General features: G+C 40.5%; 4 protein-coding genes across 6 annotated transcripts in view; 1 reads left to right on the forward strand and 3 right to left on the reverse strand.

Moving 5' to 3' along the window:
* Positions 1-22,739: 22,739 nt before the first annotated feature.
* sfrp5 (secreted frizzled-related protein 5) lies at positions 22,740-36,587 on the reverse strand. Its single transcript, XM_079362916.1, has 3 exons — positions 35,550-36,587; positions 27,582-27,659; positions 22,740-24,257 (listed from the first exon to the last, which is right to left on the reverse strand). Exons 1-3 carry the CDS (start codon positions 36,109-36,111, stop codon positions 23,929-23,931), a joined length of 969 nt encoding a protein of 322 aa, XP_079219042.1. The 5' UTR covers positions 36,112-36,587; the 3' UTR covers positions 22,740-23,928.
* Positions 36,588-40,264: 3,677 nt separating this feature from the next.
* crtac1b (cartilage acidic protein 1b) lies at positions 40,265-107,103 on the reverse strand. 2 transcript variants are annotated; one of them, XR_013780716.1, is made up of 16 exons: positions 106,707-107,103; positions 103,472-103,659; positions 101,411-101,607; positions 99,874-100,010; positions 97,174-97,330; positions 95,088-95,222; positions 94,855-94,997; positions 91,075-91,211; positions 89,719-89,801; positions 89,383-89,483; positions 89,131-89,299; positions 87,991-88,136; positions 87,494-87,536; positions 87,211-87,354; positions 84,680-86,634; positions 40,265-40,299 (listed from the first exon to the last, which is right to left on the reverse strand). XR_013780716.1 is itself a non-coding variant. In XM_079362753.1 (15 exons), the coding sequence occupies exons 2-15, from the start codon at positions 103,651-103,653 to the stop codon at positions 86,507-86,509; spliced, it is 1,902 nt and encodes a 633-aa protein (XP_079218879.1). In that variant the 5' UTR covers positions 103,654-103,659; positions 106,707-107,103; the 3' UTR covers positions 83,210-86,506. The 2 variants fall into 2 exon arrangements, 1 of the variants encoding a protein (XP_079218879.1); XM_079362753.1 differs by lacking the exon at positions 40,265-40,299 and having other exon boundaries at positions 83,210-86,634.
* LOC306835941 (golgin subfamily A member 7B-like) lies at positions 61,713-88,094 on the forward strand. 2 transcript variants are annotated; one of them, XM_079362755.1, is made up of 7 exons: positions 61,713-61,820; positions 67,202-67,327; positions 68,718-68,870; positions 73,460-73,561; positions 75,419-75,625; positions 84,295-84,357; positions 88,008-88,094. In XM_079362755.1, the coding sequence occupies exons 1-5, from the start codon at positions 61,809-61,811 to the stop codon at positions 75,500-75,502; spliced, it is 477 nt and encodes a 158-aa protein (XP_079218881.1). In that variant the 5' UTR covers positions 61,713-61,808; the 3' UTR covers positions 75,503-75,625; positions 84,295-84,357; positions 88,008-88,094. The 2 variants fall into 2 exon arrangements, with proteins under 2 accessions (XP_079218881.1, XP_079218880.1); XM_079362754.1 differs by lacking the exons at positions 84,295-84,357; positions 88,008-88,094 and adding an exon at positions 76,672-80,508 and having other exon boundaries at positions 75,419-76,571.
* A 13,836-nt stretch (positions 107,104-120,939) lies between the features above and the next one.
* Positions 120,940-144,179, reverse strand: part of loxl4 (lysyl oxidase-like 4) — a 24,748-nt gene continuing 1,508 nt past the window's right edge. Inside the window, exons 3-15 of the mRNA XM_079362931.1 lie at positions 143,239-143,537; positions 142,939-143,153; positions 135,656-135,694; positions 134,849-135,062; positions 134,584-134,761; positions 129,557-129,711; positions 129,308-129,475; positions 128,712-128,874; positions 128,386-128,629; positions 127,258-127,373; positions 126,818-126,954; positions 124,003-124,114; positions 120,940-123,752 (exon numbers count right to left, since the gene is read on the reverse strand). Of these exons, the coding sequence (XP_079219057.1) occupies positions 123,682-123,752; positions 124,003-124,114; positions 126,818-126,954; positions 127,258-127,373; positions 128,386-128,629; positions 128,712-128,874; positions 129,308-129,475; positions 129,557-129,711; positions 134,584-134,761; positions 134,849-135,062; positions 135,656-135,694; positions 142,939-143,153; positions 143,239-143,537 (2,111 nt within the window). The 3' untranslated portion in view covers positions 120,940-123,681. The remainder of the gene's footprint in view (positions 123,753-124,002; positions 124,115-126,817; positions 126,955-127,257; positions 127,374-128,385; positions 128,630-128,711; positions 128,875-129,307; positions 129,476-129,556; positions 129,712-134,583; positions 134,762-134,848; positions 135,063-135,655; positions 135,695-142,938; positions 143,154-143,238; positions 143,538-144,179) is intronic.

The following is a 144,179-nucleotide window of genomic DNA, read 5'->3' on the forward strand; positions in this document are numbered from 1 at the left end:
AGTCATGCACATTGTTTCATCAGAGGTTAACAGGCTATGAACCTCTTTGTCACAGACAAAAATAATAGTTGTTTTAGCATTGACTTTACTCTTAATGACACTTTCAAAATGAACATTAAACTGTATTGAGTAAGACTTGAATTTATGAGTCGGACCATAAAACTGTAAGGCAAATGCTGACTAAATCAATCAACAAAGAAGTAGGGTCATTTTCCCACCTGGTTTAATAGAATTAAATTTATTTTCAACCAGTGGAGACGGCCCCCTGCTGGCCATTAGAAGTCATGCAGGTTTCAGGTCCTTTGAATCGGCTTCTATTACGAAATCAGAGACTACTGTATGTGCACTCCTCATTCCATCCAACCATCCATTCATCCATTCTCTGTCTGTCTGCCGTCTGTCTGTCCGTCTGTTCGTCAGTCCATCTATCCATCACTCCTTCAGTCCATCCATCCATTCTCGGTCCATCAGTCTGTTTGTCTCCATCAGTCTGTCCGTCTCCATCTGTCCATTCATTTATTTTTCAAATTCAGTCTATAATGTATAATCAAACTGTTACTGTATGTGTGTTCAGGTCCTCTAATGAAAATGTGTCCCTTACTGATGTGTCATTTGGAAAAAAAAAGGTTTTGGCATGAGCTTAGGAGGACTGAGACATGTCATCAGCCAGGGACGGACTGGGTGGTTGGGAGAATAATTAGGTGCTGAGACAAACATTACTCATGTTTCTAATGCATCTAGGTCAGCGGATAAAAAATAATACTCAACACTTTAAAGACTCTTATAGAGAACCTGCCAGTAGATATGTATAACATCAAATCTACATCTGCTCAATGTGTGTTCATGCAACTTATACAAATGCAGCTTTCTCACACTCACATATGACCACACACACTGAAACTGATTGTCCCCAAATGCTTAAAGAAGACATTATAATGTGGATAATGGAAGACCAGGTTGATTTGGCTAGCGCCTGTTCAGGGGCCCCTGCAGAGACAAAAGTGAGGCCTGTGCAGGGTCATTTCGTTCAGATAGAGCCGGGTGTCATTGCTTTTTGATGATGCAATGGGTAGTTCTGCCATGCAAATGAATTGGTCCACTGGGTGTTCCGACTATGCTTTATGTGTCTGTAAAGCGCACTGAGCTGTGTTTTATGGTTTGTTTCTGAGCTACCAAGTGGTAACTAAGGTCCTGGTTAACTTAGTTTCTTATGTCATTTGTACGTCTTTCATGGAAATAAAAGCATCTTGTGCTGCCGAAGTCACACATCTCTCAACAACTTCTTTATCATCATTCTTTTCAACTAAATTATATGATAGTAGTATAAACTTAAAGATGGTTGGCATAAAACAGGGACTTTAGAGAATGAGGAGATTAATAGATGAGTAATGAAAAAAATGTAAAAGAGGGCCAAGAGTAATCAAAGACTATTTCAGCTGGAACTGTAGCACAGAGAAGAATGTTTTAATAATCGAAACATCGATCACAAATTAAATGAATATCTCTCTAAAAGCCAAAAGACCTTTTTATTTTCATCTTCAGGGCTGAATTGAATTCATCTCTGTCTTATTCATACACCTACATACTGTATATCACAAAAGCTTGATCACAGAAGCAGCACACTGTCATGATTTAAACAGAACATAACCACGGTGTACTGTACATACAGATACACATAAATATGGATACTATAAAAGTCCATGCATGCCCATACTGTATATGGACATAGAGCAGTGCCAACTATAACATCCATACATCAAGAAAACCTCCAGACTTTACTGCTAGACTGTGATATCCAATATGTAGGGCTGACGGATAGCAGGGAGGGTCCACAGGTTTCAATTAGTTCTCCATGATTGATAAATGGAACCCACATTGTACAAGGAAGCACTACACTTTCGCTTCGTCCTACATTCCTTCATTCATGTCTCTCATCACTGTCTAATTGACATTTAGCTGCTTCAGTGGTTTTGTGTGTGTAATAAAGTGTGTGTTTAATATTTCTTTTGTGGGTACTAGGGATGTAATAATACACTAAAGTCACAATACAATAAAGAAATCAAAAAATGAAAAGTCAAGTAAATAGTCATAAATATGATTCTTGTTTTTGAATGATCTTGCAATGACAGTACAAAATCTTATGTCTTTACAAATGCATTTTCATTTTGAGGTTATTGTGACTATTAAAACAATGCATATTTTACATTATAAAAAGTTACACTAATAATCTCTGAAGTAAAATCGCTTTTTGATGACCATGTCAGCATAGACAGTGTTGACTTTTGGGGCTTCTGCAACCAGCCTCAAGAACCTCAAAACCAGTGCCACAGATTGGAAATGTGTTTAAAGTTCATGAGTATGCGTGCCAGTGTGTATCTTTGTTTAGATGCTTTTAAATTAGTCAGTAGCTGATGATGACTCATAACCTGTGCAAGGCAACGCAAAGCTTCATGCTTCTCATTCATTTCAAGTGACGTAGTATTTAGAGGAAATTAAAAGGCAAATTAGAAACCAGACTAAACACATTGTTTTACCTGTGTGTGTCAGACTAAACAAGATGTGGAGATACTTTGGATCTACAGGTTGTCATTTGGTAAACAAATGTGTGGAAAAACCCAATCAGAACAATTACCACATTGTCTCAGCTGCAGTGGCCGGTAATAACAACTGACATCACATAGCTGAATACTTGTGGTTGGCCAACTGTGTATACGTATGCATGGGTAAATGTAAATCTGCATGTGTTTGCATGCACATGTTCATGTGTGGCAGGTCTGAGTGAAGCTGAGACGCCAGTATGTTTGCACAGACCGTAATCATATTTAATGATTCTGCCAGGCAAAGACACACATGTACTACTGCCACCCTCCAAATTTTCACCAACCCCTCCCTCTAAGGACATTATTCCCCTACTCTCTTATTTACTCAGGCCAGTAGCACTGCCATGGCAACCAGCAGTGTTTTGGAGAGTGCTTGTTTAGGGAATGTGTGTCAGGGGACAGATTAGCTAACACATGGGACCCTCTCTACTTTTGCAGGCACCTGAGAGTGGAGGAAGTGAAATTGGGGGGGGGGGTGTAAATCCACAAGCAGAATACCAGCACTTTTTTTTTTTAATTAAACCTTACTTTTATAAATACTGGGAATGTTGGCGATGTACAATATCCACATGTGACCATGCAGCTCTGCACCATTATGTCTGTATGCTATGGTTTGCAGCGGCTGAACTTGCGTTTACTATTTCAGTTTACAAAAGCACTGAAGCCTCTAAACTAAGTCAAGTTATTGTTATAAACATGGTATGGTCTGTGAATATTTGTCAAATATTCTCAGAAGAATACATTTCCTGCTCGAAGTTGAGTATCAGCATATATCTGCAGCGCACCAGTGTACTGTTGCAGGCATGCAGAGGCTCCTGGGACAAAATGGGATTTTTTTTTTTTTTTTTTGCATGATACCCATCTCCATACTAACTGGTATGCCAGACAGTAAAACCTAGCTGAAGCCATGACATCAGAGAAGCTGTTTTCCTGGTTACAGCTTAAAGAGCTGCAAGCCTTTTGGCACTGCTGGTCTGAAGTTTAATGCTGACCAAGATAAACTCAGCTCACATCCTCCCTCTCATAAACCAAAATCTCTTATGACACCTCCTCAAAACAAACCTTGAAAGGCCTCATCATCATGGGAAAACATCATTTGCATCTAACTTTCTCTGGCTTTCTCCTTACCTTCATGAAACTATGGGGGTTACGGAAAACACAGGATTATTCTCTTGCAAAATGTCGGAAGAACATACAAAAAAAGAGAAATCAATGTATGCAGTTTTTCTATTTGAGCTTAGAATAAATACACGCAAAACCATTCCTTTAAAATTATTATAAAAATAAGACCAGTAGAGGGCAGTCATGTGTAGTTTAAATGAATATACAGTAGATGGTTACCTTTCTTAAGATAAAGTTTTCAGATGTCCAGTCTTGTTCCTGGCCTCCATGTATTTCTGACTGTGTCAGGCAGTCATGGTGAGTTTTCCCCATCCAGTAAAGAACCTAAAGATGGATTGGCCTGATGAGGAATCTGGTCCTTTGCAGCGCTCTGTATGAGACAGATGTGTGGCTACTCAACACAGCAACAGATTTCTCATTAGATTAGCTGTAGTTAGACATCCTGCAGATAGAGCTGCAGTATGCATGAACACAGAGCTGATGCTGACTATAACTCAACTTCAAAGGGAGCGGCTCCTTGGTGTGGTCGGAGTGATAAAACTGCCCTTCAATGTAAGAATGTTAATGATCAGGGCTGCTTTTGATGGAAGAATATATATAGAGCTAAGTGAGAGCGTGTGAAAGAGCCTAAGTGGGTGTATGGGTGTCTATGGTATTTCACAATAAAGGCTGCAAAAAAAAGTACTTGACTATAATACTTGACATAGTAATACATGACAGAAATGCAGAGATAAATGGCCTGTTAGAGCTTAATGAAGTATCAGTGGAGACACTCCAGTGTTGCTGGACAAGCTCGGAGGTCGCCGCAGGTTTAGAGTGTGTGTGACCGCAGACGCAGATGAAAAGAGACCGTGCGAAAGTGAGGCCTGCTTAGCCATGTTAGAGGCTAATTCACAGAACCACTCAGGGGAAATTATGAATCAGAATGTTTTGGACACTACAACTAGAACTGGAACTCAGTGAGAGAGGGCGAGAGAGGGAGAGAGAGAGGCGCAGCAAGAGGGGCATGGAAAGAATCACAGAGGATTTATGATGTCTGAGCCCTCCTGTGAGAGGGCCTTTTCCTTTGACAGGCGAGGAAATACTTCAACAATCTGTCTCCCTTCTGACACCAGTGCGTAACAGACACAAACATGCCCCCCCTTAACCCACCAGTGCCCCCTCACTTTCCCTGTATTGCTCTTCATGTGCCCTGTCTTTAAATCTGCTTGTAATGATGCAGCTCATTGAAAGTGGTGAGAGCAGAGGAAAAGCGGGACTGGGAGGGAGAAAAAAATGAAGAGGAAAGAGAGGGACACATGCAGTCCCCTGAGCGCTCAGGGAGTCCCGAGCTGTGGAAAATGTGCACTCGTCGTGTCTTCATCCTCCTCTAGAGAGCACAGTTTCCAGGAAGTGTAGGGGTTAAGCACACACAGTTTGGCAATGACATTTCACCCCTGAGTAGCCTAGCGTATCTGCTAAGTGGTTCTCTTTGAGTCCTCCACTCAGCCTGGCAGCTTCTTGGTCCATTTTCACACAGTAGCAGAAGCTTGATGATGTAAATTATGTGTCACGTGGCTTTTGTAGTTCATGATTAACCAAGCTGACATGTCACTGTACAGTGTAGCTTGTTTTATTAGCTTGCAAAAATGCACGTCCACTTTACCATTGATGTACAACTAGCCCAGTGCAGCTGAGCCATGCTAGCCAACAACAGGCTTTGGTTTTGTTGCTATTCCCAAATGCCTGCAGGCATTAACAACGTGGCTTTGCATTGTGATTTTTAATGCTTTGCTCCTGTGAGCGTAACCACAGGCTTTTCTACTAGTTTTTTCCTCTTCTCCACAGCTGACCCATTTCTGACCCGTTTTTTCTTGTCATGCCTGATATTAGAAAAGTTTAATCATTGCTGGGAGACATACAAAGAGGATTAACATTCCTGGGTCTCCCACACTCAGACGTTGCCCCTCTCCCTCCCATTTCTCCTCAGTTTGGTCTCTCACCCCTCGCTTTTTCTTCTTACACTTGTTGACCACTTTCTTTTGTTACTCAGTTCTCCTTCTTTCTCTGAAGAGATAGTTCTACGTCTTGTCTCTTGTTTTTCTGTAAAAGTAGCAGAGAACTGGTGTAATACTGTACATTCCCAGAGCTGAATGACCGAACCAGATATTGAATGTAGCTCTTGTTTGTGTCTTCCTCTTTCTTTGTTTATTTGCATCCATGCAGGATATGACCAAATTGTTTGTATTTGTGCTGGACAGTTGGACTGCAATTACAGCATTTCACCGTCGAGTCTTCTTTAGTTCTCAGCCTGAGGGCTGACTGCGCTGTGTGTGGTGTGCGGGCTCCCTGGTGCCATGTCCTCTGTAATACATACAGGATGTGTCTGCTGTCTGTGTATACTATATCAACAGAGCATCTGTACTCTGTCACCTACTGTACACAGTGATCTCTGTCTGGACAGTTAAAGCAGGGCTGTATTTTAGTTAGTAATGAGTTTGAAGAGAGAATAGTATGGTTACAGCATGCAGCTCCACGTTTCTTCTATCTATAACTGATCATGTGTGCATGCTGACGCCCACTTCTACAGACACACACACACACACACACACACACACACACACACGCACTTACTCCCTTCTAACACACCTTCCAACTATTCAGCAAAGGAATGAATGGCTATATCTAGATAGGGGAGTATTCAATGTTATTCAGAGTGCATCAGCTCCAGGTGCACATTTGACCTTTGAATGTAAAGACAGATCAACAGTCAAATCTTGTTTTGCACTTTAGATTTGTAACATGAGTTAAAACCAATATGAAGGTCCAGAGTATGAAGGATTTTCAGGTGAGATTGTAACACAGATTTGATCCTGGAAGTCCGTAACCCATCAAATTGTTAGTGTACTTAAGCATTCCACATGTATGTTTTCTATGTGAGGCCATGTGTGGGCTCAAACCAGATATCTTTGTCTCGCAGCCAAAGAGCAGGCTAGTATTTCCAGAGTTTGTTTGATGTATGATGCTATCTACTGGATGTATAGCATCACCTCAGTGCTGTCTCCAGATTGATGAGTAGCCTGCCCGAGGCTATACAGTAGAGACTCAGCTGGCCTTTAAAGTTCTTTGTTGATGAAGTCCGCCATCATCAGTCTCAACCTTGTTTCAGCTGTCCTACATCATACATAGACGCTTTAAGTATTTTCTGACTTATAGTGCTTGTTATAACTAATTTGGGCCCTCACATAAACATTGTTATAAACTACACTATTAAAACAAAGAGAGATTCAGGTAGCCAAAATCAGAGTAGAACAAATATTAGGCTTCATCATGATGTGTTCGGCCTTTCTAAAACCATTTCAACTCTGGTGTTTTATTCAGTCAGTGTCTGCATCCCTTCTGGGAGAAAATTCCATTGCTCTTTAATGACATACTGTATTAAACCCCTGCTTTTTTTTTATTGCTGTTAGGAGTTAGTGAAGAGCAAAATGACACGCGCCAATCCAACATGTCAAATGTAATAAGTGTTAAAATGGGATTGACATGGACATCTTTACATATGGTTCCCATCATGTCTATGCTAAACCAAATATTTTAGCAACCTTCAGGTCCTAGCCGATACAGTACATCACACAAATATGATTCCAAAGGTTGGCTTTGGATTCATTGATAGATCTCATGACCTTGACTAGATTAATGTAAAACAAGTCACACTATAAGAGAGCTGTTGTGACTGCCATGTGGAGCCTCTATAGACAACAGTTTTAATGACTGTGGCGCTGTATTGCCTAGCAGTGATGTTGCCTTATGTACAGAGGGTATTGTCATAGCAGAGAGAAATGATTCCCTGCGAGTCTCAACGTCATCTTTTGGTATTGTATTGATTTAGAGCCCTGTGTTTACTGATTGTACATACTGTGCCTTGATATCTTTAAAGAGGATTTGTTGAAAGTTGATTAAGAAATGAGGTTTACCAATTCTTTTAGCATTTACCCTTGTTGTCAATGTTGGTCAAGTAAGTGTTAAATGGTAAAAAGATTTTTAATGACAATTGTCTTTGCTCTGCCACATTCTGACCCCTCTCTGCCTCAGCGTCTCAGAAGCTTTCATCAGCCACAGAGCTGTTCTCCTCAGCCTATCATCAGCTGTCATGACTGCTTTGAGAGGCCCCTGCTCTTACTCACACACATCCACACACACTAAGGTGACACAGCACAGGCTATACTTCAAGGTTAGGACTAAACGCTTCAGTCTTTGATGATATTTCAGCCACAAAAAGAATGAGAGCCGTTTCATCCTTGACTTGTTTGTTTTGTACAACGTTCACTGTAATCCCCGATATGTGACTTTTCTCTCGTGTTTGCTATGTTTTTAACTCTGTGTAGGAGAATCAACCTTTACCCGGAAACCTCAGCACACACCCTAATTGATTGCTATTTGTCATTGACCTGAACGGTTGCTACACACATACACATACATACATGCAAAACGCCCCTCTCTGATACGATATCTTCTCCAAAGGCATAGCTTGTTGACAGGTAGCCAATAAAGCCATCATCTTCCAGAGAAACGGGATGAATTATTGGTACCATTCTGTCTCTGTCTCACTGAATACACATATCCGTCTCCCCTGTAGTTACTTTGACAAAGACATGACCCAGTTTTTACCCTGAAGGCTTGCAACAGGCCTTTATCATTACAGGCTTTTTCATGGTACATGCGTATCCCTTCCACCCTGTCAGCGGACACCGCAAGCATACTTTTCCTTTTCAACTACTCTTATGTAAGTCGTCTTAATCCTTGGGAAAAAAATCCTTGGGAGCTCCCTTTAAACATTCAGTTTGGCTAATAAAACATGAGCGGTTACATGTGCTGCCTGCTGATTAAATACATCAGACATTTACATGCCACATTAGAGAGGGGTTGCTTTGTGGGAGTAGATTTCTGCTGATCCTTTAGCTTTAGGTTTCTTCATGCATAAATGTTGAGAAAGCGAAGCTAAAATGAGAGTGTTTTGTTTTTGATTAATCATGTCTTTACTTGCTGCTAGAAGCTGAAACTATAAGGCCTCTTCTAGGGCGCTGTCTCGAGTGTGACTAACTCTTAGAGTCCCTGATGTTGTTGGGAAAATCTGTGTGTTTGCTTTGGTGCTGGGAAAACCTGTAAAAGTCTATTCTTAGCCTTTGAAAAATTAAATCAGGCAGCCGCAAAGCTGCTGGCTGTGAACTGAGTGACTGTATCTTGTTAGCGTCTGGTAAACATAAACACCGACACACACATCAGCGGCAAACCTGTGTGTTTCAAGTGTAACCATGAGGTAAATTAAAGGTGTGTACATGTGCATGTATGTTGTTTGTGCTGCATGTATGGACATGTATGTTTGTAAACTCAGGTCTATATCTGTCTATGTGTGGATGAACCAGTGCAGCACAGTTTGACCGTTGTTTGATGAGTTTGGCACAGGAAGCCGTTGATTTGTTGACTTGTCCCTCTACATCAACAGAGCTGCCAGCAGTAGATCTGCACTCAGTGAAATTGCAGAGAGAGAGAGAGAAGGGGGGGGGGATTCAGTGCTGTGCTGGGCCAAAGAGTTGTCATTGCTCCAAACAGATTATTTTCTCATCTATACTTCTCGTAGCATATCGTCATGATATCAACACATACAGTTAAATGCGATTATGTATTTGTTTCAGGGGTCATGGAAATCAACTTCTAACTCTCTTGCACTCTCTTGGCATTAAGTACTCTTTTTTAATATCACCTTTAAAGGGACCCAGTGACAGTAAATGCTGATCTCGCTCCAACTTCACTATCAGTATTTGTAATAAAGTTAGCAACAATAGCTATATCATCCCCAGTGTGTTTTACAAATGAAAGCAGCCTGATTTGAATGAATAAATAAGCAATACCTGGATATATATTTACGTTTGGTTACTACATGGCACAGGCACATTCTATAGCTAGATAATTCATGTAATTAAAGTAATTCTGCTTAAGTCTAGTCTAATGATAACGTGTAGATTCTGCTGCCAGGGGGCTCTCAGTCAGTCCTACGATACGTCGAGGCTTGCAGGGTTTCTTTGCCACCCAATTCTGTAAGTTTAAAGAAGTCAACATTGACCACTTGTTTCACACAGAAATTGTAGCCAAGATTATTTAACTCTTTCATGGCCCCAAACTCCACCTCAAATCAATGTTGCTTTAATTTAATACCCCTCAATACAATTGGGTGTGCATCCATAAAAGGAGCTACAGGTCGCACGATAAATGGAGCCATGGACAGATCCTCTGTATTTGACGACTTGAAAGTGACAACAGGCCAAGGCAGCATAGAGAACAAAAGCACTGGGAAAAAAAGCTCTCATAGCATAAAAAAAAAACAGGTCACCACATTGAATTTTTGGGAATGAGGGGAAGTGTGGATCAGAACGTGACGCCATGCCTTCCAGGCAAAGGCCTTGTCCCCTGGGAAGCACCCATGACACATCTAGCAAGTCCAGCTCATCAAAGGCCTGGGGTGGTGAGTAAACAGAGACTTACTGGTCATTGCTCGGTGGTCAGAAGTGTGAATGAAAGGTTGAGAAATGAGACTAGCTGGGTGTCTGTTCGAAGGAGGGATTTCCGGGAAAAGATTATTATGGACAATACATGACAAGAGAATGAGGTGGCAGGGTGGTATTTTGTTTTCTACTGTAAGAATAGATCAGTATAGTCTTGTTCACTTGCAATGCATGTTCACAGCACAGGAATCTCCCTTTGGTAGCTGGCTGTCATTTTGTATCACCAAGGCGAGTGCGCTCCTTCCATCCAGCAGATTGTCTATTCTGCAACTGCTGAGCCAGCTGCTCGTGTCCCGCATTTTAAAATATTACTGTGTGTATGTGCAGAAGTGTGAACGTTTGTGTGTGCTGACTGGCAGTGATGGCTCTTTTCTTTATAAGCTGGTGTCGACAGGCAGAGACAGAGGTTGTGTAGAGTTAGACGAAGGGGCCAGAGGGGCACTTTCAGATAGCTGAAGGTCAAAACAACCAAGGGCTTCATCGTCACTCACTCACATTGACTGAACTGGCCACTGATCTTGTGTACATGTTTTTTCTCATGTCATTCCACACTCTCTCTTCATAGGTTCTGACAATTTCCCCTGTCCTGTATTTACTGTTGCACATTACGATGAACAGTATAAACTTATTTCATGTACAACTCATCTCTTTGGAGATTGGCCTTAACAAATACAACCTTCCTCCTTGCTGTTGCTTATTCAGACTCCTATTGGACGGAGAAGCCTTTACACTGAATCAACTACAAGCATTGAGGCAACACTTGAAAGCATATACAGTAAGCCCCTGTAGATTATAACGCTAATGTATTGCACTTATCTGGATTTGTACATTTTTGTGACTTTTTTGTTTAAGGATCAGCTTAAAAACATTGCACTTGACAGCTCTAACAAAGCATTGTAAAGGGGGAGCAGCTTCTCACTTTTACATAATGCAAGTAGAAGGATTGTGTAGTCTGTTGTGTGGCTTTAAAAATAGATAATGCTTATCCCATGATCCATTGGGCTCATAACACCCTTTAAGTCCTTGAGAAAACCACAAAGATTGCATGGTGGTCCATCTGACAGCAAGGGAAGTTTCTCTTACTTACAGAAAAATCCATCCCTGCAGACATACCTCATTTAATGCAGGTCATGTGTTACTGTATGTTGAAACAATCTGAATGTTCAGTGTGGTGCAGTGTAATTAAAAAAGCAGTGTATTGTCCCACCATGCGGTCTGGATGGCTGCACCCGCTCCCTCTTAGTGGCTGTGATCTCACTGAGTCTAACTAAACAAATACTTCATCCCTCTGAGGAGGAGGAGGGGCGGGGTGCAGACTCTGCGAGTGAAGGGGAGAGAAATCCGTACCATGCAGCATAATGAAATATGTATTAAAGGAAAGAGAAGGGAGACACGGACATTAAAAAAGACACATCCATATACAGTACTTGACCTTCAGGGCTTCAGATTTTCATTGTATGTAAGCTACAGAAACATGTCTGCTTATTTAACTTCATCCTAACCCACCTGAAGACCCAACGCCAAGAAACTATGAAACTAGAAAGTCAACAAACATGGTGGCATCCAAAGTGTTTTCTAAGTTATAACAGAAGAATGCTTTATGTAGTGCCTCTCTTCATCCTACACTCCAAACTAACTCTGTCACCATGTGCCAGCTTCACTGCTAGTGCGTATCATTTAGGCTATTTCAGCAATCTGTGGAGCAATGACTTCATCACTGTAAGATTGATTTAAGTGCTTTCAGATGCACGTGCCTCAACTGTATGTACTGAAGAAACATGCTGAGGGTCTGTTTCACCATATTACTTTCAGCTGGTGCATTTTTGCCACATGTGTATCGGGTTTACAGTTATTCACGTGAAAAAAAACTGGTTTAAAGTCAGACTTTGCAATTAATTGCAATTTAACGGTAATCACAATATGAGCTGCTGCAATTAACACATCACAAAAGTCTGAATAAATCCAATAAATAACCCCAAAGTAATGATTATATATAATTGATATATGGTCATGCTTTTGCATCTTTTTCATGCAGGCAACTATTAAATAGATTGGTGCCAATTTAGTGGGAAAAAAACCTTTTGGTTGTATTTTTGAGTTGCGGGAAGTCTTTGTCTGCTCTGAAGATGTAAACATGAGATTTGCACATACATCATAAAATCATGTTTACAGTGTTTACAGTTTATACAAAGGTTTGAAACATACATTCACAAATACATTCGATGTGAATCTTTGATAATGTGTAGCTTGGGAATCACAGTTTAAAGCATGTAGAACAGCAGATAGAAAAAACAAAACATCTTTTTAAGCTTAAATAAACTCTTTGATTTGTGTTCATTTCCTTCATCCTGCTTCCTATCGTCATTGAAAAAAGAAATAATTTTATGGCAACTTGACTTTTTTTTTCATTTATGTACGGTTCTTTAAAAACATCTCGTCAAACGTCTTTTGGTAATGAAGGTTACCTTCTGATGCCGTTTGTAGCCTTATAGTGTAAAAAGGATTGGACAGAATATAGTAAAAATCTGTATGGAAGGGTGTTTCTGCTGAGGAGTCTTCCTGTTTGTTCATCGTTTTTATCTATGTCTAGAAACAACCACATGAATGGTTTCTGTTTTAGAAAAAGCTCCAGCTCTTAAATGGTTCCAGTCTGGATTTGGAGGAGGCTGACTGATGTGTGGTGAAAACCTGCGTCCTCTCAGTCTCTCTAAAAGGTCTCCAGGAAGCTCTGCACTGTGTCTCTCATCCCTTAAACTCTGATGTCTCAAACAGAGACACACATGCAGACACAGTTATGTAGAGATAAACAGATAAAAGTGAAATGTGACATAGGAAGATCCATTTAGACAAATTTGAATAAACAGAGGCTGGGTCTGCTGGAATGCCTATAACGTGCCTGTCCTGGCTAGAGATCAGTGTTCACAGTATTTAAGATAATGAATAGGATTCATACACTTATATAAATATATGTTTAAAGAGTCCAAAACATTGAACACCCATGATAGCAGAGAGAGATTTTTTACATTTTAACATATTCTACATAAATATACAGAATCTGTGGGCACGGGACACAAATTTGGTACTGGGAGTACTCTTATTCTCATCTGTAGTATGCTCTTGTTGTTTTTTATGGATATTTTCTTCTACACAAAGAATTATAGGTTATAAACTTTAAAACCTGACAAATTTCAATAAAAAAAAACTGTATTTGTCCCCGGGGGACAATTTGAGAAAAAGTCACACAATAACCACAAACGGTCATGTCTCTAAAACTGTATGTCTCTACCCTGTCGCACATCCTCCATTCAACATCTTCTCCAATGCTTTGGTGTTGAATGACACTGAATTTGCCAAAACAAGTTGGTTGGGACCCACTGAGCTGCCTCCTCTGATAAAGTCAACTGGCCAAACCCTATCATAAATATTCAATTTCTTTAGGCAAAACATCTGCTGCTTTCAGCTTTTCAAACATCCGAATTGGCCTTTTTTTTCTGTTATATACCACTGTAAGTTTAATATCTTTTAGTTCTGCTCTGATAAACAAGTCATTAAAAGATGTCATTTAAGGTTTATGGAATTATCGTAATAAACATTTGCCTTCGTTTTGGCAACTAAAGAACTCTTTTGAAAGTCACATTAGAGACTGATCCATAATGTTTAGTCTGTATCTTTTACACTCTTTAATGTGTTTTACCAGAAGGAGCTGGCAAATATTTTGCAGGTCTGATTGGAGAATAATAATACACGGTACTTCTGACATCTGCATTCATGGGATGCTCTCACTTGTACATACACACCTGTTTTTGTTTCAAGTCTCGACGTCCCTGTGGTCAGACTTTTGATATTTTGGCTTCCGGCAGGCGCCCTCTCAACTTAGACCACACAACCCCCTTATCCCACAATACAGAACAACACAACTATTCTTTTGAAACATTTTCCATTGAAACATGCCTTCTCCTCCTGCCTGAGTGTTCTGCATTGCCAAACATGTGCTGCTCTTTTTGAAAAGCTGGATCATTAATGTCCATAAACACTTCAAATGCAGAGAAGCGATCGCTGTTGAGCTGGCTCTGTGGAGCTGCATTTGGTGTGGTTATTGTTTCAGGCAGTGGAGGAAAGTACAGAGAGTTTTTTGGACAAACAGTCTGCTAATGGAAAGGATTCAGATGATCAAGTCTGAGTAGTTTGTATTCACACCAAGACCAAATACCATGGTCCAGGGGGAAATATTTTAGAACTTAGCTTTTAGGAGATGTATGTGAATATTTGTTCTTTAAGTGGTATAACTTTCTGTTTAAGTTTTTAAATCAAGGTTTCATTTGCTCATTACAATTCTAAGCACATGTTGGAGACACCCTGCTGTAGAGATATGCATAAGTGCTTAACTCTAATCTTTAAGTAATCCCAACTTTTCAGCTTCAGTGCCAGATAAGTATTATGTTCTTTCAAGCAACATTACAAGGTTCCTAATTGAATGCTGTACATGTATCAAGCTGGGAGGAATATCTTCAGTCCTGTAGTTATAGGACAGATGCATGTTTCGTCATCACTAGGGCCTTTGTGATTATTTCCTGGGATTTATTATAAGCAACGCCTGGCAGAAAAGAGGTGTGAGATGCAGAATTGGGATCAATGATAATGACATAATAATAATAATAATAATAGAAGTTATTGTCTTTGTGTGAGAGTTAATAATAGTTTGAACTATAGATTTTCATCAAGGAACAGAGTCTCTTGGCCTTTGGCTAAAGTGGTGTAGACTGAAAGACTGGGCCAAAGGCTAAAAGGGCTTAAGTAGAGCTTTGAGACTCCCTAAACAAGGCCAATTAGAAGAAGAAAACACTTGTATAGTCGAGCTTTTCAGTAAGTGCAGTGACTAGGGCTAATAGAGAGGGCTAAACTAGAACTACAAGATATAGAAAATATAAATACAAATGTAGTAAAGTCAGTCTGTGAATTAGTCTTAATGAAGAATTCCAAATATGTTCTGGTTCCAACCTCTCTGATGTGAGGATTGGGAATATTCCCTTTTTTAGTCATTGAATTGTGAATTTGGATCAGTGAGGCAAAACAAACAATGTAAAGTAGTCATCATGGCTGGTCAGTTGATATTCAGGTAAATATATAAATCAAAGCAAAAATTAACATTTATTTTGATCATTAGAACACTCCATAGTCTCCCTTGAAGTATGGAATTAAAACAAATGTCAAACTCAGACATCAACGGGGTGTTGCTTGTGGGTTGTTTTTCTCTCTTAAACAAAGTAGCTGCATCTTTACACCAAGGTTGCTTGAAGGTAGTTTATAGTTTTCACTCACCAATTGTGGAAAATCAGAAATCGTTTTAAAACTATCTCTCAGTTAAAGAAGTAGTCACCTGAAATTGATCATGTCCCAAAAAATCAGCTCTACTGGAGTCAAAGTTGGAGAAGAAAATGTTGGTGAGAGTATATTACAGACATCTGTGTAATCTGGCTGTTTATCCACATTTGGAGATTTCAGTTTAAATAGGAATTCTCTCAATATGCAACTACCTCAGACAGAAAGAGTGAGACTTTCATCAAAAAATGACACACTTGAAGGAAGATTGAATACAGTTCCCAGTATATTGTGTAACTACAAATCAAATATTGAAAACAATCCTTATTTTTTTTATCCAATTCAAAGTGATCTCTCCTCCAATAAATTCATTGTACTTTCAATTTGAGCCACAAAGCTGTTACAATCTGACAGAATGCAATTCATTGTGTTAAGTCTTGGACCAAATCACACTACACAGCCTTTTCCACAGTTTCACAAACAAAATGCAACACAATGAAAAAATTACCATAGTTTTAAGGAGCACCATACTTTTTTTTAGCCTTTCTAGATACAGAATAATCTACTTGAACAACAGGTCCTGAATGCATCTTAAAGGCCCCGGATAGGGCTGCACAATTAATGGCCATTCATTATCATGACAATATGAGTTTTTGAAATAAACACATTAAGCAATGCTCTCAAAACTAATATGGGCTCTTACATATTTGCTTATTTATGACACTTTGCATTGATATGGAAGTGTTAGACAATGGTGTTGCATATTACATTTCTTTGTCATGTAATGCAGGTCTAACCTATACCTAAAACTTTCCTTGAATAAAAATCGTCAAAACCTGAAAATCAGTTTATCTTTGTGTCTTTCAAGGAGCCGTCAAGCTTTCTTGGAAAGAGGGAAGACACTTGATGCAGAGCTCACAATAGCACAGGGACTGTTTCCAGCTAACAATAGCAGAATGCCACACACCCTCACCGAGCTACACTGATTAGCGGGCTCTGTCTGAAAAGGGACAAGTGGGAGATGGGAGATTATGTCAATTAGTGGCCACTGTCCCTGCTGACAAGACTGCCTCATCTCTTCGGGTCTGATGGGGTCAGTGGTCACGACCTGACTGCCAAAACATGGAGGCTACTAAGCCTTCACCACCAAGGGGGGTTTTAACTCTGTTGGTGTGTGCATGCTGGCTGGTTAAACTGTGCGCACACATAAAGATACTCTCATCTCCTTGTGACCTTCTGCTCATCCCCGCCTGACCTTGACCCCCTGCTGACAAACGGAGAGTAAAAGAGGTCAACAGGTCTCTATTGAAAAAGATTTATTTCTTTGCTGATGCCTGACTTTCCAAATGGGTATAAATCTTTGTGCTTGTTGAGGGTTATTGCACTCGGGTTTGTATACTTTTGTTTCCACTTGTGTGTTGATGCCAATATTTGTTTTTTATATTTGCATTTGTGACTTGGCACTCTCCGGTATAAACGTGGATGCGTGTTGAGCTGCAACTGTTACTTTGCCCTCTTTCATGATTTCGCGAGTGTGTGTACGTGTACCACTATTTTCCACACGGCTGTAAATCTCGTCAGTGACATGTTGATTCAGTGGGGAAACAGCAGGTTTGGGACACACTGATAGCCTTCACATATGGCCTCAGGACCCAGCCCATGGGAGGCCTTCTACTCCACCTATTAATTTATTCATTTTCCACTGCAGAGGAGACACTGAGGTCAATGTGATTGTTTCCGAGAGCCAAAGTTCCCAGAGAGCAATTTGGGTGTTTTCTTATCCAGTCCCCTCCCCCCCAATTCTTTCGCTGAACCTTTTCTGTCCCTTTGCCCTCTTTTGCCCAGGTCAGTGTTGTGCGTGTGTGTGTGTGTGTGTGTGTGTGTGTGTGTGTGTGTGTGTGTGTGTGCGTGCATGGTGGCTCTAACCTTATCACCCGCAGTGCAACAGGTCAGCTGACAGGCCTTGAATGTCATTGTCATTGTGTCATTGTGCCACTAAGTCAAAGGGGAACACAGATTGAACAAGGAAACACTAATATGTGACAGTCACCCATTACTTCTCTCACTCAACCACATCACGTTTCTATCTTCATTGGATAGCTATGTGGACAAAAAGGCTTTGCAGCAGAGTATTAAAATAGATTGTTATTTAATTTCACTAACCATAAATGTAATGAGCTCAGAGGTTGGAGCGGCGAGATTGCAATCATTTATATATATATAGATATATAGCTCCGTGTAGCAGACTCTCTCTTCGTCCGCTACTTCTGTGTTGTTGTTTTTTTCCATCACGTCTTACCTCATGAGACCCCCGCCCCCCCTTCTGTCTGACAGGGATAGGCTCCATCTGTGAGGAGCATATGTGAACAGCCAGGTCGGGAGAATCTCCAGAGCAGACTTCCCGTAATTATCTAGATATTATCCAGAGTGCATAACGTCTATTGATCACATTAGTGATATGGAGTGATAGTTAAAGTCTTTTTTGTTGCTGAATGTACACCAAAATTAGTACACTTACACCAAGACGTAACATTGACACGAGACACGTGAAAGAAAAGTGAGTTTACACACAAACAGTTGTTTGATACTGTATGTGATGATTTATGTCAATCAAAGCTGAGGTGATCTGGGCCGTAAACATTCTAAAACATCCTCTTTAAGTTGTAGAGTTTTGCATTCCCTCAGCATGAATGTATGTGCCACTTCTCTGTTTTAAGCTGCCCACATAGACTGTCTTCTAAGAACCCTATACTTTAGTCATGCAGGGGTGAAGTAATATCTAGAGAGTACTTCATGCTGAATAAATCTGCATCTGGCTTCTCTCAGTATGTGATATATTACAATTTATTGAATAATAACCATTGTATTATGGCCATTGTCTTGCTAATATAGAGCCCCTTGAACACTTCTAACTAGCTGCATTGGTAGTGAAATACAAGGACTGTTTTTGTGAAAGTCTTCCACGTTATTTGCATAGTTCACATAATTCATTCATTGACTGAATGACTCACTGGGTGGAGGAACTGTGGAGGAATTTGCTCACTCCTGCATAAATTGAGGAGTTGAAAGCTGTCAGATGTGTTGAAGTCAACTGTCAGTTGATTATTAATAAGCAACAGAACAAGTTTTAATTAAAAGGATTCCTGATGACTGCTCAGTTACTGATTATTACCATATAGAGGCATCAGTTCATCACTCATTGTAACTAATATGAATGAAAAAATGATCACTTAGTCACTGAAAGTTGCTACACTGATGGAGGATTATCAAATCACTGCAGACAATCTGAAGGAAAACAATAACCTTGTATTGCTGTAGTATAAAGACAATATTTATGATGACCTTTCTAGGCTTAAATTATAGGACAAATAATAACACAATCAGCCTCATGTATACTTCTGATTAAAAATAAGAAATCCCGGGGTCGCCGGTGGCGCAGCGGCAGTGCGCGCGACCCCACGTATTGAGGCTCAGTCCTCACGCGCGGGCGGCCCGGGTTCGCGTCCGGCCTGTGGCCCATTTTCCCGCATGTCTCTCCCCACTCTCTCTCCCCCTTTCCGACTCTATCCACTGTCCTCCCTCTACAATAAAGGCAAAAGGCCAAAAAAAAACAAAATCTAAAAATAAGAAATCCCTACATAATTCAAAATCTACATGATACATATTTTAATTGTCAATCTTAATTTGAATAACTGTTCTGTTGGTGCTGTCATTCCTGTATTTATGTGTATGTATATTGGTTAATACACAGTGAAATATATCAAGTACAATAATTAAAAATACTATACAACTATTTCTGTAAAGTTCTTATAGCTCGATACACGCATGAAATAAGGTAATCAATCAATAAACAAAGTCTGATAGCAGGGTTGTTAGCTGCTGGGGGCAGAGGGCCAACAAGTGTATCAGAAACACTTTCACATCTCTGGAGAAAGGAGGACTAGAAGCAAATTAGCACAATGAACAGCAAGCACTCCCCTCCAGCAGTCTGATTTAACAAGATGCCAAATGAACTGAGTGTGTGACTAAGAGAACAAATGATCCCTGTAAGTCTGAAGAGCACTGATTTCATATTCCACATTATTGTTAAAGATATTCAGACTCCACATTGGAGTTTTTTTTACTTACATTTGGTTTGGAAGTAAAATTACTGTAGCAATCCCCTTTTATCATTTATATTCATCCTGACTGAGAAAATCAGTAAGCCAGCTGAAATCGGCTTATCAGCTGGAGCGAGTGTGCATGTAGATAGGAGCAGTGTTGTGGAGAGCAGCCTGCTCACTGTGTGCGTACCACATGGAGAAAGTTTCTCTGACTTTATTATAAGGAAAAACTTATTCCCTGGCTCGCCCCGAGGCCTTTTAAAAGAAGTCTTCATGGCATGCGTATACACATCAGCAAGCACACTCACCATAACACACAACAACAACAAAACATAACATCTTTAATGCATTTTACTGAGTGAGGCATTCCAAGGCTCGGAGCAACTGCAGTCCTCCATGGACTGCTGTTTCCATTTTCTTCCTTCTTTTACATGAATGTACAACTCTCTCCGTGCTGTCCTCCCTTCCTGCAGACAGGTGGTCTGTGGTTCAGACCAGAAGGATGTTGGCTTACTTGCTAATGCTGTTTTAATGGTGCCTTGTGTAGTGGGTAAAGAGAGAGGCATGCTGCAACTAATAGAAATTCTTCTGACCCTCCAGAATGTTATATAATGGCCTTTTTTTTTGTTGAGGTAGACCAGTCAAATCCGATTAACGTGCACATGAGGCTGTGTGTACATGTGCTTGGGTGTGTTTGTGTTCAAGAGCTGCTTTTAAAGTTTTAGTTCAAAGAAATTTGAAAAAAATCTAACTAAATGTTTAGATCATACAATTTTCCAGTCTTTCATAAAACAACTGGTAACAATTTCAGTTCTGAGTGCATTCGTACTTGTTTTAAGAAAAATTGTATCTGTTGCCAATGTTCATAACTTGTCCAAAGACACTACATTAAACAGCCTAAGCAAGTAATGTTGTGTTATGTCAACTGACTATTGAGTAAAACGATTATCTTCAGAACTTCTTTTTTTGGAAGTGGGAATTTTCTTACCGGATAAAAGATTACCTTAAGGATGTAAATAAAATACACCAGTAATGTATGACTTTAATGTCTTGTCTTGTTCTGTTTGATAACCTTCAATGTCCCAGAGCAAGTTAATAATCACGATTAGTCTAAAGTCTCATCATCTACTTGCTTGACATTAACTTTTTAAGACACCTAAACTCATGGGAGTCAATTGTCAAAACAGAACATATTATGATTATCTTAGGTGTTGAGTCCTGACCCAATCTCAGACATCCAGCCAGTCTAATTATGAAAAAATCCTTTCAGGTTGTGCTTCGCACCACATGTGTGGAAGCTGGACTCGCAGCAGCTTCCCAGTGTTTCCTGTCTCTCTTCAGCTTTCCTTTCTGGTAAAGGCAAAAAGGCCCAGAATAGTGTGCACAAATGCTATCTCAATTCATGGTTAAAGGAATCCTTCCTGCTGCACTCCTTCTCTAAAAATATAAATCTCTTCATCGGGAAAACATTTAGATTTCATCAGCTCATATCCTGAATAAACTTAATCACGCAATGAAAATATTATTGAAAGTTGTTATGGGTCGATCACACCAATCGCTCTGCTTTTAATCAAAAGACTTGGAACTTTACAAACAATCGATCTTCAAAAACTAGTCAGTATGTCAATACTAGTCAATATACAGTATGTTGTGTGCACGTGTGTGAAGTGTGAGGAAAAGGTGAACTTCTTATCAGCACAGTGCAATAAAAACAGACAATGTGGCCTTTCTCCAAAAGTGTTTGTGTGTGTGCTTGTGTGTGTGTGTGCTTGTGCGTGTGTGTGTGCAGGCACTTGAATAGCTATCTTACAGTGGCCTACAGCCTCGTAACATATTCAGTAAAATGTGACATCACTTGATTTTGTGTGTGTGTGTGCGTGTGCGTGTGCGTGTGCGTGTGCGTGTGCGTGCGCGTGTGCGTGTGCGTGTGTGTCGTAGTGGTGGTCATGCAACCAGTCAGTGTTACAATTCATCTATGTTGATTGAACTGGTAAAGGTTGAAAATGAGTAAGTAAGTGAGACAATGGAAGCTTGCATTGAAAACTTTACCAAAATGTCTTTTAAGTTGTGTGTGTGTGTGTGTGTGTCGGGGGGGAGTGTTTGTTGCTGGTCCCTCATCAGCCCCTTATTAACTACACTAAGTGACCTTTGAGAAGGTGCTGATCGACATCTTTGGGATCCAGCCAAGTTTCTCCCTTGTCTCATGTTTCACCTTTCCTCTTCATCGTCTCGCTCTGCATTAATTTCACTGATTTAAAAACATCTTGTTTCATGAAAGCCACTCATTGCATCCCTCTATGCAACATTGTGTATCCACCTGTATGACATTAACATTTCTGGCAAAGTTTTTATCTTGTTTGATCATGGAGAGGATTTAAAAGTTTTAAAGTCTATAAAAATGAGTTGTGTCCAACACATTTCTTCTTATTACCCCTGTCCTGTCCTGTTTCTGTCATTCCACACTTTTAAAACGGAGTATGCTATATCTCAAAAATCTGATGGAAAAAGGTCATCACTTTACTGGCTTTCACTATCCAAACAGTCTCCAAAAGTCTCCACATTTCGGGAAATATGGGCGGAAAACTATAAAAATTGTACAGTTTCACAATTGATCCATTTTGCAATTTTGGAGAATAAAGATGCCAAATTCTTTTCACTGCCATGAATTCGTTATGTATGCGTCTGGACAGATTAAGCTCTGGGTGGTTTTGATAAACTTGGTCGTTCACATTGCAGCCTGCTGTCTGTCTGTGTCACCCCTTAACTCCTAAGAATTAAATATGGTGGTTCTGCAGCCCAGGCTTTGTGTCAAGCCAAAGGCCCATAGTGACGTTTTTACAAGTATACAAGGTTATACATTTGTTTGACTCAATATATATTTAAATGCAGTGGAATTAAATAGAGCCGCATTTATTATGAATGTGTCTGCAAATAGTACACACTTCCACTCTGTATTTCTTTGCCCAGCTAACAAGTTGTCCAAAAGATAGTTGTCGTTCAGTCATAATGATAAATAAATGGCACATTTCAAAGTAAATTCATTATAAAAATTTCAAATATATTTTATTCATTCACTTTCTTGTAAAACAAAGATGTATTTCAGTAACAGGACTACTTACAGGTTAACTGATTAGAAAATATTGTAAAAGTAAAATTTTCATCTTTTATTGCTATGGAAACAATGAATTCAGCTGCTATGTCTGTATGTATGATTTCTGCTTTTATACAATATACGTTTAACTGAAGCAAAAAAATAAAAGAACAATTGAAAGTGATAGTGAAAAATAGCGAGTATACCAGAGACCTATTAACCCGACACTGTAGGTTCTGTCCAGAGTCTCTTTCTCTCTCCTTCTTTTATTCTCCACTCGTTTTGAGAAACATCTTTTCTCTACCTAAATCTCCCTCCCTCCATCCAATTTAAAAAGCAAAATATATTCAAGTTCCCCTCTTTCAGGCCGCAGAAACAGTGCTGTACAAAGTCAGTGGAAGCATCATCCAGTCTGTCAGTCTGTCTTGTCCCATCGGTCCTCTTTCCCAGCAGGGATAAAAGAAAAAAAGCCTTGTTTTCTAATCATCTAGTATTAATCTGAGTTACTTTTTACATTATCAAAAAATACAGTTAGGCGGATCGTCTACTTGTTGGGTATAATTTCTCTTCTTATACAGAAACAAAGGTCATTGTCCTGTTCTGTACATCTAATCAAGATATTATCAAATGTAATTTCCCTCCAATAATTGCCTCAAATATTAAGGTTTCTGTTTCTTAATGATACTGTCTCATTATTATAAGTTCTTTTAGATAACATACAAGTGATTGATTTGCACTATATTAGACAAGTAAGGTATAATTGCTAAGGAAGAGTATTCCCATCTAAATGGAATATTACGTAGTCTGTTTTTCATTGGGAAATAAAATAATCTCGTCCAACTTGTTTAAAATCTGGCGTATTCTTTTCAGGAAGTTTCAAATAGTGCAACCTGTTCAACTCTCTAACTTTAAAAATTGTGATCACTCTAAGCAGATCAGGTTAACCCCTTAGACTACCAGAATTGTGCTAAATCTTAGAAAAAAAGGTGAAGTTATTCCCATCCTCTTCTATGATGAAGTAGTTGACCAGTAATAGAATTTGACAGAATTTTGATTTTAAAGATACAACGTTGAATATGATATCAAGATCTGCTGTGAACAGGGTGGAATTCGGGGAATGATCGTAAACTCTATGAAGAGTAAAGTGAGTCACATCACTGAAAGACAGTGTGGTAGGTGGGACACTGGTGGGACTTCATGTACTTGATGGCAAACTTAAGCTCCTTGCTCTTCTTATCCCACTTATGAATAGACATGAGCAGCAGCTGCTGATCCACCTTGCGGCCCATGATGAGGAAGTTGGTGCCCAGGCTGTCCAGCTGAGCACATGGGCAGTTGGCTCCGTTCTTGATGTACAGGGTCAGCTTCTTGAGGTCCTTCTTCCTCAGGACCCCCTGCTTTAAAACTTTCTTCTTCTTTTGTGCTGCAATCAGCTTTCGATCACCCTTCTCCTTCTTCACCTCCTTGATTTTCATCTTGAGGGCTGAGGGAGAAAGAGATGTTCACTCTGTTACACTTTGAAGCTGTATACTGTATATGACAACATATATAGTATTATTGTATTGCACCTTTAGCCTCTACTTCAAGCAGCTGTGATGTTTCTGTAAGACCAGCACTAAGCTGTTTGCCGGGGAAGCAGCTATTTTACACCTCTCCTGAGTGTCATCATTTACTTTTTCCTGCAGCGTATAAAAACGGCATCCTGTGGGTGTGTTTGCATGTGTGACGTGGGGAAAAGACATTAAAAGCTAGTGACAGGAATTGTGAGTTAGAAACAAGATATTTGGAAGCTGATTCAAGTAAAGTCATGATCCTATATTGTTATCAAAACATAAAAACCACGTAGCATCTCCTCACGATTTTCAGTGTATATAGTGAGCGCAGTTCAAGTGAAATCCATTTTAATAACCCAAATAAAGGGCTGACTTGTATCTCATGTCGAGCCCAGGGTTTGAAGTTCATAGTTTAGCACATGAGAGATTAAAATTTTAAACTGCCAAACATTTGAGAAAGGAATTCTCTGGGTGAACATTTTGACAGGTGAAATTAATCATGGACCGGGCAAAGCATGGGGCCAGTATGAAATATTGCTATGTACCCAGGCCTGTTGGAAGATCGCCATTTCACTTCTCGCCTGCTTGTCTATGGTTGCATAAACATCTCTCGGTAAACTCTGAAACAAGTACGCAGTGCAGGACATATTAAGCGATAGCATGTACAAGAAGGAATGGTGGTTGGAGCTGCAGCTTCTCACCTGCAATCGGATTGATATCCAACTCCTTCTGATGTTTTATGTGCGTGCCTTCATACATTAGTGAGTGTGTGCTTTTGTGAATGAATGCATTCATATGTGTGTGTGCGCTCAAAGGTAAATTTGATTGAATAATTTCTCATCCGGAATCACTTTGAATGCACACCCATGTTCAGTCCAAAGTGATTCTGCGGGGCCCTAAGTGCAGCCTGGCTAATGTCATCTTGACAAGCTCTGCTTAAGTATTTACACAAACCCTTCTCTTTTTAAAGTGAGCTAAGGGGACGTAGAGGTGGAAAAATAGAAGAGAAATGTTGCTTGTTCACAAACGAAGAAATTAAATAAATGTTATGAATTTGTTTCATAACTTGACCTTGAGTGTCCACTTGAGGCTGACTCACAAAACCAAATGATCCCATTAAAATGCACATTTCAAAGCAGAAATGCACATTTTAATAAATATTTTAAAATGATACCAAATACATGTGATGAATACAATTCATGCCACTGCTCCATGGCTTTACAAACATAAAATTATGTCTCTAAAGTTGGCATACATATCCCCTCATTTGAGAATCTTTGACGGCAGATCAAAATATCAATAGGTGAAGGATTAGTGAGGAGACAGTCCTTTACAACTTAATTGAAGTGAAAACTGTGATAAGCTGAAGTAATAATGACGGTCTCGCCTGGTCAAAGGAGATTCAGCCTCTTAACAATGAAAACTCAGACTTTAGGCTCAGCATACTTTGTATATACCCAATAAACCTTTCTTTGCAGTTCACCCTTCAGGTGTAGGCTTGCTGTCTGCCCCCTTTTAGACTTACTCCCTCCCCCCCATTCTTTTACTGTACTTGTCATTTGCTGCTAGATGATACAACAAGGAATGTGAAGAGATCAGACATCAAACATAGGCTGTAATAAAACACTGAGTATATAAATGCTCTGAGGGCAAACACTGTCTGAAGATGAATAGGTAAAGCATTCAGGAGGCGTGAGATCAAGCTGGAATCAGCTATCACCTTATTCTAAAAGATGGTGGACTCATTCTTGCCTTGATCTTCAAATCCATACGTCATGTTTATCTTGACTTCTCTACTCATCCCAATGTCACATACATTAATAGCCAATAAAATATCTGTCTTTAGCTGGCTATCTGCTCAGACATGTGGTCATGTTTCATTGTAATGAACAGAAAGAATCTCTGTTTTTTTCTATTTCCCACATGTTATAAGATTGAGAAATGTTATTCCTGAATTAAGCGGACAAATTATATCTTGAGTTGTGATAAACTGTGGGGATGAGCCTATATTTTGGCCTAAACTCAGATGATGAGTACTGTGCATAAAGATGAATTTTGTTGTTGTAGTTGGACACAATGTGTGGGGTGAATCAAGTTGTGATTTATAAAGGGTCATGGTCTGTATATTCAGGACATTTTGTAGGTGACTAGGAGACGGATTACAAAACTGCAGATAATTCCTCCGTGGGATTTTACAGCATAGGAAAATGGTTTTCAGTTTTGGGCAAGCCCCATTTCATTTTCAATTACACTATTCCCACTAATCTGTGAGGAAACATGAGCCAAGTTCTTCATGAGACCCCAGGGTTAGAAGTTTTTTGTCGCCAATAGAAAAAGATCTAGTTCACTGCTCAGGATCATCTGAACAGTGAAAATACACAACACTGTGCCATTAACTCTCAGGACTGAGGCAATAGTCCATGTAGGCAGAAATTCTGCTGCTGTGAAGGGTGAGGGGCTAAAAGCCTGGATGAGCAGAAATAATGGAATAATTACATTTTGGCTATGACTGTCGATCATAACTGCGGTAAAGCTGGAATGTCGGAAAGTTTAAAAGACTGTGTTGAAAGAACCACTGGGACTGAAAAACTTTCAAAATAACTTATTAATTTATGTGAAGAAAAAGGTAATGGGAACATTGTGTCTTTAGCTTCTTACTGTCTGGCTAAAAAACTAAACAAAACAAAAACATCTGTTTTCACTGAAGACAAAAAATTGAAGCAATAAATAAGCAATTGAAAAGACAAAACTTTATTTTCCTACCTGCCAGCAAAGTAACTTTTAACTCAAAGTTAAGCAGAACTTAACGTTTCAGCTGATTTATTTAATTGGAAGATAAGCTATCATTTGTTTGAAACTAAAAGCTTTAGTTCACTCATATTTATACACAGAACTGCACATCCAATTTATAATGTACAAAAAAAACATTGTGTTGTGCAATAGCCAAGTGACTACCTTTGCTGTGTTAATGTCGTTATTAAAAGAACAGTTGAAGATTTATCATAAGCGACCAGAATCATTATTCTTCATTGTTACTGCTTATACAACACAAACCTTTTAACAATATTACTGGCATTGTGTCTATACAGTAAATGTGTTGTATTTGTTTTTGTTGTTGTTGTTCAGGCTGGTCAACGTCTGGTTCTGTTCAAGGTGTCTGCCTGTTAGAACCTTAAGATAGGCCTAAACCCTCCTTTATGCAGTCCATTTTCTGAACTCACTCTCCCCCCATACTCCTTAGTGCACCTACTTACCAAAGTCACTGGCACAGTAATGCTCCATGATGTTGTCTGCTTTCAACTCGTTGTCACAGGGAGGGCACACCTTCGACACTGAGGGGACAGAAAGACAATATGTCATTTGCATCTGCACTAGATCCCTTTTATTTATTTTTTTATAAATAACGGCTGAGGATCAGTTTAATGTTGGTGAGGTGCAAACAGAAGCCACTCAGTATGAAATCGTTAAGCCATGGACACTTTTGAACCACTTATTCTCGCCCCCCTCTTCGTGTCAGAGGCTATTTGCTGCGGAGCGAATATGCAGTCCAGCAGGCTGACTGATGTTTGCCCTGCAATTAACCGTACAAAATGTTTTTATTCTGGACCTTGTATATTTTGGTGGTGCAGGCGTGGTCATGGCTGTGCAGAAAGGTAAATGCTGCAGCAGAAACAGCTGAATGTGGTGAAAAGTGATTCTGTACACAGCCACAGCTAGCAGCACTTAGGCCACACAGCAACCACACATTGTGAAACAACCAGAGAAAACCAAAGAAACAAGTTCAGTTTATTTTTAAATCCTAATTTATGGTCATGTCTGCTTCATTCAAAAGCATGTTTAGCCTCACTTACTGTGATTTTGGTCTGCGTTTATATCGTGCACCAACACAGTAAAGACACAACATGTGACAGAGGATATTTTTTATTCCCCATTTAAAAAAATCTTGAAATGTGATATGAAATGATTGATCCATTGACCATCTTCCTTCTCCTTTTTTTGGTTATGACTATAAAGCACTTTGCTCCTTCTCAGACACACAAACACACACACAGTATTCATACTACGTTGCATTTTCTCCGAAGGCTCTTCAATATAAAACTTTATTATGAAAATTACAACATAAACTCCGTGTAATCCTAAAGGGGCCGGTTGTAGCCGCACACATCTCATATCAGTCCACTCATCTGCAAAACAGAGCCCTGGGCCAATCCAGACAACAAGGGATAATATTGGAAGGAGTTATAGAGGGGGAAAGTTGTGGTTTATAAATTGTCTCAACATACCATGTATACATGTAAAACTACAGGGTGGGGAAATATCCTGAGCAAAGACATGCCTGAGTGAGCAGCCTTTTTCAGGACCGTTTATCATGATGCTACATTTTCTGTCATTCAATTACTGCAAGACTCAACATACAGTATGTTCAGAAAACAAGAGCTCAGTGTCACACTTAACAAACTCACACTTGTACACTCACAACTTTGATACTTTTTAATAACCTGTTTTAAAAAGATAAATTAAATCTCTGTTTCTCTAATGTTCCACATATTGGAAAAGCACAAATGCTTTTTAAACCAAAGCTGCTACGAGCAAAATACGGAGTAAAGCAGTGGTCAATTCAACAGGTTGGTCCAACTGAATCATGAGTGATAACACTGCCTTTATTGTCAATGTATTTGTGCAATTTACACTCCTTTTCCTTGTAGTATCAAAACTGGCATCGATATCGTTTGATTTTGAGTACATGTGTTGTAAGTTTAAAATTCTGGTATTATGCCATACTTGGTACATACACACACACTGCACTGCACACACAGGATTATCCCAGCACGGTCCAGCCCAGGCCCCTGGGTTAAGAGTCAGAGCTCAAAGGTTATCACCCCTGCCCAAACCTCAGCGTCTGGGCAGATAATGACGAGGGTCAAAGTTTAGCATGCTTCGCTGCTTGGGTCGTGGGGAGGTGAACCCCCTAACCGCCACTGAGTGTATATCTGTGTGTGTGTGTCTGTGTGTGTGTGTGTCAGGGAGAGTTGAACCATGTTCTTGAAGAGTAGCTGCCAGGTTTTCTTCCTATGAGGGTTCCCATGCTTTCCATTGCTGGACCTGCAAGGCCTACAGGGTCAAGCCTCTAATTGTCTGGTGCTGACATGTAGACTGGCATGGAAACATACGAGCACACATCACACACACACACACACACACACACACACACACACACACACACACACACACACACACACACACACACACACACACACACACACACACACACACACACACACACACACACACACACACACACACACACACACACACACACACACACACACACACACACACACACACACACACACACACACACACACACACACACACACACACACACACACACACACACACACACACACACACACACACACACACACACACACACACACACACACACACACACACACACACACACACACACACACACACACACACACACACACACACACACACACACACACACACACACACACACACACACACACACACACACACACACACACACACACACACACACACACACACACACACACACACACACACACACACACACACACACACACACACACACACACACACACACACACACACACACACACACACACACACACACACACACACACACACACACACACACACACACACACACACACACACACACACACACACACACACACACACACACACACACACACACACACACACACACACACACACACACACACACACACACACACACACACACACACACACACACACACACACACACACACACACACACACACACACACACACACACACACACACACACACACACACACACACACACACACACACACACACACACACACACACACACACACACACACACACACACACACACACACACACACACACACACACACACACACACACACACACACACACACACACACACACACACACACACACACACACACACACACACACACACACACACACACACACACACAGATCCAGAGCAGCGCCAAAATCTGAATGAATGATATGAATGATTCCCTTGAAGCTGTTACATCTTATTCAGACTCCACCACAATTCATTCTGGTTTCACAGGGGCGGTTTGTTGGCAGGAGGCCCGGTTGTGTGGATGCAGGAGCATGTGTCAGGAAAAAGTGGGCACGAAAAACCAACATTTGGATGCTATTGAGAAATCAATTAAGCAACGACTGCCTGCTCCTATCAAGGTCTGGTCTCTGTTGGAGGTTTCACTGTCATATTTGATGGAAATCAGTCCTGCATGTCCAGTTTGTTTTTTTTCTTTTCCACATTTATCTCAGCAATATTTTTACATGAGCTCATTCGTGTATTTTGAGCTCAGTCATGTATATTGTCTTCCTATGAAAGCAGGTTCCACCATTCAGTCTGATAAAATTGTGAGCGAAACATTCTTGCTTTGGTTGACTTTGGACTTGGACCACTTCTCGTGTGCTGCTTTTCATCATTTGCATTCTGGGTTTTCATCATTTGCATTCTGGGTTACACTTAACTGTGGCTATATTACAGAAACGTTAATGTTCCAATCACAGTGATAAATGTTGAAATATTGTCTCCCATGGCTGTTGCTGGGGAGGAGGAGGAGGTCAAGAGTCTATGATTAAATATGAGGAAAGGAGGATGATGGGAGCAGGGTGAACATAGAGGTGGTCTGTTGTAAACCCCGTCTGTTAATCTTCAAATGGCGAGCCAGAGTGGAAACGACACGCGGCAGGAGTCCAGTAATTTAACCACACAACTTGACTCAGTCATAGCGCTGAAGTTAATACTTTCTCCTCCTGCAATGTCATGTTCTTCTGTCTTTCAAACAACCAGGATTTAAAAAGAAACAGAGAGATGATTAATCGATGTATTCATCCTAATTTGAACAAAGTCTCAAAAGACACTTTTAAAACTCTCTTGATTGACACTTTTCATGTTATTGGTTAAAGTTCTAAGTTTCAAATAACTATATTGTTTTGGTGAAGAAGAGCCGTCTTGGGGAGCAACATTGTGCACCAAAATAAGTTTTTCTTCTACAACATGTGTTTGCTCTGACATCTGAATACATGACAACAAAGTGAAAATGTTTTCGTTTTGTGGTGACTTGATGGTGCAATAGGAAATTGCTTTGTGCCGTTATAAAATAATTATATAGACGCCCTGATTATAATTGATTCCTTAAAGACTTCATTAGTCACTAGATGACACTCAAGAATTCTTTTCAGACACTTGTAAAATGGCATTTGAATATTGTCAATAGAGCTTATAGTTTGCAATGTTATGCACATTTTGCCAAAATGTACTTAACATTGAAATCTCACTTCCAGAAAGTGGCAAACATCTGCTCCTAACCTGTTTCTTTCACATGAGCACACAGAAGACAACTCAATTCAACCAATCCGTGACCTACTGAAGTGTCTTGTATCTTGTCCCTTGCAGCCAGACTATCACACTGACTTTATTTTATGTAAGGAACGTTCCATTTAAAGTATGCATGGGTCACTATATCCCAACTCATTTGGGCCCTGTAGGTTACGAGCAGCAACACTTATGACATAAATCGGTACTGTGCCAGAGATGAAATGCAGCGTGTGATTTATGTCCGAGGTCCTAACATCTGTTTTAATGCGGCATGCAGACGGACAGAGGAGGACTTAAATACAGCCCACAGGCAGCCCTCTGGGCCCCGAAAACACGACGCTGCTCACATCTGTAGGAATCCTATACAGCAGAGAAAATACATCTTCAAAAGGCAGAGGAAGTCTTCCGTGCACAAAGCGTTGGATCCCATTTTCCCTTTCATATAGCAGCCAGGGCCACATGAGTAGTACCCATTGTGCTGCTGGGGACCCGACAGCGCTGCCTGTCTCTTATAGCATGGTTGAAACTTACACTAGCACAGACAATATCTTTCACACTATGCAATTTTACCACTTTCACTAGACAACGTGCACATTGTGTTGAAGATTCAGTGAAACATGCAATTTGTGTATGAAGTGTATCCCATGCACCTTAAAAGAAAGGGCATCATCTTATCTATGCTTTCAAAAGTTAGCATTAACTCTGCTCTCACAGACAGACAGGGCTCAGGCTCCAAAGTTTGCCTCTGCCCTCTTTTGTCAGCACTCTGCTGTCACAATATCTAATAACCACAAACTGTACATACAGTCAAAAATGTCACCACAGTCCCACACTCAAAATACCAGCTGGTTGGGATGGATGAAGAAAGTTGGAAAAAGAACCTAAATTCTGTACTGTTAGTTTCCACAGGGACCCCTCCAACCGTGCTATATCATGTAATCACAGAGCATCTCAGATAGCATCGGGGCCTCCAAGACAGGGAGGTAGGATGGCACTTAATTCCTGCACTTGATCCAATTCGCAAAAATTCACCTGGATTACCACCAGAGTCCTCATTTGATCCTGGGTGACGAGAATAATCCATGTCTTTTGACAAAAAGGGTTCCCAGGAAACTTTCTCTAATAGGTTTAAGCTGAGATTTCTTTTTGTTATTGCTGGCTATGTTTTTGTATGTGTGCATGTGTTAGTGTGTGTTTGTGTGTGCGTTTGTTTTAGAGCCAAAAGCTTGTCCTCAGAATGGCCTTGTCGGCACATCTGAGAATCTCTGGTTCTTAACAAAATGTCAGCGACAAAGCCTCCGGGCTACAAGTGATACGGGTTCATTCTTGGTTTCAGGAACACACATTTACACCCTTTAACACAAGCACACACTCAAATGTAATCATTTAAGCTTAACCAATAACGATAACCAATAACCAATAATGTTTTATTCATTTCTTAAAAAATTTAATGCAGCATATTTGTTTTTTTGTTTTTTTCTCCCGTCATGAAATTCTTCAACAACAGATATCCCTCAACTTATTTTCCCTGATCCGCTATCTCAGCAATATCTGTAGTCTAACTGCCACTGATCATGATTTGATAAGATAGCATCAACAAACAGTCTCCTGTTTGGACGAGGTGACAGATTAAGTCTGAGCTGCCTCCCTCTCAAGGAGCCTGTACTAGAATGAGTTATGTTCCTGCAAAGCCAAAATGTCACATAGTTGACACCAGTCCTACAAAAACAGCAGCCATTTTTTCCCTAATGGAATAAGACAGTTCTGCATCCTTGAAATATTTGTCCTTACTTTTCTGGAGCGATAGTTCAGTAGACATCAGATTACTGTGAACATTATTGATAACAAGCTAAGCGGTGCCACACCACTGGTTTTGACTGACAGGAAAAGATGTTTGCAGCCATTTTAGTACAAAAATATAAACAACATTAACCATCAAGAATGAAACAAATTACTTTTTCACTTAAAAAATTTGAGGAACAGATACAATAATTTTTTTTAATGAGAAATGATACCAAGAAATAAAAAAATAAAAAAGTTCAGATAGAAAGACACTTAACAAAATCTGACTTTTATGGTCGACCAGATGTGCCACTGAAAAATGGGAGCTGACATTGTTTAGTCATAAATCAAATAAAAATATATTTCCATGCAAGAACTTTTAGATCTTTATGAGATAAGAAGAGGCTTTCAACGGTAAAAGGCAAGAAGTGGAGTAAAGTGAAGAATCAATCATTTTCTTGCAGTCCTTATTGAGAGCAGAGAGCCTGTAGGAAGCAGCTTTTTTCCCTTTTCTCTGCACTGTCTGCCTCTCTTCACTCCCCAGCCTTCCTCTTCTCTCCTCTCCTTTCCTCTCCTTTCACTCCTCTCCATTCGGGACAATCACACTTTAGCCATTCCCATTCTCCCTCTGCCTCTCTTGTCCTGTCATGTCCACTAATTAGTGGGAGCTCAGTAATTGGCCTTCTAGCTAATTGGCCGGCTGGCTGCCAGACCCAACAAAGGCTGAGTAGTCTGGGACACAGTGGGGACTGTCCCCCCTTCAGTGTCTAAAGACCCTTATCGACTCTCTCTTTCCTCCTCCCTGTGCTGACTGCTTTTGTGAAGAGGCTGCTTAAGTTCTCGCCAATGAATTCACACACATGCACACACCTATTTCTTTCTATTTAGTTCCCACTCTTCCTCTCAAACTCACTCCAACTGTCTGTCGTCTTACTCGCTGCCTGAGAGAAATTAAATCATATTTTCCATTTTTGTGAATTAAATCCTTTCTGAAAACACTTATGTCGTAATTTCCCTTCATAGTTCATCCTTCTTGGTTTTCGTTTGGCCCGTTTGAAGACACTCTGCAGGCAAGCTTACATGCGTGACAGCTCCAAATGGGACATTCTCCAGTCACTCACTTGTTGGATTGATTGATTAGCTGTTGATTGATGTCTGCTGATAAAGGTGTGTGTTTGTATGTGAGTTTGTTTCACCTTTCCACTTCTGATGTGTTTAACATAACAGTCCATTAATCTTAACTCAGGGAGCGATCTGACTGCCGGAGTCTCTCAGTCTCCTGTCTGTCTCTCTTGGCCTGTCTCTGTCCCACCCTGAGGCGGGTGGAGATGGCAGGGAGCCGTCCTGAACCGTCCGCTCACTTAGGAACTTTTCCCTGTAGTCTCTTCCTGCTCATGTCTCTCTGACTAAACTTCTCTGGATATTCTCTCAAACAAAGCTCTGTCTGTTATCATTTAAGTTTAGGGAAACCATAAGAGACTCAAAGCCATTTTCAAGTTCCCTATCTGACTTTACAGGCACTTCGGCAGCCAGCAGTCTTTAGTAATGTTTGAAGCAAGATGTTTTATACCATTAGATCTGAAATTTGACTTAAAGAATTTTAATTCTATGTCCTAATCTATTTTCATTGTGGACATCTTTATTCTTGTTTTCAATAGTAGAAACAAGTATTTAACATTAAATGTTTTTTCAATTACAAATATTACCATGTATCCTTTAAATTGCTTAAATGCAAATGAAACAAATCTGTGTATATCATGTTTTGGACAGAATATGAATAACTACTGTACTACAGCAGCATGCAGTACGATTAAGAGTTTACATTTTTCTCTTATTTTATTTATAAATGACACTTTGATTCGTTTTGAGAGGACACAGAAGTTATGGTTTTTGCAATCAGACTTTTGTCCAACTCGCACCACAATGGACGTTTTAGTAGAAAACGTGCACTGCAATCTTTACAGTGTTTATGCTTGCGTGTTAGAATGGTTTCATGTGCACACAGTTGACCTACCTGGTGGCGGGGTAGCTTGATTCCCGGTGAACTGCATGGGGATGCAGAGGTCGTTATCAATGGGAAACTTTTCGCAGGTCAGCATCTCCGGCCACGGGAAGCCGTAGGTCTCCATGACCGGAGCACAGCTGTCCCTCACAGCCTCACATAGCGAGCGGCAGGGGTAGATCGGCCTGTCCAGACACACAGGTGCAAACAGGGAGCACAGGAAAACCTGGGTGTCAGCATGGCAACGTTTGGCCAGGAGGGGCACCCAGCTGCCCGCCTGCTGCTTGACTTCTGGCATGGTCTCGTGGTCCAACAGGTTTGGAAGCCTCATCTTCTTGTAGCCCACGTTGTGGCACAGGCGCAGGTCAGCTGGTATGTCCACACACTGCGGCTGCTTGGTGTAGAAGCGGCCATTGTGGAAGTTGTCCGACTGCCAGCTGTAGTAGTCGTACTCATCTGCGGCCGAGACTGTGAGGGGGAGGAGGAGGAGGATGGAGAAGAGCGACAGGCCCAGTGCCAAGCTGAAGGAGCCCTGGGTTAATGCCCACCTGGGGCTCTTTTGTCCATGTGCCATGCCTCTCTGAGCTCCTACCAACAGTTCAAGAAGGTTGTATCCAAAGTCTCCAAAGTGACTCAGTGAGGACAATGTGCAGCGAGAAGAGTGGAACAAGTGGTGAAGGCAAACAAGCTGTAATCCTTTTTTTTGTCCCGAGCACAGATGCAGAGGATTGAAAACAAAAGTGTTTAATTCCCTTCTTCTCTGGAAAGTCGGCCCTCTTAACCTCCCTGAAACACCTCCCTGTGTGTGTGCGTGTGTGTGTCTGTGTGTGTGTGTGTTGTGCCTCAGGTAATGCAGAGGGAAGGAAGCATGGACACACAAGTAGGACTGATTATAGTCTAACTTTCCCTGTTCACAGTTTCTTACTGTCCTTCCCTCTCCCTCTCTCAGACCTGTCTCCAGCCCTCTGCTCTCTGTCTATCAGTCTGGAGCTGTAATGAGGACTACCTTAGGCTTTAAGAGGCAGTGGTTGCTGCTCTGTGCAGCTGCCTGCCCCCCTAACAGGCTCCCAGACCACTCACCTTCCTACTGGCCTCCCCTGTACTCACTCACAACAGCGTCAGCCTATCAAAGCCCCGGGGGAGGCTCCTAGTGGCCTCCAGGACACTCCTCCTAGCCCTTATCCTCCAACAAACCCCTCCTATAAAACAAGTTACACAGAGAGAGAGAGAGAGAGGGGGGGGGGGGGCAAACTCTGGCAAGTTTCTCCAGCTACATATTTATGTTCGTCTCTCAAATATGCACTAAATTATTTTGTATGAAACACACCCACAAACACATTTGTCTTAGTCATGCTGTTTTTGTAATTCATGTATAAACTTTCTACCCTTCTAACATGTCCTCATCAGGGGCTCAACAAGCTCCCTGTACGTCTCTGCGCAGATAATAAATTATGTTTGCTTCTTATTTTGGCCTGCTCACTTCTGCAAATCAAAACATTTCTGGCATAACAATTCTTCAGATATAAAACAGACTCAAACTGTCTTCTGAATGACAAAATAAATCTTGGCAGGCTACTTGTAAATGTAGATAAAGCAAAGCCAGTATTTCTGAGTTTTGGAGGATATAAAGGTCTGGAGAGAAATCAGACGATCTGCGACATTCGTAATGACAGTCTTTAAGATTTGGTCATCTTATTGTTTTCCATTATTGCACAAATCCTGTTTCAAGTTAATATATTTGAATTAATCATATTTTCACTCACTTACCATGCTTTTGAACATTACCCAACATTGTCAGGGCGGGTTGCATTTGTGAATCTAAACAGTTAAATCCATAGATCCAGAGTTTATGCCGAGCTTTCCCCATAGTAGTCCACTAGTCAAAAGTCCATTTAAGACCAGGAGGATTTCTAAACATAGCAGATAATAATCTGGAACAGTTATAAACTTATTTTGGGGGTTGGGCTTTTTATGCCTTTATTTGAGAGATAGGGGAGTGGACAGAGTAAGAAAGCAGAGGGAAAGACGGTGGCGAATGACATGCAGGAAAGGAGCCACAGGTCAGATTCGAACCCCAGCTGTCTGCTTGGAGGACCACAGCCTTTGTACGTTGGACATGAACACTAACCAGTAGGCTACCAGCACTCCTACTATTTTTTTCTCTTTACTGCTTGCATGGGTGGCCAGGATTTTGTTATCCACTCTCATGGCTTGTATTTCAGAACACCAGCACTCCTACTATTTTTTTCTCTTTACTGCTTGCATGGGTGGCCAGGATTTTGTTATCCACTCTCATGGCTTGTATTTCAGAACCATTTTAACACACATTGTGCTTATATTAACAAGAAATGATCACCTTAAGAAGACTCCTCCTCCTCCGCTTGAACACTGTGCTCAGTCCCTGTTTCCCAAACCAAACAGAGAACTTTGAATTGTGAGATGGTGCCTGACTGTAAGAGACTAAGGAAAGGCAATTTGGTAAAATATCCGAAGCAGAATGTCTCTCTTGTTTGAAAGGGACTTCAGAGAGGCCAGTTGTTTATAGTTAACTTCATGTCTTTCCAGAAAATATCCTTTGTAGTTACGCTTCTTTTAGCCATGTGGTTTGCCATGGTTTGTAATTCTGTGTATGTTCTGTTTTCACTCTGGAGAACATCGTATTAATCTGAAGTCAGATATATGAAACACTTTTCCAAGTGCAGAACTTAGCAGGTAAAGTAGGAAGAGAAGAGACTGTGCAAGAGGTTTCCGAGTGTTTCTTGTGCAGCTACAGGTGGCTAGGTGGTTTACTCACACCATGGGAGTTATGCTAATGTGTGTGTTGGTTGTGAATAGAAGCCCACTGCGTCTCTGTCTCTTTCTATCAGTGCCACTGACACACTGAGGGCCTTCGCCTTGGCTGCTAATTCACAATGTATTGCATTTCAAACAGGATGTGGGACTGGTGGCACACGTGAAGGGTTTTCTTTAATCTTACGTTTGATCTACTCCTTGCAGTGATGCTTCTCTGCATGTCAATGGCCTGAAAATGCAGATTCATACAAGGGGGATTGTTAACTAGTGTGAGAGTGGGTTTTTATTATAGTGTGGCTATAATGAAAGGAAAAGCTGGATGCAATGCGCATGTGGTTTTTGGATCATTGTCATTATCTGTATGTGGCAGTTCAAACAATGAGTCTCGGAAAAAAAATAATGTGTGTGTGTGTTTTCTGAACAGTTGGTGGTGTACTTGGATGGGAATCTTGAACACTGTTGTTCTTTGCCTGTAGCGTAGAAGATAAAATTCCAGAAACAGCGGTCAGTCCATAAAGTTTAATTCAATAAGATGAAATCACACAGATAAAAATGTGCTTCAATATCAGACAACCAGGCACATCCGTTAAACCTTTCAGTCAACTTTATCCAAGCAGCAGTATAGTTTTAAGATACATTGGCCATACTTTCCCTTCCAAAGCCAAAGGATTACGAATACGATTACTGCACTATCTAATCATTTTTTAACTTCAGAATGAAGCTGACTATGATTGAACCTCATCTTCCTGTGCGACAGTTTAAATCCCTGTTGACTTATTGGTGTGTGTAGACAATGCAATGTGATTTTTCTGGCTGCCAGCAAAGAAAAAGCCCAATCTCCTCTTGGAGCAGTTTTCATTCCCTGCAATGTGCGAAGAAAGGACGGCTTGAGCTGTAATTGACCCTAAATTGTCATCAGTATAACTTAGTCAGTAATTTTAGTTGCTATAAAGTGATGATTTGATTAAAATCCATTTGGCCAAAGCTTTGGATCATATTTCCTTTCTTCTTCTCTTCCATCACTCTGCTCCTGATCTTTTCAGCAAAGAGTTGTGTTATTCACAACTCTGCTAACCTTTGCACCAAAGCTAATCAATACAACTCACAGCTAATAATCTGTGAACCTTACTCCGTCTTGAAGGGATGGTGGGATAGTCTCGTGCACACCTTACTATCTCGTATCTTGTACACACATTGGAGCAATGACCTATTTTAAGACTGCTAGCGTTTCCTCTCACTACACGCACAGTGCACTGCCTTCAAGTCGCTAACAAAAGTGTCTTTCATGGTAATCAATCAACAATGGTTGTCTCCTCTTGTTCTCTTTCCCCTAACTGGCCCCTGTGGCCACAGGCCAATCAATTCCACTCTCTAGTTTCCAGCTCTCTCATTGGCTAAGAGATACAAGATTAGGCCCAGCCTGTATTGTTGGGCCTAAAGGTTTAGCATGGTCTGAAAAGAGTGTCTCAGCAATTGTATGTGTGTGTGTGTGTGTGTGTGTGTGTGTGTGTGTGTGCGCGCGTGTGCGCGCGCGTGTGTGTGTGTGTGTGTGTGTGTGTGTGTGTGTGTGTGTGTGTGTGTGTGTGTGTGTGCGTGCGTGCGTGCGTGCGTGCGTGCGTGCGTGCGCGCGCGCGTGCGTGTGTGTGCGCGTGTGCGCGTGCGTGTCAGGGAGATTCTTAAACGGAAAGGCTTGTGTGTAAGGTGGCCAGCAGCCCAGATATGCAGCCCAAGCGGAGTTTGAAATCCAAACCACACAAGAAGATGGAGTGTGAAAGACAACAGACACAGAAGTATGTTGTATGTCTTTTCTTTGACTGAACACAAGAAACAGAAAGCGTGGAAAAATATCTTCTCTATATAACTTACTTTGTATGGGGAAGAGTAAGGAGGTCTAACAGCATAATGAAGTTAGCCCCCCCCCAACAACACACACACACACACACACACACACACACACACACACACACACCTCCCAGCTTGCAATGCAGCAACAATAGGGATTAGCTTGCAAAACTGTCAAAATGTGCGAAACACAAACCAGTGTCTCCTCTCACTGATTTCACTCTGTTTCATTTTCTGTCTGTCCCACTTTCTAAAACACACACACACGCACACACACACACACACACACACACACACGTACACACTGACAATGACTGTAACTGCAAGCTGTGACCGGGACATAGCTGCTGAAGAAACCAATTAAATTATCATAAGAAGATTTGTCAGAGCATACTGTATTTAAGAGCAACTGTTTTTATAAGTAAAGTGCGTTTAGTAATTAATTGTCATGTTTTTCTCTCTTCTTAGGTATGTTTGACATGAACTTCAGCTTCAGCTAAACACATAACAGTTGAACAAATAGAGTTGACTTGACATCATGTCCAAGTTCTCCATCAGAGGATCGTCAACACAGACTTAAAACAGGGTAAGGGGTAACTTCCACAACTGGTACACTTTCTTTTTAAATAATAATATTTTTATGAAAAATTATTTGGACCCCTCAAATATAACATTCCAAAGATGCAAAAGCAAAAACCACTCCCCGCCAAAGCAGTTCTACTTCATAAATTCTTCTAGTTTTCCAAATGAGCCATATAATCTGAAAGTCTGCCTCCTTATCCTGCTGGTTTGCAAACAATGTTTGCAGGGTCAGCCAGTCCACACACCACAATGGATAAAGATCCATAATCCTGTTCATGCAGACACACAAACAAACAAAATAAACCTGTAGCAGAGAGCTTTAGTTCTCAGAGAATGTCGCAGACCTGCACAAAACCTGGCAGATCTGACACCAGGAAATATCCGGCTTATACAGTGTGACTGCTTTCTGCCCGAGTCCAGCAGGTTCACTCAGCCACAGGTCAGGAATGACTCCGTCAAGGGCGACTATTGCACATAGTTGCTGAAATGTGATGAAATTATGTTAGAAGACTTTAGCACCACACAGTTACATAGTGCTTGACTCGTACATGCCCATCACTCTGGACAGCTGTGAAGAGATACTGACAGGGTTTTGCTCGTTCCCGTCTTTGCCATTCATGAGCACAATTTTTGTCACCGCAAGTAGTTCTGCCTTTTATGTCTATATTTTTTGTCTGTCTGCCCGTTTTACATCCAATCTTGCTTCTCCTTCTGTTGTTCTTGTTCTAGTATCGAATGCACCTCCTTGAGATGTGTGGGCTTACACATGGGGTCAGAATCAAACAATGTGATAACTTCTCCTCCCTCTGCCACACACGCTTACACACACATACACCTCTCCCCTCACTGTCAGCCCTTACAAGCAGCTTCAGCTCCCCCGAATCAGAGTCTTTGTAACAGCTCTTTGACCAGATCACCGTCATGGAGCCGAATGTAACGAGACAGAAAGGATAAAGGGATACTCAAATTGGGGCAGAGGGCCTTTTTTAAAGTATGTGTGTGTGGTCAGTTTCCAGTTAAAACCTTTGACTAACAGGATCCCTCTTCTGAATCTTGTGACACTCATATACACCGCATACAAACACAAGTAGCCGCATACCTCGTGTTATTGTACCGAGGCCATAGATGACGGCTCTCGTCAGCGTTTTTGGGTTAAACTTCCTACCACAGTGTTAGAATTCACACAATTGGTACATGTGTGTAAGCGTGCATATCCAGCTCAATATCTCTGCGTGGAAAAAATGTTTCCTCTGACTCGGGTATGTAAGCTCGAGTCTTGTCTGTCAGCACATTTTAAGAAGCACAGGGGGAATGTTTGATTTTCAAATTGCACATGGATGCACGTACCTGGGACTTTACAGTCCAGTCAGCTAAAATGAGAAGAAGTGAGACGGGAGTGGAGGGAAAAGAAGTAAAAAGAACAATTGTGAGAGTACACACCCGCTGGAGGAAATGATTTTTCACAGATCTCTTAACTAAACTCACACGTGGCACATTTAGTCATTTTCAGAAAAACAGAAACCCTTTTTGAGTGACTTCATCAATTTCATTACAAGCTGGACAAAGTTAAGAGTAACCTTTACCCCATGACGTGTTTTCACCACTTGATCTGTGTAGTTTTAAGAAAATGGGTTAGGATCGTTTCAAAGTGGAAATATTATTAGATTCAGAAAAGGCTGCAGTTTGGAGCCAGACAGTGAAACTTAACTGTACTGTAATGGATTTGTTTTTACCCCAAGTTAAATTCTCAAAGCAACCCCAAGTCAGGCTGAGCCTGAGTAATTCCATCAGCATCTAAATGACTGGAAGTGTAGAAAAAATGATCGTCTGGCTTTCTGATGTTTTAATTTGCTGGAATGAACGACGTCAGCTCTTTTGATCTCACAGTTTTTTTGACCCATGACATGAAATCTGAAGGATGTTTATCCCCTTGTTGTATTTTTTGTTTTGTCTACGATCACAATATTGAGGGGCACAGTATCAATGTCAATGCCACAGTATGGACATTGCAAACAAATGCTTGGTTGTACAAAGAACAGATGAGTGAGCAAAGCCGCATCACTTTAGATCACATGCACACCTGCTCGCTCTCTTTCTCTCCCCAGCATCATGCATTTAGGCGTTCCATGAGGGAAGCGACTGACGAGGGAAACTGTATCACACAACCTGTTACGTTCCCCAAATTTCTAAGGGATGCGGGAAGGAACAACTATTAATGAATCAGGATCATTTAAAGAATGGAGACTAGAGATTTGTAACAAAAATAAAGCAAGGTTGTATTTACATTGTAAATTACTAAAAAAAACAACTAGAATATGAACTAAGAAAAAAAACATTCTCCTAAAACAAAGAAAACACAACTAAACTTGTCAATAAATCACTGTTGATCCTTTCCACAGTGAGCAGCTTTCCCTCTTGTAGCCTCCGGCTCCAGCACACGAAATGAATTTTTTGCCTCCTCAAGCAGCAGCCATACTGCCCTTATAGTCCTGCAGCCTGATTAACGCAGGCGAGACCAATTATCCAATCGCTGCACCAACCTGCAACAGAGAGGGACAGAAGAGGCAGCAGACCATACGTTACTTAGTTACTTGTTATCTTTTGGTTGAGTGTCCCACTTTACGTCTAAAACATTCCTGTCTCAGCTGTTGAGTGTTTAATACGAGCACAGGCTACTGTATGAGTCGTGGTCCAACTAGCACTAGCATACTTACACTGACATACTTGCAGTAGCATACACATACCTCTTTAACCGAGAAGTAATATTAGCGCAAGTTAGCTTGTGCTAACATTAGCCAGACTCAATTATGACAGTAGCCAGGCAGTTGTTTCTTGACATATGTTCAGTTTAATTCTAACAACACGCAGGGAACTAAACAAGAGTTGTGACTTTGTTTGTTTGATTTATCATCCTTGATTCATAGGGTGGTCCCAATAAATCTGCAGGCAGCTAAAGGGGTTTAAGACAGGATCTGTAAACCTCTTACATAACCAGATAGTCTGGTTTGAATCTGCACTGATCAGATGCCTAAACCAGATTTGTTTCTTGATTGTTGGGACTCAGAATCAGGAATAAATTGGCCTAAAACTTAAGTAGTCTGAGCCTGGCTTTAGAGAGTGTTTTTTGGTGTCATTCTGCTGTGATTTATGAGCTGTATTGTTAAACACTTTTCTGTCACTTTATCTGTTAGAACCCGCGTATATGTGCGCTTGTTTATCCATCGATCTGCTCGTCCTTCAACATAAAATCCTAAATATGTCAATGAGGACAGTGAGGACCCGTTTTTCCCCTCTCTCGCTATCTCCTCATCCTTTTGTTTATGTGTGTGTCTGTGCGTCTCTATAACAGCCGGGGTCATCAGATAAGGATCAGACTTCACCTCTGTTGAGAAACAGTCAGATAGGAGTTTCAACAAACAGGGAAGGATTTTTCCCATATCTCACTAAAAGATCGTATGATAACATTTTTTGGCTGATGGGAGAAAAGGTCTTGGCATTTATGTCAGCTTTCAACAGCTACTTTTTGAAGCTTTCAAAAAAGTCTCCTTTTCTCTGATATACTGAAACCCCCACACTCGTTCACAGTTTAGTCAAATAGCTGACTATTCTGAGATTTGTAGTCTCATCTGAGCACTTAGAGCTGCCGAATTACAGCAAGAAATTACCAAGGGGTCTTTTGCTAAATTAAGTATGTGAAACAAAGCTGATGGTTGAAATGAGTTTCATGTGGTTTAAAGAAGCTGGCTTCGATACAACCCCAGCCTCACTTAAATCAGCATTTATTATATTGGATTTCTGTGACATTATATTCCAGTCCTGCGATATCCTGCAGCTGAATATTTTCACTTTTTCCCTCTGTAGTTTCAAGAGCAATTATGTAGAGATTAAGTCCTTTGCAGAGCAGCTCACGCACGCTTATTATCACAACCTTCCCCATTTATCAACATGAACAACTCTGACACAAAGTTAAAAACAAGAGAGTAAGGGCTCTTTTTATGATGCAATTGCAATAAAATTTCTGGATTTTCTCCGGTAATCAATTTTATGAACAGAGTGACTGCACTCCGAGTTATTTCGGTTCAAGATGAGGAGGGAGAAGAGAAGTCTTGAACTTATTTCAGCTGTACTGTTTTATCTCAATGCGAGAAATGGGAAAGTTCTGAAATCTTTGGCAACAACTTTTTTTTCCATCTTCCTCTTTGAAAGCATTTATTAGAGATATGTTAAGCATTAATAAAAATCATTAGAATGGGTTCATTTCGCAGAGGCTTTTATCCATAGCAGAGTTATATAGCAATGAAAGCATGGTGATTGGAAAAGTCACAAAATGAATAATGTGAAGAAAAAAACAGTTTGTGCTCAGCAATACTTTTTATGATTGATATAGGATCTTGTTTGTGTTTGTTGTGTTGATTCAAAAAATGTATTTAAAAAAAAAAGGAAGCGGAGGAACATGTTGCAAACACAATCATTTTGTCAAGATGAAGAACAGCAGAATGATACACAAACTAAGTTATAGATGATGTGCACTATTTAATATTTGTATAGTAACCGCACTTCATTTCTTATTGAAATGCTACACTTATAATTTATAACTCAACTTCCCTTAAAATGTATACATTGGAATACAGAGCAGCAAACTACCTAAATCTCTACATTATCATCACTTCAAAAGTTTTTGAAAAGGTCACTGACTTAACAAAGGCATGCAATGGTACATGCTTCTTGGATCTTACTGGGATTTATTTGTTTGTAAGCATGCGTCTCTATGTCATTGTTCTTATCACCTTTATCGCTAGGTTTCTTCTTCAGCCATTTGTGTTGCTTCTAATCTCCACTGCATAATCATTCTTCTTTTTTTATAATAATGTGCAAATAACTTAAACTAAATTAAAGTAAGACATCTCAGTGGGTAACTTAGATTGCAATTATCTATCTTATTCTAATGATTTTCTATAGTAACTACTGTGTCTGTTTGTCGTCCTTGAGAGAATCACTTCATGGGTTTTGTTTGTGGCCAGCAGGAGCGGGCGTCTGGGAGGTAAAAGTGAAAAGTGCATAAGTGAAAGAATGTGACATGTTGCATAAGAACGTGAGTCTAGAACAAACCCTGCCCAGATGAATGAAGGTAAGAACAAACTGCTTAATTGTTAAGTACAAAGGTGCTTTTCAGTAGTCCAGTGGGCAGACGGAGTTACTCTACTGTGTTAGTGGAAGAACAGCATTCTCACATTGGCAGCAGGTCTGTTCCAAAACCACTTCATCTGTCCTCTTCCAGTCTGGCTAACATACACCTCTGCTGGTTTTGGACAACATAAACTTTGGAAAAGAAAAAGCATAATTCCCTCCTCTCTTTCTCTCTCTTACTGACTGTTTCTCTCTCTTTAATGCGAGATACCCCACACACACCAAATTTGCACGGATGAAAAATGTCAAGGGCAGACCACCTGGCTATTCCATGCCTGGTCAGAGGAAAGTCTTCCCGTCTTCATCAATGAGGCGCAGTGTGCGGAGCGTGCTCTGTCCCACTCACATATCACTGCCATTAGACAGGCATGTGCTGGGCCGTCTCCAGGGCAGCGCCTGCTGCTCCTCTCACTGAAGTCCCATTCAAGGTAATCTACACCAGCCGAACCAATTTCACAGGTGCAAAAATGTGTAACGAGGAGAACTTAAAACATTATTGCACTGTTCAGACAATCCCTGGATGAATTCAGCAGCATGGAAAACTCTATTTTACAAGCACAAGAGCTGTTGTGTTGAGTATGAAAGCAATAAAGGACAACAGTTGTTCTTCAACCAGACAAATACAATTATAGTTATACTTCAATTAAAGAAGGGGAAAAACACATTATTTGTGATTAAGAATCACAGTTCCTACTGCCGACATTTGTTTTTGCAGGTTTTAACCTTTTTCTTTAGGTTTGTCAAAGTCAAGATTAAACCAAAGAGAAAAAGTTCAAAAAATAAGGATTTTGGAATCTTTGTGAATTTGTGCTGTTGTTGCAAAAATCCAAATTTGTTGGACAAGTTATCTGTAAAATATTTAGTAGTCTGTTCCTACTCAGTTTTCTATTTTGGGGTTATGATTAAATGTTAGGGTTAGTTGACTCAGTTCAGAACACTTTTTTTGTATTTACAGTATATATTTATCTATGTATCAATGAAACTAACAGTGTTTTTTCGTGTTTTAGAAACTATTGTGTCCTATGACTCACATTTTATCCTCTTGTTCAGGTTTTGTCTTATGGACACCAGACACAGACATACATACCAACATTTTCCTTCCACTCATTTGGAAGGAAAACATGAAAACAAACATCAAACACTTAGCTTTTGTGTTTGTGTGAATAAATAAAAGTCTTTATGTATGTGCGCTGATTTAAAATGACCATTACAGTACAATGTTCTTTCCCTCGGCCGACAGTCATACAGCGTGCTCAGATAGAAAAGAGCTGCAGGCTGTTATGTGAGGGAACTAGATGTCCCAAGCTTAAGCCAAAATGTCTCTGCGAGATGAGGAAAAACCCTAAGCGGCTCTTCTTCGCTCTTTAATAGAAAAATGAAAAAAGAAAAAAACTACCCAAAGTAAAAAGACTGTCCAAAAATTGCTTTATTTGGATGGTTGAAAGTTTAAGAATCCCTCTCTTTTTGTGTGTGTGTCTCTCTGTCTCTGTGTGCCGTGTCATTTTAGATTATCCGGCTAAACTCAGTACTTACTGTAATTAATCTAAATCTATCCAGATGAGGGATGGTTTCAGTTTCATCCACTACAAGGAACAGCTATTAGACACTGTATCCTTTGGGCCTTTTGTCTCATTATTTCTTTTTCTTCTTCTGACATTACAAGTGTCCTTCTCGTGACAACAGATTTGAGGACAGGCTCTGAGTCACAAGACGTCTTTTCTCCTCCCTTCAGTTATTCAGGTCCGATAGTGCTGGCAGACACTCTCTGTGTCCCTCTCTGTATGACGGGCACTGAAGACTTCCATTGGTCGTCCTCTTAGTTTTGATCTCTGAGCTCATCCGTCGGTGATTGTTTCCTGTGCATGTTCATTTCCTGGGTGACAGTATTCATTACTGTAGCAGTCTGTTTAGACTTTGATCCATTTGTTATAATTTCCAGAAAACAGTCTCCTCCCTTCCTGAGCCTGACTGCTGTTGTCCTGTATGTATGGCCTATGCTGGTGATAATTGTTTCCATTGGATACGGTATATAAGGCATTAGCCATGGTGTCGTGGAGCTATGAACAAACAGTACCACTTTGCCCTGCTTCAAGATAAGTTCAGAATAAAACCATTAATGAATAAAATCTTAAATTTCAATGCCTGGAAAATGACCAGCAATAAATTCTAATGTTGCTTCGACTCGTTTTACTCTCTCGTTTTGCACTTGGACAAGCGCAAAAGGCGATTTAATTCTGACAAGTGTTTGGAAACCATCATCGTTAAGATCGATCTTCACTGCTGGAAACAGTATTCCCCCTCTGTAAAACTCAGTCTTTTACTTCAGACTATTTGGCAGAATTTGAACCCGTGCTCAGCTACAGAACCACAATCAATATACTCTGTAAGATCTCAGACAAATGTATCATGGTCTCCAGATGAAATGGTCTCAGTTTTGGCTCCTTCAGTCAGACCAGTTTCTTTGCATTATCCTGTTCTCATATGTACAGTATAAAATGCAAGCCATGTTTTTCTACCACATGGACATAGGGCTCAAAACCTTATTAAACAAATCTGTCACCTTCATTCTGTTTTGCTCACCTACTCTCTCCTGTTGCCATCTCACCTTTCTTTTTCATCCTTTTACTTCTTGAAAATGTCAAAGTGATTGCTGCTCATGCTTTGAGGAGTTTGCTCATTTCTCTGTCGCTGTTAGGAGGTGATGGGATGTTTGGAGGACAGTTCAAGCTCATGTTCTTGTGAGTCAGAGAACAGGAGAAGGTGTAATTTCCTGAGTCTAAGACCCCAGTGGGCTCTAAAAATAATCTGGGCTCGCTGTTGCAGTTTGGAAAATGTCTGGTTGATTAAAGGTACCTAAGCCAAGACATTGTGTGATCTGGTCTGAGGCCACCCTGAGCAGCTTGCTAGGTATACCAAGGTACTGCTTATAAGTCCAGGGCTGTGGATCATCTCAGTTAGAGCTGCTTGAAGAAAAGGAGAAAAACATGCATAAAGCTAAGGACTTTAAAAGGATTTAATGGATGATCCAGCGATCAGATAGAATAGGGAGGGCCACAGACTTTATGAATAGACAAGGCCAATTTGGCAATTCATTGGTGTGTAGATTGCTTCCATAAAGGCAAGAGTTTGACTTTTTGGCTGCTGCTTCTTTGGTTTGTTTGAGCCATGAGTGACCTGATTTGGACTAAAGGGTGGCTGTGGAGATGAGCAAGGGCTTGACAAGCAGAAAATTGTCAAAGTCAGTTGGCCTACTCCAGTGGCTGATTAATAATCTGATGGATTTTATCTTTAAAGCAGCTGGCTGGAGTTTATTATTCATTCATCCAAATAAGTTAAGAATGCAGTGAACTCGCATCTAGCATGCTCATGTTAGGCAGAGTGAGTGGCAGGTGGACAAATTGTCAAGGTTTGAGCAGTACACCATCTGAGTACTGTGATAACATGCACGTTATTGGGGGTGGGGGGGTGGGGGGATCCAACAATTTCCAGACTTGGTACGTATGGAGACTTGACTCAAAAAAGAGCACTTGAGTAAACTTAGGGTCTAATGGGGGTTGACTCACCTTTGAAATAAGCCTCAAGTGGCTTCTTATAAGGAACTGCAGCTTTTTTACCCTTTTTTCGGTTCCAGAGTTTGCTGCCTGGGAATGACAGGAGACGACATTGCATGTTTTAATTAGACATTGCAAGCCTGGGGAGATGATGATTGTGCACATGTACAGCTACACACACACACAGACACACACTCAGCTTTAATTACTTGCATTTCTGCATTAGCCTCTTCCCTGTCAGGTTCGTGCCAGAGCCCAGCACAGGGCAGTCGAGGCTGTCTGAGCGAGGAAAGCACAATACACTTCAAAGCAACAGAAAACTGGCAAAGACAGCAAGATGGCTGTGTAGATAGAGCGAGAGAGGCAGCACGCATAGAGAAACAATGGGAGCAGAATGTCTCTCCAAAACAAACTCCATGGAGAGAAGTGGAGACAAGAGAAGAGAGGAAAACTGAACACACTGCATGCTGAAGTTATTATCTTCTTTCTTTCTCTGCATCTCAACATACTTTTTTTCTACTTGGGTCCTCTGTGAGAATGGATGTTCATATAATTAAGGGAAGATTTCTGACAAATTGTTCAAGATTTATACTGATGAAAAATGACTGAAATTACTGTAACTGTTCCAGACATGGCTGTGCTTTGTCTTTCTCTTTCCTCTTCTAACACACACAGTCTTTAGTTCCTCTGATTAAGCTTAAATAAAGTAGCCAGCACTTCTGGGAAGAAGTGGGCAGAGTTCTGCATTGTGTGGCTGCAGACTGACACCTGGAATGATACAAACCCTGTGTGAATGCGTCTGTTATTCCTTGTGCATGTTAATGTAGGACTCATTGTGTGCAACTATTCTTTAAAATTGCACTAAAAAGCTTCTGTTCGTGTAATGAGGCCTGACATGTACTGTATACCTCTCAACAGAGATTGCGACAGTTATGCCTGAAAGCTGTCGGCGGTTTCATTTAGTGTGTGTGCATCCTTACATTGCATTTTGTTGAATGCCGGTGCTCTTAGATCTCCCGTTTCTCCCCTGTATGTGACTTGTTTGACAAGAGCTTTCTCAGGATTGGCTTTCAGTGCCGGTGTATCACAGAACAAAAGTCAAGATCTACTATCCCAGGTTTCTCTCAGTGTAAAAATGCATTCACATAAGAAATGTGCCTTGAACTTGTGTAGCACATAGATTTGTCACTTGCAGAGATCAAGGGCATGCAACATACCATTGCGGTTATGATCGTTGTCATAGAGTTCGCTGAATTTCAAAACATTGATTCATTATTTGACCTCGTCTGCTTGCATGTATTTCTTCAAGCTTAGCCACAAAGCACATGTTTTCTCATTTATATCAACCAAGATTAAAGCAAGGAAAAAATAATAAATGTAGTGCACAGTGGCAATGTTTGGGTGCTACATCAAGCAAAGGGTGGCACCGCTCTTCCCATAGAAACACAATGGCACTGCCAGTACAGAGCGGTTTTTACTGCTGATCGTGTGTAAGAAGCCTAAGTCTGATAACACAAATGTGCCGACTTGTTAGACGAAGTATTCAGTATTCTTGGCCCACATGCTGAGAACTGAAGCAGTTTCCCTTTAATCCTTCCAAATGTGTGTTGTGACTGAACCATTAAAACATTAATTGTGGCTCTAAAACAAAAGATGGAGGTTTATTAGAAACAGGCAAAAACAACCCAGTTGGATTTATTAAGTTCCTTCTGCATTTGTGCCCAGATGATAGAATAACATGAGCCCTTCTGTTCTTTCCGTTATGAGTCTCAAGCTTTGCTCCTTTTATGTTTCTCATTTCCCAGACACTGATGCATGGAAAACAACTGAACATTTTATGTGTAAGCTCATCAGTCAATTATTACGTTCCAGTTTATCAGAGCAATTATCTGAAGAAAAACCTAAACCCCAGCACTATATGTTATTGTAACTCCATGGAGATGGTGGGATAAACCTGCATATATGTTATCCACGTGCCTTTTTTTTTCTCTGACTTCAGTGTTTTACATTAACTTCTTTCATCATCCACTAGAGGGAGCAGTGGATGATGAATTTGGGTTGATCTTTGGCCTCTGGCTGACCTCTGACTTTGGCTCTAAGGGGAGGCATAATGTTTGATTATCTTGATCCCTTTGTGAAAATGCCAAGAATTTAGTCAAATCTGCCAGAATTAAATTGTTGGAACAGGTTTCCATGCACACTGACAGGCATCAAGCTCTTTCATAGTTGTTGTTTTGTACATGCGGTGTATGAAAAGAAGTTATCCCTGCTACCACTTAATAACAAGGAGGTGAATTCTGCTGATGGAGAGTTGGATGTCATGCTGAAACGTCGGCCCTCAGGACTGTGCCATCTGCTCCACCATCTGAAGACAGGAAACTGACTGACTTCATTTTACTGTCAACTACAGACTCCACCAAACTTTATTTAAGCCACAGCGAGAAATGAGCTTCCCAACAGTCCAAAATCCTGCTGTCACAACACGGCATTGTTGTTTGATAGCCTGAAGCCTCACGTTCATGTTTGATCACAGTTGTTTATGGTGAGAAAATTAGAGGACATTCATTCATTTTATTGTAACAGTAGTACAGACAAAGACATTTATTAACCTCGCTTAACGTGTTGTCTTTGTCATAGACTTCTCATATCTGATGTGTATACTTTGAAGTTGTCCAGCTCTCAGTCCTCACTCAGAAAGACAAGATCCTTCCAGGTTGCTCTGCTCGATGTTTGATAGAATAAATGCATTTTAATCTGAGAAGAGGTTTGGCTGTGAAAAACACATCTAAAGCCAAACGGCGCACCAAAACTTTGTGGGGGATTTCTCTCTCTCTCTCTCTCTCTCTCTCTCTCTCTTTCTCTTCTTCTGTCTTTTTCTTTTTTTCTCCCCCCTGACAGGCTCATTTTTCTTCTCTCAGTGGGATGGCTGCTGGTGCTGGTATCATTACACACCACTACATTACAGATCACTCTATCATGGGTCTCAGTCCGGCAGCTTTCACGCTCACTGCTGTCAGTATCACTGACAGGCCTTCACTGAGCAAAGTCCTGAGAGCTCATAAATTCTGTATGTTTAACAAGTCGCCCCTTTGTGTCTGCTCTCTCACTGTGTGCTGCCAATATTTTCAGAGCACCATACAGGGACAGGAGCTCAATGTACACCAAATGCCTAAAAGCTGTGGCTGTCATCAACTCAGTAAGGAACTTTCATTTGAGTTTTTCTTGTCCTCTGCTCACCCCAGTGTTCATTCAAGATGGAGTGCACAGTCTCAAAACTCTCAAAATCAATTATTATGTAAGAAGAACAGAGTCGTCTCTCTTTTTCTCCCTCCCCCTTTCTCCCACATCTTTCCTTTATGGCAATGAAGACTCATGCAGCGTCATCTTCCTCCTGGCAGGACCCTCACTCTTTATTAGAGGCTCTTTCTGATTATTGGAATGAAACCCTTTTTTTTCCCACCACATATTCCTCAGCTTGTGTGTGAGTGTGTATCTGCATAATTCACTCCCTTCCTCTCATTATTATCAATACTGCTGAGCATAATTAAAACCCTAAGGCGGCTCATGACTGTAGCCCACACTGAAACTATTAAATGACTGTTTATACTTTCATTTAAGTACAAAAAACTTTTCATATTGATACAGTTTTTTTTATACAGTCGGTTTCATTCTGTAGCTTTTAACCAACTGTTTTAGCCAACCAGCTGCACTGGTCTGTAAGTAAGATGATTTCATCCACGTCGTCTATGTAAAGCGAAAACGACAAATGAAGCAGAATATTCTCACCAAAGCATGAAATCACATCATAGTGTCACTTTTATAAATGTTTTTTTATTTTTCTAAGCCAATGGCCTTTATGATAATTGTGCACTGTGGCTTCAATGTTTGCAAAGACGGTTCAGACACAAAGCGTTTATTTTTAGTTCTTATGGCTAAAATCAAATGTGCTGAAAATAGTGTAACACAATGGATGAAAACACAGACACATTCTGGCAAAGTCGCAGTGCAACACTGGAGTAAAGTGTTTGTGAAAAGCTAACTCATTATTTATTTATTAGTATATTTTCAGTGTACTAAAAACTTTTTTTTTTTTTTTAAACAAGTACTTGTTATGCCTTGTTTTTTTTTTTTCTTTCCACAAAGACACAAAGACAGGGATTAAGGTGAGGGAAACAAACCAATTGTATACACTGGTAAGAATGCTGTAAGTTCCACCAGCTCAGTGGAAAGGCACATGTGACTCAGAACTCAACCAGTGCTCTAAAAGCTTTTCCACAGTGGACGATCTCAAGCCTGTAAGGGTAGAGAGACCTGATTTTACTCCATGGTTTTCTGAAGAAATAGAAATGAAGTCAAAAGAGAAAAAGTCCTTCTCATCCTGTAGCCACAGCGGGTTCATCATTTAATTGGAACGTAAAGTGAGAAAACAAGCCCTGAGGATTTCAGGCTTTCACTGCACTGCCTGCTTGTTTACAAATCTAGCTTCATTATTTTACAAAGCTCCAGATTAAAGCTGGATAAACATAGGCACTGAATGAAGATGAGCCAAGCCTTGCATGTTCACATTGTGACTGTGTTTCAGCGGGGAGAGATGGCTCTTCTCAGTGTGTGTCTTTAAACAAAGCTGAATGTGTCTTTATATGGCAGTGCAGCAGTACACATATCAGCAATCTAGACAGGAATCTGTTGGCTCCTCTCATTTCTCTTATCCCATTTTCCCTCTGGCAGTGGGTACACTGAAGGACCACAGTTGTCACCAAGGCAAACAGCGGAAATATTATTATTCAGTCAGACAGTGAAAGCCTGTGAAGCATCATTTTAATGGGACTGCAAGGATGTAATGGTTTGCATTTCAAATCTTTGCAACATGAAGTGTGTGTCCTTATGTATCAAAATATAGAGTCAAATGCATTGCTTGTCTTGTCACTTCTCATTATTGAAACAAGAACTCCAGGCTTGTAAATCATGCATCCACAGTGCAGCAACAGAAAGTACAGGAAAACATCTCCACATTAGCATTTAAATCAAATCCCTTCAATCATGTAACACACTTAGAAAGTGCTGATCCACAGTGCTTTACAGCTGTAATCGAAAAAGCATCAAAATATTATAAACAATGTATTATGATGAACTCTAACAACATTTTACTACACTAAAGTAAGACAGAGACAAAAATAGGTTGAAATTAGATTTTTTTTTTAAAAACAGGCACAACTGATAAAAACTGTTGTGAGTCATCAATATAGAAGTTGTACAAGAGGTTGTAGATTTAAATTGGAACAAGGTGAAGTATGTATATTGAAAATAATAGAAGCCCTAACATTGAGCCCTTGGGGATGCCACATTGAATGGAAGCAGAGAATGTTGATCCTAAGTGAAATCATAATCTGCACTCATATTCGTATAAAACCAGTGTAATATCATTCCCGCCTACAGATATGCTGCCGTAATCTGGCAGCAGGAGTTCATCTCATGCTACTCACTATCTCCCTCGCCGCTTAGTTGATATCATTGTAACGATCCAGAGTTTCTGCATGTACACCACACCTTGTCTCATCTCTATTTCTCAATGTGTTTCTTTTTTTTTGTCTCCTCATCTTTGTCCTTCCCTTGCAAACCCCCGTGATAGCTCAGAGGAGCTACGTCCTGCTGATGTGTGTCCCTTTTATCGGAAGTTTATAAGAGGAAAACCTGTTCATCCTCAGGGGTGACACATTCTCTTTTCCAGCTGTTTGATTTGGTTTTGTTGACCTATTTTTAGTCTTGCTTGGAGTAAACACTCATACAGCTTAATTAATATTCAGTGGAGCTGGTATTGTCCCTTTTGTCGTGTACTGTAGATGGCTTTTCTCTTCCCATGTCAGCTGTTGGACTACCGTCATGAAATTCCTGTTGGATTCATATAAAAGTGAGTTGGTCATCACTTCTGATTGTGTTTTGGCTCATTTTTTACTTTTTCACTCTTAGTCAAAGGCCTACCTAGGGACCTGCTGGTGTCCAAGGCATCCTATAAATAGTCTTTTTTTGCCATTTATTCATCCTCTTAAGTAACCCCCATCTTCAACTCTTTTTTTGCAGTTGTATATTTTGGTCCTTAGTCACTATAAGCCATTTTATCATCCTTAAAATATCCCCATCTAATATCTCCATTTTGCTTTTTGTTTGTTGGGACATGTGAAACAAGTTGATAAAGCTACGTTGACATTTTCTGGTGCAAACTAAACCACTATCTACATTAATATGTAACATGCTCGGCCATCACTGTTTTTCAAAGTGAGAACATGCGCTGGATCAGAAATGAAAAGTCTTCAACTTTGATCCAATTTCCAGCAAAAGGGACAGAACCACATCCCTGCTGAACCAAGCCAACTGTTGACAGGCCGCACAATCACATGCCAAATAATTCAGTCTTCACTTGTGAAATATAGAGAATGTGTTGTAAATTGTTCCAAATGCAGACCCACAGAAAAACTTGCAGAGTCTTATTTAGTTCGACTTCAAGATCCAAATTGTTGAAGGCATTTGAGGAGATGTTTATTTGCTTTGAAAGATTCCAAGTTAATATATGTTTTTGGTCTCAGCGTTCTCATTTCCTCTCATGTTGGAGGAGAACAAGATCTCTTTCAATGTGCTCCTCTGACAGTATCTGCGTATTTGTGTGTGAGAGATTCTCAACTTGTGGTAAAGTCAATAGAAGAAGGTTGTTTGCTGTGGCACAATGCCCGGACATCTTGGAGATAGAAACACAACGGTACGCCTGAGTACCAATCCCATGCATCAGTCTCTTGTACAGGTATCATGTGCTTGCAAACAGAGACACTTATGACCGTGTGAGATGCATACAAGCTGCACTCCATAAACAAATCGGCTCCAGCATAATTTAAACTGTCTATGTTAGGAATGCAAACCTCAGAGGAAATACAATCTTCTCTCTCTAGCTCTGATTTGATTGCCAGGAATGGGGGACAGGTCAGCATACCAGGCAGCAGAGTCGCACACAAATGAACGATAAATGAAAACAAGACAACAAACACATCAATAAACAGATTAACCTTGTAATATTTTCACAGGGCAATACATTTTTGAATATCTAGCATACAGTTACACCAAGCTACATTCTGTTTGAGCAACGTGATCCCTTTGGGGTGGAACAATGTCTCCACTCTGTTTTTTTGTACAAGGACACAAATATCTGGTGTGTGTTTTTCAGTTTAATGATCAAAACAAGAAGAACAAAGTTGATGCTGACCATAAACAGACAGTAATTGCCTCTTATGTTATTAGCTCATATGGATCTATTTAATAAAGTTTCCTGCCCACAACAAAAACAAACCAATTTTACTGTTGCAACAGTATTTTTTTCTGCGATTATCCATCTTTAATGAAACACTTCGAAGACTCTGGTAGATGTTAAAATAAGGCCTCTGTGCCTTGGATAGAAGCACTACGTTTTCATGTTAGCGATTTATACCCTTTCTTGTCCCTTAATTTCAAGAGAATGCCTATGGAGAATATCTTCATATTCAGCATATATCCAATTTAGTGATAAACTGGTGGTCAAAGATCAGATTAATTTTTATCTCTTATAAAATGTGTTTGTTCATACCTTGATGAGCGTGTAATTACACATTTCAGTGTCTAACATGAAAGATGATATTTCTAATCCCAAAAGTCAAATGTCAATGTCATGATGATGAAGTTCACATATTGTAAAGAATACACTTTCACATGTTTTTCAAACATCATGCATGTGTTCCTAGCCTGTCTACCAACCCAACAATTATGGAAAATGTCCACCCTCTCCGTTTTTTTCCTGCTCCACTTTTCAGAAAATGTGTGCAAATAACGGCTGTTCACAAAGGGTAGCAACCCCTCCCCCAGGTGGGTGACACTCCCACAGCTAGGAGTTTGTTCTGCTCTCTGAGTCTGCCTTTTACCGTATACAATCAGATGGTGAAAGAGAGCCTGAAGAACAGCCCCTTCCAGAGGGGCCTGGTTGAGCACTGCTCACTTATATTTAAAGCTACAAACACAGAAACAGCCTGCTATGAGCTGAAATAGGGGGGTTTAACGGGAATGATCAAATACAGGACTGAAGTGGATTTTTGGCAAGAAACTTGAGACATGTTTCGGGGGGTTCTGAGACTCATCGAAACTTCATGAGAAGGAGTTTAATCCACGCTGGATAAAATGCAGGATGAGCCAAAAGCCTTGAAGGGATGGGCATCAATAGATAACAGAATCTATGCATGAGTACATGACTGATTTGTTTTGTGTTCTTACAAGTGAACAGTGGACCATCTCGTCTCACTTGTCAGCACTGGGGTGGCTGTGGGTCAGTTAAAGTCGGTGTCTCTTAACCGGAAAGACAACGGTTCAATCCCCAGCTCCTGCAGCAACATGTCTGATGTGTCGTTGTGCAAGTCACCTCATCACTAGATAGTAACATCTGCCATCAGTGTGTGAATGAGTAGGTGTGACATGTGGTGTAACAAGACTATAAAAGTGATAAATAAGCTCAAGTCCCTTCATCATATACTCTGGTACTTGTTCTTGCTGTCAATGCCAAGAGAGTTTTGACAATCGCATGCTTTGATCTGAGAAAGGCCTTCTTATACTGTTTTGTTTTCATGTTTTCTGTCACATACTTTTTAATACGTCATTTTCAGACAGTCAGACAAAACATGTTTTAATGTGCAGTAGGAACTGGTCGGTGAACTCTCCTCCATTGCCCAGGTGATGGTTTGATTAATCCAACATGTCGAAGCCACATCAACCAAGAAACCTCCACAAAGTGCTTAATGCTACGTTAACACTGCAAGTCTATGGACACAGGAGCAGAGAAACCGCAGTAATAGTGAGTGTTTTCTTTACTCCTTTTTTATTTTCTGTGCAGGGTCAGTATCACCGTCTTCAACATCTCACAGTGCAGGCTTCAAATAGAAAATGACAGTTTTGGAGTAAAGCGGAAACCAAGAATGTTTTGCTGAAATAAATATTTCATGAAGTATGAAATTCAACAGAGGCGATTTTATGTGTGGTTGTTTTGTGTAATCCTCCGTGTGCACGTGTGTTAGTGTGTGTGTATGTACAGTGGTATGGGTCATTATGATAATTTAAGGCTGCGGTAGAGTTATTATTTTCTGCTGAAGTGCAGATTCAGACACAGTGGAAGACCAGAAAGAGCTGTAATATGAAGGCTTCTTCTTCCACTTCCTCAATATGAATAGGAATGCATATGTTCAGCTGATAGAAGATTAAACGTAATAACCCAGTCATTTTCTTTTTGTCCACTTACATCGACTGCTAACCTAAAATAAAGTCCACCCCAAGGACTAAATGTATTTTTTAACAGAAAATACACATTAGTGTGTCAATCTGAGTAAGTAGAAATATCTGTTAAAACACTTTAACTTACATCAACACACAGAGATAAAAGCACTAACAAGCTGAAAGAGAGCTTTATAAAATAACTGCTGGTTTATTTTTCTTTCCCAGAATATTCATCCCTCTTTGCCATAAGAGCAGCAAGGCTTCAGGGCTGGCAAAGGCAGTTCACTGTGGATGGAACAACTATCAGATGGAATGAATATGAAACATTAAGTTCTGGCATTAATAGTCCTTATGGTGAAACTCTGATAACTGTAGATGCCTCAGTGTATGACCTCTTAAATGGATAATGATGTGCTTGAGAGGTCGCGATGCCTTGAGATGACCTCAAAGAATGCTAATAGTCCCTATCATAGAATGATAACCTGTGAGCAAAAGGAAATTAAAGCACATGTTTAAGTAATTTAACAAAAATAGTACTGACCTGAAGCCCCTTCAAGTAAACACAGTAGGTTACCCTAAACCAACGACCAAAGGTGGGTTTCTTTTTCATGTCCACCTTATTTTATCATTCTACCTTAGCATCAATCTTCTTGTTTAAATGTAGAATATAAAACATTCTACATATTAGTATATCAAAAATCAATCATACCCCATTTTAAAGATTGTGGAGCCTTCACAATAAGAGTGTGAAGTAAAACACCCTCTGGATTTGATGTTTTCTGGTCTCTTTTCACATGGACGGGACAGCGCTTTCCTACAGCTTGTTTATGTTTCAGTGTTTCATGCATGTTTTAATGCATGAAACATTCTCTGTCTAACTGTTAACCCTGCCACCACACAGCTTACCCACTCAGGGATGCTATTTGTAGAGGCTTAAAAACGGAGAATCCATCAGAAAGACAACCAACAGGCTTTTTATGGCCTAAAAACACAAATCTATAACAGCCAAAATTAAAATTGATTGCAGAATATTTTTTTTCCAAGACGTTTATTAGCCCTGATCCGATCTGAAAATGTGCTCTGCACGAAGTTGCATTGTAAGCCTTTAAGAAAATGTCTCAAAGGCGCCTGTCTTTACAGTTTCTGTAACATGCCAGAACAGATGTTATTGGCCAGACAAGGGTCATGTCCACAGGGAAGCTCTGGGAGACAAAATATTCCAGAGAAGCTATATATCAATAAAAAAGATAGACATTACTTTTTTAGAGCCAGTTTTGCTCTAACAAGACTCCCAGTAAACACGTTTATCCAAATTTGTAATAAATCCAATGACTTAGCACTCCAGCCTCCCTTGGTTGAAAAGATTTATAGTTTGTTTTTCTTCCAACACATTGTGCACATGTGGTATAATAGGCATGTAAGATATTTCTGCTATATAGGGGAACGTCTTAGGCTTGTTTTTTTGTGTTTTTGTTTGTGTGTGTGTGTGTGTGTGTGTATATGCCTGAAAGCTTTAAGGAAAAAATGCACTGGAGAATGCCACAGAGGGAATACACACACACTCTAAGACGCACTAATTGACATGCATACCTAAATATGTACATCTATGCATACCCCCCCCCCCCCCCCCCCCCCCCCCCAGGAATGTAAGAAGTGTGTGATTAGATTTGCATCTTTTTAAGCTATCTAGAGCAAGCAGCAAGCCCCTGGCATATAAAATTACTTCTGCATAATACTCATTTTGTTTAAGCTCCGTCGTCTTATTTTTGGATTCTGCATCCATTCATTCAGTTGGAGGTTGTGTCTTTATGGATAGAGTGGAGTGTATATCTACCTCATGTATAAGTGACAGGCTAATGGACACATTTCTGTACATCATTAATCATGATTCCCAAAGCAAATTAGACTTTAGCCTCCTCAGCTCATCAGCTTTCTTCTTTATTTTTAATCTAACCCCAAACATTTTAACGTCCTTGAGAGAGTCAAGGGCAAAAAAAAACAAACAAGATTCTTTCCCCCCCACCCCCCCCAGCTGCCACGTTTTTTTCTATAGCCCTATTTGTGAAGTTAAAGCCGACCTTTTAAAAAATTCAAACCCAGTAAGACCTTGATCTTTTTGTGTAGTGGAAGAATTAGCTTTTCATAAAAGGAAAAAGGGGGAAAAGAACAGCCAAGTGGGATGTGATAAATGTTTAATATGAGCACTTTCTAATGGTGCATTAAACATATGGGCTCTGGTATGAGTCATCACTGCATGACCGCTTTGCAGCACAACCAGCCTGCATGCTTTTAAAGGATTGCCATGTTGGCCACAGAACACCTACAGGATGACTGTATACAGCGCTGACTGATTATAAACAGGTTTTTAAATGAAGCAGAGCCTGACTGTGCTGACTGTAACACGTGATTCACTGTGGTTTATCCCTTGGAACTTATGATCCAATCTTTAGCACTGATGATTAACACTTTGGTATTATAGCTATAGAGTGGCTTTGATGTTACATTTACTAAAACATGAATCAAGCTTTATTTTTGTATGAATGCTCATATTGTTGATGGAATATATTTGTAAAGTTTTTATAATCAGAAAGTTTCATGAAAACTGTGCCTGCTGATCTTTTTAAGCCTTTGAGAGGGAATTTCTTTGTCGTTGAGGACTTGATTGACCCCAAAGAAACCATTAACCGTGAAATGTTTTAGATTATTTATCTTCAATGAATTTATAAACAAGTCACAAAAAGAAAGAGGAATTTTAAAAACATCCTATTACTGATTTCAAAGCGTCCTTGAGGACCTTTACTGAGAACCAACCCCTCTCTGTTATGTATTAAAATCTAATTCTTAACAAATTGGCATATCCTATTATCAGTTCAGAGATAAAACTCGCATGCTCGCGCGCGGTTTCGCTCGCGCACAAGCACGTGCATGCTCGCTCGTGCCTCCAGTTTTCCTGCCAGGCTGTGAAGTCGCGTTGTCCCACACTGCACGAGCATACGGTTGTTGATTTCAGCACGGGACAGATCCTTCACCCTGTTACTGCAATATGGCGACAGAGGTAAGAAATGGGTCTATTTCGCTGCCTTCTCCGTATGTTCTGTCAACAGGAACAGAAACATGACTCTGCACCTGTTTTTGTAAAAGGACTGCAGCTTGAGAGGAGCAGCGTTGTAAACTCAGTGTCTTGCTTGTTGAATCTCTGGTGTCTGTATCTTCCTGTGGCTATGCTGAATATCACCTTAAATCAGACGTGTCAAGTAGACATTGCTTCGATTAGAAATGTAACAGGGGGATCACGTAACGTTTTCTAAGAGATGTTTTTTTCATTCAGGAGCTTCACTTACTTTCAGCACTGTTCATGAGCTCTGTCACTGCAGACTGATACCTCCAGACCATTTTTTCTCTTTTATTTTCATTTGAATGCTTTTGTTAGGAAATGTGAGGAAAACAGATGTGTATAATCTGGAAAGAGCACACAGCTCAGGAGACTAATACGAGTTATGATGGTGATGGAGAAGTCAGCACCATGGACAGGGACATCCCCTCTTTCCCTATGGTATACTTTTGAATAAGCTTGACAAGATGTAGTCATTGCGTTTTGAATAAGTTTGATACTCCATACTAATCTATCTGGGACTTGTCATGCCTGCACTAAATGCAGTTAACATGATTGTTGACAAAAAAAAAGTTCACCAAGCTCCTTGAGACAATAACAAAAAGTCCTGTTACTATTCTATGTCACAATTGCAGTTTTTTGTTCCCCCAGCATCAACAGTGTTGCTGATGTATTTTTAGCCTCAGTAATGCCTGATGGCTCTCAGGCCAGCAGTATGTCTTCCTCAATGCCACCTCTATGCGTCCTTGGTGATGTCTCCGTAATGAAGCCATGAATGCCTTAGTTACCATAATAATGACCTCATCAAAGAGGACAGCGTCCACCCTTGGTGGGACGCATACATTATTTGTTTATTCATGTATTTGGATGTAAGATACGCCTGAAAGAATCTCATTTATGATTGAGTGAAGTTATAATTACGACATAATGATGCAGCAGGTAAAGGTGCAGTGGACAGTGTGCCAGGCAAGATTTGTGAGTGTGTGTTTTTTTTCTTCCTGAGCCTGCAAGGCATTGGCAGAGCAGCCCTGATTTCCCTCTGTTGGGTTGCCAACGTCCCTGTCCAAGCCCCATCAATTACACACACACGCACACATGCATGCACACAAACACAACATGCACACGCACAGAAAAACGTAGAGTGTGTGGAAGCAAGACAGATTTTATGTCCAAGTCCATCAATTATCTATGGCATATTTAATGCTGACAGGCTGCTGCAGTTTGTTACCGTCAGTGATTGGACATTGAGATGAGCTGCACAGTTTGCTTCCTGTTCATAGTTTTATCCATCTGTCGCTCGCTCGCTCTCTCTCTCTCTCTCTCTCTCTCTCTCTCTCTCTCTCTCTCTCTCTCTCTCTCTCTCTCTTCTCTATGTCACCCTTTCCCCATCTACTTTAATATTAGAAGTCATTTTTATTTTATAAAGAGTCAGCACATACAAAGTGATCTGCTCATGCTGCAAACTGTTTGTGCTGCATGGTTGCTCTCTGGATCCATTACATCCACTCCTGCCAGATCCTCCTCTTGATCTTAAGGCTAGCCCTGGATGGAGTATGACACTGTTGACGATTAATGTGTGGAAGCTCAGGCACAGGATCAGCTCTCTTTTTAAACAACGCACCACTTTTATCCGAAAAAAATAAAATAAAATCCTGCATTGGTTCCACAGTCACTAATCTTCCATCTAAATGTCAGAAAATGTGACTGTTTATTCAACACCGTCTGATCTCAACGATTTATAGACCTCTGGGTCCCTCCGTTTGACAGTAAACATGACTAACTCTGCTACCAGTGTAAAAAAAAACAGTTTTATTACAAAGAGATGAAAAGAGAGAGCTGACAGAAAGGAAAAAGTACGAGATTGAAACATAATTCTGTGAGTATTTACTGTATGCCCTTTGCAGCATCTGCCCACTGGCAGCACTCACCCATGCTGTCGTTATGTATTCCTTAAGCTGGAGTGACTAAAGTAGGAAACATGTCAGGGCAATGAGAGTCACACAGACCTACAGATCTGAGCGGGAGAAAACAACCTTAGGGTATTGAGGAGGGTATGATAGAAAAATGTTCAAAGTTGTGATCTTTTTTCTTTTTTTTTAGCAACTGCAAAAAAATGTTGACGTCTTTGAGTGCTTTGCTGTGAACCTCAGCAGGCGCAACCAGTGCCCTCATTAATAATTATAAATACAATAGCGTGCGTCTTTACAGCTTTTCTTTGTTAATCAAACGTTAAAAAAACAGTTTTAACAAAGGTTGTTAATTAGAATGTTAACAAAGCCAGCTTATACAAGGCACTGTTTGTGTTTTGTTTCGTGCATTTGTTTTCAATCTTTTGCTCACTTGATCCATTATATTGGTCTCTGCCATCGATAAGCCCTTCATCTTTACTTATGTTCCCTCTTATCTATTCAATCTCTGTGTTTAAACCATGTGCAAAAACAATTTACCAAACTAAAAGCCCTAGATGTGTGGGAAGAAGAAAGTCAGACAGCTCGACAACAAGCAGGTCTTCTTAATAGATTCCTTTGTGCGCTCTATGACACTTTCACATCGCTGTCTGCTTGTGTGCTATATTTATACTCAGTAATAGATAGACTGGACCTGAACCCTGGTCTCCCACCCAGGAAAGTAAACATCAGCACTCTGCCAACAGAAAACATTTATCTAAGAAGCTCAAATGGACTCAGACAAGGACACTCTGCCAGTAACATCAACGACACGTAACAAAAGAAATACTTGATGATGTCCTCTGCTATCAAACTGAATAGCTGTGGGAGGACTGTAACAGTTGTAGGTGACTTTTAAAGGGGTACATTACAAGCTTCCTGGTTAATTAGGGAGAGATTTCAGAAAAAAAGTGTTTAGCTCTTAAAGAAGCGTTTTAAATCGAATTAAATGTTTAAATGTCGAAACACAAGTCTTTTTTTTTAAGTTTTTAAAGTTGAAACACAAGTTCACAAATCCAGTACAATCAGTATGCAGAGCCTGCATAGTATAAAATAAATAGTTCTTGTGTTTGATTCTCTGCCTCACAGACTCATGGCTTCTGCCTGCTTTGCTCAGCTGTGAGCTACATGATGAACGTAGCATCATGATGTAAGGCAGAGGTCACAACACACCATGAAGCTCCACTGACCTGCATAGCTCTGGAAAACAACGTTTCCTGTATCGAGTTTAACATCAGCTTTCCTCTTTCTTCCTCGTTTGTTTATCTGTGCCCCAGTCTTTAGTGGACTTCTTATATTTTCCTTCTTATTGATAATTTTTTCCTAATTCCACTCTTTCTTTCCCGTGTCTTTATCGAATTAGTTTCCTGGCTTGAATATGTTCATACTTGTTTTTTTATCTTCAGTGCTTACCATTCTACTTTCTTTCAAACTTACTCCCTTTTCTCTTCCTCCCCTTTTGAACAAACCTCAAAGCATGAAAACCCCCAAAAATCCAAAACCTGACCAAAGAGCTTTACATCTGGCACCAAACTGAATTCCTACTTTGAACAACTGACGACTTTTCTGCCTTTTAAAGTAAAGCAGAAGCGCAAGTGAAAGTTGAATGCAGGACGAGTATTTTCCCCTCGTGTATTTCTGCTTACAGGGCAGATAGATAGATGTGATTTATTGATCTTCAACAGATTGTGGAGCATACTGCTTTGATCTTGATGCATCCCTTACTTGCATGTGTATCCACACATTCTCATTGATATAATCTTAATGAACCTGACTCTCAGCCATCTGATTCTTACTTGGATTAGATGCTCGATCATGTGCTGATAATTGCTTCTATTTATAGTCTGACTTGTTGTTCATCATGATGGCCCGAAGATAGCGCAGAGAGAGGAGAGGGGGAGTGTTGGAGAGACTGAGAAGGCAAGAAGAAGGATATAAAAAGCTCTGTGTGACAGAAAGATCCAGTACCTGAGATGATTTTGGCTTCCAGCTGACAGAAATAGCAGCGTGAATGCTATTCCTGGTTGTGCGAGATATACCCTATATAGAGATGAAAGGTTGGCACTGTCCCATGTCTGCTCACATGAAAATGACTCACTTCTACATCCAGGTAACATCGTAACCACAACCTCTGCTTGATCTCACAATAAAGACACAGTAGTAGCAAGTCTTAAAGAGAAGAATATGTGATTCAATGACTCAATATTGTGATAAATGAAACAGAAGTAAAGAGTTTAGATTAGCTAACCCTCCACTTTCTTCTGTTCTTCCTGTTTTACACAATATGTGCATTCCATTGAAATCCAGTAAATTGGCAGCAATTAATACAAAGGTAGTTCAGCTTCATCTACTCAACCAAAACAGAGCACAGCATCATCAGTGTACTCAGACCTCCATCCAATGGTTTAAGTGCACTCATACTAAGAAAGAAAGCTTTTTTTTTTTGTTTTGATAAAATATTGTTTCTTATTTATTGGAATTTAGTTCAGACTTTTGCGATGTGTACTGTACATAGCAAATGCTTTTACTATATTGCAACAAAGTTGTGATTAATTGTGCAGCCCTCTGTAGCAAGCTAACCTTTACAGTTATGAGTATGTTTTTCTGTCCTAATGCTGAACACATCTTGTAAAAAAAAAATGTTTTTACATCGTGTGTGTGACAGCAAGCTTCATGCCTCTCTTGCTGTTTTTTCCTCCACCTTTTTGTTCACGTCTTAATCTCCCTCCACGCTCCCACTCCATCTCTAATTGCCGTACTCTTGAGAGGAGTAATTTAGAGCAGCAGGGGACAAGATGCACTGGCCCACTTGCTTGCTGCTGTGCGCTCCTCAGGGGAAGCCTGTTTGGGTGTAAAATACACCACTCAGCACCAAAGTGCTGTGAAGAGGATTCTTTTAAAGTGCTCGTTATTGCTGCTATTGGGCCTGTTGATGTAGGAGGAATGTAGTGAGAACTCTAACTAGGACTGTGCTCCTGTTGATGTAGTAATATAGTACAATTCCCTCACTGTGTAGCCCTTTTGTACCACTACTGTTCGGCAAATAAACAACCTAGGACTGGCAAGACTTAATACATCTGGAAAGAAATATATTTTTAAATATTATGTTTTAGTTATAAGATCAGCCAAAACCTCAGTTGGACTGTACGGTATATCAGCAGAATCTGAGTAAAAGAGAGTAAAGTTGTCAGAAACAATTAGTGTGATGGTTTTTGCTTAGGCAGCAATTTTGTTCAAAGAAATTAAATAATCTGCATCTTATGTAAAGCTACAACTTCGACCTGTTATAAAAAAAAACTGTGATTTTCAAGAACCGAATATGCTTGTTTTTTTTTTTTTTTATATAACTTGTGTGCTTTCCCTCTTTTCTGTGCTTAGTTCCATAATCTGCAGGAGCTGAGGCACAATGCATCGCTGGTGACGAAGGTGTTCATCCAGAGAGACTACAGCGAAGGCACCGTCTGCCGCTTCCAGAGCAAGTTCCCCTCAGAGCTGGACAACAGGGTGAGCACAAACACAGACATCCAAGTGCAATTTCACAGCAAAATGACACATCACCTGAAATCCACATTCCCACACTCCAACACAGTGAGAGTGACGGTAAAGTATGGCTTCAAACACTACGAGGGGAGAGCCTAGATAAAAGAATGCAGGTGAATGATTGAAGATTTACAGGGACGTTGCCATTCATGTGCTAACACATGCAGAGGTGTCACAAGCCTTCCTCACTCAAATGGAAGAAACAAATATTTAGTATTTGTCTTGTGTGATATGTACTGACGGCTCCACAGAGGAATTATCTTTTCTGTCTGTTGTTATTATTGATTGTATTTCATTTACATGAACTCACACAACAAACAAACTTCTTCCTGTGGAGTGGCCGTGAACCTGTCGCTCTCTAAAGCTAAAGCTAAAGCTAACGTTCCTGAACATAACCGTGCAGAGAGGGGTCTTTGTCATATTTATTAGGGTTCAAAGTTCACTTGATACTTTGATGGCTGAAACAATGATAACAAATGTGATAAAACAGTTTCCCCTTAAATGTGTTGAAGCTAAACTTGTGATTATTTTTAACTCATTTATTAAAGACAAAAATTCCTACTACTAAATAACAAGAAGTGTATGTACTGAGATACTGCCTATCGCCGAACACATGAAAAACTATCTGAAATGCAAACATTATGCAGATAGAGGCAAACTTCTGCAGTGTGACCTCTAAGTAACTCAGCAGACAAGCGCAGAATAACTCTACTAGTGTCACAGCTTTATTCATCATATGTTAAATGTGTTCTGTTTATTCTCTGCAGAAAGAAAAAAAAACACAAAAGAAACCCCAATGCTTTTATTTTCACACTTAATATGGGCACTGGGGGAATGTGCTTCTCATTTGAGGTGCAAATTTGCTCTTTTTACTTTGCTGTGCTGGCATCTGTGGAGGTGTTTTGTAGGGCTTTTTCTTTTCTTAAGATGTTCTAGTTTTTAAGGATCTGAAGCTGACAGACCACACACACACACACACACACACACACACACACACACAGAGGGAGTCAGACGAGAAGAAATAGAATCTGCATCTCATGATAAATGGTCTCGATCAGACCACTGCACATTTCTTTCACACCTTTGTCCAATGTTTCATCTTAGTTTCGAGTTTCCTCATATTCTGCAGGTGAGGTGTGTTTATGGATTGTTCGATAAAGTAGGAATATTTTGGGTTGAGCAGAATGCAGCTGGTATGTTTGGCAAGCCGTTTTTATAGCTGAACAGCTTGCTCCCACACTTATGCCAGAACACTTTTCGCTCCTGCAGTCCTCGTGTGTGTGTGTGTGTGTGTGTGTGTGTGTGTGTGTGCCTCCATATCTCTACCTGGATTTGTGTTTGTGTTTGCAAGTAGATTGAGCGAACATTGCTTGAGGAGACGGTGAAGACCCTGAACTCTTACTATGTGGAAGCTGAAAAAATCGGAGGTCAGTCGTACCTGGAGGGATGTTTAGCTTGTGCAACAGCGTATATCATCTTCCTCTGCATGGAGACCCGCTATGAGAAGGTAATCAATCAATCACCTCCCGTACATCCTTTCACATTTTAAGGCTGGAGATGAACTTTCTGTTTTTGTTTTGTTTATTGATTGTTGTTTGTTTTATTGTCAAAGTTTCTTTGGGTGTTTAGAAAAGCGCTACTGTATATAAAACCAATATATAATCATTATTATTAATAACAATGTGTGTTTGTGCAGCGACTGACTGCTTCATGAGCGTAATTGTAAATGTACTTGAGTATATGTGACGCATGCCTGCAGAGGGCACAACAGACCGTTTACACCATATACAACTACCTGATGTGTTAGGTGTAAACTACAAATGGAGGAGGTAGCTATAATGTTAATTCTGAGATCAGAACAAATCAAACATAAACATCAGTAATCAGGAGTAACATCAGATCAGCGGAGGTGATGACCAATGTGAGAACACACTGTTGAAACTGTTTCATCCTTAAAGGCAGAGTTGTAAGCCTGCAAAAACTTCAACCAATGTCTCCACTCACTTCCATTTTTATAAACCAACCATGCCTTCCTGTCTCTCTGCTTGCTCTCTACCGATCCATGCTCGAGCCCACATGCCTTATAACATGACCTGAGCAATGGCACTTGTGCATAGAGAGGGGAGGGGGTGGGTGCAGACAGAGGACTGAGAGAATGCTGCTCTCAAAATCATATTAGTTTTTGAAAACCGACCCTGCCTTTAGTGTAGCTTTAATAAACAAAAAGAGTCCTGAAGTCTCTTTGATTGACAGGCATGTTAGTCTCTGTGCAGTTTGTACAGATAAAGATCATTTTTTTGTTCATCTTTTAATATTTTTGTACATCTTTTTAGTGGTTTCAGTGGGTTTCTCCAAACTCTGGAGTTGATTCTTGCTCATATTAGGTTTGAGGATTTCACAAAATGAGTAACAGCTGTGAAACTGACACACAATTTGAGTTTACAGCTCAATTAGTATTTATTTACAGCTGCTTTTCCGAATCTCCAAAACCGCCAACGACTTTTTTTAGTAGCCTCTTTTTCAATGTTTAGTAAAGCAGGTTGGCTCATCCACAAATATATTCAGTTGTTTTTTGCAACATACTTTGGGTCTCTGAGGCCAAGCTGCCCTTTCACACAGGGGAACAAAATCAAAGATAAAATCCTGATCTGAAACACCTCAAAAGCCCACACCTGTGCAGCGTTGGTCGAAGCTTGGCACGCCAACTCTCACACCACATTTGCCTAAAGCGCAACAAAGATGTCCATGTTGAGAAAGAGCAGGTGGTTAAGCCTCTGTTAGCATTGTTGCAAGATTGAACAAGTAGGCAGGCATACATAACACAATCACATACACAGAAGCATACACAGTCATTTTGATTATTTCCCTTGTGACTACACAAGTACCTACCGGTGTTTTAGAATAAACTAGAGTGTAGCAAGAAGTCCCAGCATGCCTCAGTCTTCTGATCTCTGTCACCCACAACGTTCATCTCTTCCGTCTTGTTGCACTTTGCAAACATTTCTTAATCAAAGCGGCACAGAGGGACTGGAAGCTTGACCAAGAAGCACAAAAGGACTTATTGCAGTGTTGAAGTCGTGCAGAAATGTCCCAGTCTGAAGTTCCTTTCATCTCCCTGTCAGCTGGGTGCTGCTCTACTGAGACTTTCCGATGCTATCAGCCCCACAGGAGAGCTGTTTATTTACATGTTCAACTCACTCACATCTTGGCTGAATGACATTATGACCCACAATAATCAAATACACCCACCCAAGTCGATGCTGTTTCCACACATCAGTGAGCATGGACCTGTGTGCAGATTCAAACCCTTGATGCTTATATCTCACCCTATCAAAGGACACTGATTGCTCCCAGCATGTCAGAACAGATTCATGTGCACAAAGCATTCATAAAGCTTCCCTCACGCAATAGTATGTGCCCTACATCTATTTCCTTCTTCTGTTATTCTCAAGAATGTGGCTCCACGTATGGGACTCACTCCAACATACGAATACACACATTTAAATTTCACTTTCTGATGTGAAATCTTGTAATCTAACAGAGGAACACAAACCTGTGACATGCATGTGAAACAGATTGTGACACCTTTGCTTCTTAGGCGATACTCTAACACTCTCACAAAGGCTTTTTTTTTTGCCAACAGGGCCAACACACACACATACCAACACAAAAGGGGTACAGCTTGTGTACTTGACTGTCATATTGTTACGCTGAAGAGGATTGAGCTGCCCTGAGAGCTTGCTAGCAGCGAAACGGTTGGCCTTTTCCCTGCACAACAATAACCCCATTAGTCAGGGCTGGGCTCTGTGGGTCTCCGCTTCCTCTCTGTGATATTTGGTTGCCTTTGATGGAGTTTTGAACAAAAGACACAGTTTGTTTTGCGTATAGGAATTAGTGCATACACTGTCGTTATTCCAAGCCAAGCACTGATTGTATTCTGCTTACATGACATAGATCTGACTGATTAAAAGCAGCACGGTGACGCTAACCGCTGCCCAATGATGGCTTCTTACATTGTTTTACACAGAGGGACCTCATGTCTGATTGTAACATTATCCAGACAGTGTATTTCAAATGTTGTTTCTTCCTCTTACAATGGGAGAAAGAAAGAAGCATTCTTCTGTGGTTTAGTCTCCACTTGCAGGGGTCACTATATGAGCAGCTGTGCCTGCAGCTGTAACAGGCCTTTGACCTGCCGGAGGAGTGATTCTCTGTGTGTTGCTCACTCTCTATTGTTTTCTTTTTTCTGAAGGCAGAAAGTGCTGAACTGACCTTAAGTTAACTTCAAGAAAAGGATGTGAGCCATTTCATGTTGGATAGAAAAGTTTAGTAGTTCATGAAAACATTGTTTTACCCCTGATACAGCATACCACAAAGAATAAGTCTTTTTGTCATTGTGCAAAAAACCTCTGTTAACTGCTTTGAGTAATTAAATAATAAAATGCATAAATAAATAAAAACTATATCAGGGGGTTAATAAGACAAAAACAAAATTGCACTGAAGTAAAATAAAAATAAGAATACATGGATATTAAATAATCTGTAGGTATTAACATATAGTTTAGAGTGCTGTGGCTGTGATGTGTCCTAATGACCTTTATTTCTGGATCTTAACTGCAAATAGCAACAGCTTGTGTAGCTTACCCACTAAGACTGAATTTTAGTCATGTCACTGTGTTCCCTATCCTAAAATGCCAAACCCACAAAAATAAGAACAAAGCTGGAAAAAAAGAGACTTTTCTTTCCAGCAGCTTTCAGGAACTTTCATTCTGTGGTGAGTTAAGCAGTTATCTCTGACCTCTTTGCTCATCCTGTTTGGTCAAATGTAATGAAAGGTTCTTTTGATCTGCAGGCTATAAACGCTATAAACAGGCCTAAGGTAACTATATAGAAACTGACACATTTCTGATGGCCTATTTTATTTTCATGAATCAAATAAACTGAATTAAGCCATTCTCATAACCAGTTAAAAATCCTAATATTTTGGTTTCATGTAGATTGCTATGTAAAATGTTTATTATATTCCAGTCTGTTATTTTCAGTCTTAAGTGACAACAATGTGACATTCTAGCTCAGTCACGCAGATATGCAAAAGGGTTTCTCCTCCTTCCTGAGTGCTGACAGCTCCCTCAGTGTACATGAGTCCCAGTGGAGCGTGGTTTAGCTGATTGACACGGTAAGGCAGAGTTTAGGAGAGGCATGGCACAGCGGCTCTGTTACTGTCCACAGAGGCATAGCTGAGGCTAAATAAGCTGCTCTAATGATGCCACTCCGGCTAACATCTAACCATTTAGCATCACCATCCATCAGTCAGCAGTCATTTGGTTGCTATCAACTGCAACCTGGGAAAACATCACAGTGCTTGACTTTTAATAAACACTCTTCAAATCTCCAGGGTAAACTGTGTGTGTAGTTCAGTGCTTACTGAATTCATGTGCAAAAGTGGGGTCGAAACTTGGTGCTCAGCTTCACTTCACTGCAGCTCTGTGGTCTGTTTTTGCACAGTTGAAGCAATTCTCACTTGCTTGACTGAAAATAGATTCTTTACTAAAACAGTCTTAAGAAACTGTCCCCATCACATTTGAGAGAGTTTCTAAATGGCGCAGACAGTTAACCAAGGCATGACATTTAGCCTGAGACAGCCATGTTTGGAATTAGGAACCAAAGCCTTTAAATGGAAAAATTCAAAAAGAGAAAAGCTACGGCTCGTCAATTCGAGTAATTCAATTCATACAGCTTTGCTTGACATGAGTGGCTTGGAACTATGTATAAAAATAACTGCCATACTTACAGTATAATGGAATTACTTTGAGTTTAGACTGTAATGTTCAGGAAAAACAAAAATGGGCAATGACTAGAAAAGAATATGTATCACATGCCACATGCTTACTTTGCACAAAAGACCACAAATGATTTCTTCCATTTTTTAGTTTTTCCACCCAGAAGATGTTATGCCAATCTTTACCCTCTTGTATGTTTATGTTCAGTGTAACCTGCACTTTAGGAAGTAATTTACAAATAATGGATTACCATTTGGAATTGCATTGTACATTTGTCTTTTTTTAACCCTTCTTTATCTTCCCTGATTTCTTCCAGGTGTTGAAGAAGATATCAGGCTACATACAGGAGCAGAACGAGAAGATCTATGCTCCCAGAGGTCTGCTGCTTACGGACCCTGTAGAGCGAGGAATGAGGGTTGTATCCTTCATTCATCTGCTGTTCTTCCGATTGAAGTTTGAAATAAATTAATGGTCAAATGAGGCTCAGACGTGTACAATAAAGTAGACTTATAGGTGGTACCAGTAGATAAGAGTTTCTAAAATACAGACTTCATTAGTCACATCACCCAGGTTAGGGTTGTTTCAACTGCGAGAAACATCTGTGTTAAATTAATGAACAAGAAACACCTCCTGCTGCTCACACACTACCTTTAAGGTGTCCTTGAATGAATGAGGGAACCTGAACCCCAGCTGCTGCAGAGGAGCTGTTCATTTCCCAATCTCTGTGCCCTTGAGAAGACTTTAAGTGGAAGCAGGGCAGGGCTGAAAACAGCGTTCATGCTTTGTCAAATGTAATCTTAAAAGAGAGGAGTAGAAAGATGTGATGACTCATCAGCCCAAGGTGTTTGTGCACTTCAAATGTTTTTACATTGCGAAAACTATTTGTTCTGTTTAATCATTCCAAAACTAGGTGTTGTATCACAATCAATTTTGACATCTGTTACTCTTAAGATCACTAACCTACATTCAAAGTTGAGTTGCTGAAATGTCACGTTGCCAGCAAAGGATCCTCATGGGAGAGAGTGCGTGTCCAGTAGACCATCACACAGGCCTGGCCCAAGCTGACGTTAAGGATCGGCTCCAAGTCACAGGGCTAACAAATTTCCAACACGTATTAGTCAGCAGAATGCTCTACAATATGGTCTCTGTTTAGGTAGACGAGTAGAGGCGTGTTTCTTCTAAAGAACAGCAAAATCATGTGTCTTACTTCTATCAGTTTTCCTTTATTGGCAGGATCTTTCAGTCTTGTATTACAAGAACCGTTTTATTTTTTCGGAATCCAATAAACACATTCCTGTGCAAAGATTTGTCCTACGTGGAGACATAATTTTTTTTCTATGGTGGGACTGATACAAAACCTGCATATTGCTCGGTTCAGTTTACTAGCCTAGTACCTGTGCAGTTAAAAAGATTTCAACAAAAATAGTCATTCGCATGCTAGCAATCCTGTATTAATGTGAAGCGCTTTCTACCATTTTATTGCGTCTTGTCTTGTTTAAAGTCATTTTGTTTGGTTGTGAAGAATTTTCAAATTATTTACTTTTTGCTGCCTCTTACTAACATTAGACTCTCTGCTAATGCAGCAGTATAGTTACTTGCTTTTGTAAAATTGTAAACAGCTCTTGGTTAACACGTAGTTGCCAGTTGCAGCAATAATACAAGTTAACTTGCTGTGAAGGTTACTGTATTGAAGAGACTACATTTCCTGATCATTTCCTCGGGGCTGATTGGTGCATAGGCTGGCATACTCAACCATACTGGACAACACTTTGTGGCCGTTTCCATTACTTGAATAGATATTGAGTGCTTTGGCCATTGGGACCTCATGTTTGTAAACAAGTAAATGAAATGACTTTATTTGCCTGTCCCCCGTCAATGGCTCCATTTAAACATGTAGTTTGTGCACTAACATATTTATTTTGGTTCTTTTATGAGCTGTTCTAGATGCTACAACAATTTCTTTAATTAACATGTTTGACTTGATCACAGTCAAAACAAGATGTTATTGCAGTTGGAGCTCCATAGAGATGAATACATGTTGAGAAATAAGCAGTATAAACTGAGGGAGCAACTGGATATCCGGAGGAGAAGGAGAAAATATTCAAGCACTGATCTCTCCAAGTGCAGAAAAGCTCATGAGATGGAGGTTCAGCCAAACATTGAGAACACAAAACTGTGGGATGAAAAATGAGTTGTGAAAGTTGGAGCACTTTATGCATCCTGTGTTAGAAAACTGTCTCTTTCATTATGTTCCTTGACTCATTTTTGTCTGCAGCTAGAGATCAGTCTGTTTGAGGACCGGGGCTCGGGCAGCTCCAGTCCCAGCAGCACCATGTCGTCGGCAGGCAGCGCTCGGTGACTGGAGGGGCAGCACCAGGCTTACGGGTACCACCACAGGGGCAGCGGGACACTCACCAACATCCGCATGCTGAAACATGAGAGCACGAGGTTCTAAGAAGAATGGAGAGAACAAGGCGTGGAGGTGATCTACAGCATTCACACTCTCCCTGCCACCTGAGAACAGGAGCTGGCGTACACAAACACACTGGATTAAACACAAGTGCAACAAAAACCCTAAACTTAGACGCTAGACAAATGTACAAGCCAACATCCAGAGTTTCTATGAGGGAATATCCTTTACTTTACTTTATTCATCATAATTCCTGTTCCAATTGTTCCATTCACTTTTTTTCTCTCTCATCCATCAGCCTGTTTCCATGACTCACACCATCTCTGTCTTAAAGCTGATTCAGCTGGCTTCAGCTTAATTTAACTTGACATCAATGCTTGATTGTTTTCAGGGAGGTCACTGTCACTATGTGTATCTACTGAGGCAGCCTTAAGTCTGTGCAGCAGCTCTGAAATGTAGAAGGAGGAAAAGTACTAGCCTCCTGGGAGACTGAGTGTTCTCCAGTCTCGCTGAATGATTGCATTCATGTCAGGTGGTTGAGGTCAACCTGCTCTGAATGCTGGCAAATTGGGCCCGCAGTGGGACCATTGGGTTCTACGCTCTGTTCACATGCATTTGGCTTCAGTATCAAACGGTTAACAGAGAGCACCTTGAATTGTTTATTCTTCTCATTCACAGCAGTGGATGCTGGTGATCCACATCACAGCTGTAGGTCACTACGCTCCTACACGCTCTCTTTTCTCTCTCTCTCGATCTTTCCATTCAAGTCAATTCAATGTCTTTGTTGGTAAAGTTTCATGAACAACTTCGCCAGAGCATAAAAGCACAATTTGATCAGATATCCAAAACAAACAAAAAAAACAATTATGGTACGAGCAACAAAACATTTAGGTACAAATCTTTATATTGTGTACAATAGATGAAAACAGATAGATGCATACAACAATGCCAAAGTACATGCACAAACATGAATACAGTACATTAACTATTCACACCAATTGAATTTTCACATTTTACAGTGTTACAGTAGACATTGTTAAAACACCGTTCATTGGGTTTACAGTCAACGGAAACTTTCAGGGATGAAGATGAAGTACATGCAGAAGTTTAAAGTAGAGTCTTTTAAGTTTGTGTCCACTTGATGCTGGCTGCAGAATCACCTGAAATCACGTACACAACCATTCAAAAAAGCTTTTACAGCACAAATGAACATGTTTACACATTGTATGGGGGGGAATTGTTTTAAAACTTAAACGTTTTGATTCTAAGAAGGATACGCATTATTCACAATAAGGTGTGGAGCTGCCCTGACGACAGGCAGGTGTGGTGTAACTTGTCAGATTTGCCTCAGCTCCTGCTCTCAGCCTGTCGTTAGGTTGACTGAAAGTTGGGGTGGAACAACATTTCCAGCATAAGGACTGCCTTCGATACCTCTACAAAGCCCCCTGCAGTAACAGATGGTTGACCTCACTCAGGCGTCGTCCTTAATATTGGCAGTCTATGGTTTACAGCTGACTGACTGTATGATGCACAGGTTAACTTAAAAACCGTCGTTTACACTTAATATTTGATTTCATATCAGACCACTCAAACGCTACCTCTTTATTATGCTTGACTTTAAAATACAAGCAGACATTGTAAAAGACCCCTGAAAGAACATTTACAAACGTCTCATTTAAAGGCTGAAGACAATAAAAAACTGTTGGTTGCAAAACATAATGCATTTATATTAGAAGGACAAGCGAGGCTAGATCTCAAAAAGGCAAGTCTGTAAAACAAACTGAACCTGTCTTAAATGAAATGTACAAGCATAGACATGCAGTTGTAACAAGACATCAAATGGAAAAGTTCAACGGGGGTAATACTTATGCAAGGTTTTTGATACACACATGTATACACCCCAGTGACTGTTGGCCATGCTCACCTTCACAAACACAAACAAGCACACACACATTCTGGCAGACACAGAGATGGACTCGACCAAGCCCGACAGTACTTTCTGTGGTCTCAGCTCATTGGGAACACAAAATAAGCCAGGATATGTAAGATCAAGCCAGTTGGCCTGGTTGTATGTACATGTCTCGTGTGTCAGTGCCATCAGTCCTAGTCCTATCTGCTGAGAGATGAAAGCGTTTGGATCATTAGGGAGACGTCAAAGAGTGCAGATCAGTGTGCTTAAAAAGATCTGAACACTCTGAAACATTTCCTGAGAAACTGAAACAGTGTGGGTTGTTATCTCTGCAGCTGTTTGATGTATGTTATCCAGTACGGGTGTTAATGACAGGAATGTGCAGGAGAAGCTGCCCACATATAGTTTATTACCTGAACCTCAAATAGTCAGTCTGTCTTTGCTTTCTTGCAGATGCAGGTTATTTTTTCTCCATATTTTTAATCAGAAAATAAACAAGAAATAATGGAAATTAGATTTTTAGAAAAAAAATTATCTGACACAAACACAACAAGGTCAAGAATCGAAGATTATTTGAGTTAAATAGTGCCATCTTTTATACTGCATTATCAGAAATGTAGTTTGCACATTTTTTTCCATTTGTCAGTGGAGCAGTTATAGCTCCCTCTAGGGTCAGACTGGGGAAGCTCTGCACTTCTAAGAGACAATCTCAAAGGAATTAGTCTAAAGAAAACAATTGAAAACATGAAATAAAAATATTTATATGACATTAATTTTTCACACTACAGTACATCAATATTCAGCAGCCACCTTTTCCATACAAACACCTTCAATACACGAAAGACAGACTAGCCTGAGGAGCATTTCTGTCTTTGTGGGAAACACTGCTAACTTTGTGTGTGTGTGTGTGTGTGTGTGTGTGTGCGCGTGTGTGTGTGTGTGTGTGTGTGTGTTTGGAGGCTGACGAGACAAAAGATGATCATTATGTGACAAAAAATGTTGATGCCGGGAGACAGCACACCCACACATTGTCTTAGAAAAGACGAGACCTCCTGAAAACACTTGAGCCCTGCCTCATTGTCTGCATGTTCTATTTCTGTTGCCATATTTCCCTTCTTGTTATTCAGCCATTTTTAGTTTTATTTCCTGTGTACTCGCCCTCATACCATTAAATATATGTTCATTCTGAAAGTGTAGTGGTTTACCTCTTCAGCAGCCACCCAGCAAAACCTTCAGCAGAGACCCTGCCTCCAACCAGCCTTTTGTACTTTGACCAGAGCGTGTCATTTTGGACTTAAACTACTTACTGCGAAGTCATTGAAGAATCCCTTCCATCTAGTTGATAGTTTATTTTCATCATGACGATTTACTTCCTTGATGAACCAACCGAGACTTTTTCACCACAGCAGTTGAGTTCAGTTGTGCTTGTGTTCGGCCTCCTGTGCTTTTTGATGCCTTCATGTTTCATCCCAGTGGAATGGATACCCAACCTGGGGCTGATGGACTGAAAAAAAACTGACTCTAAATATGACTCTTGACACTGCCAATAAGCAAAGGAGCTCATTGGACCATGTATAAAGAAATAAACAATGAGTATGTTTTGTAAAGGAGAAGAGCAGTATTGTACATGCTTGTCAATGGTTATTAGTGTGTGGGGTGGAAAGAAGTTGTGGGGGGAAATGCCATTACGCTATTTTATTCCAAACATCACTGTTTCCCAGAAATAGTCCTTAAACAGATTTTTGATATTTTCATTACCTCTCTGATTTGGGCATCCAGTGATGGAGCAGCTTTTACAGTGTTAAACTGCTGAGTAGTGTTTTCTGTGAAATGAAGACATTGTTTGTCTTTGTCCAAAATAATTTGAAGTATTCGTGATCTAGCTTATGATATTGTTAGTAATAATAACAATATATAGGTATATTGTGGAGTTTGATAGATGATTGATGATAATGATGATGACACTCAGGGGAAAGCTCTAAAAGTGCCAAATGCAAAGTTGAAAGGTCTTAAAGGATAAGTTCACATATTCAGTGGTTCCAGCAGCTAAAGTGTTGCTAACATCGGTCGTTTGGTTGGTGCTCATTGCTTCCCAAACTCAAAACATTTACATTTATGGATGCACTGATGTGAACATTGGTGCAGATGTCCATGTTGGAAAGAGGTTTAAAGCACCTGACTCTGAATCCCCAAATTTTCCTTTTACGCGACCTCTCTTGGTCTCGCTCGTGCACTAACCACTAGGCTACCGGCGCCCCTCCTTCAATTCAACTTTCATTGGACATACTGCAATGCCATGCCATGACGTGAACTGATCCTTTAAGACTGAGAAGAAAAAGAAGCACTGTGTGGGAAATGTAAGGAGTTAATGTAGCTTGTTCTTTCAATAAGTAAAGACAAAGGAACAAAGTCTATGGCAAAGTAATAAATGTATTTTTATCAAAAGATTTGTATTGAGATATGACTACAGGTTTATGTCCTTGATGCTCCATCATGCTGACTGTAAAGATAACCTCTGTGCCAGCACATCTTTGGACGAGTGATAATATGTAGTCCATATCAGTGCGACAATGTCAAATATTTATCATGAACTGTATCTGAAAGTGCAGAAAGTCTTATCAGTCGAAAGTGTATCCCGGTTTGTATGTGAAACTGTTATGTGAAAGATTATTCATTGTGCGATATGATGTCTTCCTGAAGTGTGAAGAGGAAATGTAGAGTTCTGGCACCAGCCTTTTTGAGTTGCTTCGAGCTGGTCGGGCTTGAAGGAGACTAAGACTGCATTGATGTTTAATGCTGCATGATGTTTGTGTAAACAAAGCGAATTCCAGATGACAAGAAGGGAACTCCCTCATCAACGAAATCCCTCGGTTGTGCTGCTGAGAGAGAAGAGTTTATATCTTATCTTGATGTTATTTATGTGTTTGCATCCGATTATTTACTTATTAATTGATTCATGTATTGTTTCTCAAAGCTGATTACTATTCAAAGCCTGGGGAGTCGAGCTTCAACTGTCGTCAAGACATGAATAAAGTGTCTGATGAAGCTGGTTTAAAAGAGAATTATTTTAACTTTTTTTTTTTAACAATGTTCAATTTATAAGTTATATGCACTTTTTCTTAATGAAAATTCATAATAGGACAAAGTCCTATTATCATCCTTAAGTACAGTATGTTCTGTAGGTAAGATGGTAGGGCTCAAAAAGGCTCACAGAGAAACGTGTTTTAAATCAATGAATCTAGTTATTTAGTCCTAAATTCATTGACTTTACAGCAGGTGAAGAAAGTGCTAACTGGATTAAAAAAAAAGACCATTGGCTGATTGGTGGCAGTAGAATACGCTGTATAAAAAAGACTACTGCACTTTCTCATTATAGGTCTATTTATTGTATAACATAAACCCATAAATGTTATACTAGTACTAACACTAACACAAAACAGGTGGACGACAAAAGTATTAACATTAGTCACTCAGCAAACGTTTCTCTTACAAGTTGTGTGTAACCAAAATGTCAACTGTTTTTAACGTTCAGCGTTGTGTTAACAGCTTGTTGCAGAGCCCAAACTGACGACAAAAAACGTTCATAAAGGTTTAAAGGTAAAATATTTTTGGGAACTACTTGTTTTTGCAGAGCAGTCAGCTCCATGTGTGAGCATGAGTGTGTGCCTTTATAAAGTGTGCAGTGGATCAATCATGGCCTGCTCATAAGGCTGAAAATTAGTGATAAAGTTCTGGCTCATATCGAGGCTTAGTGAAGATCACAGACGTGGAGACTGTGAGAGTGAACTGATATTTTCTTAAAAACGGAGCAGAGGAGTGAAGAAACATCTCAACACCTGGCAGAAAAGGTCACTTTTGCACTAACAAGCTATTCTCTCCGTCTACACAGACCTCCTTTGTTCTCCTTTTTTAAAGCCTCCTGCCACAAGTTGTTGCTTCAATTGTTTTGAAATTCCAAGTTTTTAATTCCTCAATTTTGGCTGCACTACAATTTCTGTGTGTGTACTTCCTCAAAACTTTTCCTGCACTTTTATTTCTTGCTCTCTACACATAAAAAAACAGGCTTTCATTTCTCCAAAAAAGTAACTTCTTGTATTTAATGGTTAAAATGTTTATTCCTACAAATGACAGAAAATCAGAACCCCACCTCTGCCTCTGTTCCAAAAACATTTTGGCTCGTTGCAGTGTCTGGCACACACAGAGAGCAGTCATTATAGTGAACTTTATAATTCTGTGCATGTGCTTAATGCATCAAACATGGTCACAGGACCATGCTTCAGAGAAAAGTCAGGCCTGTAGTGACTTTAGAGGATGTTCATATCTATATTCTGTTCTAGCGACTCCTGTGTTACTAAATGATTTAAACACACTGATTTGCTCCCTAAACAACAGGAATTGAGTCATATAAAATTGCTAACCCTAGTGATGGTCTCATGAGGCTTAAAACTAGGTACTAATGTTTGCTGACACTCACCCAGCGCCAACAAACATTTATCAACATTTGCTGTGTTTAAGGGTTACCTTCATAAAAAGACTTCTGGGTTATTTGTTCATGTATGTTTTGTCTGATTTTTAGCTTCTCTTTTAATTTACTTATATAATCATACTGCCAAATAATCCTTTGAAATGATGAAGCGGTAACACATAGTGAAACTGCCACATTTGTATTTTAGCCACATTTGATTGACTGTGCTTACACTGTTTTTTTAGACTCTCTTTTAAGGCGCGGCCCATCCACCCCACAGCTGCCTTGCCTGTTGTTGTTGGCATGAATATCCTCTAAACCTCAGTGTGATTGACAGCTCATGCATTGCGTCTTATCCTCTTGACCTCTCTCAAATGCAGCGCTGAAGGCAACATTTGAGCACAATTGACGGCATCTTAGACTGTAAACGTTTAACCCTTCAGATATGTTGCTAATGTTAAAGGTGCGGTGTAGCTCATTTGGGGGGATTTTTGCATTTATTTGATCGGGCAATGGGTAGAGTAGGAAATGGGAACGAGTGGGGAATGACATGCGGGAGTGGATTCACAGGCCGGACTTGAACCTCTCGCGGAGTCATTAAAATGTCTTGGTCAGAGCAGTGGCTGATTTGACTGACAGCTGGCCAGGAGATTTAAGGCCCGCCTTTACTCCAACTCTTGGCTTGTTAATGACTTGATCAAAAGTTAGCTTATTGGCTTTCAGGCATGTTAGAATTCAATTGAAATGTTCCCAGCACAAACAGATATACTAACCTTAACTTTACTAGAACAAGGCCTCCTCTCCTCTGGCCTGCAGACTCATGGAGAGATTGCTCACAACAGTCTACTCAGAAAGCTCTGAAACAGTAGTTAGCGTCAAGAGCACATTTTAGAAATCCTGAGATAAAATAAACATAGCTACTCTGTGGCTGCAGCTGAAATAAAATGGCATGTGTAATGTACACATACACATTCCCTCAGCTTTTTGATCTGAACTCCTTCCGCTCTGTTTTTCCAGGTTATTTCCGTATAGCACAAACATTTTCTCAACATGTCGTTATATATCTGATCCCATGTCATTTTCTGTGAACGTTCATGGAGTGTGTATGTTGTGTAATGGCTGTTTGAGGTTTGATTAAGGGATTAGTAGTTTCAAGTCCAGGCAGAAAAAAGCATTTAGATTATTTTTCCATATGGAGCACATGCCTGCACACACACACACGCGCACACACACTCATACACACAAAGTGGTCCAAACTCCCCTGAAACACACACATTGAGCATTGTGTTCCAGGTTTTATTTTTCACAGGGACATCTCAGCTCGCAGTTCATTTCAGCAGAAAGAAACACAGCTGGAGCTTCTGGGACGCAAACAATGCAGCGGCAGTGAACATGCCAAACACACACACACACACACACACACATACACACACTCGGCACATCCTTCCTACAGTCCATTGGACTTCATTCAATGACACAAAGTTAAAGAATCACAGAGTGGATTTGATTTAAGCTTACCTTGTCTTTAGACTGTTCTGTTATTGTGATTACATCGTGTCATTTCTCTTCTTTTCTGTTGTTTTATACTTTCAGTTTACCCCAAAATACTTCCTCTAATAATTCTTCTTCCAGACATGTCTGAAGTGTTGTTTTTAATGATGCGATTCTTCACTGTGAATGCTTCGTTCTCATTTATTTCCGTCAGTATTACCTCAGGCTTCCCATAAACTCCAGTTTGACTGGACACACAAAAGGTTATATCTGAATTGAGTCTTGTGTAAAAAAAAATGGAGATTTCGCCGTGCGTTTTTGAGCGTGTGGAGTGGAAACATTATATTCAGTACATAGTATATTTGATTGCACATTGCATGTACACATATGCACAGTATGAGATCTCCAGAGGCTAACAATCTTCTGTGGTTTCCTTTCTCTGTTTACAAACTTCCAAATTAGCTGAAATGCTACAATCTATTTCAACACATTTATAGGAAAAGATACAAAGTGGATTCACACAAGCATGTGCTGGACATGAAATGACTACATTGTTATTAAGACTGTGATTAAGCAGGAGAATGTGGGCAAAGGGGTCATAAACAACTTTGTCCTTTTTTAAAGCGTGCAGGTTTTATAACCATGTGTTGATCTAAGTGTTCATGCAAACTGTGAGCTATCAGTCCTCTGTGAGTTCAAGAGTGGGATTGAAACTATAGAAAATGTCTTTTTTGTCTTTACAATAACATCTGTCAGCAACCTCAGTTGATCCTCTTTGACGTATTTGTAGATCGAACATATCTGAGCAGTTATATTCAAATATCAACCTTTAGCCAACATGATCTTGCTGAACCCCTTGTAACTCTCCCTCCACAGATTCTTTGGCTTACACAGAAAAGCATGACAACATCTTCAACGTGGATCCAACACAGATCCATGGTGAGTCATTTTAATTGCCTCAACACATCCATCATCGTTTGTTTATTAGTTCTTCATGCTCCGATGCCTCTCCGAGAGGAATAAGTCCAGTCTCCCAATCTCAGTGGACATGTTTGATATTTACAGGTGGCATCTGTGGTCTGAGTCCAACTCATTAGAGCACTCAAACTTATGTCAAGGGATGTTGTTGGTGCTCTTTCTTAAATGGAATGTGTGAGGTTTCAGATTTTTAAAAAAAGTCCAAAAAATAAAACGTTTCCCTCAGCGAGTGAAAAAAAAAAAAGAGGGTTACACACACACACACACACACACACACTCACACACACACACTCGGCCTCTACCTCTGGAGGACTGTACAGGCCAAGTCTCAAAGAACAATCTATCTCCTGCTGAGACACTGATCGTGGGCTTATACTGGATACATTTGGGGTTGCATTGCGTAGTTTGTACACTGGGATTGCTGAGAGGAGAGCTGGTGCTCCTCTACAGAATAATGAGAAAGCAAAACACCGTTGGCCGTCTGGTTTTGCACAACTTTTCGATCAAAAATATTTCATATATTCCTGTGAACTATGTGATTAATTGCATTTTTGAGTGTGGCCTTTTGACAGGAAATATGGGAAAAGAGGAAGTGGGGGATGAAATGCGCCCTATAGTTGCTAACTAGGAGTCGAAGCAGCAAAGAGTTTGATGGGGACTGTACGCTCTTTGTGGGGAACTTACACTACCATCTGAGCTAAACCGCTGCACCAACTGCATTTTCCTACAAACTGCTTTTTCTAACTTTTTTAAGGAAAATCAAATATTTAGACATCATTTTTCAAAATGTGTATATTTGTCACTTATTTAGTTTGTTAGCGTTAGGAATGACTGTCATAAGCAGGATATGAAAGCTAGTTAGTTGACAGAGACACATATGAATCATAAGCCGCTGTAGTCCTGTCTAATTTCATTTTGTCACAAACAATTCACAGTTTTAAAATGTTATTAATGTGATAAAGGCACTTTCAAGCCACTGTGCTTCAACTCTAACAATTGGAAGTCACTGATGTTACATTAAAGGGACAGTGTAATTTCTTAAGACCAATACTTTTGTTTTTGAAAAACATGCTTAAGAATCCACATTTTGTGAGTTTTTCTTCCTTTTCTTGTCACCTGCTCATTATTTGATTATTTGATTTCAGCAGGAAAATAAGCAACATACTCAGTTGAGAAATAATATTAGCAGTAAATATGGTATGGCAATGTCCATTCAAAACGTCTACATCAAGTGTCATGTAATTAAAATTTGTGTCAGTCAGTTGTGAACGGTTTACGTTGAACTCATGGCGCCCGTTCTTTACATGACTTAATTAGCTCCTGCCTGTGTTTGTGCTCACACACACACACACACACACACACACACACACACACACACACACACACACACACACTTGTGTTTACTCATCACTGTGCTGTTGTTCTATTCATAGGTAACAAAATATTACCAACCATCGGAGACAGATGGTCTGGCATATGTTCCTCTACCCAACTGCCTTTTTGGATACGACAAACACTCACACCCACACACACACCCACACACACACACACAAACGTACAAAAACAAACACAGAACCTAAAGCGCTGAGACCTGCTGTTTCTCAGCATCCCAGTTAGCCCATTATAAGAATGAGAGTGACACTGTAAGGATTAACATAGTGGCATTGTTAAGCTGCAGATGGGGCCTCAGCGTGTCTCTAATGACTGTGGTCTCTGCAGCCAGTAGATCTGTCTGCTGTGTGTGCAGAGGTTAATGTGCTGCAGCTTCACTTATTGACTTGGCCTCAGTTCAGGTCCCACAAAGATAAGTGCCAGGTGATGACGTGAGGGCTCTGCGGGTGTGACACAGTTACTTCTGAACCCCGTAGCTCCCAGCGAGCATGCTCCCTGTGTGTGTCTTTACAGTCCAGAAGGGGCCGGGAGCCAAGAGGTGACACATAGCAGCAGTGAGGAAGGGGTTAGACTGGAAATAACAGGTGGAAAAAAACCATAGCAGAGATCCACAGAGGAGAAGAAGGAAGTAGATGTTTCATGTTAAGTTTCTCCAAGAGTTTCTGTACATTCCCCTTTAGGAGTGGAGAGCATTGTGATAGGCAGAAGGCTGTAACAGCTACAGTAGTCCAATCTTCAGATGGGTAGAGATGAGGGACAGCACACAGACCGAGAGCCCCCAGAGGGAAAAGCCTGACCACTTGTTGTCCCCAGAAGACCGCGTTCCTCCAAAGTAAGCCACCTGGGCTGCAGAGAAAAGCAGAACAGAGGACAGGGAAAAGTTGACCACTGCACTGTGAAGAGTCTTCTAACAACGTAACATAGTCTTATGTCCATTATCATATCAACGTATTCAAGATTTGTTTTTAATCTAAACTTAAAATGTAGTCATCAAGGTTTCTGTGAACTGTCTTTATACTGGGTTCGAATGGTTTGAAGGTTCTCAGATATCCAGTGGGTGTGACTGACCTGTTTTTGAACTAGATCTCCTAGAGCTTATGAAGTTTTTTTAAACTTTGTTTTTTGTGGACTTCCTTGATTACACTACTACCTCAGTATCATTTATGCACATTTTCTTCAGCCTCCATTTTTAGAGGCTCTGGTGGCTTTGAGCGAGCACACTCACATGAGGGAGGTGGTCATGCAAGACAGCAGGGTCCAGGGAGGGGACACGGCCTGAGGAATGTGCACCTTTAAGCCTTTACTCAAAAAGCAGAGTAATTAAGGCAGCTTAAGGCATCTCATTCTCTGGCCGTGCTACCTTTGTTCTCCTGATCTCTGTAATCCAGCTAAGTCTACCCTGACTCTGCCCGAACCACTCACCCACACAGGCCGACCCATCGTCGTTGGGCTCAAAGCCCTGGTTGCATCTTCTCTTGGCGCGGCACTTATAGCTGCCGTAGGTGTTGGTGCAGACGGGGCGATCAGACGGGCACATAGAGGGAAACTGGGTGCACTCATCTTCATCTGAGGGAGGGGGAGGCGAGTGGAAGAAACACACTTTGTCTTTATTTTTTACAAGGACAGAAGCAGAGAGGAGACAACAAAAACATATATATATATATATATATATATATATATATATATATATATATATAAAACTTACCTGTGCACCGGCCGTTCTCATTCAGAGCAAATCCATGACCACACTGTAACACACAGGCAGTATATTAGAAACAAGAAAAATCCTATTTTGGGGTTAAACAAGTAATGACATTGTGCTAAACTGTTTGTGTTCCAGAGTTGCAATCAGCATACAATTATTCTTAATGATCACCCTTATCTTAGAATTAAATGGCAGACTATGAGGTATCATTATTGTTTTTATTACACCTTTAGGGATGCAACTTCAGCACAAGTAAACTGAGACAGGACGAAGTAAGCGCACACATTTTAAAAAGCCCCCGTCGTAAGGTTAGAGTGATAAAGGCTGCATTATAGCCCCTAAGCAAAACCTAACATCTTTAGTCTCCTAATAGTTGATTGTTCCCAAACTGATTTAACCATTAAATGCACAACCCATTTTTTAAAAGTCTTTAAGAAGTGGCACAGTCTGTTCAACTTTAAATACGACTCTATCTTTGCTCTGGAGCTCTGCTGCACCTCTATCTCTGCTGTAGGAGTGACCTCCTCCTCGTCTCTTGGATAGTGGATCTCTATCACCGAGTTGAGGTCTGAAGGTTCCAGGGGCCGGGCCAAAGATCGACCATCCGGCCAGTAGACCTCCACATTGGTGGCCACATCTTTACCTAGTGAGACACAAGACATACACATACATGTAAGTGATTATTGAGGACTCATAAGGTTCAGCACAGACAGGACGGTCAGTTATCCTCGGCTGTTTTCCTGTTTTAGTGAGAGGTAGAGAAGCAATCTCTTCTTCTCTGTCCATTAACTACTTTAATCAAGCAGAGAGAAAGCCCCCTCCACAGGGCTTCTGCAGCCTTAATTAAAGTGGCATTTCTAATGTAAACAGATCTTGAGTTGCCTTGCCAGACAGTGATCTACTCAGCAGGTGTGCTGCCTGAGAGCCAAAGAATAATTCACCTGTTCTGAAGCCACATGATGCCTTCTCATTTAGTAGAAAGAGCTTATCCCAACCGTAGCTTTTTACAGAGTGGAGGACTGTTCTGAAGCGGCCATGCTGCTCCTCGAGTGTGTTATGAGTAATCAGCCATTAAAACTGAGCCCAACCAGAACAGATCACGCTTACTGAGCAGGGAGAAGGGGCAGCAGAGGGTGAGCTACCCGGCCTGGATGACTACCAGCTGACAGTCCCTTACAGAGCGGAGGGACTCAGGAAGCTGGTTCCAGGCTGGCTTCCAGCTGCAGCATCTGTCCCTCATCTGTCCCCACTTTGTCTAACAAGCACCATCCTACACACAGCTCCCATGGGTGTCTAATCAAGTGGAGGTATTGAAACTATCTATTCATTTCCGCTCACACTGCGGTGTCTTTTTATCACTCACTCTGTCTATTTCTCTCTGTCAGTCTGCCCTTTACCCAGCTGTGTGAAGATTTGTGCTAAAAGTGTAGATTATTCCGGATTCAGTGACATCAATTTGAGAATTTTGCTGCTTTTATCGTTCTACTGAAACAGTTAATATAGTTAATTAATCTGAAAATTCCTTATTATACCTCATTAGGTGCAGCCTTACTCGAGAGCTAAGAGGTCACAGTTTCAATACCTGCAACAGCAGAATTGAAATAAGGAAATATAAAATGTGCTGAAAGAAAACTTACCAAGGCCAAAGTGTGCCACAGGCTCCATCTCACACAGGTATCCGGAGCCTCCGTCTATGATCCGTGTGTGTGGGCCGCTTTTTTTAGTGTACAACACCACTTTAGCTCCTCTGGCAAAAGCTCCAAACTTGGTCCTGGGAATCACTCGCAGCCAGGCGTTAGTGGTGCCCTAAGACATAAAACAGGTCAGGCTCAGATTATTCTATACTTACTTATAGTTTTGAGGTTTTTATGACGCTCTTTATTGCTCACCAGATTGACTTTATAAACAGAGAGCGGCTGTGCTGCACTTTCACCATGAGACACCAGCAGCTCCAGGCGTCCGTCACCATCGAAGTCAGTGGCCACAGCGCCTGCAGATCCATCACAGTAATGTTGCAGGTAAACACAGCAGGAAACAGCCTGCTGTATGTAGCACTCATTATTTCCATGGACGGTCATATACACTAACTAATTATGTGGAACATTAAAGCACATGAGGGATTTCAAATAGTGAAAGCTAGTGGAGCTCTGGTGCCACCTAATGGTAGGATGTAGGAATAGCAGGCTCTTGTCATTGTAATGATCAGTCTTCATACAGATACTCACCAGTTCCTCTTCCTTCAGGCTCTGATGCCTCTCCAATGTTCAGCTCTTCTATTTGAGGGTCTCCATGCTCTCTCCTGCTCACCCTGTCAAATCAACAGTTTCCTCCATATCAAACTCTAATACTGTGGCCACTATGAATAAAAAGTGTTGGAAGGAGCTGAAGTGTTTTTACTGAAATGCATATGCATATATATATATAACATAGATTATTTACATTGCTGAAACAACAAAAAGACAAAGTGTGCACAAACACCCACAGGGCCAACAGGAAGTAGGTCAGCAGTGTGTCTTACTATTTTATTTATTTATTTTTTTACACACTTTACTTTCTCTTTTTGCAGTACTGTGATGAACGAAAAACCACAGGTGCTACACTTTCCATATTTCCATATTAGTACTCACGTATATGTATCTGATGCACGCATTAGATTTTCATTTGATTGTCTTCACTCAAAACTGGTCAAAACTTGTTTTTTTGTGTCATCTCGAAGTGGAGGTCTTGAATGTACATGGAAAGATATTGTAAGAAATCATCTAAAGTGGCAAAATCCTTTTTTCTGTATTTGAGTTTCTTTAAGTCATAATCTGATTAAAAGTAAATCAATGTGAAGATTCTGGCATCTAAAGCCCTCCGCTCAGCTAAATATTGATTAACTGCATTGAATTAATTATCTAAAGGTATAATAGTTTGAGCTCGTCTCCTCAGTGCCAGAGAGCAGATTTAAATGAGCTGATTCATCTTCATACGAGACAATGGTGGAGCCACGAGCTGTGAAGCAGTGACCCCTGTCAGCCCTTCACCGTGTGCACCAAGACAAACTCTGCACCAGTGAATTGACGTTCAGGAGTATTCTGATCCAGGAAACCTCTGGGGCTTACACTGATTATTGATATTCAAGAAGAATTGACCCACCAGCTCATGGCAACATTCATCATCACTGCTGCATCCTATTCAAGGAAATATGCCAGATCAGATTTTGTATTCAGACAGCACGGGTTTATTCTCCTATTAAGTCCTCACAATTGATATGTATCATATATTGCATTTTGAGAGGCTGAGTTCATTAATATTATCTGGAGTGGAAGCCAAACCGTCAGCCAAAAAAGAGACCTAAAACTGTCTTAATGAAAGATCCATCCATGTGTGGAGGAGGAGGCGGGATGCCAGACTAGATAAGTATCCTTGGCTGACGATTTAAAATTCTTCTCAGCTTCCAAGCTCAGTTTTAGAATATGAACTCAAGACAAGGGAGTAATCTATTAAGCTCATTACCAAACTGATACCGAAACGCAGCATAATACTTAGTGTGTATATATATTCAAGGTATATGTGTGTATTTGTATCTTGGTGTGTACCTAAAGAGCCTGTTGGCAGAGGGACCCCTGTAGGCGATGTTATTGAAAAAGACCTCCAGCTCGTTGTCATTGTCAAAGTCTGCAGCGATGACTGTGCGAACTGGGGACGGCATGGAAAATTTCTGGGATGCTATGTCCTAAGAGGAAAACAGTGGCATTAGAAACACACACAGAAATAATGAAAGCAGTTGGTTTCTCACTTGAGGCATTTTAAAAACAGATGAGCTTTTGCAAATCTGGTTTACTTCAAAGCAATTTTTTTGGTCACAAAATATGTCTTATGTCTTATGTCACATGTCTTACATGTGCTTTGGTGCAGCTACCTCACAGGTAAACGGTTTGCATTTATTTTGAAATGATTTAAGTCTGATTTGTTTGTGGTTTTGAGGGAATTCTGTTCTGTTATTGTGCTTTGGGGGGAAAAGATCCCAGAGTTTTAAAGGGTTGTTTGTCATGCTCAAGGAAACTATATTATTGCAGAAAATCTACAGGTAGAAATGCAGCCTGACTGCCAAAAAACTCTCGAAGCCAAATGTGAGAACACCACAGAGCCAATCACGAATCAGGAATACGTTTGAGTTGCAAGAAAAAAAAGAGCTCTCCACTGGAACACATCATAACAGCCAGCATGCTGTATGTGCTCAGGCTGACATGTTGACAGGTGGTGTGAACTGAGCCAATGACTGGAGAAACTCTTCCATAACCTGAAGGTCACAAATGCAATTCTCACAACAAACAGCATCAATAATCAGCGTTCAGTCCTTGAATAAGACACTGATCTATCATCACTCACTGTAAATCCCCCTGCCTCAGTTTCCTCTAAAGCCTAAAGATAAGAACTGAGACCCTTCATACGTTCTCTGGCATCAGAAAAGTAGACTGCAGCTCTCCAGGCCAAAAAAAAAAAAGAGTCTTCTCAGCAGAGGAGTTTTTGCACGAGAAAGTAACGGATATCTCCCCGCTTCAGTGACACGGTGATAAGTCGGGAAGAGTTATAGAGCGGCCCTTCACTCCCCCCTGTATTTACTCCCTGTTTTAATTATAAGGCTCATAAAGCCAAAGAGGGAGGGGAGGGGGAACCACAGTGACCTTCTCCTTCTCAGGTGAAGGAGAGGGGATGGCCAGCTGAGGCCACGAGGGAGGGAGGGACAGATCTGAGTTTACTGTAATACAAGGTTGGTGAAGAGAAGGGACATAAAGACAATGGAAGAAGTGACTCACCAAAAAAAAAGACTATAATGGGAAAGTATTTTAGACTGTTCAAAACTTTCTCAAGACAAGGAGTTATTCTTTGCGCCGACTGAATGTCTCAGCATACAGTGTAAATTAAAATGGACATATTCACTATTTCTTCTGAAAAGGGAATAATTCTAACTCTAAACAAATATTATGAATTTTTTTTTTTCAATCATGAACTTATGATACTGTGCGGCAATTCACAATTGTTTTCTGTGGCCCCCTGGTGGGCTGTGGGGGAGCTACAAGTAACCAACAAGAGGTTTTAACGATATTGATTATTTCAGTCTTAAAAAATCCTGTGAGAAAATTGTAGCTGATTATGAAATAGGCTGAAACGACTCATTGGGGCTTTTCATGAGCTACAAAAACAGAAGACTTTCAGCGACAACATTGATTCTGCATACCAGTAGCTATTTTTTAATTGACTGTTACCAATGCTGCGGGGTAGGTGTCCGATGATTAAGATTTTCAAATAGCATTAAACACTTTTAAATGAATGCAGGATCAGGTTATTAAGCAGAAAACATTTATATAGTATTTTCATAATTACAGAAGATGATCTGCAAAGTGTTTTCTGTCCACAAGGGGGCACTAAAATCAACACAAACAAAAAGTTCCTGACAGGAGCGCTACATGTACCGTTTACAACTATGTGTTGCTTGATAGTTTGTAACCTGTTTGTGGATGGATTTATATACATAGAAATGTCTTATGTTGGTGTTGAGTGTTGAGATTTAAGGGTTAGGATGTACCCTCGAATATCTTTAGATTTGAAAACATCATCATTGACAAATCTTAGAACGGCTGATATATGACAGTATTGTGTTTTTATTACAAAAGTTAACTTACAGTGGTTATAATGGAGACTCAAATTGTTCGGTGCAAAACTTTGAGTTGGGAGCTTTTCTAGCTTTTTAAATATGTATTAGGTATTTGTGTTTTGTGTGTGTGTCTGTGTGTGTAAGTGTGTGTGCTTGTTAAACCTATTGCAAGGAAAACCTCAGCAATAGATTTTAATTAAAGCACAAAGGGGCCTAATCGGCACTTTCCACCACCCAGGCAAGCTGCTGTTTCAGCCCTATTTAATTAGCGGTTTAGTGGAGTGATACAACGGCTTCATTATGCATGCCAAAGGTCAACACGGCAAGTAGGGGTGTCAGCGTGTGGGGGAAAGGGGTCTTAAACGTGTTGCTGTGGTCTTGTGATTTAACAATCTTGGTTTAAAAAAAAATGAGCTTGCTTATTCAATTTGTCTTCTCTGTGTGTGTGTGTGTGTGTGTGTGTGTGTGTGTGTGTGTGTGTGTGTGTGTGTGTGTGTGTGTGTGTGTGTGTGTGTGTGTGTGTGTGTGTGTGTGTGTGTGTGTGTGTGTGTGTGTGTGTGTGTGTGTGTGTGTGTTGAAGGCTGATGGAACTGTCTCTGGGCTAAGCATCACACATTAACCCCTTATTCGACCCCAATAAAGATGTCTCTTGTGACGTTTATCTCTCTGGTAAAAAATGCTGCTGCAGGTGCTGAGAGATAGATCACTGAGCACAAAACCCTCACAGAGTTACGCACGGGGCAGCCCGTCTCTGTGTCTGCTGCTCTTCACTGTCCTACACAAACACATGCTCAGAGCAGGCTGTCTCACAGGAGTCGTCTATAGCTGTTGATTCAGTAAATCACTGCCCGTCCGTCTTTAAATCCCACTCTATCCTAAAGCTGGCCAGCACTGAGCAGTCCTGCTGTAATTCATTAGCATAGATAACTGTGATTCACAGAGTTAATGAGTGGGATCTGCTGTTGTGTGAAGCTTGTTCATTAAACATTGATTATACAGAGAGAAGAAAAGAGAAACAACCTCACACTAAAGTTGTGCTCCATCATTCGCTGTATCTGATCTCGTGAGCTTCGACTGTAGATAATCAATTATTAGTAATTACTCCACGAAACCATCTGCTTTTAATGGAAATACTATTACCACAGAAAGAGTCAGAACCAAAGCTGCTGACACTAATGCAGAGTACAGAACACTGGGTGAAGCATTAAAATCACACTCTGTTGGAGCACCGGTGGCTTAGTGGTTTGTTCCTGCACCTCGTGTACGAAGTGTAGTCCTGGAAGTGGATGGCATAAGTTCAAATCTAACTTGTGGCTGTTTTCCTGCATGTCATTCCCAACTCGATCTCTCCCCTCTCTGACTCTATCCAGCCTCTCCAATAATGGGATAAAAATATCTAAAGTAAGTTTACTTTAAAGAACACACTCATGGAAATCTACATGATGGTGTTGTTTGGTTCAGTGTAGATAAACTAAAATCCGAGCTGTGTGCTTATTCTTATGACCGGGCGCTGATTTCGCAGCATGTCTTTCCCCACCCTCTCACATTCCTAATCTAACCAATGTCCCATCAAATTAATACTAAATCCTACAGAACAGGTATAGTCGATACTTTCTCTTTACCTGTACGGAGTGAGACTTTCATTGCCTTTTTTAGTTTGCGTACAATCAGCATTTCTTCTAGTAATACATAAATCCTCAGGAAACACATCTGGACTGACCTTGAACTTCTGTTTGCGGTTATTCATCTGCATGTACAGACGATGAGGTCCGTTCCAGTTTCCGTACACGATGTCCGTCTTTCCATCACGGTTAAAATCTGCCAGAGCGACTCCTCTACCGTGCTGCATGGGGTCCTCTAAACCTACAGGTGAAGAGTATAAAGTACTCTTCATTCTGCATGATAGCCTGCCTTGTTCCTTTTTATAAGATAAATACGTAATGGTTCCTTTACCTGCCTGCTGTGCCACATCAGTAAAAGTTCCATCTCCATTGTTCTTGAACAGGAAATTGGGTCCGTACTCGTTGTCGCAAAACACATCGGACAGGCTTTGACTGACGATGGGCCCAACAACAACACCGCGCCCTCCTGCACAAACAGAAAGAGGCACAATGCTGCTCAGCGGTAAGAGAAAATAAGATGGGAAGACAAGAAGGCGAACAGATTTAGAAAGAAAATAATGTGGGAATAGAGAAAAAACTCAAATAAGTGAGGAAAGAGATCCACAACATAAATGAACAGCGAGAGATTATTACAGTCTTTCCAGGCCATTTCCTCGATGCAGGTCTTTCTGCTGACACAGACACACACACACACACACACACACACACACACACACACACACACACACTTACAGTAGGAACAAGCACAGACATAAAAATACACGCAGAGAAGATTTTGCTTTAAACAAAAACCAACTGTAATTTTGTCATTGTAAAAAGACCTTTGCAACTCGTCGCTCCACTCAATATCACCCCAGGAATTTCCAATGACATTCTTTAAAGTGAAGTGTCTCGGTAAAGTGTCTCATCTGAGACCGGTGGAGTCTAATTACTGAGTGGAGAGGGCTCTGATTGCCCTTCGAGTATGCAGAGTCAGTGCTGTGAGTCAGGACTTGCTCCTGATTTACTGGCCCGCTCCATCAGCCCAGACAAATATCACTCGCCCCCTATGGCCATAAACCGCTAATGTCTCCCCAGAGATATGTAACCATTAGATATACAACTTCACCCACTATCCCTCTGCTCTGATTAACGGCAGTTTGATGACAAAGCCGTCCGCCCTACATCATTCACAGCATTGTGAGCCGGCCCAGCTCTTGCTTCCCCACACACACACACACACACACACACACACACACACACACAGTGACTTAGATGACACCCTGCATGTAAAAAAGATCCCCGGATGATGAAGATTGATTCTGCAGCACTCAATCACAAAGTCGTCAAGCATTTCCAAAACTTAGTTTGACACCAGCGTCAAGGACATTCAAGTGGCTACAATAAAGTATCACACAGGCAGCTTTTTCCCCTCCTCAATATGGTCTCTGCTATCAAAGGAACAGATCATTGTGAAACTCTTCATGTTGGCATACACTAAAGCAGACATCTATCACAGGGTTAAATGCATGTTTTAAAGTTTTGGGATGAATTTCAGTTCTATTTTTAAAGTAAACAAAATCAATTTCAAGGTCACTCATTCATTAAACGGGAACTTTTGGTAGTCGAACTCCTTTACTCAGTTGGAATCTCAGAAGGCAGCAAAAAATGAAAAAGAGTTTTAGCTTTAATGAGAGGATGATGGAAAATGCCGAGGTGCATTCTGGGTGTTTCTTAAAATGTCTGCAGCTCCACTCTTGCGATTTTATCGTTTACTCTGACAATCTGCTGCTTTCTTGTTTCAACATTTAAAAACTAATCACTCAGCGTGTCAGCAGTGATTCTCTTCAATCTGTGGAATAATGCCAGCTTCTTCTTGTCTCTGTTGAAAACACAGATTCCAGTCAAACTGTCTCTGGCTTGATTGCTCATTAAAAGTAGTGTCCAGTACAGTAGTGGTGTCCGTGTAGTTGTATTCACACCTTCAGATGTCTGAGGGAACCTCACCAGGCTGTGATAGATGCCATCTCTAGACTGTTGAGCTGCTCTGATGTATGTGTGTGCTGTCCTTCCTCTTCGCCTCCGTGTGACTTTGACTGTAGTAAACAGCTGACGGGGCCAAAAGAGCCCACATACACTTCTCCCTCTCTTTCTTCTCTTACACTTACACCCATCATGCTCTCTTTCTTTCTGCTTCCTTTTTTTTTTACCTGGCACACACCCAAGTCTTCCTTACTTGCCTCACATCTTCCATCCACTAACATCCTATATTTCAGACTCTGTCTCCAACAAGCACATGCTCCTCTGCAGATGTCTGTATAAATCAGACTGCTGAAGGTCCAGTAGTGCTAGAAGTTTTCAAAGGGAAGGCCTATGTCACACACACACACACACACACACACACACACTGAAAGAGTCATAGATTTCTTCACACCTACCTGTGAACTTGTTGACTCCCGCCTGCTCCGCCACATTAGAGAGAGCAATGACGCCCTGGGAGAGGTCACTCGCTGTCTCATCCATTTCAATGAGAGCATGAGGACCCACAGTTCCACTGGCATAGTTGGCAATGTAGATGGCATAATGTCCAGTACCCTGGAGAGAAATAAACAGCAAAACAAGTTCACATTAAATATGACGCATACGATATGTCACGGTGGGGAATTTTTTCTTCAAAGTGTAGTCCTATATTACGGGACAAACGTAAACTCAGAAGAATATTGTACAAGTTCTGTCACATGAGAAATGAAACACATCATCTCCACTTTATCTGACAAACATCTGGGCAAACTCATTGACACATCCAGCAGTTACAAAGAAAATCTTGTTTAAACCATGTGACTGGCCACCTGATGACTGCAGGTTTAAAAGTCTTCCTCTTTTGGCTCTCTTTTTGGTCCCCACCAACTCCTGAAAAATGTATCTGGCTCCTTAGCTGCTAAATGCTTCGCTGTTTACAGGATGGTCACCAACTTTTTTCCTGCAGTTTGGTGCGGAGCACGTCACTGACAGACTGTTGTTAGCAAACAAAGAGAGCATCACAATTGACCCTCAAAAGTAAAGTTGCAGATTTGGCATGTAATAATGAGCTAATTGTAAATCAGTATACAGTTGAGTAAAGTTGACGAGGTCTGCAGAATGGGATGATCACTTCCTGTAAATTCATCACTGAGTATTAAGTCTTTTTGACTTTTTCATTTTACACATTCTCATCCCTAAAAAAACATTGTTCTGATTTAAAAGGATTGACCTGGTATATCTAACATTACCTTTATCTTTTAATACTATCTGTATTCTGTTGGTCTCTCTATGAATAGTTTGAAATTTCAGCGTCTTCCAATAAAACATTTTCTTCCTCCCTCCTCTCTGCCTTTTCCCTGTTTCCTACCCTTACTCCCTCTTTCTCAGGCTCCTTCCATCCTCCTTCCTCCGCCTCCCTTTGGAGATTAATTTCACACTCCATTATCAGTCAGAGTCCCTGCAGACACAAACTCACAGACGGAACCACACTAATAGACTACACACTCGATTCCAATGAGCTTTCCCACCAGGCCAAACATATTTCAATCAATACAAACACATGAACATATGCAAAAGCACACGCATACACGCCGTCTCACCATTTATGTTAGCTTTACTTTATTTTCACAAGACAAGGAAAGTAAATGAGTGTTGTTGATGTAAATGCCATGAAGCGACACATTATGGCCGGTTGCAGTGAGAGGAGGAGGTGAACTCGTTCACACACACAGCTTTTAAAAAAAATGTGAATGAACTACAATGTAAGACCTGAAGGCCACTGGCAGTTACTTAACAAACCTAAAAGTCAATGATTTTTCAATAAGTCTTTGCCAAAGGCTAATATCTGTCAGTGGAATTGGCATTGTGAATAGTGTGACATGCATGCCTGCAGAGTGCATGTGGGTGCACGAGTTTAGCCTACAAGCCTTTTACATCCAACTTCACAGAGAAGCCTGAGTGAGCTACAGTAACACTCACTTCTTATGTTGCATTTTCACCTTGTTTAAAAGAGATTAATATTATGCTGTCTATTCAACCTATTGAAATTATTCTGGCTTTTGAGCTTGACTTATGACCATAGCCTCTATCCTGCCACAGAGTGGTTGCAGACTAAACCACTCCATCAGTTCATTGTAAGATTCCTCAATATGTCACCTCGATCAGTTTGTAAAAGACTAATGATGGCATGTCACCTTCAAGGAGACCAGAAGGGATGAAACAGTTGGATGACTAATTATCCCTCCTTTTCTCTTAAACATTAACACATTATTTGTGACTAAAATACCAAATCAGTGTCAACAGTACCTTGCAGACCGAACAACATGTCTTCAATTTGACCCATGCAAAGTTATGCTGTTGTTCCAAATTTATTCTAATAGAACTTGATCAGCACCAGGAAAATGTATTTCAATCTTTTCTCTGTCAGTCTGCAGGAAACCGCATGGAAGAGCACACTTTGGCTTCCTCTAAAAGCATTATGCCATTAAAAGCAGATATCTTTCCAATCAGTTTGGCTGCCGCACAACCTATCAGTGCTCACTGAGATGGGACTGTGGGGTTTTTTTATTTTTCTAAACCACAGTCCCATCTCAGTTTAAAAAAAAAATCTATTGTAATCCCTACTGTCTTCTTCCCACTATTACTTCCTTTATCCCCTCCCCTGATTGGATGTAAGAGCTGTATGCGTGTGTGAGATAAGAGACAAAGAGAGTACGAGCGTGTCCGTCACAGAGAGAAAAAGGGCGTAAAAGAGGTGGAAAAAGGGAAGAAAACAATGGGAAAGTGACTGAGAGAGCGAGAGAAAATGCTACGGGCAGAAAGCAGGAGTGTGCAGTCATCACTCCTCCCCTCATACGATGTTCTATAAAACAAACGAGCCCTGGCTTCTGTAATTACACTGGTGCGATGGACAGAAGAGAGAAAATGGCACACCATTCCCCCAAATGAACTGTCATAGCACATGCTGAGAAGGGCGGCGTAGGCAGGGCATGAGTTATCACTGGTAAACAAACAGACCCATCCATGCATGTACACAGAAGACACTCGAGGGAGTTAGAGAGTGTGCAGATTTGAATTTAGTCTGTGTGCATAAGTGTGTTTGTGTGTGTATTTAGTACCTTTCTGTCCACACAGGCCACTGAGCGCCCAGCCATTCGGTTGGCTACATCTCTGTGTTCGTTAATGTCGTCGTTCAGCAGATCTTCAAAGCGTCCATTACGGAACTTAAACAGCTTGTCAGAGTATGTTGCCCGACCTTGATGAGGAGAGATGCAGTGTCAGAGAGGCAGCAATTGTGCAGAGTAAAATGTTTTACAACAGATTCACATGGCAGCTATTTTATTTCTGTAAACGGACACAGGCTGGAGAGCTTAAATGCTTTTACTGTATGTCATACTGTAGCCTACTGCTGGTATCAAGAGGTAAAAGCGTAGGGAATATGACACAGAGTTGTTTTGGGGTATTTTTTAATGCCACCTGACAGATCAGCAACTAAAGACTGTGGCTAATGAAAAGACAAGAGGGACACAGACATTTTTCTGCATTGCTGACATTACTATGAGCGAGCAATTCACACATTTCTAATCCTATTGTATAACACTAAATAACTTTTGTATTATTATTCAGCGGGTGAATCGTTACCTAATCTTCTCACTAACAGCTAACAGGTTTGAACTTTAAATAAGTGCAAGTTACCCTCAGGTTTTCATAATAACAACTAGAAAGACATTGAAAGTGAAAACACGATTTTTTATATCAAGATATTTGATGCTTCATTAACCAGGAAAACAGTTCATAGTAGCATTGACCCACTTCCTTGCGAGGAAGTTTCTGAATGCTAATATTTGCTGTTTGTCACTAGCTAATTTATAATCAAACATGTTTTAACTTGAGAAAACTGGCCTATGGTAGTGTATGTCCTTTTGGATTTGATGAATGAGAAAACTGAAAAGACAACAGATTGAATATCCTGAAGGAGCTTAGACAACAAGTATCTTTAGCCAGCTTCAGAGAAACGTTGTTAAGTTAATGTTAGCATAAAATCCTTCTGAGCTTACATTAACATAAGATAGAAATGTACGCCTGTCCCATCAGATCGTATGATGCAAGCTAATAATGGTAAATTGTTTGGAAGAGGTTGAACGCTTTCATCTGGTGTTGTCTGACTGTAGCGTAAGGGTTATTAAACATGTCATTTTACATGTATGTAAAATGACACGTAAAATGTGTGGCTCAGTGCCTCTGTACTAACTATTATGTGTCCTTTCAATTTGCAGACAAATCTGGAAGTAATGAAATGATAAAGATTCATGAGATTGCGTACGTTTGTATGAACTCTGACCTGGAAAACAGCAGTAATTCCTGATAGCAGCATTTGAGCTTCCTACTTTTCTAGGGATGTCAGAGGAAAATGGCTGCCATGTGAGAAAAGTGACCTTTATCATTTTCATAAAATAATAAAGGTGAGGTGTTGCAGTTTTGGCAGTAGGCGCTCGGTAGCTCTCAGATTGATTAATAGCAGCACTAAGCGTATCTGTTATCTGATGAAGACTCGGATGAGATAAGCTTAATATTTGCATACTGATCCTCTTGCGTTGTCTCTGTAGAAGAAAAGAGTTAACAGAGAGTGTCTGTGTTAAAAAAAAACTACTGTACCAGAGAAAGCGTTATTGGTGTTGAGGACATAAATCTCCTCCCGACCGTCTCCGTCGATGTCACACGCTGTCACTCCGATGGCGTTGCCTTGACGGTCTCTCAGGGCATAGAAAGGGGAGCTACGGTTGTCAACAGCGATGTTGACAAGCCTTTTCCTCTGCTTGTCATACTTTAAAACCAGGTTCGGGCCATTGTAGCTGTCAAAAGGCACCGAAAGAAAGCTGTTACATCTTCATTAAGCCTGTCAGCAGGAAGTTTGTAGCCTGAATAAAAGCATGCTATTTTAATTTTTAAGACACAACTAGATTATGTTACATAGAGTTTTGTTAAAGCTGGATTTCATTTGATTTGATAAACATCTTTAAAGGGACAATTGACTGATTTTACTCGTCTTAGTCTACTATGTATCTTGGGAATAGCTACATATAAAAAAGATGACGCAACTTCATGTAAGCTCAGACAAAAAGATTTAAAAAATGGCATAAAGAGTTTGAAAGAAGTGAACTCCCCACCGATCACATTTGAGTTGAAGCTAACACCTTGAGGCTACATTAGCCACCTCTATCTTAATCCTGAATTATGGAGGGTTTAAGAAACTTTGAAGCAAGTTCTCACGAGAAAAATTACAATAAATGTTTTATAGTTATAGTGATAACTTAATGAGAGATAAGTAAACTAAACTTAATTAAATAATTAATTATTCATCGCTTCAACACCAGTCCGATTAGGGCTGCAGACTAAATAACACAATTATAAAACATATAATTACCACACTTTAGCATATAAATAGTGCTCATGGTAGACGACATCAAGCACAGTTAGCAATTAGCTTTGAAAATGTGTTTTCTGCTTCTTTAAAATAATTTTACATGTTTTTGACATGGCATTTATTTTTCTTTTTTTTCTTTGAATGGTTATTTTTTGGGAGCTTTTTGAGCTTTTATTGGAGAGACAGGACAGTGAATAGAGTCCGAAATCATGTAGAGAGAGATTGTCAGAAATTACATGCGCAAAGGAGCTACAGTTTGGATTCAAACCAGAGCTGCCTGCTTGATGAGTGTTGCCCCTGTACATGGGGTTCACAACCTAACCACGAGGCCATCAGCACCCCAGCCAACATTGTTTGAACCAGTCCACATTCACTCTAAATTATCTTTAGATCCTTTTCAGAGCACCAATCAAATTGATCATTTTGATTTTAGTAAGCACATTAAAAAAATCTTGAAACTCTAAGAAAAATCTTTTAAATGTTTGTATGGTTCCGGTTGATCTTGCAGTTAGGTCAGGGGCCCATGATGAGACTGTTGTCCTCTAACCAGGCAGGCAGGATACAGGTCTGGATCCTTTCCTGCATGTCATTCCCAACTCTCTTTTCCGAACTTCCTACTCCACCCACTGTCCTGTCAATTAAAGTAATGAAAGCCCCCAAATGAATCTTGAAATAAGTATTTGTTAAGTGTAAAGTTAGAGACCATGGGCCAGAAGATGTCAGAACAATGTGAAAACTCTTGTCTGTTCTGACTATAACACAGTAAACAAGGTCAACTTAGTATAATCTAAAACACTTCAACAGCAAAGTCTCCTAAAGGGGGTCTTTCTTATGCCCTTCTATCAAGGATACTCACGCAGGATGTCTTGGCGAAATGACATTTATTAAGCGGGGTCATTTTGCTCTATCTATATTCTGTTAAGCATTGAGAAATTTATTACTGCCTCTCTGGATGGAGGCAAGCTTGCCAAACTGTTCCCATCAATGCACTCAATCCAATCACATCCATTTTCATCAGCTGAGTGAGCCGCAGGGCACCCTCAACATCCTCATCTTTCAGGCTTTTATCTTTAACCTTTAGCTTAGAAAATGACAGGGGCATTTTAATTCAGCCTCTGATTTAGAGTTGGATATCACTCAACAGTTAATTAATTGCTCTAATTGTCCATAATGGTACAACATTAGAACAAATGTTACACTGTGGGAAGCCCAAGGGGACATGGGATTCATTAAGCCTCAATAAAAAACTTAAGTTAAGATAAACACAGTTTTACGGGATTCTCTCCGCTCACCCTGCTACAAACATCTCCAGGTCTCCATCCCCATCCACATCAGTGACGGCCACGCCGTAGTTCAGCTGTGTGGGGTTGTTGTCGTAGTCAGGAGGCAGGACGGTCTTGGTTACAGCTGAAAACATTGGCTCTGATCGCTGAGCCGAGGAGAGGGCAGGTAGGAGCAACACCAGCCACAACATCCTCACCTGAAGGTAAAAACACACTGTTTGCATCACCACAGCTTCAGGAAGGCTTTCATCATACTGTTTATCTTTCTGCATCTTCCACATCTACTACTTTTTCTTACGCAAAGTATTTTTATTGTGCTGAGAAAAAGTGCTATTTTTAAAGTCAAAGTAAAAAGCAGACCATCTTTACTGTACATCTCTTAAAACACACTTGAATACAAAACTGCCGGGCTGCTCTACAGCACACTTTGTCCTGAGAGTCTGCACAAATGAGAATCAAATAAACTGTAAGTCATAAACTTCTAAACTGCAACACATGCCCCTGTAGCAAATTCTCCAAATCTATTGCGGGGCGAACATCAGCAGATCGTTGGCAGAGCTTTCTGCAATACTCAGACATAAAGATGAAGATCTACCACCGCAATCAGCAGCGTTCTGCAGGGTTAGATCTGAACTACCCATCACAGGAGGACAGGCCGAGAAAATACAGGACAGAAAATCCATACATGGGGCAGGACATTAGAACGAGCCCAGAAGGAGAAACCAATAAGACCTGAAAGACCAGTCCCGAGGTGCTGTTTCCTCACAGGCAGTGACCAACTCTAAATTTGGAAAGCTTTTTGGGATCAAAGGGCTGTGTGATGTGTTTGTGTCCTTTTGGTGCTCAGTGGATAAAAGGTGAACATGGAGACATTGATCTGATCGACCTGTGAGATGCAGGCAGGTAGAGGCGGGGCTACTAGTGCTGAAAACAGAAGAGCAACATAACTGAGGAGTTTAAAAAAAGAGGAAGGTCACCTCCTTAAAGCTAAAATAAAACGCTCATCCTCAACAGCTCTGCAAAATTTTACACACGCAACACACACACTAAATGGCATTCATGCTGACAGCTTGATTTGCTCTGCCTGTGGATTTATGAACGCAGCCTTCATCATCACACTCGTTCCACCTGTAATGCCATTGAGCTGTTCTCATCTCCTCTCCTGCACTGCTGCAGATTCTCCCTCTCTGCTCCGAGTGTCCAGGTGATGTATGGCTCTTTAACATCTCGCTCAACAATTCAATTTGAGATAAAACCGCATTGCTGTTTGAGTAATACTCTGAAAAGCACAACAGAGGGGAGAGGAAGCACCCCCACTGACACCTGCAGAAATATGGCCTAAGCTAATGCTAGCTCCCACGGCAAGCGGAGTGCAGTGATAACACTGGTTTGAAGTGATGTAGACTGGGTGTGTTAACAAAGGGGTTGATTAACAACAAAAGGGGCAGTAGAAGAGGCAGTTTCTCCTCAAGAGGATGGAATGACAAATGAGCTGAGCAGGTCCAGACAACAAACTTGCATGTTAATGTTCTTTGTTTGAAACAGGTAATCTACTTTTAAAAAAAAAAATTAAAAAAGAGGAGGATGAGGAAATTTCAAAATGTTCGAGAAATGTTTGCTGGAAAAATGGTAAAATCTTATGTCTTTATGTCAAGGTGCACTATGAAAACTATTTAAAAATTGCAATTAGACAGGAAAAAACACTTATTTTAGTTGATATGGTTCTACTGAAAACTTATCTGTCCAGCTAAATTTCAAGTCATTAAAAATTAGGTGAGAATAAAAGACAGATATTTGTCCATGGTGCAGAGGACTACAAAATGTAAGCAGTCTGAAAGCACAGAAAAAAGTAATGTACTCCCAATAATGTTGTAGCAGTTTCAGGACATGGAAGTGCTCTAAACCACTGAGGACCAGTCTGCTGAAATGGAGGAGTTCTACACTATCAAGTCAAGGACATACACTTTCTTTGCCCAGCATTAACTGCAGTAAGAAAACAAAACAAGACACCCCATATGAGTTGTCAAGCAAAGTTGCAATGTGACTTTTGCACACACACAACAATTTAAGAAACTATTGATGCACTCATTGTTTTAGTGTGTACCATCTGCAGGGTCAACAGAAAGCCGTCACACTATAGGACTCGTCAAAATGAGGTAATTTGTAGTAAAACAGTGAGAGACCATGAAATAAGTGTGGAAGAGAATCTGATGTTTGGAGCAGAGGAATGTTTTCGATGTGGTTATTTATGTTGGCATTAAGAGGCCATTATCACAGCATGCAACATCAGCATGTGCCTTCTGGAGCATTCAAGCTCAGCTCAGATCCTGATAACACTGCGACAAAGAGCCAGCAACATCTTCACTTTTACACACACACACACACACACACACACACACACACAATTCTCTTCTCTGTGAAGGACACACACTGCAGAGCTATTGTACCAGACAAATTGAATTAGACTTTGACCATTTAAAAAGGTCCATTCATATTACATCACCAAAAGTGCTTCACAACACAAAACTGATCAAATCAACAGTTTAAAACATCGCATCTGTCAAAACGAAACTTCATGATGGAAATATTTTGAAAAAGAAATTGAAATCTTCACCAATTCAAAACATCAATTTAAAAAAGTGTTAAATATTGATATTTAATTTTCTTAGAACTATTTTTTTTTTCAGTAAACTTGTTTTAAAATCAAATATGACAGATTACATGATACAAAAAGCACTACTCTCAATTACATGCCACGTCAAAGCAAATGGAAAAACTACAATACAAAAATAATACATCTGAAAGAAATGCCTCCAACAATTGCAAAGATAGAAAACATCTGGTCTGGAGTGGAAAAAAATAAATATAAATAATAAATAAAAATGTCACACGTTTTTTTCAGGGATTTCAGATGCACTTACAATTATTAATAATGAACTGAAACAGTCGTATTTCTTTGTGCTCCTTGGCTTTTTCGATATTTGAAGAAGACTTTGGTGAAGCAGCACTTCATCGTGTCTTTTTATATGATGAAATAACATTACGAGCTCTCCGATTCCAACTTGTCAACTAAGCATCGTATTCCTCGATATCATTTTTCCACTCTGTGTGGAAAAAATTGCGTTGAAATTAGCAGTGAGATGAACTTTCTATCATCTGTTTGTGCAGCAAAGCTTCACTCTCATCCTGACCCGGAGAAATACACGAAGCAGCTTCAGCAGCAAGTAAACTCACAGGTACTCACAGATGCAGAGACGCTCAGAAAATCCGACAAATCCTCCAGCGATTAACAGCAAAGAGAGAGAGAGAGGAGGAAAAAAAGGGAGAGAGAGATACAGTTAGATAATTGTGCTGTTGATCCCGCAGTTATCTCAAGGGTTTTTTCCCACTTATCCCCTTTAAACAACTTCCAAAAGATTTGCTTTACGAAATCACTTGAGTGATGTTGGAGCCAATCCCTGGACAGCCCTGCGAGATGTTTAAACAAAGAGCCAATAAGGGAGCTGGAAAGCGGCAGGTGGGCGTGTCCGCAGGTGTTCATTATGGTTTGGCAACGGGGCGCAGCTGGAGTGATGGTGTGTTGTGCAGCTTCATCGGTTCGTTGGGATGCTGTGACTCCTGCACACATCCACGTGCGACAGCACAGTCCTTATTAATCATGATCACTTTTTCTTTGGCAAGAAGTTATAAAAGTTGAGTATAAATAAAAAATTAAAAAAAAACGATCTCAACAATTGTGGACACAGGTGTTATAAATATTTGTTTCCAGTTTTGAGTCAAATCATTTTCTTATGGGCTGTGTAACTCACGCTCTGTTATATAATCTTGATGCATGTGCAGTTGTGTGCTCAAACCTGTTTTTAGGGGTCACTGATATGAAAAAGGTTGGCAGAGTGTTGTTTATGTCATTAATCATAGTTCGGTAGTCACTCATATCTGTCAAACTGTGGCCCCACCTTCCAAACACTGCAGCTTGTAAACAAACCATGAAACAGAACAGGGCTTTCTATAAAAGCCACTTCATTATCACAAAATGTTTATTTTCATGCTCAAGCAGTCAAATATATGCAGTATTATGTGAATGTTATTAACACAGCTGAACAATTATTGGCTAAACTTTAAGGTTACCCTGACTGAACAATTAATGGCATACTTTTTATTTATTTACGTGGACACCAGGAGTCTGCTTCAGCTTTTTGATTACAGAATAATAGGCATCTAGTGTCCTTTAAAAATAATTGATATGGTAATTATCTTAAAGTTTGATAATAGATCATTATGTGAGAGTGATGAGCAAAAACTTAGTGATCTGTCTCATAACAGTCAGAAGTGTACGTATTTGGGTGTGTGTTGGTTTGCAGGTTTACTGCTGCCAGATGTATAATTCTTATGTCACGCTCCAGTGAGTCCAGCCTCACGGAGACCCCCAATGAAATGAGCTGTGTGTGTGTATGTGTGTGTGTGTGTGTGTGTGTGCGTGCATGCGTGCGTGTGTGTGTGTGCGTGTGCGTGCGTGCATGGTTGCTGGTGGTGAAATGAGATGTTCACATCCCAAGGACATCTCCCACCATAATTTAAACTCACTGGTGCTGGAAGACTTCAAACTGAAAGTGCTGAAGTCATAAAGCAGTGCACTTCTGTCTTTACTGTTATTGTCTGTGATCTGCAGGTGTAAATCTGCGGGCAGGTGGCTGTGACTCAAACAATGCAAACAGCCTGGACAGAAAGCTTCTCCATGCTGTGATCACTGTGTTTGCTGTCCAGGCTATAAAATTAAGTTAAAGACCCAAAGTCACCGCTGCTTTTACTTATTTGATTGCTCCTGTGTTGCCGTTTATCTGCTCCATTTGATTTACCAGCTGAAGCTCTTCGACACAGCCACAAAATGTGAAGGGTTAGCGATAGAGAAAATCCTCCAGGCTTACCTTCAGCTATTTACTCCCTGATCTACAGTCTCAGGGTGTTTTTATTTATGATGGGACAAAGCCACATCTATCAGCGCTCAGCTGAAGCCGCTGACAGAGAAAAGTGTGACTTTGAGGCGCAGAGTGAATTGTATTCCTTCCCTCGGGGCAGACTGGGAAAAATCCCAGACAAGATGTTGTGGTTTGTGACTACATCCCTCACACACCCTCACCAAGTGCTTCTCGCCACCTTATTTCACCCTCACTTGTCGCCAAGGTCGTGCCCCACCTCCCTCCCTTCCTTGTACGCAATGATCTTAAAATAGAGCTTCTTTAAGTGAAGATGAGGAGGTTGGAAAGCTCAAGGGAAGAACGAGGCAGGGAGGGGCTTTTACTACAGCATGAAGAAATGTCCCCTTTCCTCTTTAAGGGCTGCTGAGAGATGTATAGTACTACAGCATCATGATGAATCCCCTCTGTGCTGGATAAGGGAACACTTCTCATATCATTAAGCTTTAGTAATGGTCCCGGTGCAGCGTCTCCTCTGCCAGGGTAGCCCGACGTTCAGTCCTCGGGCTAACAGGCCTGCAGGAAACCTACAGATACACATTGTTCCACTGCTGCTTTTGTAGCTGGGGTACCTCAGTTATATACAGATATACTGAATATAACTGAGAAGGAAGCAGGTTTCTGGAGCAAATTTTATATAAAACAGTTGGATCCAGACTCTATGCTCTTCAGATATCATGGCCCTTAGTATTCTTAGTAGACTCTTAGTTCCTTGTTTGGGTCAAGCTCTTTTGCTGGATTTTGCACTTTCTGTAAAACAACTTCACACAATACACCTTTCCTCCTTCCTCTTTGTACCTTTTTCATGCCCAGTCCTTTTCAAATCAGCATATTTTGCCACAAGCTTTCGAGTAAAACTGGCAAGTCTGCACAATTATAAAGTGCTGACATGTCAACATATTTTATATAACGTGGAGGTTCAACAGGTGAAGATAACGTCTCCTTGTGACTTTAAATATGTTGTCATGAAGGGACGCCAGTTAACCTACGGTTTATGTCGTGAGCCACATGTACAGACGGTTTGAATCCATCCTCACCCCTTTGCTGCATGACATCCCCCAGTCTTTCCACTCAACTGTCCTTTCTAATAAAGGCACAGGGGCCTTGGTGTCATGCATTCCTGTGATTCCTGCTTGCAATAAAAGTGATCTCTGAAGTATTACATGACACTTTATTCCAGGAAGAGTTCATGTTCTGTGTGGATGTGCTGCAGCTCTAAACTTTGAACCTGTGCACTCTGCTGTACTTCAGACTCCAGGGTGTGAGAGCGCTGTGTGCTCCTGCACGCGTTGGAGTAACTGCACTTGGGTTTTTTTTCTCCAACACACTCACACACATACTCACACATGCTCACAAGCTGGGATATAGGTTTAGCCAACAGGGTCCTTCATAGATCAGCTTCCCCCTGACAGCTCTCTTAAATGTCCTTGGCAGCCCCCCAACCCCCAGCTCCTGTTCTCCTCTCTGTTCCTCCACCTTTTTCTCTCTGGCCTCGCCTCTGATGGATGCTGCTATATTTCTCTGCCTCTCTCCTCTGAAATGCTCCTATAACCACTGGGCCCTATAATGCATGACGCAATCTGTATATCCCATTAAGTGTTACTTTGTGAATGAACCTGTTTCTTCACAGATCTACTGACATGTAGAGGATAGCTGCTGGAAACAGATCAGCTCGTTTAATGTTAAGATTAATGTCTCTTGATTTGTGTTTACAGCAAATGTGTCAAGGCCAGGTACAAATATATTTCAGCCAAAAGGTCACGGAATTACATTTATTAAGAATGAAAAGTGTTCCTCCAGCTCATCGTTGTATACGTTCTCACCAGTATTATACAGCCTATGATAAATAGATAAATTACTCTACTGACATGTGAGTGGTTTTCTTGAGGTCTGCAAGGATTTAGCCAATTAGAAATGTGAATCTACCCAGAAGTCCCTCCCACCTAGGGACTTTTACTTAACCCCGGTTCCTGCAGTGAAAATAAACTAAGATCCTCTGAAGACTTTAGTTCCTTGTAAAACTTATTCCAGTGAAAAGGCAGCTTTAGTCTCAGCGGCTTCTTATAGGGACTTAATGGTTCCTTATCACGTTTAGAGCTGCAAGGCTCCACCCAAAAGCCCCTCTTTTCTAAGAAAGTACACTCTGGAAGAAACCTTTGGGAACGTTCCTGCAGTGGAAACACAGCTATAGTTTCAAGGAACTTCAAGCTTCCTTCGTTTGCAATGTACTGTTCTCAGAGCAGTGACCTTTTGAGGTGTAAAAAAAGAATCCCTGGAACTTCTTTTAGACTCTGTTCCCTGTGGTTGAAACAACTCTTCAGAAAAGTCCACCGTCCCTGTTGTAACAGTTGCTTTGGACGCTGAGTCAGCCTTCCAGCAGCCCTTATTGCTTGCGTTTATATATTGTGACAGCTGTTCAGTTATTTTATTTAATGTGCTGATGATTATTCACATGATCTGCTTCCGTAGCAACAGATTACACATTACAAAAGTGTCACTTCTCCTTTTCCCAAAGCAACAGCTCATCCGTTGAACTTGGACGTCGTCACAAGACTGTGAAGAATTACACTTGTTTGTTTTGTCTTCACCCTCCACAGTCCCTGACTAATATTTGTTTTTTGTTTTTTTTGTTGTTGTGTTTTTTTTTCACATCATAAGGTTTTGTAGACTCTCACACTCGCGTTGCTATCAATCACATTTTTTAATTTAATGTATGAATATTTGATTTATGTTGCTCAGGCAGAAGATATAAATCTATTTTGCGGAGAGAGAAAGAGGAGGGGGGATAACAGCGCTGATGTTCCCTTATTGATTGGCTGGCTTAATAGTGTTTGTTCTTTATAGCTGATCTCAGGAAATAAAGCAAATAAATAGTTGAGAATGAGTCCAGTCGCTGCTTCGCTCAAAGAGATGGAGTGAGGGGGAAGACCAGGATTAGAAAGGAAAAGAAAGATGCAGCGAGAAATCTAAAGAAGAAATACCGCTTATTGTTCACATTTGAGATGACACAGAACATGAATTCAGTTCATCTAAAAAGAAAGATTTAATTTTCTAGAATGAGCTTTTTTCTCTTTTGTATCCTGTGTGCGCGAATTTAAAACCAGGTCATGAGTCACATGATGTTTTCATCACTTTTCAAGGAAGCTGCTGGCTTTGTCATTCTAAAATACAATTAGCTTCCAGGTACCACTGTCCTTTGTGTGTTCAAAATCCTGACCTTTATCGACATCTAACCAAGTGACAGAACATGATGTTTTTTTTTTTTTGTAAACCCAGAAGCCACTTGGTTAGACGTCAGTCTGGAGTCACATGCTCTCGGATAATGCGGACTGTCAGGCCATTATTTGCTCTAAGACTGTTTTACAATTCTCAGAGGATTTGTCAAATTGATTTGAAAACCAAACAGTGGTTATTGCCCAGCACCAGGCTCCTTGGAGTGATGAATGGAATTTGTCTTGACATGTCAAGTTAAGTTAAGGGAAAGGAGAGAAAAAAACTTAAAGAGAAGTACTTGCACATGTTATATAAATGCATAAAAGTCATAACTGAGTCTGGATTAGAACTCACATCTCAGAGCTTTTCATAGAGACCAATTAGGGTATTTAGATATCTCTTGAATCTAAATTATCCACCTGCTTTCTGTTACCCAACCTGTGAAAGAAGAAAACTAAAAACATCTTATATTATTGATTTTTTGCTTTCTCCAACTTTCCATACCAAGAGGAGGAGAGCAGAGCATAAATCCGGCCCATTAGCCCCCTGGTCTCCTGATGACAGTTCCCGCCCCATGGCTGATTTAAACCAAACTTCCTGTTTTGGAGATGAAGAAGCCTGTCAAGCAGCGGCAGCCACATCAACTCCCTGTCTCCCTCCCTGTGAGATGCAATGGCATTAATCGCAAATCGATTCTGAATGAGGTACGAGGAAAACAAGTCAGAAACGAACGGATGCTACTTTCTCCGGCAGGCAAAGATGCTGGGAGGATGTCTGCTTTGAGAGAGCCACAAGGTATTTTAAAAGTGTGAAAACATTTCCCCTGACATTTCCGTCTTCTCCTGCTGGCTCTGTGTCAGCAATTGCTGGCAAGACAGATTGCCACGACCAAGTTTGAAATGTGACAGCCCCAAAACAAAACAAAAATGCTGGTGTTATATTAAAACTGCTGCTAACAAGACTACAATTCTAAAATTGATACAACCATAAAATAATTGACTGAGCCATCATGACATCCTCCATCAGTTTGTAGATTGCCTTTTTCAACCTCAAGTCAGACTTTTTGTCCACCGCCATGTTGGTTTCCTTGAGCCAGAAGTGACCTTTTTTGGGCGAGATGGTGAAGCTGAAGAGGAGTGAGTGGTGAACAAGTGATACATTCTACACCCATGGCTAATCATAGACTGGTAAATGAGCTAATAGAAGTATTTTCTTAATGTTTCAATGTCTGTTTGTGGTTGAAGCGAAGCTCGATATTTGTTTATTTTTTTAAACTAAAGAAGCTGAGAAATGCCTTTGTAAGTAGCTGACTGGTAGGTAACCTTTAAAACACTGTCATATCGGCACAATTAACAATCAACAACAATCCTGACTTTGACACACTGGTTACTGAAAAATAATCAAGGATTGACAAAAACACAAAAACAGCTAATTTTCTCAATATTTTAAATGTAGAAGTGGAAACTAACTAGTGCTAACATAACAGTAAAATTATACTAGATTCCGTATGATATAACTGTTTTTGTGAAACAACAAACATGGCCAAGGTACAGCTTAGTCGCAAAGCTAAGACAACCATGTCAAAACTCAAACCAACTAGATCTCTAAATACTTTGATTTTAATATAACTTTAAGCCTTGATATAAATAATTGTGTCAGTTCTAAAAAAAAAATACATCCTCTCCCTTGGGCATTTTCATTAAAAGAGAAACTAGATTAAGAGACAATATACTGTATATGTTGTTTGTTTGTATTTTAAATCAGGTTTTAAACATGTTTAGATGCTGGGGCTTTAAGGGGATTGACTCACTTTTGGAGCCAGCTTTTGGCCACTCAGGGAACTGCAGTTTTATGCACTTTTTGCAAAAAAAAAAAAAAAGAAAAAAGAAATGTTTCTCAGCCATCAGGATTACCAATTGGAAAAAAAAGATAGCAAACAGAAGTGGCTACAGTGGCAGTCATCAAACAAAGTGACCTGCAGATTTCACATTGTGTTTCCTAAAAGATTGTCGAAAGTGATAAAACAGATTACCAGCCAAATTCTCCCAGTTTACTGGCTTCTCCAAATGACTTCATGATGGGAGTAATGGACACTTTTTCATCTCATCATGCCCAAAATAGTGTCTTGATCTCTGCCTGGGGGGAAATCACTACATCAGCTCCTTAATTTACCCATGTCATTCTGAGTAACTCTGACTTGTTACATTACATGGTGGACATCTAAGCCTTCAGAAAATCTCTCATCCTGTGAAGCTGTCATATGGCAACCATAAGTACTTACAACAAATGCCTGTTAAGATCTGTTTCTACCTATAAGGTCAGCTTGATATGAGAGTTTTCTTGTTTGTTGAATTAAATTTAGTGTTTGTTGGTACAATTGCGAGATACTTGGCAAGTGATTTGTGATATAAAAAAAACAATGCTGCCAACCTCAGTGAGGCGCTTTCCTTCCTCTTGTGTCTCTGCAGCTGTCGCCTCAGTGGGATAATCAGCAGTTCTATTGCAAGGTAATTCCTGTTCAGGAGTGCATGTGGTCGACACTGCGGAAATTCATTTTTTGGTTTAATTTCAGGCCTATTGATCGTGGAGCGCTTTACGGCTGCATGACATCCATAATCACAACAATGGTGTGACAGCGCAGATAAATAATGTGGCAAAGGCACGGCGAGAAGGAGGGATGTAGGGATGAAAGGGACGCAGAATTGAAAAAAAAAAAAAGAGGATGAGCCAGGTTCCATCTCTTACTGCACTCTGTATTAATTACTAAACCCCACCCTATTTCACCCTCCCAACCCCGACCCCCGTCACCTGATTGATCTTCCCTCAGAGACCATAAATTAGTTTTCTTCCAAAAGTTATCTAAAATCTGTTTGTTTAAGCATCCATTAAAGGATAGGAGCCAGTGCACTACGGTAATTACCACGGCTACTGTAATATCTATAATTATTGTGATTAGTGGAGCAGAATTAAGTCACTGCTATAGAAACGACGAGGGGCCAAAGCCACAACATGATTATGAGGTTTTGCATATACTAATGCTGTAGTGGAGTGTAAGCCAACACGCTGATTCATGCAACATGAGATGCATATTGAAAAGCAGAACACCAAACAGTGAGATTATAAACTTGGGAGCATTTAATGCAATTTGTCCTCGTTGATAAAGTTATACAGAAATATACAACACATCACTGTTTAAAAAGTAGGTGCTTTGATATTATTTTACACTTTCAATAAGATATTTGTGGAAGTATCTACATACATTCCCTGCAGTTTGTTGAATCATTTTCTCATCTGTAAGCATAAACGTCTTTTTCAGAGACAGCTGGGGCCAGTGTGGTCAGAGTTTCTGTGGGCAGAGACCAGAGAGCTGGTTTAGACCAGCTGCAGAAGCTTCTGGAGGTCCTCTGCCTCACCTACATGTGTGCACATCTGTGTATTTATTCACCACAACTTTGCACAACCTGCTTCTATTTCACACCTGTAAAGCTACAGAGTAAATGTATCGTACAATGAGATGTGATGCATTGAAGTCCAAAATGTGACCTTTTGTGGCGTACATGCAGTTAAATGATAATGTTATAGGCGTAAACAGAGTTACTGGTGATGCAGCAGTGCATAAAGCGTGCCCTCCCTTGTTGTTGGAGTCTGAGGGGGCTGACAGCTCCCGCTCATAAAATGTCTCAAGTCAGAAAGGCGATAAGAATGCAGGGTTAATGCAGCTTGGCACACAGTTTTATTTGTGCAGAGGTGGAGAAGTCACACTCTGGAGAGCCAGAGAGCAGAGAGGATACTGTAGCAGAACAGGAAGCAGTGTGGATAGAGAGGATGCTAAGCTATAGGACATAGAAAGATAAAGGCAAGAGGAAAGTAGCTATTTTATTAGAACCATATAAGAACTGTCATGTTTGACTAAATCAAGAGAGCTCATTGAAATTATGACATACGTTTGTATTTTTTCAGCATTTTTGTTTTTTGCTTTTATTGGTTTGGACAGCTGAAGAGAACAGGCAATGTAGGGATCAGAGATTGGGGAAGACCTTTTACTTTAATTATTTGCTAGTACTGAAAAAAATGCATTTTTACTGAAGCACTACAAAAAAGTTTCTTTGGAGTTTAAGTCTTGTGTTTGATTTGATGCAAACAGATCGAAAACAGTTGAATACATGAGACAAACTTGGGATATTGTATAAGTTTACAAACAGCAAAAACAGCCTCTTTTATTTAAGTAGTATTGCTTGTTTTTCGGCAGCTTTCAGGTTAAATTTGACTTCGTTGTTTTAGAAAGTCTTCCATACATAAACAACACTGCACTCCCCAAACTCCTGAAGCAACAATGTTTTTTATCAGGTTTGTGACTGCTAGTCCTGGAAATGACAGAATTCCTGGAAAGGCTACTGATCAAGTACATCAACACCTCAAAAGGTTCTTTGACTCAGAGGACAATGATGAAGATAACTTTGCTTCTTCTGCATTGATTTGGCATTGATGAATGTGTCTGTAGTTCAAGCCCTGAAATAAAAAAATGTCTAACCCTGCAAAATGATTCACAAGCCTTCTTAAGTGGCACATACCAATGTTGAACTGAACCCCACATGAAGGTGCAGGCTAGTTACAGAATCACTTTTTTACATGCAGCATAAGAATATGCAAAGTTAGCGTGATTAATTGTATTCATAAGTCATGTTGCATCTACTTACTTCTTTTTTTTTTATCCTGGGCTGCAGAAATGTTCTGCTGCTACACATGCATTTGTGATGGGACATGAGTTGGTAGCAAAACATTTTCTTGTGTCTGTTAGGGATGAGCGACACCGAGAGCAACTTTGAGTGATCCACACCACTGATCAGCCACAGCTATTTGTATGTGAGTCAACACACGCTTTGCTGTCTCTTTTGGGGAGGGCCAGTGACCCCATTATGGACAGCACCTGTAAAGAGAGGCAGCCTTTTCTTATCTGCATGCCCTTGGAGTACGCGCCCATTGATATGCCACCTTGACTCTATCTTCATGCCAAGATGCTTCCAATTATGCGAGCCGCTGGAGTGAGGCGGAGCGTAGGTTTCTGTACGATGAAAACGGGTCCATGGGTAATGTGATCCTGCTGCTTTTCCCCCCACAGGGATGGTTTCTGCTCATGGAGGGAGGATTAAAGAACAGCTATTTCACCACTCAACACTTCCAGGTTCACCACTTTCTCCCAGATCTCATGACCCCAAACATAAGGTAGACGGATCTATTTAGTACATGGCTCATTGCTAGGCACCTGAACTCAGCGTCTACCTGCATCTATTATACCCAACCATTCAATACATCATATATGGGGATTTTTGCTGTGACATCAGTTCCTGTGTCATTAATCTTTACTTGAATGCTGCTTTTAAGGCAGCGGATGTTGTCAGATAGCCGGGCAGAGGTGATGGTAGAGTCAGGGCAGCCCTGTGAGCGACAGCAGGCTGTCACTCAGCTGAAGTGACGAGCTCGATGTTGGGCAAAATGAGAGATGGATGAAGAGGAGGTATAGTGGCTGACTCTTTATAGCCTGTGGAAGCTTCTTCACCATACCAGGATGTTTGTGTCATAATGCTGCTCTTTTTTTCTTGTCAGGCATCCTAAAATCCCTCTCCCCTTTCTTCTGTAGTTTGAATTTGTACTTTTTAGGTCCGAACTGTGGATCTATTCAAGAAAAGACAACAGACCCACAGTTACCTTATATGGATCTTATGTAAAATAAATCACTTTATCAGAAATTCGTTTCACTTTTAATCCGAAGTAAATACTGTTTAGTAAATTTCAGGTTGGAAAACTTGGTCGCCACTGTCAAAGGTTGGCTTTCAGCCATTAACCAGCAAACATTATGTTTAGATAGTGTTATATGATTTATTAAAGGTAAATTTCTAGCTTACATACAGTTTACTAGCTAATGATTTAATGCACATTTTAATAGTTTTATATTTTGGCTGACTAATTTGATCTTAAATTCTTAATCTTTTAGAGGAAATGCTCTTTGGTTCCCCATACTTCCAGAAGAGGGCAGCACTTCTTTATCAAATGGTGTCATAGCCTCTGCTACATAGGTTCCCTGCATTTAACGCTCTGCTGTGTAATTCATTGAGATCTATGCAGACAGGGGGTCACCATCTTGCCTTTTTATACCATAAATAACAATCCTGGAAATGCTGCTCATTCCCAGCATGCTTCTGTTCTTTTAAATCTTATCTTCTCACTTCACTTTTATGAAAGGAAGCTTTTAGGAGTAAAACATAGCTTGTCATGCACACTGATTTATGAGAAGTAAAAAAACACAATTCACAAAACTTCACTTACTTCCACTTGTATTGCATGTCTCCTCTCTCTCTCTCTCTCTCTCTCTCTCTCTCTCTCTCTCTCTCTCTCTCTCTCTCTCTCTCTCTCTCTCTCTGTCTCTCTGTCTCTCTGTCTCTCTCTCTTGACTTGCCCCACTCGTTCGTTTCTCCCCCCCTCTCCCTCTTTGCCTCTGCTCCACCCTATAATCACGCCGGTTCATGGCTCTCATTTGGAGTGGTATATATAGCAGTAATTGTCAGGGTGCAGTACGGAGACTGGGCAGAGCATGTGTAGTCTCTCACAGGGCTGTTTTGCAATAAATCTCATCGTGCAGGGGGGGGGGGCTTGGTATGGGTACGTGCACAAGCTCTTGCACACACATAAGACACATTCAGCTATACGAAATAGTCAAACAAGCACATAAAGAAGCAGATAAAAATGTACAAGTGCCTAAGAAATGGCATTGTGCTAATTTGCAGGCAGTCTCCATGCTCCTCTAAGTCATTATACCTCACAGCCTATTCATTTAGCCTCTGGATGGGCCAGACATGGAAATTGAACGTGTCTCATAATGTGTTCTTTACTAAACAGAATGGGACAATTATGCTAATGTGCTCATTACTCAGGAAAGCGAACCTTATCAGTAAACATTAACAATCCCAGGTGATGAGTTTGGTCCTCTTATGGTCTACTGAAACACAATCACATACAGTACACATACTAAATAATGACAACAGGTAATTCAGTTACCAAAGGAAACACTAATGAGACTTTTCATCGGCTTTTAAGGTGATACAGCAGCAGCTCTTTGTGCTGATAAGGGGATGCAATAAGAGGCAGACATTCCTGCACAGTAATCTGAAGTTTAATCACAAAAATCCCTCGCTGTGTCTGAACCATGGACCACTGCTTCCAAAAGAGATGACGGTATGCAGTCCATTTGTTTGTATGTGTGTTTGTGTGACAGGCGGCGCGGGGTGGAGGGAGCGCACTTGTAGCTTGTATGGACAGGTCTGTCATTCAGAGGGCGCACACAGTCTCCATTGTGGAGCTGTCTGTGGTCCCCATCGGGTCAGGGTGGGGTGGCAAAGGGGGCCTCTCGAAAAAAAAACACGTGCTGCAAACAGGAAGTGGGCCTGTAAGGATAAAATGAGAGCTGCATTGCTGAGTGTTTATGGATGGAATTTGGGCATATTTCCGCAGCTATTTTGTTACCTTACGTTGCTTTTCGCTCCAGTTAGAGGTTTAACGAGACCGTGCTGCATAAGAAAGGGCCGCCGTGGAGATGTAATCAAGTTCTAACTGACAAATGATGTTCCTTTCGAGCAGGTTGACCTCGACTTATGTATCTGCAAGTGTGATGAGATCTGTTTGGCTCTTTCAAAGGTACCAGGAGTGAGCAGATTTATCTCTATATTCTTGTTTTCTGCTGAACAGGCTCAAAAGTTTTGACATAAACAGTTTCTACGGGCCCCATGTGGACAATCATTTTTGATCCACAGTTGTAAATAAATATAATATGTAACATGTTTTTAAAGGGTAGTCAGTAAAGGGTAAATAGTTTAACTTAATTAGGCTTTGTGTACTGACTCAGACAGCACAGTTACTAAGTTTTCATTTTCACATTTCATGTGTGATAGAAAAGACTTCAGCTTCATCATTGACCAAACAGAAACGGCCACACACTGGAAATAAATGTAGAAAAGAAGAGGTGGCATTCCCATCTTATACAAAGAAGATGCAAACTACAGCTTTATGCATTTATTTATTTTTTTGCTTCTATATATTCCTCTATATTCCTTCAGCTGTCAAATCTAAAGAAAGACAGATAGGGATGACTGATGCTCAGTTGATAAAGGACAGATGGTCAAGGGTTCGATCCCCAGCTCCAACTCCCCAAATTGCTCACACTGTATTGTCAGCGGGGCATGAATGCAAATGAATGGGATTAGTTACTTGTCGTGTCCCAACACAGCAACCTCTGCTATCACTATGTGAATGGGGAGGTGTGACCTGTGTTTTAAAAGTGCTTTGAGTATAGTCAAATCGACCCCCTGAACTGAACTGTAAGCATGGCAAATGGCAACGCTAACAAAAACATTATAGATCAAACTCTGCAGTGGTTCTTATCATTAGGGTCATTAAGTAACGTTAACTCTATAAACAATCAAGAGTTTCAGATTCTAATTCAATATTATTGCCTGTAGTCTTACTTGTGTTTTGACTCTGTTAGATGAATATTTAATCACACTGTATGTGTAAAGACCCAGCTGAGGTCATGTGCAGCACCTCCGTTTCATGCTCAGTAGTACAAACTCCCTGTCGAAGAAAATAAACTCTAATTTTATTCTAAACAAAAGGGAGAGTTTTGAGTCCTTATATAAGTTAACCTTTGAAGTTATCTGTACTTGCTTGCTTTATATGAGTTCATACAAACAGTGTGCTGAGATTGCATGAAAGGATGCTGAATGTGTGTTAGTACACTCGGTGAACCCAGGTGCTCTGCTTTCAAGTGTTCCCTTCCTGTTTGCCCAGCAGCTATTTCATCCCAGCCGGTGACCACTTCACAGCCCAGCTGTTTTCTTTCTGGGTGGACATGTCAGCTATGATCAAATCAGACTTTTGTTAAGAGTAAATTTCCTTTCCAGACATAGCTGATTACTCCACCCTCCTCTACCAGATTTGATATGCTATGAATTTAGTCATTAATTCCTGGACACTTGTGTATTTTTCTTACTCAAATGGTTAGGCAGCGATTTCTCGGTTCCCATGAGAGGCAGTGTTTGCAAAGGATTTAGTAGCAGAAAGTTGAACAGCTTGAAAGGTTGGTGTTTGGGGAAAACTTGGTTATTTCATGGGAAACCTTGAAAAACAAAGTTACAGTATTTCACCGGTCTTTACGAGTCTAAAACCAAGAACCAAAAGTGCTTTAGGGACCACTTGGAAATATATAATCAAATACTGCATTTAATATTTCATCTGCTCCTCTGTTAGTGAAGATAAAACCCACAATTCAAGACACGTTTTCCAGCATCATGCATTAACAAGGAGGAGGCAGGAAGACGGAGACAGCTTAGTATGTGATGGAGTTTTATTGATTCACAGTAATGATGAATGAATAGATTGAGATTCGTTGCTCAACTAAAATATGCTTTTGATTCAGCCAGTGTAAATCCGCAGATATCCTCACTTTCCTTTAGAAAGAAGAAAAGCCTATTACTTTCATACTTTCAGTTTTAACCTGCAAAATAAACAAGTGGCTACAGATTACTTTCTATTAGAGTGCTGACAAAAAGAGCAGTTCCTGTTCATTTGGTGTCATTGTGTATGCTTCACAGCTAAAAGCAACCCTTAATCACATGAAATGAAGTGTTATTTTTTACTAGATGAGGTCAAAGTCCCTGAGAGCACAGATTTCTGTGACTGTGATTGTAGATAAGCACCACGTAGCTCACACTCTCAGCTGTAAAAAATTAATAAAAGCAGAACTGGCCATGGAAAAATATGTCCCCGTGCTATGTCTATAGCATGACAGACTTAAAAATACAGTAATGTGATGACAGTGGTGAGTATGAACCAACTTCAGTTATGGAAAATATTTTTTTAAAAAACACACAAAGAATAGACCATTGTTATATGTCAAAAGCAACTGTACAAAAGGACAAACAAATCATCAAACACTTATTTTAGACCTTCAGTTTTATCCCTCAACATTGAATCTTTTTTTTTATTTTTATTTTTTATAGTAATTCAGCCTCCTGGTTATTCAAGGAAGCTACAAAGTCGTTCTAAGCCTTCTTTATGGAGCCAAAATCACAACGGCACAGTGAGGAGGAAGATCATTTGCTAAAGAAGTTAATTAGGTCTACATTTGTCTTTCAAAGTGACATATTGTTTCCACTACTTGTCCTGGAAAGTGTCCATTGGAACCCCCCCCCCCATCTTAACAGTTTTTTTAACCAGTGAGACAATAAGCCAAACACATCAATGTCGTAAAACAACATGATTAACACAAGTTCCATGTTGTAAAGAAAGTGGAGCTGAGTCGACGCTAAAAAGTAAGCAAAGAGATTGTAGGAAATATAAATTTATATTCGTAGCAGGCCCAGCTTCAGTTAAAATAAGGCCGCTGTTTACTGGGCCGAAGCATGAATCGAGAAGTTTATTTTTTCTCCCAGACAAACATGTTGTTCTCGTTGGGGAGCTGAAAATGCCAGCTTGTGGTCACTGTATGGCTGCCTACAAAAAAAGGCAGCTCTAGTAGTAAAAACTGTAAGTCTTTCTCCAAACTTCATCCCATTCTCTCTTTCTGTCTCTGACTTTCTGAATTCTTTCCTCTCAATCGCCTTTAACTACCTCAGAAACGCAGAATCTTTCTCGTGGTTTGTCTAAAAAGGGGACACCTCGAGTCTTGCTCTTACCCTGATTCCACAGTTACACTTCCATAGTGTTTCTTCATAACACACATGCTATAGCTCTAACCTTAACCGTAACCTTAAGTCTAACCCAAACAGACGTAATTAAAAGGCTTTTTATATGCTCTCTAAAGCTTGCCCGCCTGCCTACCACAAAGATGTGGTCTCACCAGTTTTTTCCCTCCCATCAGAGAGGCTGGAAGAGAAAATCTGTACAGTTACATTTGTTTTAATAACTCAAATAAAATATGTGAACAATTATTTAGCTGCATAAAGAGATTGTTCTGAGACTACGACCGTATGAAATCACTTCTTTTCCTTGTTCATCATCTTGGAAAAACTAAAACAGTATTTTTAATTACACTCAAGCTAGCTAAATCTTTACTGAGCATGCTCTGTATGTGTAAAGTGTGAATAAATAAAGTTGCAGCATAAATATAAAATTGCATCTGAAAACTAAACACAAAAGTTGTTTGTTCAGCTCAACTCCATTAAAGGTCTGTTTGGTGGCTGATTAAAAAGTGTGATGGGAGGACGAGAATACTGATGCTGAAAAGATAAAGTGCTTTGTTCCATAAAAATCCTTTCACCTCTTCTTACCTACTTTAGATGAGAAGTAAAACTTTGAGCACAACTACACTTTAACTTTTAAAAGCCAGAGCACATCTAAAAATGCAGACAAACAGTGAAAGTACACGACTCAGCTGTTTACCTGAAACTCAGTGAGGTTAATATGACATACAGTATCTTTAAAGAGCACCAATATGAAGTTATATTAAAGAGGTTAGGATGATTCAATAAGTTAAAGAAGGGTTAATTAATGTGAGCAAAGCCAATTAGAGCGTTTTTTTGCTAAATGTGCATTACATCACTATTTTACATTTAAATCATAGTTTGTTTTTTTTGACAGATTTTCGTGAGATTATTTTTCCCAACAGCAACCGTCTTCCCCAATATCTGTGTGACGAACTATTTAAAGCAACATTATACATTTTCATGCGTATATTTTTGAATAACCCACTCACAAAAATCAGTACAGTTGACTTAAAATCAATATCCAATATCTTCTTCTTTAAGTGGAGTAAAAAAAAAAAATGTGGAGCTGTGCGGCACCTGTTGCACTCTCGTCATGAACTGAGTCCTTGGTCGCAATGGTCTCTTCTGTGAATCTTTATCCACAACTGTGAAAGAACAGAACAGGCGCCAGTTTGTGTGATATCGTGGGTGCTAAGGTCCCGAGGGCCTTTGACCTCAGCCCACCCTGACAAGTCTCTGGGCCCCACTTGTAGACCTTTGTACTGGGCCCTGGAACAGGCTACACAAAGTTGTTGGTTATTTGCCTCTGGTGCTCAAACAGGTCTTCAATCTCAGCACTGTATGCATCTCCTACAATGAAAAACAAAACAGGATTTGTCAGTGGTGGATCAGGGGAGCATCAAGACCATAATAACCTTACGACTTGTTTCCTCTGATGTCAGACTGCTGTGTACGATCATTATTTTTCAGAGTCTATATGACCTAAACCGTGAACACATTGGTATAGCGTTATAACAGCTTTCTAAATCATCACATCAGAGAAAAATGGCCGATATAAGGTGAAAATGAAAATGTAACAAAGTGCCAAAGATTTTCTCACCTGCATGACATCCGTACATGTAAGCTCTGTGGCCGTCGTATTTGCACCGACATCTCATGACGTTGTTCATGAAGTCAGACTCCGCCATGTCCATCGAAGGGTTAACTTCCACCTGCAAAACGTACAACAGAATTAGAGGTATGTTGTTAATAACCTGTGATCCCATATCACAACAGGCAAGCAGACATGTCTGACCTTTCGACCTGAAGGTTGCTACTTTTTTATATTTCCGACAATCAGAAGAAAAAAGACAAAGTCATGTATCACTTTGATGTACTGATTTTGTAACTCCAACTGGGCGAGCACGTGGTCAAACAAAGACTCGACCTCTTCTCTCTCTCTTCACACGCTGGAATAATAAAGAACACTCGCATATAAACTTGTCAGAGGGCCTGGTATTAAACAGCACTCGTGGCTGCTATTGTTTTATAGTCACTCCCTTTCTCATCTATAAAAAGCTGGATGACTTTTCCATTCTGTATTCCTGTGTTGAAAGATAAACCCATTGTACTTTCTCATAGACTGATGTCTGAATAACCTTCGCTTGGTAGTCTGCAGCTTTGCATATGGACTGAATAACGTTGTGGTTTAACATTTACGTAAAGCTTGGAACAAAGCGATAGTTCTTTGAGGAAAGCCCATCGTAAAATACTTTATAACTTGTATGAAAACATGTCAAAAGGAGACTTTTTCCCACAAAAACATGATAACTGGCTTCATGAGAGGTTATGCAACTTCTGTGTTCATCTGTGGAATGTGCTTGATGCACAGTGCAGCTCCTGCAGGGGACAAATCTGCTCTTCACACCGCCGTAGGTATACAATAATAAGCACTGAATCAGCTTGAAATTAAAGTCTGTTGCAATGGAGTTGTTATTCATAAACGTGTTTGCATGTCTTAGATCCATCTTATTCTGAGGGCTGCCATACACTCTGCTAATAGTCTGTTATTTGCAGAGCAGCTTCATAACTGCTGATACAACCTTTTTCCTAATCTGGTTTGGTGATAATACTGAGAAGTCATTTACTGTAATAGCTGCTCTGTAAACTGCAACACCCACTTTAAGTACATGTTACAAACAGCTACAGGGAGAAAGAAGTCAAACGACACCAATATAAACTCAAAAAAGTCCAAAAAAACTTTGTGAATACACAAAAAAGGCTTCTCTTTTAATTTTTCTAATTACAGTGTTGGACCGGAGCGTATGAGGCTTTTGCAGAGTGCCGGTTCGGTGGCAGAACGTGTTGCTCAGTGAGAAAGTGGCAATAAAAATAAAAACAGGGCAGGAGGAATTCCTTGGTGGCAAATTAGCCGTTTCTAATGGAAGGGGGGACGAGCTGCTGTTTGACTTAAGGGAGGCAATAGTTAATTTGGGTAATTGGTGTGTTTCATTAGCAGTGGGTGGTTGGAGGGAAGGCCTGCTGAAAGCTTCCTGTGAACACAAGGATCAGAAAAGTTGGGCATCATTTGCACTTCAGTAGATCAATATAAGAACAGAGCGGAGCAGAGCTGCACTGAAAGCTGTTCTGCAGCCTTGGTAAAAAAAGAAAAAGAAAAACCTCAATCTCCATTGGCTTACATTGTGTTTTCTCTTGTTTTTCTCTCTTGTTCACGGTCAAACTTGGCTGCTTCCGCATAGTGCTGGTCTCCTCAAATGACCCTGACCTTTTCACCGTCTGTACATATTTGAATGTCAGTCTTTCATTTATCTTGACTCCATTTCTTTCCTTGTCATTCAATCGAATTTTTCAGTTCCAAGTTGTGCTGAACCAATAAACAACTTTATAATTATACCCTGGTCAACGTGCTGGAAATACATCCAGTCATCACATGCATTTATATGTACATGTTTCGAGAAAATGTAATACGTGCATCTTCAATAGAGAGTAGAGAAATGTAATTACAAAGACTGACTTTGACCTCTCAGACAAACTGAGTGGCAGCAGTAAATAACGCACAGCGTGTCAGGGTGAGATCTGAGGACGCTGCAAACCAAGTTAGGATCAGAAGTCTGAATTGGGGAAGAAGGATAATGGGAAATAGAGTCCTTGATGTGTTTTAGTTCAGTGCCACAATGACTCGACTTATTGACCGGGGTTGCAGTAATAACAGACAAAGGGGTGGTTGAGGTGATGAGGCAGGGCGGGAGGTTTTACCAAAATAGACAAAAAACCCAACCAGTCACGTGGAAATCCACCTTAAAAGCCTTTGATCATCTTCTCATGAACTGAATCTTTGGCTTCAAATGAGGAGTTCAACATTTGGGGGGGATCTCCTTTTTGAGAGTTAGAGGAAAGTTATGCTATAATTTTACAATTTGTATGCCATATATAAAGCTACAGCTCGCAGATACTCAAATAAGCTTGGCAAAAAGTCGGGAGCCAGGGAGAAAGAGAGAGCCTAGATGTGTGTTTTTAACACCTCAGGTTGTAAATTTCTAAAGTCGGTGTGAAGACTTTGTAATACACATTTTGTATATTGTTTTTTTATATTCTTATTTTCAAAACATTATTGTATATATTTTTGCATTTAATTAGCCTTAAAAGTCCAATCAATCATCCAAATCTGAAATTTTCTATATGATTTTTTCACACATAGGTATAGAAAAATTGGGACATTTAGTATTCTTTATTCACATCTAAGGCTTCACAAAGGTGAGATGTAAAGTTCTTCTAACATAAGTATTTTTAGAAAAATGTGAAAAAAAGAGAATTTATACAAAGTGCCAAACTATCCCTATAAACACAGAGTTCATTTTTGTCTGTTTACAAACTCCAACAGGGAGAGAAAAGTGAAAAATAAAATAACTTCTAACCTGGAAGATGTAGTCTCCAGGACGCACATCTGTGACATCGACCCACTGACAGTCGATATCGTGGCGATATGTGTCCCAACAGCCCACAGAGATGCCCTGATCTCCCATGTTATAGCAAGAGAAGCGTTTCTGGATTCCTAACACACACACACACACACACAGATGACATTATCAATCACAACATCAGAGCTCATTTAATGCTTAAGAGCCTTTAGCTTCCAGAATTGTGTTCGACAACATATGAACGCTGCTTTTTAGCATGAGCCATTTCACCCCTGATATAACAAGTAAATGGAGAGTGAACAAACAACAACAGCACTGATCTAATACATTAACCCCAAAGTAACAATCTAAATGGCTGCAGCAGAAATATTGGTATTAATATCCTGTTACTAATGGGACACAGTGTTTCAGTGGGACTCATGAATAGTGAACATTACCATCTGGGCAGTACGTGTCCTCCAGACAGAAACTGGCCTTGTGTCCTTCTGCAACCCGTGTGCCGTTCAGAGTCAGCAGGTCGTAATGTGTGAACACCTCGATGCTGTGGTAGTGCCTGGGACGACAGAAGGGAAACTCCAGGTGAGAGTGTGTGTATGTGTGTGTCTGTTCGTCCATGAGTGTGTGCATTTATGCTAAGTGAACACTGGCTCACTATGGCTTGAAGCCTAATGACCTCACTGCTTGAACATGAGCGTGGGTGTCACCGTAACACCTCTCACAGACGCTTGTTTTAGCGGCAGCTATGTTGGGCTGTTTACTCATTCCGATTGAATGGAGGGCTTTGAAACTCGCGTCTATAGAAGTGATTTGTTGTCACAAAGTGAACGTGCGTGGGCCACCCTGTCCTTTGTATTACAGCTGACCTGTCCAAACTAGATTTCCACAGACACATGTTGCAGGGTGGCTAATGGACCTGGAGAGATGACAGCACTGTTGCAGGGCACTCGTAATTTTCTGGGATAAATCTCACACAGACATCACTGTGGCTTTAAATGACTCCTTCTGTCGTGACGACACGCCTGAAGGTGCTCTTGTCATCTGACAAGAAACAAACTAACTGAGGGGAGGAAACTGCTACACTGAATGGAATGTGCTAACAGTGAACCTGAAGACAATATTTCATCTATTTAAACTAATGGACCAAATGCTGCTGAGGCACGATGCCACACAAGGCCTCTTATGTTTAAGGCTTATTCTGCGTGCCGACCCCTTGTCAATCTAAATGGGCTCTGGCACTAAGATCACAATTCAGCTTGTTTTCTTTCCTGGCAGCAATTGAATGTAATTAAATTAAATATAACTTAAACTACTCAACGTGAAGGGAGCTATGTCATTAATGCAGCAGCTATTTTGTGCTTGGAACAGGTGTTTGTCAGAATGTTTTTGACAGCCTATAAAAACTCACCTGCATCCAGGACACTCAAAACCACAGTTTTCCCACTTCGAACGTCAACAAGTGCAACCACAACATCTCACATATAGTAAGTATTAAAACAGTTTTTCCATCGCTACATCCCACTAACACTTTACATTACACCTCCTCAGTTCTTTCAGGGAGCATTTACCTGTGACACTGGTGCCATGTCCAGCTCTCTTTTGTCGCTTTGGGTCTGAAATCGGAACGACCCAGGTTCATGATTCGAGAAGAGAAACGTAGAAGGCGCCGGTGGCCATAAGGCCAGTTCATCCTGGCAGCGGATGAGGACAGACAGTTCTCCTCGTTTGCACAGGTGAGCAGGTGGAGAGGTCTGTCTTCCAGGTAGGCTGTCTCCTGCACCAGCTGGGCATCCAGGACGAGGTCAGGTGCAGCTGAAGAAGATCGAAGGTTGAAAGTTATGTTACGATTGAAGCAGATTTAAGCTGAGGAGATACAGGAAGTTGGTAGGCTTACTGTCTGAACAGCTGACCCCGGCAGCCTTAGTGCCGCCTCCTCGAGGACAGTGGACGTGGTTGTTTCGACGACACTGTTGAATGGAAAGTTCGGTACCCACACAGTGAGATCCACTTAGAATCACTTCAGATGCAGTTTGGTCACCAGTCCAGTACCAGGTCTCCTGTCAAAGCGAGGGTGATATCATCGTTCATTGTCGGTATCATAACTCATTGTCATTCACACAGTGAACACAGGGGCTGGGACTATGGATTAGTCTCCATCCTTCCATTTGATTAAACATGTTTGTTTATTCTTTCATCTATAACTTTGACACTGCTGATGGGGTTTTGACAAATTCTGGACAAATGACCCCGCTCAGCTGACATTTTCACAATTACACAAATTAGTTTGAAGAAGGGTGTGACACATTGTTTTGTTTATTTGGGACATCATGCCCTTTTTTGTTTAAAACACATTTTGAAACAGTTGAAAGGGTACTTTTTTTTTTTAAATCCCCGAGTTAAGGGAAGGCATGGCAATCAGGAATCAAAATAAAAAAAGCTTGCTGCTACCTTGTCAGTTCTTTATGTTGTGTTAATCAGGTGTTTGGTTACCTGATGAGCACTGGCAGCGAAGCCCAGTCCGAGCTGTCTGCACACCACCATGGCCTCGTTGATGCCCCAGTTTTCACTACACACAGATCCCCATCGCTTACGCCCTCCGATCTCCATCAAAACCTCCACACGGCCCTCTGATGGGACTCTACCACCAGCAAGCCGCACCTAGAAATTGAAATTGATGAAACCTTGTTAATTCATGAATCAGAGCTGGTCGTATATATTGTAATAGTGCAGGTTTCATACCGTGTTTTCTATGCCAGTTTTCGGGACGTTACAGCGTACTGATGCATCCTGGCTGTGCTTGAATGTCCATGGTTGGACTTCTTGGAAGTAGCAGTCGAGGATTGAGCGTTCTGATCCCATACACTGCACACTGTTCATATGGATAGGTCCAGTACCTGAAGAGGGAGGAGGAGATGTGGTAGAGTTTAAGACTGTGCTGACAAACATAAAGCAAAGAAATACAGACAACCAGAATAGCATGGACATAACTGCAGGGGAATATTTCCTGTTACACAGCTAAGGGCCACCCAGTGTAGACACAATGACATTAGCAGACTTTGTTCTTCAAGGACACCACACACATAAAAGGATCTGCATGCCATGATTTACTTTCTCCACTTTAGTGTGAAACCCGACAATAAAAAGCTCCTATCTGACATGATAAAATGTTCCTACAAGCAGAGCAGCAGCACCACAAACATCTACTTTAGGGATCTGTCACACCTCATCACACCATTATGTATAAGCACAACAGCATTAACATTGTGTGTAGTCCACCACCCCGAGTACGCAAGCAAGCCCAAATCGTTGTCAAATAAAAGACTTTCTCTACTATGTAAAACCCCCCCCAAAAAACACAGATCATCTTTAAACAAGATGAAAGATAGAGGGACAAAAAGCAAAGATCTGCTGCCGTACAGATGGTCTTACATGAAAACAAAGCACAAACTTTAACTTTTAAACTATTTCTAAAACAAAAGGCACCAACTGCAAACTCAGAAATGAGGTAAAATCGGAATAAACAACCTTTAACCACATAAACCGGGGAAAAGTAGGAGAAAAAGAAGAAAACTGAAATGCTTGAGGATAGATTGCAGCCTAACTCAAACTGTCCCTGTGTTGGTTTTGGTAGATTGTAGGCCTGCTTCCATACTGGTCACCATGCGTGGGATCACACGTATGAAAAAGTCGCATTTAAACCACTTCCGCCTCTATCTTCATGGTAAAGGCCACAAACTGGATCCAAATGCCCACTGTTTAAGTTATCAAGACAAACACAGGGGCCACAGCTTGAACTGCACAGTGACATGCTGTATTTAAATCTTAGTTTGGGAAATCCACGAAAGCCCAAAATAATTTCCATGAAACTGACCACACACGCTTCACATGATCACAAACACTCAGGCATTCTGGGTGTTTTACTTCCGTATGTACCTATAGCACACAGTATCTATAGTATACATACTTAACAGGCAAAACTTACACAGTGAAATAACAATGTTGGTCAGAAACAGAAACAGTGTCCCTGTAATTAAAGATACTGATGGTGGTGATAAATATAAGATGGGAGGATGGGTATGACAGAGAGTCTGAAACAAGCTTTAAAAAACTCTCCCTGACAAGTTTTAAAAAATATCAAGGATTAATTTTAACATCAAACGTCTGAAGACAGATCCAGCACTTATACATTGTAAATGTGCTGGCTTATACTTTGGCGCTTACAAGAGCTTGGTCACCATAAAATTGGAACTGGCAAAAGCCAACAATAATTTGCAAAGATTAGAAAATTAACTTTCGAGGATGGAAACTGGATAACATCGGCCACATTCTTGTTGAGAATAGCACAAATAGTTGGTTAGTGGTTGCAAGGGACACCCTTTTCTTTTCCTCTCTGAAATTACACTCCGCTTTTGGACACATTAATGTCGTGTATGTTGTTTTTTTTTCTTTTTAGTGGAACTTCTCTTTCAATGCCTCAAACAAAGTTGTTCTGTCATCATGTATCTGTTTCTTAGCCAAGCGCTTAAAACATTTTTAGTTTGTAAATAGATCGGTCTGTCTGTGGGCAAAGGCAGTGGAAGCCAACTGGCATCAGAATCATGTTTCTTTTGCAAATGGGATTTCAAGCTGGCGTGCAAGTTACAAGCAAGGAGCAACCTACAGGCCAACATAAGTTAAGCAAGCATGAAAGTGGCCACAACTGCAATTTTATAAATGGCCACATGTGGCTGACTGATAAGCAAAACAGCAAACAAACGATATGGCTTGTTGTGGCTTGTGTTTATAAGTTAGGTAATGATTAAGCTTCAGGTAAAGCTTTATACCTTTGATAACTTTATGTAAATAAATTCATAGCTCCTTTAAACCTAAAAAAACAAAATCAAAAATATTATCTTTTTCAAAAACAGTCAAACTAAAAAGTTACACCTGAGGATAATTTTGTTATTTTTGGCTCCCTCACTACAAACACTGCTGGTGCAATAATGATAATGATTTTCCTAACAATAATGCACAACTCAATATAGTTCTCTATTGTGTCAATTATAATCCAGAAGAAGTGTGTCGTGTTGTGTTCGTTTCTGCAGTTGTTCTTTCTCTTTGGCCCAGCAGAGCTTAGTGGAAATATGACAGTACATCTTTTTTCAGATGTTTCAGTACTTTCTGATACCATCAAACATGGCAGTATTTGAGAAAATGTTATTTTTGTTGTTATTTTTTTAAAGCACATGGTATTGAGAAAAATCTGACAACCTTAATTTGAACAGGTGTGATGATAATTCCCTTATCCAAGTGGAATTACCTCATGTGGAGGTAATGTCATCCGTGCATTTAACACATCTAATCCTTTCAACAACATTCAAAGAGAGAATATCGACCTGACAGACTGTCTAGCTCAGTGTGCAGCCAGTCATGAAAACCTTATCACACCTGAGCATCTCAAACGTCATACACTCTCCTGTGAGGTCCTGTTGATTTAAACGGCTCACTGGCAGATTTGATGGAAATCACGAGGATTCCTCACACGCTGTCAAACAGCAAGTGCACCTGAGTGTTATCATCGCTGATGCCTTTTTAAGATATATGAAATCCATGAGTGTGCCCACACACTCTAATGACTCCTGTGTCCACATTTTTCTTCTGAGTGAGAGTGTCTTCTATCAAAGTCTAATTTAGGCCTTTACCAGCGACATATAGGCCTGTGTTTATGTGGCCTAAGAACACATGGGAAATTATATGTCACAGTAAAATGTCTAAGGGAGTGCATGTTATAGAAAGAAAGCTATGAGATGACTTTGAAGTTCAGTCACTGGCAGTACATGTAGAAGTACAGTAGAGACGGAGACACACAAAAAGGGAGTACTGCACTACATGCACATGTGAAAGGATTTCTCATAGAAATTATAGCTCATGTTATTTGAAATAATGATAATTATAGGCCTTGTTTTGGGGAAAGTGTAATGAACACAAAGCAGTTTATTTTGGTTGCACAGAGAGGATGCGCGTCTCCAAGCTGTGTTAAAAAGACACGAGGCTGTGATTCACATGATGAGAGAGTGTCATCGTCTCAATTAAAACCAGTATAATGGGTGTGTAAAGGTGTGTGTGGATATTCTCAAGGAGCCCGCTGTCATTTGGATGTGATTTACTCAAGGTAACCTCGATGGCTGCTCTTCATTATGGCACTGTGCTCTCAGGCACATTTATAAAAATAACTGTCCTGCTGCCTGTTGGTGACTGCAGGAATTAAATGAAGCTTCTACTACTGAATTAGGAAGCAGGGAACAATAAATACAAAAGAATTACAATCACTGACTTCATACATAGCTGCAGACTAATTTAAACACTTTCCTGCTTGCCATTTTAAATATTACTTTTGACGTTGATCAAGATCAAATGTTTGCAAAGGTTTCCAAAGTGGTGGCTGAGAAACTTTGTCCCAGAAACATACACAGATCTGCAGATATATATTGATGTATATTTTTAGTATGTGTCTCCAAAAATGAAAAGAAAAGAACATTATAGCCAATGTAAGTCAGATGAATGCCGAGTACAGTGAGTGACGTTGCTGCCTGTTGCACTTCCACAAAAATTGCGCTCTAAAAGTGTAATGAGCAAACTATAGAAAACCTGCATTTGTAGGAGTGAAGAGGGAGTAATAAGAGGTTAACGTAACGGCTAAACCTGCCATCAGACAGTTAAAACAGACCCACATCTTAGAGTTAGAATCCAGAGCCTGATTTGAACACACACTGTATACTCAGGCATACACGCACTGTTACTAAACCTATACATTCTAACACTCACAGGCTTTCACTTCCATAAATGCAGCTTTGTGGTTGGATCAGAGAAAACCTATTTCGGGTAGAAAAATTAAAGCTTTCCAGCCCTTCTGACAATTAGACACCTCTGCCTCAGACTGCTGAAGCTAACGTTTTAACAAACGAGTAAAGGTGCTGATTGAAACCAGACGATAAGGAGTTCAAAGGCTGGTTAGATGAAAGTGAAGCTTGAAAGGAAATTAAGAGAAAGGTAGCGTTTCTGACATCATCCACATGCCATCACTAAAAACAACTTTATAGGTTAAAGCGTAAAACACATAACAGAAATATCATTTCTAAGATCAATTGAAAAGCCCAACCAGCAGACTGTCATCCCACATTTAATCTTGATCAGCATGATTAGAGACTACACCCTAACCCTGAAGCATGGGGAAGCCGTTCTCACATCTTCTAAGGGTGGGGACACCACTAGCACAGCTGGATATCGACTGAATACGTGCATCACCAAAGCTGAAATTTTTAAAATCGAAAGGGAAAAGACCACAGGACTCAGTTTTCACACAGTAAACTAAAAGCTTAGCTAGAAAGATCATGTCTGTGGATTTTCTTACAAAATGCCAATGTAAACCACCATGGCTTACGGTATTTCATTTTGTTTGTGTGTGTGTTTGTGTGGGCAACTGTGCATGGTATTTCTTCAGCTGGACGCCCTGGCACAGTACTCATGTAATCACAGCTAGAGATACAGCAACAAACACACTTGCAGCTTCAGGTAGCATACACAGACAAAAACACAGGCCCATACATTATCTGATCAGTCGGGGCAGACGGGTGCGGCGTCTTAAGATAAGCAAAACACTGGAAAAGTCTCCCTGTCTTCTCTAGAAATCCATGACGCATGAGAAACACATTCAGTCATCAAACTGCAGTTTTCCATCATTTTCCAGTCTGAGTTGTTTAAAAGGGAGAGCTTGTTTTTTTTCTTACCTTGACCCATAAAGGCTCCATGCAGGGCATCCTGGGCAGTACCAAAGCCCAGTTCTCTGCACACAACACTTGCTGCAGTTCTTTCCCACATATGGTCCACAATGGTCCCCCATTTTCCGTCTCGGAGCACCTCCACACGACCCTCACCCAGCCTGGGGCCAGCCTTCAGACGCACAGGCTGTACAGGGCAACAACAAAAAAACTTACATACGGTTCATAAACAAAGCGTGATTCATCTTTGAAGGCCTAACGTTGTCAATCTTACCACAACTGGATGAGGGGCCTGGGGTCTTCCTGAGGAGATACGAGCAAACTGAGGTCCTGCTACACATTTGACCACTGCGTGTCTCCCGTTCTTACAAGGGGCCGGACTGCGGGGGATTGACAGCTGAGCAAGGCACTCTGACAGGGTGTTCTCGATGCCTCGACAGTGAACTTTCTCTACCCAGAATCCTTTCTTCTTCGCCATCAGGCTCAGTCTGGAAAGAGGAAAATGTTTTTTGTGATGGATTCTTGATGCTTCATACAACTCTGTTTTTTTTTTTAATTTATTATTGCTCTTAAACTTTTTATATTTATGACTGAATAAGCAGCAATAAAAGAGATGGCTGTTCTCCAGCTGAGCTCTGTCCCAATGAAAGAATTATTTGAACTGTAACAAAATCAGTGGTTTAAAGTGCTCTGCTATCCATTTCATAGTTCCAAGATAGCATTCACAATAAGTTCACAGGAATATTTTTCAAATGAAATGCTCAGAGTTGTCTCTGTGGCAGTCCAGTGTTTTAGGAAGTTCAATCCCCTCTCTCTGACTGTTCAGCGCCTGTGCGGAAATAGGTCTACGTTCAACAGGTAACACTTGGTGTAAACATCTTGATGCCTGCTGTGTGACTTTTTTGTGTGATTGGTTTGAGGACTAAATGCGTAACTTTTCATAATAAATACCTAAAGTACCCAAGACAAGGACCTTAATGTCTGCCTGTGTTGAAACCTTGAAACTCTGGTTTAGAAAGATGTTTTTAGATAACGTTTACATAAATATGGCAACATGAGGAAAAGTTGTTGTTTTCATTACCTGGTTGAAGGATCTGCTATCTTGGTATCCCATATTTTCCTGTGAAAGACCAAAAGCACAGATGGATGTTAGCTCTTATAGATCTGTGTTTGTTGAGGCTGCACACGTCATCCTGTGAGGTTGATCGGGGGCGAGCAAGAAGTAGTGACTGTAAGATAATCTGTAGCACCTGCTGTTGGTTGTACATGAGACATGGCTGTCTACCACAGTACAGCACAAACACACAGTCTGTGTAAGGGAGTCATTCGACATTGGTACTTTGTGATGACTGAAAATGGGTACAGCTCAGACACTGACTTTATCGCAAAGATGAATAATGCAGCTGCAAATAGAACATCTGTGTATAAAACCTGAATGAGCTGTGCGTGCGGCTTTGTGGTGAGGTAAATCGACGGCGACAACTTGTGTAGCGTAAAGAGGAATGTACCCTTCTTTTTCTCTTTTATTAACTTTTCTTTCTGTCTCTCTCTTCCTTGCTTTATAGGGTCAGTAGTATATTTCCATCTGGAATGTGAGCTGCTTGCTTTTTACTGTTTATGTTTAGAGCTACGGGCCAGTGCATCATATGTTCCTGAGCAATAACAGTACTTCCTGATACCAACACAAGGTTAAGTGTTCGGCAGGAACGTGCAGCTGGGTAATTTTTATCTAAATAACCCACCTTTACATTAACTCACATCATGTGCTTGCCTTTTAAACTAATTTAAACCCTTTGAAATATAAAACCTTGGCAAAGCTTGTTGCAATACTGTGCCAGAGTTTGTACATAACTACAGGATGTACAAACTATAAAAGGATAAGAAAACACAATATATTTTCAACTAGATCTTTAACCTCTAAAGCCACACGCAAGCCCAAAAAAATCATGACATTCAGCATCAGTAATGTACAACATTTCTGGGAAAACATGGTTTGCCCAAGCACGATATACAAACAAAAGGTCTAGCACCAAGCGGCAATGCACGAGAAATGCCACAACCAAATAAAGATTTATACAGCATGTAGTCAACTGACTGGAGGGAGCGCCGCCGAGGAAAGCCTGCTGTTCTCTTGGCTGACACATACAGCAGAAATGCCACAAAGACCATGCCAGGACATCCTCAAACCACTACAGAGTGCATGCAGCATCACCAACATTCACATCAATTACACTTAAACACTCAGAGAACCACACGCTACAGCTGCCTGATATTTCAAGGGGCCTATTATTGGCCAATAAGGGCCTTTAAACAGATATTCTGTTGGAGCTGTTTAGCTGCAGGTTGTAATATTGTAAGTAATTCACTACACGATACAATGAAAATGGCAGTGGAGTTTACAGTAATCAAATTTATCCAAGACTTTTTTCCTCTGACTTGCTGGACATTTTCCTGCCAACCCCCGAGAAAATGTTAAAGTGAATAATTGAGGAAATGTGTGAACCCAGCAGTTCAGGAAAATCCACATAGTATGTAAACGAGCACCTGTGTGTTCTTCATGCAAGTACTCAAGGTTCATCTTAATCTTTTCTGCTTTCAGTAAATTCCTACAAAACTTTAGATGATAAATTGTTTATATATTGGGAATTGTACAAATCATTATAAGGTCAAAGCTTTCTAACTGGTCAGAAACTGCAAAGAAATAAGTATAGAAAAAATCTGGAGGGACATCAGACAATAACTCGAGGTTAAATTACATATCTTCAAACCCTAAAACCTTCAGACAAAAGCTAATGTTAGCGTTCAACTGTTTCCTCGCTAAAATGATTGTTAGCTTGGACGTAACACATCTCCTTTCATGTCCTGTTACACTTGACTGTCTATGGATCAAATGTTAATGTTAGCATTAACTTAGTTTACCTTAAAGTTTTACCTCCTTAAACTGGCAGTCATTAAAACATGCTGGTGAGGTCTGTGAACAACAAAGATCGCATATTTCAAGGTTTTATCTGTGTAGCTGTACGTCAGCATGGCATCAGCATATTCTTTTGGCTATACATGTGGCTACTGACAGGCAAACAAAAAACCTCTTTCCTGACTCACGCAGATTTCAGTGGCATTGCCCTTTAAAGAAATAACACACCCAAGGATATTTGTAAGAAAAGTCAATATTTGAATTTCTGACACGGACTCAAAACATTCCTGTAAAAGGTAAGAAAAAAACCCCATAAACAAACTGCAGATGATGGAATCAAGAGAAGCATTGTCACTCACATGATGTGATGTGGACGTTTGTTTGTGTGAAGTCATGGACTGCTGACTGAACAGTTTCCAAAGGTCGTATAACGACCTGTTTCCTGATGCTGTAAGTAGTCAATGGGCCAGAGGAGATGAGGACCTCCCATTGAAAATATTAGTTTGAAAGGTAATCCCAGAAATCATCTGTCAAACAGTGGCACGTTAACATTACAGATAAAAATGTTAACGCTCTAATTTTTTTAAACAAGTGCACCTCATTGTAGACCAATAGTGTTAACATTATCAACATTTATAAATGAAATCTCAATCGCCTAAACAGCCTGGCTCGCTAACTTTCCAACTGTTTAACATTTGGCAGAGAAAATCCTATTATTTTAAAGCACATTCATCTCTTCTAAAAAAGCTGCATGTCATGTCACGAGACTTTCTGTAAACTGTGACTAACACATTGTATAGAATGAAACTTTCCAGTTATACTTTACAGGGCCTCGTAAAACATCTTAAATGTGTCTACCATGTGGCTCTGTAGTGGCGTGTCATCGGCGAGAGACACTGAGAAACATGCATATTCACTCTAAATTTCATAAGATGTGGCAAACACGTCTGTGAATTGTTTGTGATCTCACTGCAGCCCGTCGGCCAACCATGTTTACTAATCTAAACAGCAACTAAACGAAACTATCACAAAACTAATCGCTATAGGTCCTTCCTTTGGCCGGCTTGTAGCACAGCTTTACGACCTTCTTTTCACATAATGAGGATCGTAATGGTATAAATGTAAATGTACAAAGTGTGTTGCAGATACGTCAGTATATGAAGTGTTGCTTAGCTTAACAGTGTATGCAGCACTTGCTGATGAGCCAACAGAGCAGAGTCTAATGATAGGGAGTCCCACCCGCTTGTTAAAGACGAGCATTACACCACTGTTTGGATTTCATAACCCTCACACTGCTCATTGGCTTTATAACTATATCTAGTTTAGATTTAAAGGCAAAACCCAAACTGCCTTTTGTGTAATATTAAACCCGTATTAACACATTTTAATAGTCAGTATTGCAAGAATCAAGTTTAAATCAAATCCAATTTAAATGCAAAGGCAAGAAAAAGCTGCTTTTTGTTATTTTCTGTTCACTTAGGATAACGGTTAAATCAGATTGTCTTTGCACTTCTTTGTGTCCATTTGCACTAATAAAATGCAGTGAAAAGAATCAGCTTTTCACAGCTCAAGGAATTTCACTTCTTTTTTTACGTTGCTCTCAATGTTTGAACATGTGTTTGAGAAAAAGAAAATAAACTCCATCATTTTTTAGTATTGAATGTGGGGAAAAACTGAATGTGTTGAGCCTTGTATATCATACACAAGGATCATAGGAATGCTTACATTAATTGCATCCTGTTTTGTAAACTGGCTTATTCAGCTCTTAAGTTAGCATTCAAACGTTTGGAATTGTTCTTTGTAATACACATCATTCCTTGCATTTAAAAGTTACCCTATTTGTCCCAAAGGGGCCAAGATTAAACAGCACATTTTGGAGCCAACATGTGGCATTTTAACGTGTCTTAATTTGGCATTACTTTGAGTATCAATGAAAAGGATCTTGCATGTAAAACAGTCTTTAAATATTCCCATGCAGACCAGAGTGTGCTGATAAAAATCACCCACTTATGTTGTTTTGCCAGTCGGCCTTCACAGTTAAAATAGCCGCCATCCTGCATCCAGAAATTAAAGATGGTGAAATAAATTAGAGGGAAGGTCATTTGGGAAGATCACACAGACATCAGACAGGAAAACCAGACTCGGTCACATAAAATGTCACCCGAAAGCCTAAAAATGATACCCTCATCATAAGAATTTTGTCTGTAACATAATGAAACATAAAATGTTGGTTAAGTCTCCAAATCACTACGGTGACAGAGAAAGGCAGACAGCTGCTGACACAGGGCGCCCGCTGCACACTGCAGCTGTAATTGGACATATTTCACACGAGCAAGTGAAAACCTGGCCTGTCTGACTTCAGCTCTTGTTCTTTCTCTACATCTCCTCTTTCTCTTGCTCCTTTCTTCCTCCACCTTCCTCACAAGCTCTGTCCTACTCTCTCTCTCTCTCTCTCACACACACACACACACACACACACACACACACACAAAGCTATAATTGGGGGTGTTTTTTCACCCTCAGCAGAAACCCCGTAGAGTCTTGGTCATGACCAACCTGTAATTACAGTCTCTTCAGAGTCTCATCCAAGAGACACAGGGAGCCCAGAGACAGTACGGTCCAGATTTTCTAAGAATGGACTGAGAATCCAGGAGGGGAGTGTCAAAGACTATATTTGGTCAAACCATACAATCCATCCTAACCTTTCCTGTCAACGGTTTTAGATGTTGCATAAACTGAATATCATATTGTCTCAAAACCAATTGTTTAGCTGTGACTTTGCTCACATTTTGTAATCTTAATTACAGTGGCAAATTTAGTCTGAGTGCAATCCTTACAATTACATCTGAGTCAAAGCTGAAACAGCACAACCTGTAGTTCAATTGCTCCACCATTTTTAACTGTTTTATAAAAAGACTTTAATAAAATAACACAGGTAAGGCTTTATGTTTTCTGCTAAATAACTCGAGTAAATCACATTAATGCATGTGTACACGTTGAACCAGTTTGAGGTATAAAAACATGCACCTCCACATCAAGAGAAAACATTCATGCATGTGTGGAGACAGAAACAGATACAGATTTAAAAAACAAACAGCCTCGTGGTTTAGATGAGCATGGAGCCCGAGATAGAACAAAACATCAGGTCAAACCCAGGACAGGCAGACCAAGATATATCAAGTCACGATCGCCACAATAAAAAGTCTACATAACTCCATATGTAACCCAATTACACTGTACATTTAGCTGCACAAGTGGTGGATAAACAGTTGTATCCACTTTGAAGTAGCTTGGGTTTAAACTAAAATAACTTATATAATGTTATTCCGTCTTTTCTTTGACCTTATAGGGAGACTTAAACAACAATATCCTGAAACAGCCAGTGAGCAGATTCACTGCAGCCCTTCAAGCTGCAGCAGCCCCGACCCCCTCAATCATATCTCATTTCTTGGTGAGCAGCCAAATCTCTGATGTTGCAGCCATACAATTTCTCCAATCTATTTCCTCCCTCAACTAATACTTTTTCTTCTCATCTCCTGTTCTTTGCATTAAGTGGCGAATCTGTGCAGCCATAGAAAATCACAGAGAGTCATGCAATGCATCACACCTGCAATGCGGGGAAGCTCTGCTCCAATAAACGATCCTGTAGAGTCGTGCACAGTCAGGCCAGGCTGTTCAACGACAGCTCAGTCAGAGGACCATTTATTACTGAAGATATGATGCCTGATGATGCCCTGCTCCAACAATAGAATCAAGTTATAGTGTCAGTGTTCCCAATAATGCAGAGTTCAGCTAGAAAGGCTGAATTCAAGGACGACTGTAGAAATACTTTCAGTCAGCGAGTGTGCTGCAATACTGTAGATAATTTGTAAAGTCAATACAATTCACAAGTGGCCCCTTCATCCCTTACAGAAGCACAAGAAATCCAGCAATTACAGAACTGAGTAGATGTTGCTGTATGTCATTTGTTGAGTCAGAATAACCCTGGCCAAAAGAGGAAAGGAATAGCTAGACTGTGAATCACCTCGAACCGGCAGCAGTCCAGAACTAGGATCCAGCTGGGTCCCCCTGCTACTGAGGGCAGCAAATGTCAGACACTGTTCATTCTTATAACAACTATGTAGTTATTCTCTACTAATGTGTGGTCCTCCAGTGGTTTGAGAGCAGAACCGTCCCGAAAACCACTAACATTGTTTTTTGTTCATAAGTGGGAGGAGAGGAACTGTGCATCAGTGTCAAAGGGAAAATAAGTGACCACATACAAATAATGCAATAAATGAACATGACTTATTAGAAAAGTATCAACATGAGAGTATGCACCTTTCCATGTCGGGGCCGGGTTTTAATCCAAAACTATTTAAAAAACGTTTTTAATATGCTAAATCTCTTCTATTTTTGACGCATACAATTATGCAAGAATTAGTTAACCCCCCTAAGTGCAGGATACGTTTTTAGACATTTGTGACATTTTACAGGAAGACAAAAAACAGAAGGCTTATGGAGGCTCTGCTTCTTCTTCTAGCAGGCAGCCAAGGTTTTAATCCAACTCATGGCTCCTTTCCTGTATGTTGTTTCCTAATCTAACTTTCCCTGATTTCCAACTCAATCAACATTCCTTTCTATAGAGTAAAGACAAAAAAGAGTCCAAAAATTCTTTAAAAAAAAAAGATTTATCAAACTTTTTATGCAAAATATTGAGCGTATTTCTTTGTGAAGACATTGTTCCAAGTATTGTTTTATAATTGGTCTGAAGACTGAAGTGATTTTTTTGGTAACAGAATAAAAAAATACCAATGATATTCACTCAAGTACACACACACACACACACACACACAGGTGGAGGGGTGTAAAAGTGAAGAGATGTATGGCTGACTCAGGCTTACTGACACTTCTCTCCCAATAAGACAAGTCGCCTCAGAAAGACCCTTTCAACGGCTCTGCAGTAGCTGCCTATGTCTCACACATGGTATTGATGGCAGAGTTAAAGCACAATCAGAGGGGATATTACAGCTCAGCATGGGAATCTAAAAGTTAAAGTGGGGCTGTTTGTCTGAGAGCTGCAGGCTGAAGATAGCATCGGGGAGAGACAGGGAGGGAGAGTGAGAGAGAGGTAATGAGGTGAGCAGAGGTGATTTGCCTAGAAAGGGGTGTAGAGAAAGGGCAGTAGAGAGGGGACAGGGATCTCTTTATCATCATCCTGAGGATGGGAGGGGGAGTAAAGAGGGACACAGGGAAGACGTGGCTGGAGGAGGGAGATAAGGCCAAAAAAGGCTTTTACTCAAAGTGGTTTTAAACAGGATGCCTCTGTTGTTGGTTTAGTTGTTTTCATGATGTTACCTTAATATTGGGATGAATGACATAGCATGGTGCCCCTTCTGAACTTTAGGCAACAGCTCAGTGTTTTTCAAGTATTAAAGGTGAATTGTGCAGCAGGAAACATTCATACTCACTTGTATGTTTTGACATTGTGTTGAGTGGCCTCTGGGAAACCGAGCATCCCACACACAACCCGGCTGCTGTTGAGACTCCAGCCCAGGTCACAAACTTGCCTCCATCTCCCAGCATGCTTCACTTCCACCACACCCTCGGTTATCAGGCTCTTCTTTTTGGTGGCCATGAGGATTGGACGAAGACGCACTTCCTCAATTTGCACCTTACCACGGCCCTTTAGAAAAGATGCACGTCATTTCTTTTGCTACATGTCTTTGTTAGAAAAACATTGAAGTGTTGCAGTCGTGATAAACTGATACCTGATAGTGGTGTCGTTGGTATCTGGGGATCTCATATTGATGTCCATTTCCATAATAGCCATATCCTGGATGCCTCCGGGAGGTCACTTGGCCCTGCCACTGAGGTGCAGGGCTGTTATTGGACCTGGTGATGGCGGTGTAGTTTCTGCTTGCTGTCTGGTCCAGCCTGCGCTCAGAGGTGCACACCACCCCCAAGTCTTCACTGTGTTTACAGTCATTCACCCCCCAACCATTGTGTTTGCAATCCTTCAGGGACTTCTCTGAGCCGTCACACCGCACATTATCCATCCATATTGGGCCTTGTGAAAGAATAAACAATTCATTGTGATTTTCATTGATTGTTCAAGTAGACAAGCTGGGCAATGCATCTATACCAGGGCCCAAATCAGTTCTAAACACCTAGCACTTGACTTTAACAGGCACAGTGATTTAGGGTTGCCCCTAAGCAGCGTGTTTAGCTGTAGATACACAGTATTTTACAAGGCAGGGCACTACAGATCCTGCTCCTTGAATCCACTCAACCTTCTCTTTAATTTGGATTTAAAAGCAGCAGTAAAGAATGTACATAAACCACAGCAAGTGTTGCACAACTATGGCAAACCAATACCGTCATTATTTTTTGAAACAAATGCCCTTTTTTGCCCCATGTATTTGCTCTGCGAGCCTGCCAGCCAACTTTAACGAGATCGAGACTCCGAACCCACAACAAGTTATCTTTGTCACTTTATGATGTTTGGATTTCTTAATTGGACGAGTTTTTTCATGAAGCCATACACTTAGCATGTTGTAAGGCAGCCAGACTATTCAGCGTATTCTCGTAGCAGCAATTTGGCTCTGTCAGGCTCATGTCAAAAAGCTGAAATGCTGTCATAAAATGATATGCTGTGTTCTAGGTTATGAATTGCATAAAGGAATATACAATAGTCAAGATATTTGCCTGC

Source organism: Symphodus melops, assembly GCF_947650265.1.
Source record: "Symphodus melops genome assembly, chromosome: 15".
Taxonomy (NCBI): domain Eukaryota; kingdom Metazoa; phylum Chordata; class Actinopteri; order Labriformes; family Labridae; genus Symphodus; species Symphodus melops.

What these genes read in the sequence shown, in the direction of transcription:
- LOC306835941 (XM_079362755.1), top strand. An exon ending in CCTCAGAGCTGGACAACAGG is followed by an intron (nt 67,328 to 68,717) that starts GTGAGCACAAAC and finishes GTTTGCAAGTAG; the next exon opens with ATTGAGCGAACATTGCTTGA. An exon ending in TGGAGACCCGCTATGAGAAG is followed by an intron (nt 68,871 to 73,459) that starts GTAATCAATCAA and finishes GATTTCTTCCAG; the next exon opens with GTGTTGAAGAAGATATCAGG.
- sfrp5 (XM_079362916.1), bottom strand. Translation starts at nt 36,111, where the DNA reads ATGGCACATGGACAAAAGAGCCCCAGGTGGGCATTAACCCAGGGCTCC. An exon ending in TCAAGCTACCCCGCCACCAG is followed by an intron (nt 27,660 to 35,549) that starts GTAGGTCAACTG and finishes CTGTCCCCTCAG; the next exon opens with TGTCGAAGGTGTGCCCTCCC. An exon ending in TTACTGTGCCAGTGACTTTG is followed by an intron (nt 24,258 to 27,581) that starts GTAAGTAGGTGC and finishes TTTCTCCCTCAG; the next exon opens with CCCTCAAGATGAAAATCAAG.
- crtac1b (XM_079362753.1), bottom strand. Translation starts at nt 103,653, where the DNA reads ATGTTGTGGCTGGTGTTGCTCCTACCTGCCCTCTCCTCGGCTCAGCGA. An exon ending in ACCGCAAACAGAAGTTCAAG is followed by an intron (nt 91,212 to 94,854) that starts GTCAGTCCAGAT and finishes TTTTCCTCTTAG; the next exon opens with GACATAGCATCCCAGAAATT. An exon ending in TCTGCCAACAGGCTCTTTAG is followed by an intron (nt 89,802 to 91,074) that starts GTACACACCAAG and finishes TTGATTTGACAG; the next exon opens with GGTGAGCAGGAGAGAGCATG.